The sequence below is a fragment of the Hetaerina americana genome, unplaced genomic scaffold, assembly GCF_022747635.1.
Source record: "Hetaerina americana unplaced genomic scaffold, ioHetAmer1.1.p SCAF_161, whole genome shotgun sequence".
Classification (NCBI taxonomy): domain Eukaryota; kingdom Metazoa; phylum Arthropoda; class Insecta; order Odonata; family Calopterygidae; genus Hetaerina; species Hetaerina americana.
Genome location: NW_027286721.1, coordinates 125,088 through 262,500, shown reverse-complemented (window position 1 = coordinate 262,500; position 137,413 = coordinate 125,088). Strand labels below are relative to the sequence as shown.

Sequence of the window (137,413 nt, the reverse complement as noted above, 5' to 3'; positions counted from 1 at the left end):
TTACATTGTCTCCATACACCTCCTTTAATTGGCGATGAATATCACATGGGCGAACGTTTCTTGCATTGAGGAATTTAATCACTGCCCTCACTTCACAACTGGCGGCGTTCTCAATTTTTTTAAACATTGTAAACAATCACAGAAACAACACAGGCAATGCTAGCGTCACGCAACTTGGCTCAGAGAAGGCAGACAAGCCACTGAAGCTATCTGACCTCGTCCAGCGGCTACTCGCGTCGTCAGCACTTCATGCGGCACGAACGGGTACTACTTTCCGGATGACCCTCGTATATATATATATATATACTCATATATACAGAAACAGATGTAAGGAAAAGGGATAGGAACACATATAAAGGACGAACACAAATATGTATATATATATATATATATATATATATATATATATATATTTCCGTTCTCCATCCAGAGATCAATTCTGGACGTCTCTCAGACCTATTTCACGGAAAATCAGAACAACTGAACAACTCAATCATTCAAATAAATTTTTACGAATAAAAAATGAAAAAACATCTCAATTGATCGTAAAAACTGATTTTAGCACAAAACTAAACAATCCACCTGAATGAAACTACAAGTGAATGACCCGCCAAATGCGCACGTTTTAATGATATTTCCGCTTCTATCTTGCCTTTGTTTACGTCGATTCCACTGTTGTTCGTCATTCATAAAAAAGGCGGAGTTGTACAGAAATCATAACTGATTGTTTGCCTTTCGTTAATTTAACTCTGAACAATGTTATTTATGCAAGAATAACTGAAAAACGGTCTTTGAATTGAAAAATACTTTGTATAAAACCTTATCGCGACTATTTTGCGCAAGAAAACAGTTGAAAAACGTTAATAAACTCTTACTAAGCAAATATAGAATTTTATGTGTTTGTTTAATCTATAGTAACAATTAAACCTTGGTAACGTAATAAAAACAATTGAAACGTGATATTTATAAATGCGTAACGCATTGTGCAATCTAGATTTACGTTTTATTTTAGAGTAACTCAAAGCCATAATTCAAATGAAAGAAGAATGAAAGCATTGGTAAAGTGTTAAACGATACTCATTTTAAATGAGAAAGTGGAGCTTTCTTAACATATATAAACAGCATTACTTCAGTCTGTTACAGGTCATACTGATGTATCCCATTTAAGCTTTATGTCAATATGAATTCCAAGGATTTTTGGAAGTTTCAACATTAGTTATTTCAGATTCAAAGCTGAATACAAAATTTAGATTTTTATTCAGTATTTAAATATAAATGATTAATATGAACCCATTCATTAGCTTGTCTCTGGGTAGCAGTTAGATCGCACTTTTGCATCTTTTAAATTTTACCATTTCTCCAAAAAAACCACTGTCATAAGCATATAAAACAAAACATAGGTTTCATATTAAAAGGACAAATCATTAATCATGATGTTGAAAAGTACTGGGCCAAACACAGAGCCCTGTGGTATTCAAAATAAAAGATTACAGGGATAATATGTGCACTGAAGAACATCCGTTCCTTAATACTGCCCTAAAGCATCGCTAATTGACGTAAAATACACGCGAGATTATACCAAAAAGCTGTTCTCAAATCCGCATGAACAAATCACATGCGATAAGCGGTACAGAATATCATCTTCGATAATAGCCCACGAAGACGGTCATTCAAAAATACCCTCTACTGTGTGCTACCGTGAATTTCTTACCTGCGGTCATACAGTGCAGTGACGTCAGTTAGATTTGTTGAGTACTGTTTTAACTTTTCAAATTTCGTTGATTTTGGCTTGTCACTTCGTGTATTATGATTTAGGGACAGATCATCCGTGCTGGCACATTTCCAGGAATAGATTTAAAGACAACGAATTCAATGCCTTTTAAAAAACACTTGGATATGTTTCGATTTCATATTTTCCCTTATCTAAATCCAAATCATTTGTCGAGTTTAATCAATAACATAATTATCATTTCGGCATTTAGCTGATTTGAAATAACAGAGAGTTATTAGGAAAATTAAATGTCTTTCACTTCAGGTATTATCGAAATTACGTCTTGAATTGTACATGTTAGGAGGAAACTACTTGCCTTTTCTCGCCACGGATAATATTTAAATTATTACACGGTAGAATTCATTAAAGATTAAGTCAGTAAACAATTGTAGATTGTAGCATATACCGAGATAACCAATCGCCAATGAAAATAAATGAGAAAGTTACCTCAAAAGCAATTAAGAAGAACTTGATACGAATATACAAAAAGATACGTCAAAACATGATTCGAAGGCGTCACTACTGAAGAATGGTGGGATGACAATATAATATGAGAAAAATAATCAATCATTAAACCATTAATGACGTCGATTTCATTTATTACCTGTTTAAGAATAATATATTAGACCAGTTGTTATTGACATACCCGAGTACGCATGCCACGGACATAAACAAACCCGCAAAACAAAAGAGAAACGAAATGCACGTTGCCTTTAAATTTGAAAACAATGGATTAAATAGTAATATATTCAAACGGGAATGACTGAGCGATGTTCACTGTAACTTAAACTTGCAAAGAATAAGATATTATTATAATTAACTGAAACGTACGTGCGACTTAAAGAGCAAATAAATGGCTTTCAATTCCATTGAATTTCGAGGAGAAATGGATGTAAATTGTTTTCAAAGTTTATTCATTACACTGTTATATCGTTAACGGAAGAGTTTAGTCATACGTTGGGTGACTTATAATTTCAGGTTTACTCAGTCAAGAAAAAAGTATTTCTAAGGTATATTGACACTGGTAAAATAACTTTCTGTTTCTCAATGTAGTCCAAAGTACGCTGTTAAGTTCGCATTCACTTTTTGCTCTAACTTAGACATTCGTAGTTAGGAAATAATAATAATAATTATGTCTACCCTACCGTTTTAAGGTAGGTTCTTTTAAGATTGGAACAAGACTGTACAATCCTACATTTCTTAGACTTTAGGGCAGGGATCAGACGAAGGGATTCCTGTTGTGCAAGTCCTTTTAAGTAGGTTTTAATATTACGTTTCATGTAAATGTGTAGCTCATGCTCTAGACGACGAGATGATCAATATTACACGACCTAACAGGAGACAATGATGTTTGCGAAAAATAGACAAATATTCTATGAAGTAATACTTTAGTGCTTTCACGTAATTGCAACTGTGAATATTTTTCGAAAGGTAAGCAAGCAGTTTGGAAATTGAAAAAAATACTACTTCTGAGGTTGATTTGCATCCGAACTCTAGCTTTTAAATTTACTTTTACGTGTTATCCATAACTGAATTACTGCATATTTTAAGGACATGTCTAGTTATTTTATTATTAGGTAATCAACCGGTTAAGTTACGTTTTTGGATGGACATAATTGCTAATTTAATAATTTGTGACCCCTAGCAAAACACAGCATCCTACTTTACATCAGGTCCCTCTTCAGCTCTCAGTAATTTCTTCCTCCCGTACAACATCCCTATCCTGTTCCTTCCCTTTCCTCGTTTGCCATTAACATTCTCCCCTCAATTACAGTCTTCAACATCCCACTATTGCCAATCAATACCCCCTTCATCCACTTTTCCTGCCTCCTTAGTAATATCTCCCAACAAACCCCTCTCTTCGCCCAACATACCAAACACTTCCTCATTTGTTTTCATTATTCTCTGTCCATTTCACCTTCTCCATTCTTCTCCACACTCCCACATATCTACAATAGCCTCCAGTCTAATATTTAACTGAATATTTAATAAATAATGGCACTGAATTTATAGCAGTGGAAGTAAAACAGGAGAAACAAAATACTGGTTAATGAAAATGTGTCTCCAATATATTGTTCTTACAACATAATTTCAACAAGGTCTGTTCAAACACGACAAATTGCTACAGATACGATTATTTTAAATTCTTCATTGTATCATAAAAAAACACTGATAATTACAGTCATTTTACATAAAAATAAATCAAACTTACACGCTTAGAAACCAATGTAGTGTTCAATTGAACTTTTTATTGTTCAAAAGAGAAATTACGTAATTGAATAATGTTATATACATACATAATTTGCGCTGGCGAAATGGTTTTTGTATTGAAGAACAACATTCACAAACGAGAGAGTGTAGAGCAATTTACATAAATACACGATTTCTAGGAAAATACAGGGTCGCACCCAAAGGTTGTAGGACTGATTTTGTCTGGCGCGAACGGAGCGATTGAGGGGGGTCTGCCTGGCAGGTTAAGGTGGAGGGGGCTCTTAGAACAGACCAACACCAACCTCAGTCGCCTGCGGGCTGTCCTTGAGTGAGGACACCGTTTTTAGTGCAGCAAGTTTTTTGTCCGCGTCGAAAAACAAAATGAATCTGAATTTAGAGCAACGTTATTTTTGGGTCCACCCTCGTAGTACTAAATAAATATTTAGTACTACGGGGGGGACCCATTGGGCTTCCCCTAGAAAAATGAATTAGAACATGGATTACGATTCTAAATCTCTTCGCCTTTCAATATTTTTGTGTTAACGATAATGAATTCTAGAAGTCTTGGAGAAAGTTGTCAGTTATTTGATGGGCTCGAAAAGTTAAACAGCTTTGTTTTGTCTGCTCAAAGAATATGCAGTAAACGTATGTTCAACATTTTATTATGATTAATTATATTCAACTGATAACCTTCTATTTAATAATACATTTATTATTACTATATACTAGTATAATAGTATTCAATTGACTCGGAAATTTTGATCCAATGAAATCATTTGGAAATAATACTGTAAGCAATCCTCCAGTTGTGGAGAATCTCTACGCTAGATTTCATACATATAATGCAAATAATCATTCCTATGTCAAGTTATAAACATTCTACGATATTTCGAGTAGGGTATTGTTGATAACATAATGCGCGCTCTCCTTCAAGACTCTAGTACAGGGTTCGTCCGGAATATAAGTGTACTGAGCTCAGTAAAAAAAATTTATCACACTTTTACATATCTTAAGCTAATATTCCTCAAAATAGGACCCTTGTGAGTCGATACACTTGTTCCAGCGGCGTTCCCATTCCTGGAACGCTCCCGCGAAGGCATCATCGGGAACCTCTCGAAGACTCGTCGTCGACCTCTTCTCTGCCCTCCACGAATATCTTGTGCCACCGAGAGATCATGTTTCTGGACATGGCTGACTCCCCGTAAGCCTGGTTAATCATACCGACAGTTTCGGTGGACGATTTCCCAAGCTTTACCGCAAATTTGATGGAATAACGCTGCTCCAAAAACTTCGGCATCGCGTTCCGTGACGTGGGTCGAGCGTGGAGGTTCGCGTTAACAGAGCTCCTCACTACACCATAGCTCAGAGCCGACTGCCTTTTTCAGCGTCGCTTGCCAACATACCCCCCTCCAATCGCAGCCCGTCAGAGCGGTGCTGGGCGCGCCTGGAGCGGCGCGCCCACCCCAGGAGTCAGTACACTTATTTTCCGGACGAACCCTGTAGTCTTTAAGACGCAGTAACGTGTAAATCGCTTGTTATATATCTGATATTGTGTATAAATTATTCATCTCGCATACCCTCATAGAAAACATACAGAAAATGAAAATACAGATCAATTAAAAGTGCATTAGTTAGTGTATTACAGCGAAGAGCAGATAATATCTGCTTTTTGCCGTAAAAATTAAGTAAATGATAAGTGCTCAAGAGATAAATCAGGATTCGTTCGGTTACCCGAATGCTCCAGTAGGAACCACACTAAAATGATTAAAATCTCTGTCTTTTTTTTAATAAAATTCACGATATTTTTATTGTGAGTGCAAAATATAAATCATTTTCATTGGATGTTTTTTTGTTTGCACCTCTAGTTTCTTAGTTAATCTTGTAATGGATACCAAAAGAGATTAATTGAGACCATCGGAGTGTCCAGATCTCTAACACGAGAGAAGGGAAATTTAATATGTCAATAAAAATAATTGAACAATCTTACTCCACTAAAATAAATTTTAAAATCAAGTAAAATTTCGAATTAAATTTAGGGTATATGGTGAGTTCGCAACACACTATATATAGAAGATAATTTTATGCTCAGGGAGTATTATTTATTTAAACTTAGTTTTGGGCGTAAAATTAATATTTATTTTGAATTTTATGAAATCCAAAAATATTTCCATGTCCCCTTCTTTGGATCCGCTCTTTCTTTAGACAGATATATATGAGTTGAGGAAGAAAACAGGTACGAGTAGGATCCTTAGCTCAGAAATCTTAATTAATATGCAAGCCTTTATTCTGGCAGGATGATGACATGGCATGGTATTTTAGATTAGAATGAAAGACACAACTTATTTTTTAATCAACTTTAAGACGAATGTGAATGTTGGAGAAGAAAAATTTTCTTCTTTGAAGACGTGAGAGATAATGTGGTCGATTTAATTGATTTTTGAGGTACCGTCAGATTCGCTTAAATTTCAATTTAGAGTGTAATATAAAAAAAATCTGCGAAACATGTCGTTCTCTAACTGTTCGTTCGCAATTCCAAGGTTTTATCCGTTGGAAGTGGTGTTGAGATGAAAATTTATCGAGAACTTCTCAAAGAATAACTATGTTTTAAAATAAAAAAAGACAAATACTTGTATACAAAAATCTGTGGAGGGTTAGTTCAATTTATTTTTAATGAAAGGGGTAGATGTTTAAAGAAAAATTGTAATTTCTCGAATTATAATCTAGGTTTTTCAAGGATAAGAGTATTTATTTGTGTTGAGATATTTACATTTATTAAATGCATGTTAAGTTTCCATATATTCCGTAGGATATTTTTGCCTATTTTTTTTTAGGTTTTCTGTGCTGCAAATCGGTCAATTTTAGACTAATCTATCAGGCATGGGCATTTATTTTAATGCAGGGTCCGTCCTAAAAAAATAAGTAGAATAAATCTAGGAATAAAAAATATTGCTGAACGAAGTATACAAATTACCATTAATTACTTTCAAAATATTACCCTTGTGCATCGACCCACGATGTCAGGGGTCCTGTTGCATTCCCAAGATCTCCAAACACCCTTCCCTTAACAAGTCGCCCTACTTCGGGCCGTTCGCTTTGGTGGGAAAAAGGTCATTCTACTTATTTTCGTGGCAGACTCTTGTTTTCAATAATCTATCACATTTGTTGTTAGGCCATTTAGTTCGTTCATATTTAATAAGATGTCTTTCATCTAAATAGTGGTTCGTTTCAGGACGATTTTCTATTTTATTCAGCCTATATATATATTCGTTAACCTCTAAAATTTAGTGCTATAGTTTAGAGTAACCTTAAATTGAAATTTGAGAATTAATGATAGACAATTTAATGGGCTATATATATATTCGCACCGTTAGATTTCGACCTGGAAATAATTAATTTTTTAAGCCGAATTTCTAATTATGTGTTGAGGTAATTTCTTTTCGAGGTGATCGATGGCTGATGGATAATTTTTTTGGCAAATAAACCATGAAAACATGTCGGAGTTAGTAGTATGTGAGTACGCACCAAATCTTGGATTTTCCAGCAAACGTATTCATCACTGTCCTAATCCGTTCAACTTATTGAGACGATCCATCAAGGAATCGCAAAGTTATTGCACGGGAAAGACGTTTCCTCCACATTTACGTGTGTTACTTCTTCAGGGCGGTAAACTCCAGCTGCCGTATGAAAGGAATTCTGGGAGTCCTTGTCCAGATGCTTATTCCTCTCTAGCTCCAACCAGAGGGCGCTGGGCGTATACCGTTAAGTTTGTTGTTTTTCTGGAAACCCTTTGGGATGTGCGCTCCAAGGAAAAGACGAAAAGGGGCCCTATCAACCTTGTGGTAATCGTTTGATGGAGATTAGGGTCCAGATTAGGAATTCTCTTCTGGCCGGCCCGTCTCCACGCCACTCCTAGTTTTCTCCCTATATTCTCCCAAAAGGGAACTCTCCCATTAATTACCTTCCACTCCAACCGTCGCGTGCTATATTTTTCTGTTCCTCTCTCACTGTCTATCACATACATTCATTTGGCGTTTCGAAGTCTTCTCGCACACCCCAAACATGAGGAAATTCAACTGTCGTTCTCAACGGAACCACCTCGTTGGCAGTAATCAGAGTCTTTACGAAGAACAGAACGGAACTAAATCCCCCCTCTCCCTCTTAAAGGTTTCCCATTGAAAACGCAGCAGTCATTAGAGCAAGTATATATATATCAATAGAATGCATTAAATCAGCTCTCATGCGCAAACAGACATTTCGGTGGTGGAATTATGTTTTTCGTTAAAGAGAAAATATTAATATAATGTCTAAAATGACCTAGTTAACCCAATGATGATATCCACATTAATGGCAGCATAACACCCAATTTTAAATAGTTTTTAGCGTATGATAAGACGCTTGAGATCCTGCGAATTATTTTTGCGGATATAAATGCATCGCTATCATCCGTCATAATAGATTTCATTTAATTTGTTAAGGGAGTGATATATCAAATATTGTGTTTTATCTCTCTTTCCACAAATATTTCCAGGGCACAAAACAGCCGTGGAATGATGAAACACGAACTACATATGTGAGCCTTAGGTAAGCATTACACTTCAGGATATACGGGGGGAAGGGGAATTTTTCCTCTGACAGTGCGATGATTTTACTGAAGCTCATGATATAATTGCGATAATTAAGACCTTTACATAAAACAACGTCATGGTATCTCTTTTATACATCAAGGTGACCGATCTGTTCAAAAAAATCGTTCGGTAAAATTTGTTTATATTAATTCGTGTTCTCAAACATGAGCAAATTTTGGCCATTTTCGTAGTTAAGGCACCAGAGATATCATCTTTGACGCAACAATATATTCATCGTGAATAATTAGCGTCTCAGTTGATCATAGCAAGATATATTTGCGACAATGCACAAAAGCTCATCATGCCTATGTACATGCATACTAAATTAGTATCCTAATCATAAAACATGTCGTAACGTGAGTTACACTACGTTAATTTGATTGAATTGAGCCAAGTGTTCGAAAGATAAGTATTGTTTTAGTAATTTATAAGAGTTGCACTAAAAAGATATTTATTTCTGAAAAATAGTCCTCTCAAATCACTAAAAAAGATAAGTTAAAACATGACAGCTTATGACATCAAAGGAACGCAACGAATTGGAAGGAATTTGTAACAAAAATCGCTGAATATCCAGCGTTTACTGAATTTCGCGCAAAATAGGGCAACATTTTAATCATCCAGTGTATAGGATGCCGTTTTTCTGGTTTGCGTGGCAGGACGTAAGACTCTTTTAGCGTAACTCTCTTCAGGTAATGGTTTTTTGTACATGGCACCTAATTACAGATATTAAAAATATTCCTAAGTGCTCTAAGCCTTTAAACTCAATTCACAACTTCACCTTTGCAGCATGAAATCACGCATCTGAGCAGCTTCCTGGGAACCCATTGTGATCAAATCTTTTCTTTTCAATCTTCCCGTCTTAACTCCGGAAATGCAGATCGGTGATTTCAGAATCCTTTATATGGCACTAGACCTTCCACGTGGAAATAACGTAGTGAAGGAATGGTATCAGCCAAATGGACAGTAAACGGGTATTCTACATTTTTCATTAAAATGAGACTAAAATGGCGATTTAGTTTGCGTACAATATTTAATAAGCTTTATAACACAAATTATGGGTGTAGTGCTGCCTTTTGGATAATATCATGTTTTTTTTGCAATTTAAAACGCACTTATTGCGTATGTCTACGAATATAATAATAATAATTATTATTATTAATTTTTATTATTATTTATTTTCATTTTTTTGGAATATTCTCCGGCGAAAATTGTAGAAATTTCTTAATTCGTAGTTTTAATGAAGTAATTTTTAACAAATTTACTGTCAAAAAAATAAATTTGGTAGAATACATTAAATTTAAAAAAATAATATTGAGATTGGTGCAAAAATCTCACTCCTTTTAATGCCTATTATGAAATTTCATACGTTTACTGGAAGTTCTTTTCACACAGGGTTTTATAATTGGTTGACATTACGAAAAAGCAGATTAAAAAAATAAGGGTAGTTCTCTTATCTTAAAATATTGGCGGGTTAGAACAAAGTTGTACGCATGCGACGCCGTCTATTGTTTGTTTCAAAATCCACTTGAGTTACTGTTTTCATTTAGTAGTCGTTTTCCTGCCAGTCAATGTCTGCGGAAACAATGTCCTACTGAGTTGTCACTCCGACCAGTTGCAAAGTGCGTGATGTGATTCAATTTTTGTGTGAAAAAATAACCATCATCTGGAAAAATTCATCGGGATTTGTGCCTGGTGTGTGAACCTACAGAAATTACAGGGTTCGTCCGGAAAATAAGTGTATTGATTTTTTCCCGCCGCTACAGGCGCGCCCAGCACCTCTCTGACGGGCTGCGATTGGAGGGGGGTATGTTGGCAAGCGACGCTGAAAAAGGCAGTCGGCTCTGAGCTGTGGTGTAGTGAGGAGCTCTGTTAACGCGAACCTCCACGCTCGACCCACGTCACTGAACGCGATGCCGAAGTTTTTGGAGCAGCGTTATTCCATCAAATTTGCGGTAAAGCTTGGGAAATGGTCTACCGAAACTGTCGGTATGATTAACCAGGCTTACGGGGAGTCAGCCATGTCCAGAAACATGATCTTTCTGTGGCACAAGATGTTCGTGGAGGGCAGAGAAGAGTTCGACGACGAGTCTTCGAGAGGTTCCCGATGATGCCTTCGCGGGAGCGTTCCAGGAATGGGAACGCCGCTGGAACAAGTGTATCGACTCACAAGGGTACTATTTTGAGGAATATTAGCTTAAGATATGTAAAAGTGTAATAAATTTTTTTTCCTGAGCTCAGTACACTTATTTTCCGGACGAACCCTGTATGTAACGAGCAGCTCTCACTACCTAACCTTCCTTTACTTGTGAGTGGTTTCCACTGTATGGAAGTGATAATCATTTACACCGGTGAAATTTCGTTCTCCTTCCTCTTTTTATATCATTACATAATAGTCTCAAATCTGTTTATTTTAGAGTTAAACAGCTCCTTCGATGTCCCTTCCTTTCTTGATACTATTGAAACAAATGTCTCTCAATTTGTCAGGAAACATTATTCCAGTTTTTAAAGGCTTTAGAGAGGGTTTTTTCCCATTCAGAAAATGTGGGCATACCTTTTCTCGTACCTGGAAGTACCCGGGGAACTTCTAAATATTGAAGCTGAAAAAGTCAGGGAAATTTTCATTCAGTACAGTCAGGGGATATTTTGCGCACGACTGGAAAAGTCAGGGAATATCTTTGGACCCTAACTGTAGGATGGGATTCAATCGGAACGAAGCGAAGTTTGAGAGGATCTCAAAGAAAGGATAAAATAAGTTAAATATATATTTAGTACTATGAGGGAGGACCCAAAAGTAACAGGAATGTTGTCATAGATTCTATATTTCTCGATATATTTACATTAAATTAAGTTCACCTTCGAAGTATTCCCCATTGACCACAATGAACTTCTACAAATGATGCTTCCATTGTTCGGAAACATATCTGGAATTCATTTATCGGGATGTCTTTTAGAGTACTTCAAGCGATTTTTGTTGCACCTCCTCCTCCACAGCGTCAAAACGCTTTCCTTTCATGTCCCTTTTGAGTCTGGGGAGCGAAAAGAAGTCACAGGATGTTTTCCTTTCATGTCCCTTTTTTGAGTCTGGGGAACGATAAGAAGTCACAAGACGCGTTCCTTTCATGTCCCTTTTTTGAGTCTGGGGGACAAAAAGAAGTCACAGGACGCTTTCCTTTCATGTCCCTTTTTGAGTCTGGGGAACGAAAAGAAGTCACAGGATGCTTTCCTTTCATGTCACTTTTAAGTCTGGGGGACAAAAAGAAGTCAAAGGGCGCTTTCCTTTCATGTCCCTTTTGAGTCTGGGGAGCGAAAAGAAGTCACAGGATGTTTTCCTTTCATGTCCCTTTTTTGAGTCTGGGGAACGAAAAGAAGTCACAAGACGCGTTCCTTTCATGTCCCTTTTTTGAGTCTGGGGGACAAAAAGAAGTCACAGGATGCTTTCCTTTCATGTCCCTTTTTTGAGTCTGGGGAACGAAAAGAAGTCACAGGATGTTTTCCTTTCATGTCCCTTTTGTGAGTCTGGGGAACGAAAAGAAGTCACAAGACGCTTTCTTTTCATGTCCCTTTTTTGAGTCTGGGGAACGAAAAGAAGTCACAGGACGCTTTCCTTTCATGTCCCTTTTGAGTCTGGGGAACAAAATAAGTCACAGGATGCTTTCCTTTCATGTCCCTTTTTTGAGTCTGGGGAATGAAAAGAAGTCACAGGACGCTTTCCTTTCATGTCCCTTTTTTGAGTCTGGGGAACGAAAAGAAGTCACAGGATGCTTTCCTTTCATGTCCCTTTTTTGAGTCTAGGGAATGAAAAGATGTCACAGGACGCTTTCCTTACATGTCCCTTTTTTGAGTCTGGGGAATGAAAAGAAGTCACAGGATGCTTTCCTTTCATTTCCCTTTTGAGTGGTGAATGAAAAGAAGTCACAGGATGCTTTCCTTTCATGTCCCTTCTTTGAGTCTGGGGAGCGAAAAGAAGTCACAAGATACTTTCCTTTCATGTCCCTTTTGAGTCTGGGGAACGAAAATATATCACAGGATGCTTTCCTTTCAGGTCCCTTTTGAGTCTGGTGAACGAAAAGAAGTCTCAGGATGCTTTCCTTTCATGTCCCTTTTGAGTCTGGGGAATGAAAAGAAGTCACAGGACGCTTTCCTTTCATTTCCCTTTTGAGTGGTAAATGAAAAGAAGTCACAGAATGCTTTCCTTTCATGTCCCTTTTGAGACTGGGGAGCGAAAAGAAGTCACAGGATGTTTTCCTTTCATGTCCCTTTTGTGTCTGGGGAACGAAAAGAAGTCACAAGACGCGTTCCTTTCATGTCCCTTTTTTGAGTCTGGGGGACAAAAAGAAGTCACAGGATGCTTTCCTTTCATGTCCCTTTTTTGAGTCTGGGGAACGAAAAGAAGTCACAGGATCCTTTCCTTTCATGTCTGTTTTGAGTCTGAGGAACGAAAAGAAGTCACAGGACGCTTTCCTTTCATGTCCCTTTGGAGTCTAGGGAACGAAAAGAAGTCACAGGATGCTTTCCTTTCATGTCCCTTTTGAGTCTGGGGAACGAAAAGAAGTCACAGGATGCTTTCCTTTCATGTCCATTTTGAGTCTTGGAACGAAAAGAAGTCACAGGACGCTTTCCTTTCATTTCCGTTTTGAGTGGTGAATGAAAAGAAGTCACAGAATGCTTTCCTTTCATTTCCCTTTTTTGAGTCTGGGGAACGAAAAGAAGTCACAGGATGCCTTCCTTTCATGTCTCTTTTTTGAGTCTGGGGTACGAAAAGAAGTCACAGGATGCTTTCCTTTCATGTCCCTTTTTTGAGTCTGGGGAACGAAAAGAAGTCACAGGATGCTTTCCTTTCATGTCCCTTTTTTGAGTCTGGGGAACGAAAAGAAGTCACAGGATGCTTTCCTTTCATGTCCCTTTTTTGAGTCTGGGGAACGAAAAGAAGTCACAGGATGCTTTTTTTCATGTCCCTTTTTTAAGTCTGAGGAACGAAAACATGTCACAGGATGCTTTCCTTTCAGTCCCTTTCGTGTCTGGGGAACGAAAACAAGTCACAGGATGCTTTCCTTTCATGTCCCTTTTTTAAGTCTGAGGAACGAAAAGAAGTCACAGGACGCTTTCCTTTCATGTCCCTTTGGAGTCTAGGGAACGAAAAGAAGTCACCGGACGCTTTCCTTTCATTTCCTTTTTGAGTGGTAAATGAAAAGAAGTCACAGAATGCTTTCTTTTCATGTCCCTTTTTTGAGTCTGGGGAACGAAAAGAAGTCACAGGATGCTTTCCTTTCATGTCCCTTTTGGGTCTGGGGAACGCAAAGAAGTCACAGGATCCTTTCCTTTCATGTCTGTTTTGAGTCTGAGGAACGAAAAGAAGTCACAGGACGCTTTCCTTTCATGTCCCTTTGGAGTCTAGGGAACGAAAAGAAGTCACAGGATGCTTTCCTTTCATGTCCCTTTTGAGTCTGGGGAACGAAAAGAAGTCACAGGATGCTTTCCTTTCATGTCCCTTTTGAGTCTTGGGAACGAAAAGAAGTCACAGGATGCTTTCCTTTCATGTCCATTTTGAGTCTTGGAACGAAAAGAAGTCACAGGACGCTTTCCTTTCATTTCCGTTTTGAGTGGTGAATGAAAAGAAGTCACAGAATGCTTTCCTTTCATTTCCCTTTTTTGAGTCTGGGGAACGAAAAGAAGTCACAGGATGCCTTCCTTTCATGTCTCTTTTTTGAGTCTGGGGTACGAAAAGAAGTCACAGGATGCTTTCCTTTCATGTCCCTTTTTTGAGTCTGGGGAACGAAAAGAAGTCACAGGATGCTTTCCTTTCATGTCCCTTTTGAGTAGTGAATGAAAAGAAGTCACAGGACGATTTCCTTTAAATGGCCCTTTTGAGTCTGGGGAAGAAAAAGAAGTCACAGCGAGCTCTAAATCCGGTAATTAGTGGGGCTAAACAATTGATTTTATACCGTTTATTGTCAAAAACTGCATCATGTAGAGCGCGGTATGAGCGGGCGCATTGGGACAAATTTGGCTGCAATCCTTTTCATATTGCCAATCTTCAGATAGAATCCTCTGAATTGAACTCCATGACATTCCTGCCATCTCACAGAGTTGTACAATAATGGTTCCGCGATGGTCTTCACGGATGAGGGCATTGATTTTGTCGACTTTTTCGTCAGTTCTTGATGTTAGGAAGGGTGGCCTGAACGGGATTGGTCTTCAATTGAATTTGCACTAATTTTAAAACGTGTAAACCACTCTGGTACACTCTGGTTTTGCTTTGGGAAGCTTCCCCATTAGCAGTCTTGAGTATTGCAATAGTTTCTGCTGCTGATTTCCCCAACAGGAAACAAAATTTTACTTCAGCGCGTTGTACTTGATATAATCCGCCATCACGTTTTTTGCCGAAATGAAGAAAGTTACTTCACTGAAACATCTCTCATTGACGGACCAATCCAGTCACAGCGTTGGCGCTGCGCATACTGACGCAGGAGGCGTGGGCCTGACGTATGAATGGCCGAACAAAGGCTTCCCCTCCCACTTTCGCTACCCACAGCAGACCAATTACTGTTACTTTTGGGCCATCCCTCTTAATACGAAATACTAGTACGAAAACAACAATTTATATTGAACTTTGAGCAAACCACATAAAATTTGAGGTATTCAATAGGAATTTATAAACTAGTGCTTTTGGTCTAAACAGTTTCGTGTTGCCCGTATTGTTCGTTCTTCAGGGTATGATGTATTCTGGGTGGAGACGCTCATTATATGTCTATAAGGAGAATAGTATCTTATTAAGTACAGAGTATATTAATTGGTGATGGAATGTTGAAGTGTGTGATTCACGGAAGGAGAGGAAAATAGGAAAGGTATTTTGGAAGGAATGAAGGGAAGAAGTAAGTATGAGGAACTGGATAACGGTTAATTGCGATGTTAGATTTCATATTTGTCTGACTGGGCAATGTCTCTCATGTATTGCCATTCAAAATTCATCTTTAACCCTGAATCATATTTTAATTCTCAATCAAAGTATGTACCTCTATGTAAACTGTACCCGTTTGTAAATGTTTTGTTATAATTGTGGAAGTAATGTATGTTTATTGCCTTCCTTTGCTTAAAAGGGTTATTCCCGTGAATAAATAGTAATGGGACTGGTTCCACAAATCAAAATTTATTGCCGTTATCATTACAATTACTTATTAATCTTCAAAATACATTCCTCCTGTATCGATACATGTTTAGTTCGTCACCGTCTGCCACTCGTCAAAAGCCCAAAGCTGGAAGTCGGTTTACGGAATATTGTTGAGAGAACCTTTGTCGTCGTCACTTAAACCGACTCGATGGAGTCGAACCGATATCCTTTGAGCTCCTTTTGAGCTATCATTTGAGGTAATAACGTTGTCGAGAAAATCTTCATCTTCCTCGACGCAATCCAAAATTTCTAGCGAGAAATATCCACCCGCGACAGTTTTTCATCTTCGCCCAAGACTTTCGGCACCAGCTTCGCACACACTTCCCTCATCGCGAGATCCTCTGTTACAATGGTGAGGACGGTTCCGAATGAAAGTCCAGTCTCCTCACTGATAAGGGCGATGGTTAAACGGATGGTACGTCGGATGGAATGGAGGGAAGAAGGGAGTAAACGGAACTGAAGAATGGATTATTTAGATGTTGGATCTCATATTTGTCTGGCTAGGAAACCTCAAATAAGATCGGGTATGCCCTCCACAAGGACTGGATTACCTGCTCCAAGATCAGGAATCTCCGTAACTAGAATTGGATAGCCTGTTTCAAGATTAGATATCCCCTCTGCCAAAACTGGGCTGACCATTCCGAGAGTAAAGGCACCTGCTTATGGGTCTAATCCTACCACTCTTTTATCCTCGGGAATCCCTTCGTCTGATCCCTGCCCTAAAGTCTAAGAAATGTAGGATTGTACAGTCTTGTTACTCCCATAAAATAACCTAACTTAAAACGGTAAAGTACATCTAATTATTGTTATTATTTCCTAACTACGAATGTCTAAGTTACAGCAAAAATTAAATGCGAACTTAACAGCGTACTTTGAACTACATTGAAAAACAGAAAGTAATATTAACAGTGTCACAATACCTTACAAATACTTATTTATTGTCTGAGTAAATTTGAAATTATAAGTCACCTAAAGTCTGGCTAAACTCTTCCGTTAACGATATAACAATGTAATGAATAACCTTTGAAAACAATTTACAATTTACATCCATTTCTCCTCTAAATTAAATGGAATTGAAAGCCATTTATTTGCGACACATCCTCTTTAAGTCTCACGTACGTCTCATTTACTTATAATAACATCTTATTCTTTGCAAGTTTAAGATACAGTGAACATCGCTCAGTCATTACCGTTTGAATATACGAGGGTCATCCGGAAAGTAGTACCCGTTCGTGCCGCATGAAGTGCTGACGACGCGAGTAGCCGCTGGACGAGGTCAGATAGCTTCAGTGGCTTGTCTGCCTTCTCTGAGCCAAGTTGCGTGACGCTAGCATTGCCTGTGTTGTTTCTGTGATTGTTTACAATGTTTAAAAAAATTGAGAACGCCGCCAGTTGTGAAGTGAGGGCAGTGATTAAATTCCTCAATGCAAGAAACGTTCGCCCATGTGATATTCATCGCCAATTAAAGGAGGTGTATGGAGACAATGTAATGGACGAGTCGTCTGTTCGGCGGTGGTGTCGCAACTTCAACATGGTGAGGGGGAACACACACGACGATGAGCGTTCGGGGAGACCGTCTGTCATTACAGACCAACTGGTGAGCTCAGTTGACGAATTCGTGAGGAACGATCGGCGCGTCACAATTGATGACATCTGTGAGCATTTTCCCAATGTTTCTCGAACAATTGTTCATGAAATTGTTAAACACCATCTGCATTATGCAAAAATTTGTGCAAGATGGGTCCCTCGCGTATCTCAATGAGCTGGCGGCGAAGGACTATGCAGCAGGAATACAGAAACTTGTCACACGTTATGACAAATGCCTTAATTTGCTTGGAGATTATGTTGAGAAGTAGTTTAAAGTATCCTCTTTCAAATAAAATTTTTTATGTTTGTTAATATTTACTTTTCTGTCTTTATTTCACGAACGGGTACTACCTTCCGGATGACCCTCGTACTACTATTGAATCCATTGTTTTCAAATTTAATGGCAACGTGCATTCCGTTTCTCATTTGTTTTGCGGGTTTGTTTATGTCCGTGGCATGCGTACTCGGGTATGTCAATAACAACTGGTCTAATATATTATTCTTAAACAGGTAATAAATGAAATCGACGTCATTAATGGTTTAATGATTGATTATTTTTCTCATATTATATTGTCATCCCACCATTCTTTAGTAGTGACTCCTTCGAATCATGTTTTGACGTACATTTTTGTATACTCGTATCAAGTGGTTCTCAATGGCTTTTGAGGTAACTTTCTCATTTATTTTCATTGGCGATTGGTTAGCTCGGTACATGCTACAATCCACAATTGTTTAATGACATAATCTTTAATTAATTCTACCGTTTAATATTTGATTACTATCCACGGCGAGAAAAGGTAAGGAGTTTCCTCCTAACATGCACAATTCAAGACGTAATTTAGAAAATACCTGAAGCGAAGGACATTTTATTTTCCTAATTACTCTCTGTTATTGCAAATCAACTAAATGCCGAAATGACAATTGTGTTATATCATATGCTATTGATTTAACTCGACAAATGATTTGGATTCGGCTAAGAGAAAATATGAAATCGAAACATATCCAAGGGTTTTTTAAAAGGCATTGGATTCGTTGTCTTTTAAATCTATTCCTGGATATGTGCCAGCACGGATGATCTGTCCCTAAATCATAATACACGAAGTGACAAGCCAAAATCAACGAAATTTGAAAAGTTAAAACAGTACTCAACAAATCTAACTGACGTCACTGCACTGTATGACCGCAGGTAAGAAATTCACGGTAGCACACAGTAGAGGGTATTTTTGAATGACTGTCTTCGTGGGCTATTATCGAAGATTTTGTACCGCTTATCGTATGTGATTTGTTCATGCGCATTTTAGAACAGCTGTTTGGTATAATCTCGCGTGTATTTTACGTTAAATAGCGATACTTACGGTAGTATTAAGGAACAGAAGTTCTTCAGTAATCTTTTATTTTGAATACCACAGGGCTCTGTGTTTGGCCCAGTACTTTTCATCATCATGATTAATGATTTGCCCTGTTTTGTGAAACCTATATTTGTTTTATATGCTTATGACAGTGCTTTTTTTTTGCTAAAATGTCAACATTTAGAAGATTCAAAGGTACGATCTAACTGCTACCCAAAGACAAGCTAAGGAATGGTGTGATGTTAATCATTTATATTTAAATACTCTGGAAAAAACTCAGGATTATGTATTCAGCCTTGAATCTGAAATAACTGATGTTGAAACTGTTAAAATATTAGGAATTTATATTGATACATAACTTAACTGGGAGATTCACATCAGTAAGACCTATAAAAGACGGAAGTAATGCTTTTTACATGTGAAGAAATCTCAACTTTCTCATTTCAAACTTTGAATTATGGCTTTGAGTTATGTGGTCATTCCCCTGAGCATGCCAAACAAATTTCACTGCTGCAAAAGGCAACTAACTATTCGCTCTCTTGTCAGTGAGATGCCACCGCGTGATTCCTGCAAACCTTATTTTATTAGGTATGGAATCATGACTGTTGATTAGTTTACTTATATCTTATAGGCTCTGCTTCATGTAAAAGTTAATCAAGTAACTTACCACTGAAGATATCATATCCAAGAAAGAAAGAAACTTACCATTTATGTAAAGAAAGTAAGTTTTATAACGGGAAGAGTCCACCCCAGCCGTACTCTTATAAATGGGCAAAGGATGGGTGAGGGAAATTGGAGAAGATACAAGCAGTTACACAATAAAAATTATACAAATAAATAATTAACTGAAAAAAGACCAATAATAAAAGAGTAAAAAACTAAAAACAATTGAAATTTTTAGATACCGCAAACGGTTATAACAATGAAATGGAAGACCGCAAATTAATCACGTACTGTCAAGCTTGGATGTACTATACAGCATTGATTGATCCATGCTAGTCCCAAGCACTGAAACGCACGTAATAAAATAAAATTTGGAATAATAAAAAATGAAAATGAATCACGCACTCTCTAGCTTTGATGTACTAAGCAGCAGTGATCCTTGCTAGTCGCATACACTCCCACTCTATCAGGGCTTACGAGAGGTTTCCCTCTGCGTCAGGGGCCCACCAATCACACGTATTGAAATAAAATTAAGAAATATAATAAACGAAAAATGGTCACGCACTCTCTAGCTCGGATGTACTATATAGCATTGATCCTTGCTAGTCACAGGCACTCACCTTCAATCAGGGCTTAGGAGAGGTTCCCTCTGCGCCAGTGGCCCGTCAGTCACACGTATAATAATAAAGGCAAAATAATCACGCACTCTCTAGCTTGGATGTACAAAGCAGCAGTTATCCTTGCTAGTCGCATACACTCTCACTCTATCAGGGCTTACGAGAGGTTTCCCTCTGCGTCAGGGGCCCACCAATCACAAGTAGTGAAATAAAATTAAGAAATATAATAAACGAAAAACAATCACGCACTCTCTAGCTCGGATGTACTATATAGCATTGATCCTTGCTAGTCACGAGCACTCACATTCAATCAGGGCTTAGTTGCCAATGAAGACCTCACGTCCATAACTACACCACAATGGGGTAAAGCGAATCTGAATACTTATCGTAGATTGTCATCAAATTACAACACACTTCATAATATGAACATACGACTGTATAACTATCTGCCTAGTTGCAATTGGACTCTATTTTCCAGAGTTTCAAGATTATAAGACCTGGTTACTTTCTCACCCATTTAAATCAATGGATGAATTCCTTTGTGATCTTCAACACATTTAAGAACTCATGTTTAATGTGGCTGTGCCATTTTTCAAAATGAATACAGTATTAATATCATTTATGTAAAAATGCTCCATACTTTCTCGTTTATGAGTGTTGTTCTTCAATACAAAAACCATTTCGCCAGCGCAAATTATGTAAGTATGTATTATAATATTATTCAATTACGTAATTTCTCTTTTGAAAAATTAAAAGTTCAATCGGACACTACATAGGTTTCTAAGCGTGCAAGTTTGATTGATTTTAATGTAAAAATGACCGTAATTATCAGAGTTATTGATGCTACAATTAAGAATTTGAAATAATCCTATCTGTAGCAATTTGTCGCGTTGAAACAAACCATTTTGAAATTATGTTTTAAGTAGAATATATTGGCGACACATTTTCATACACTAATATTTTGTTTCTCCTGGTTTACTTCCACTGCTGTGAATTCAGTGCTATTATTTATTAAATATTCAGTTCCATATTAGACTGGAGGCTATTGTATATATTAGGGTGTGGGGAAGAGTGGAGAAGGTGAAATGGACAGAGAAGAAGGAAAACAAATGAGGAAGGATAACTTGGTATGGTGAAGGGCGAAGAGAGGGGTTTGTTGGGAGATATTACTAAGGAGGCAGGAAAAGTGAATGAAGGGGGTATTGATTGGCAATAGTGGGATGTTGAAGACTGTAATTGAGGGGAGAATGTAAGGCAAACGAGGAAAGGGAAGGAACAGGATAGGGATGTTGTACGGGAGGAAGAAATTACTGAGAGCTGAAGAGGGACCTGATGTAAAGTAGGATGTTGTGTTTTGCTAGGGGTCACAAATTATTAAATTAGTAATTATGTCCATCCAAAAACCTACCTTAACCGGTTGATTACCTAATAATAAAATAACTAGACATTTCCTTGAAATAGGCAGTAATTCAGTTATGGATAACACGTAAAAGTAAATTTAAAAGCTAGAGTGCGAATGCAAATAAACCTCAGGAGTATTTTTTTCAATTTTGCCTTCCAAACTGCTTACTTACCTCACGAAAAACATTCACAGTTGCAATTACGTGAAAAGCACTTAAGTATTACCTCATAGAATATTTGTCTATTTTTCGCAAAGTACATTGTCTCCTGTTAGGTCATGCAATGCCGATTATCCCGTCGTGTAGAGCATAATCTACATATTTACATGAAACGTAATATTAAAACCTACTTGAAAAGACTTTTCAAAGTTATACATTTCAAAGTTAACTTAATTCAGCAGTATGGGTAGTTTACTTGAGTTAAGTTAATAATCGTAAATTTCCACAAATAAACTCGGAATTCGTCTTCCTGCGCGTCTTACTTTGTCTGCAATCACTGGTGCTATTAAATGATGCGTGGAGGAAATGATTAGAAAGAGGGATTTTAAATGGGAATGGGAATCATAGGCAGTGGGGAATTCATTGAACATCGTTCAGGATTGCAAAGAAACTGCGATGGAGATACCGCAACATTAACTTTTAACGGAGTCATCCGCTGATTTGAATTTCAATGCAACAATTTCAGAGTGTAAAAATCATTCGCCTTTGACCGGGATTCGAACCCGGATCCCTATTGATGTCCGGTCGAGTGCTTTATCCAGGCAAGCTATCGAGGCGTCCTCTCTTAAAGAATGTAATTCACAGATCCGGGTTCGAATCCCGGTCAAGGCGAATGATTTTTACACTCTGAAACTGTTGCATTGTCATTCAGTTCTGTAAAGGATCCAAGTTTAACTTTGTTACTCAAAGTTTACAGTGATTACTGGGCAAAATATAAATTAAGAGGAAATGTTGAGTTTGAGTTAAGGAATTGGGAGAGGCATGCATTATGCCATTGCAATAATTAGATCATGAATAAACAGATGAAATAGAACAAATTAAGGGCGTATTTGACTGTTTCATATAATTCGAATAGACGTTTGATAGAGTTATTTGGGAATAATCAAATGATGTACTGTTAAAAATAGGAAAATATTGGAATAAGGAGAGGAGGTCAATCTGCAACCTATTAATATCTACGAGACTGCCATCAGGTGGGAGTTAGTGACAAAGAGAGTCCGGATGGGCGGTTTTAGGAAGAGGTGTAAAGCATGGGGTGCCCACTATCACCTGTGCGGTTCAATACGTACATAAGAGTAGGAAATTATTAAAAAGAGGCATTATGAGTCAAAGAATTGGAGATGGGAATGAAATTCTGCAGGAAATATATTAAAAATCAGTTGGGTTTGATTGGATAACCAACATTTACTTTAGCAGTCAGCCAATGAAGGGTTTGCAAGCACTGCTGAGTGAATTTGACATTCGGTACGATGGATATGGGATGAGAATAAATGTAAATTAAACAAAAGTTATGCGGTTATTTCCCAGAAAGAGAAAGGATACAAAGAGAGCAGAAACTATTACTGCCGGTGGAACGGTTTATTCATATCTCGGAAGTGTTTTGGACCAAAATGGTCGCCCGAGTTGAGACGTAAGGAGAATTAAAATTAATAGTGTTAATTTGGGCAGAGAAGCTTTCACTTTATAAGGAGGGAGAGGGAATTAAGATGAGAGGGACGTTTCAGAGTAAGGATGTTTCAAGAAAAGACTCGTTAAACCTTAGATATGAAGCGTAGTTACTTACGGCGCGGAAACGTGGTCATTCAAAAGAAGCAGGATGATTGGAAGCATAGCAGATTGGAGGGTTAATTGAATTGTAATGAGAGTGTGGAAAATGTATGAGTAGGTGTCTTTATTTGGGCGAAATTGAGAACTAATGATCCCTTGGAGATGGATGGCGAGATAAGGTGATTTGGACAGACGACGGAAAACAAACAAATGAAGAGCTAAATACGTTGCGAGGGAAGCTATAACAGTAACAATGGAATAATGCCTTGCTCATCCTTCTACGCATTTATGTCATTTGCAAATGCAACATTATTCAAACATACGATGACATAATTGATTTCTGTGAATATTAATCTTTCCTTTGAGAACCACAAAATCCCGCAACATGGCCTGACGATTCAATCTACCCGCGGCAACAGGATACGCAAGCAAACCGAGATCTCATCTACGTATTCCCGCACGTATATATATGATATGCTTTTGGTTACGAGTTCAATTTGTTCCCCGGGGGACAAGTACACCCGTGATGTGGCATTGCGCGAATAGGGATAGGAAAGGATAGACAGAGAGAGAGAGAGAGGTATCTTTCATAAAACAACATGGCAAACGCATAGTTTTTATTCGTCACAAAGCAAAAGAACAAACTGTGATGTCACGCACACACGATACAAGGGTCCGCTCCCATATCCTTTGCGTTGAGAAACACACACACTCGCGGACAGAACACAAATGAGGAGAGATCACTTTAATATATGTCCACGCAATCTTCAAACACACTCCAAAAAACGAACGATCACCAGCAGAGAACCAAACGCACGCCTCATCGCCGTTGTTTCAAAGACAACTGCGCAACAGTGGATGCGCAGTATGCCTTGTCCGTCACTTTGCGCATGCGCGCTAACACACACACCCAACAATGTGCTCTAACTCGTGTGTTGATGCAAATGTCTCCTTGTTGTGGATTCCAACATTTAGAGATTCCATCGACATGATTCTTTGATTTACACTAACGAATGCCTTGCCCATTTCATTCAACCGCAAACCAATCACATATACACACACTGAGGTATACTTATTCACCTACAAAACTTTAAAGCCTTGCGTATGATTTATCCCATGCACAAGGTGGAAAAACCATGACAGGGATAAGTCAGTCCATACGGTGAACAAGAATTGAGATAAATATCTGAACAAATGACAACCTTTTGTGCTGTTCTAACATTCCTGGGGCACCTTGCGCAAACAGTTTAGGAGTACATACACTCCTTAAAGAAAAGGTTTTCCAGGAAGAAAGTAGCAGGCCTTGTATCTTTCTCTTAGCATTGATCAGGGCCAACTTTCCTTGCGTACGCGCACCGACTATGAATTAAAAAGAGCACCATTGAGTGATGTCACATGCGTTCAAACAGCGATAAATTTCATTCTCACTTGCGTACTCACATTAATCACCCACTAACAACGCAACCAAGTGTCGTAGCCTTGTCAAAAAGAGTTTACAAGGTGAATACCCTTTTTTACCAACATGTCCTCGCGTCAATTGCTTGCGTGACGTGGACCAATCATGAATTAAGTCAAGCACAGGTGATGTTGCGAGGAGAGATGAAGGAAAAAGTCGTAAACTTGCTGCCGCAGGAAGTTGTTTTTTGCGTGCCTATAACTAAAGCCTTCAGCTACAGTCTTGCGCACAGAGCGCAAGGATTGCTATAACAAATGTAATGACTCGTGTGAACCTGAGATATGTTACGACCTAAGTGCGCAAGAGAGAGAGAGAGAGAGATATGAAGTGATGAATACAATTCCATTGTTTTGCGTACGTCCTTGTCTTGGAATCATTGCGCAAAAGCAGGACTTGTTTCAAAGCACAGTTTAGACATGCCTTAAGCACAGTGCGCAACCATTGTGTAACAAGGACAGTGAGATTCATAAAGACCTGGACGCAAAGGGATAAACACTCTGGATTAATCAACCTTTCCTGTCTTTAATAATGCATGCTTGCGTAATGGATGCCTTTGCGCAAAAGCAAACCTTGTCTTACTTGTCTCCTCTAGTTCCACAAGCCTTGCGCAGAGGTAAAAATAACAAACTCACCGCGTTGCGCAGACCCACGCAAGTCTTCAGGCATGCCAGTAACTTACGTTTGGAGGTATAATGTATCAAACCCGTTGCGTTGCGCGTCCTGGTTTCCGGTTTCGTGCGTTAACTCGAGTGACAACGCATATGTATTTTCAGGTACCGGTTCTGCGAGAACTCCTTTCGGCACACGCCGCACACGTGTTTGCTTTCTTCCTTGTGTATCCAAGCGTGGCGCATCAGATCAGACTTCTCGAGGAAGTCCTTCCCGCAGTCAGCGCATTTGAACAGTTTGAGTCCGGCGTGCCGTCTCTTGTGTTGGTTAAGGTGACCACTCTCCGAGAAACACTTGCCGCAAACCTCGCATTCGTATGGTCTTTCTCCGGTGTGCATTCGGTTGTGTCGTATAAGGTGAGAGTTGCGCGCAAACCGCTTGCCGCAAACGCAACACTTGAACGGTTTCTCCCCCGTGTGCGTCATCCTATGTCTTATGAGGTCGTTGTTCTTCGAGAACCTCTTCCCGCAATCTAGACACTCGTACGGACGTTCTCCCGTGTGTGTCCGTCTGTGTATCAACAGGAGAGACTTGTTCGCGAATGATCGCGGACAGTCTGCGCAAGGAAAGGGTCGATCCTTTGGGGTCACCAGTTGAGTCGTCGATCCCTGTACCACTTGCGGTTGTATCGCCTTCCAAAGCGCCATTTGATGATTATTGTTGTTGTTGTTCGAACCGATCGAAGGTTTTCTTTCCGCAAGTTCGATGCCCAATTCCAAAACCATGTCCTCGTGATCCGCCAGAAGCTTGTCCTGTTGCGTAGACAATTGGAATTAGTGATTTTAGGTGAAACAATCTTGAATAAATAAATTATCCTACGAACACAAGCAAATCAACGCTAATGATTCAAAAAAACCAGAGAATATATCGTTTAGCAAAAACCTTTTGAGAGAAATATCTTCCACTCATATTCTTGCATTTAAATATTAAATTATAATATTTAAACCACATTTTTGTGCTTAAATAAAAGAGTAGACAAATGTTTTTTAAAATCTATTTGGTGAGTATTCATAAAAAAGAGCTCTGTACTATGTTCAGATGTACTTAACCCTCTTAAGTGCGGCGGGGATTCCAGGAGTACTTAGTGAGAAGTGCAAAGGGTAATTTAAGAAAATGTATCGCCTTAGGAAAAACAAAATTATGAAGTTATTTGTTTAGATATCCATATGCAGTTTTTTATTAATTTAAAATAAAATATTGTAGTTAATAATGACGTCATACATTTACATCATGTAAAAAATAAATACAATTATTACAGTATTATAAAGTCGAAGAATAGTTTTTGTTAGCAAAAATATTTCGATTTCTTATACAAAACACTAATATATTTTCATCAAAAACATCTTTTTCAATAAAACTACCACATTTAAATAATAAGAAAGAATCAAAAAGACATGTAGAAATAATTATATATAAATAAATATAATAAAATAAATAATATTTAAACCACATTTTTGTGCTTAAATAAAAGAGTAGACAAATGTTTTTTTGGAATCTATTTGGTGAGTATTCATAAAAAAGAGCTCTGTACTATGATGAGATGTACTTAACCCTCTTAGTGCAGCAGGGATTCCAGGGGTACTTAGTGAGAAGTGCAAAGGGTAATTTAGGAAAATGTATCGCCTTAGGAAAAAAAAATGTTAACAAGTTATTTGTTTAGATATCCATATGGAGTTTTTTATTTTAGAATAAAATATTATAGTTATTAATGATATTATACATTTAGGTAATCTGAAAAAATAAATGTAATTATTACAGTATTATAAATTTTTAAGAATATTTTCTTGTAAGCAATAATATTTCAAGTTTTCATACCCATTACTAATATTTTTTTCAAACATTTTTCAATAAAATTACGATATTTAAACATAATAAAGAATTTAAAAGACATGTAGAAAATATTATAAATAAATGAAGAAAAACCAGTTAATTGCAAATTGTTTTTTGGTCAGCCTCTGCATAGTTCGATTTTGTTGAAAAGGCTGATCTCACCTGAGTCAAAAATTGGGACTTTTCCCCTTTCCTTGAGACTGCGGCAATGTGCTTACCATCTAAAGGCAGGAAAAACCAAAGTTCTAACTCACAGAGAACTGCTGACTATGTCATCCAACACAAAGGGCGCAAATGATTAGATAGGATGGATGGCAAGAGACACCAAAATGATTACAAAGCAGTGCTCTCATTTCCATCGTCTCAACAAAGTCTGAATGAGCAGTTATATAGTATATCAACACCACGGCATCATAACACATTCAAGAGATTACAGATGAACACAGATTAATTAGTAGCCTTTCAGTGGCTTTTCAAAGTGTAAAGACCACTCAGAAAATAAAAACGAGCAAACAATTAGGCTGAGCTTCCCGACATGTACAAAACTGAACGTAAAATTATAGTATGAATTATACTTTTTGAATAGCAATTAAAATCAATAATAAAAAATTGAAAAAATAGTGATGTAACTCTATGGAATTCAACCTATCGATAGCACAAAAATCATAAATTATTAAAGAAAAAACCAAAAGTTACAACAATTTAAACAATAGCCTACGCAAGAGGCGATATGTCGGCCCGCCGCACTTTTCGCCAGGGATACGAAAGCTGATATATATCGTCTCGTCGCATTAAGAGGGTTATTATGCATTTGACTTAAGATGGCTGAGACAAGACATGGCAGAGACGGATTAAGATGCAAGGCCTCTTTTAAATGACCTTCTATCCAACCTCCTGTGTTTGAAGTTGATACAACATTGATCGTGTGTGTAATGGTCCATTGTCCTTCCTTACTGATCAGATCAGTCGTTATAAATGTCCCTTTGATAGCTGATGAACTGAATTTAGGAAAATCAACACTGCCCACACTATTTTAACCGTCTCAAGGAGATGGATCCTCACACCAAGCCCCAGAATAGACCCGCACCAATTCAGAGAGTATTGATTGTTTCCCAGTTTGCGACAAACAACTCAATTATCTTGATCCTTTCATCATTTATCCTCTTTATTAATCTAATTAGATATCTGCCCCTTTTGTGACTTCTTCCTATATTCCCATAAAATACAATAAAATGTGATATTTGGAGACATTGTACAGGGTTCGTCCGGAAAATAAGTGTACTGATTTTTTCCCGCTGCTCCAGGCGCGCCCAGCACCGCTCTGACGGGCTGCGATTGGAGGGGGGTATGTTGGCAAGCGACGCTGAAAAAGGCAGTCGGCTCTGAGCTGTGGTGTAGTGAGGAGCTCTGTTAACGCGAACCTCCACGCTCGACCCACGTCACGGAACGCGATGCCGAAGTTTTTGGAGCAGCGTTATCCCATCAAATTTTCGGTAAAGCTTGGGAAATGGTCTACCGAAACTGTCGGTATGATTAACCAGGCTTACGGGGAGTCAGCCATGTCCAGAAACATGATCTTTCGGTGACACAAGATGTTCGTGGAGGGCAGAGAAGAGGTCGACGAGTCTTCGAGAGGTTCCCGATGATGCCTTCGCGGGAGCGTTCCAGGAATGGGAACGCCGCTGGAACAAGTGTATCGACTCACAAGGGTCCTATTTTGAGGAATATTAGCTTACGATATGTAAAAGTGTAATACATTTTTTTTCCTGAGCTCAGTACACTTATTTTCCGGACGAACCCTGTACACCACTTAGGCACAAGATGATATGTGGAAGAGACACAATAAAGGAAATAAACAACGATAAAACTAAAAAGAACCTAACTGCCTTCCAAACGAGTCCGTTTAACAATTGAAAAGAAGATATAATGAGTGATAGCCTACGAATGAAGGAGAGAATACTTTGAAAAGAAAGGGACAACAAAATCATCTATGCTTCGACTCTAAATTAAGAGCAAAATGAAGTCTTTATGGCCTCAGTTTGCATATTCATTGGACAAGACCTCGTAGAGTAACTACTTCCTTGATCAAAAAGTTCCCGGAATAACCACCGTGTGGCGCTCCCATCGTTCCGATTTGAGTTCTGTTTTTTTGTTAAATTGGTACATCTGTTGTTGATATTCCCTTTAAATCTTAGTGTCATAACTTGACATTTGCGAAAGTTACGGTCGGTTTTCGGTATGTCCAATAGTGCTTCCTGCGATTTTTCCATTACTTCCTCTCGGCTGCTAAAACGCGTTCCCCGTAATGGTTTTTTAACTCGATTGAACAGAAAGAAGTCACAGGGAGCCAAATCAGGTGAATTCGGTGGCTGTTGGATGGTATTTGTTGCATTTTTCGTCAAAAAATTACGAATAATGATAGCACTGTGCGACGGTGCGTTATCATGGTGCAAAATCCACGAGTTTTCCGCCCACATTTCTGGTCTCTTTCGGCGAATTGCTTCACGCAAACGTCTCATAACGCCCAAATAATACTCTTTGTTTACTGTCTGGCATTCTGGCAAAAATTCATGATGCACTACACCGTTGTAATCCATGAAAACCGTCAACATTGCCTTCTTTTTTGACTGAAAACGACGTGGTTTTTTTGGTCTCGGCTCATTTGGTGAACGCCATTCACTTGCCTGATGTCTGGATTGCGTGTCGTACTCATAAACCCACGTCTCGTCTCCAGTAATGATCCTTTTGATGAATGTGGGATCGGATTCAGCCTCGCAAATCATGTCTTTTGCGACGTCAACACGGTCTCTTTTTTGCATGAAATTGAGGTCTTTTGGCACCAACTTTGCTGCTACACGACGGAAACCCAAATCATTAACCACAATGTCTTGGGCGGATCCATAGGCAATGTTCAAGTCCTCCGCTATTTCTCTGATGGTTAATTTGCGGTTATTGACCAACATTTCTTTTACTTTATCAATTTTTTCACCGACTTTCGATGTCGATGGTCTGCCACTGCGTTCATCATCTTCGATTGACTCACGACCACTTCTGAACCGCTCGTGCCACTGGTAAACGACCGTTTTTTTTAGAGAATCGTTGCCGAAACACTTTTCCAACATTTCCAACGTCCGTGCGCCACTAAATCCGTTTTTTACGCAAAATTTAATACAAGTTCGTTGTTGCAAATTTAAATCCATTTCTGCAATTGTAAAAAATCGCCAACACACACAGCGATAGATGTACTCTTGGCTACGTAACTTTTGCAAATGTCAAGTTATGACACTAAGATTTAAAGGGAATATCAACAACAGATGTACCAATTTAACAAAAAAAACAGAACTCAAATCGGAACGATGGGAGCGCCACACGGTGGTTATTCCGGGAACTTTTTGATCGAGGTAGTATGTCGGGTCCTGTTTAGTCAGGACATCCACAAGATATTTATTCGGTACTTGTGTCAACCCAAAACCAACCTTAAACAGTACACTTAACAAATAAAAAAATTGTAAACAATTATATGGTGCCCCGAATTGCCATAATCGCAGTGTAACAAGCAATTATTCATCTAAAAGTTTAATTCGCTCGCCTATGTTCTGAATCAACTGATTATACTAAAGGGAATTGTCAATACCGTCAAAAGCACTCTTTAACCGAAAATTACAAGTTGAACACTGCACTTGACGGCATACAAGATGGCACAACCTCCTAATCCTAAAGTTATGGTCCAAGAAACTGATTCCGCCTTATCCATGAAGGTACGAAATCCACATTTAATTAATGGTCAACGCAAACGAATGTTATTTATACCCCCAACAAAGTCAGCTATACTACATACTTACACTACATTACATTAGGGTCGACACATTTAATCGTAGATGAAGTCTTTGTTATTATACAATTGAAGAATGTTGTAAATGCACAGCTTCTAATCAATTAATCTCATTACTATCTCTTATGTGACGTGAATATTGTCTTCCTTTCGCTTCTAGGATATCGAAAGAGGTGAGACCTTGTTGTTAAGAATGAATCTGATCATGTATTTACTCATCGCAACTGATTAAAACAACAACCAAACCACGGATCTCCCCTTGTTGAGTGGATTCATTACCATTCTTCAACAAATCGCACACACACTGAGATGCGATCACAAAAGGAGACAAGAGATTGTATTAACCAGCGCAATTCAGTTTAAACAAAGAGTGTTGGACCACGACGGGTCTTAAGGAACACTGTACTTCAATCTTCTTTAGATGGAATCTTTAACCCTCTTAGTGCGGCGGGCCAATATATCGGCTCTTGCGTAGGCTATTGTTTAAATTGCTGTAACTTATGGTTTTTCCTTTAATAATTTATTGTTTCTTTGCTATCGATAGGTTGAATTCCATACAGTTATAAAACACATTTTTCAATTTTTTATTATTGATTTTAATTGCTATTCAAAAAGTATAATTCATACTATAATTTTACGTTCAGTTTTGTAAATGTCGGGAAGCTCAGCCTAATTGTTTGCTCGTTTTTTCTCTGAGTTGTCTTTTACACTATGAAAAGCCACTGAAAGGCTACTAATTAACCTGTGTTCATCTGTGATCTCTTGAATGTGTTATGTGATATGGTGTTGATATATATAGCTGCTCTTTCAGACTTTGTTGATACAATGGAAATGAGAGCACTGCTTTGTAATCATTTTGGTTTCTCTTGCCGTCCATCCTATCCAATCATTCGCGCCCTGTGTATTGGAACACATTGTCAGCAGTTCTCTGTGAGTTAGAACTTTGGTTTTCTTCTGCCTTTAGATTGTAAGCACATTGCCGCAGTCTCAAGGAAAGGGGAAAAGTCCCAATTTTAAACTCGGTGAGATCAGCCTTTTTCAACAAAATCGAACTATGCAGAGGCCGGCCAAAAAAATTTGCTATTCACTGGTTTTTCTTTATTTATTTATAATATTTCTACATGTCTTTTTGATTCTTTCTTATTATTTTAAATATGGTAGTTTTATTGAAAAAAATGTTTTTATTAAAAATATATTAGTATTGTGTCTAAAAAATCGAAATATTATTGCTAACAAAAATATATTCTTCAAATTTTTTTTACTCTAATAATTCTATTTATTATTTACCAGATGATCTAAATGTATAATATCATTAATGACTATAATATTTTATTATAAAATAAAAAAACTGTACATGGATATCTAAAGAAATAACTTCACAATGTTTTTTTTCCCTAAGGTGATACATTTTCTTAAATTACCCTTCGTACTTCTCACTAAGTACCCCTGGAATCCCCACTGTACTAAGAGGGTTAAGAACAAAAGAGGAATTGCAACACTCTCAACCTGGTCGGCCCTCAGAGCCTAACAAAAGAGTTAAACCCATCATCTATCTATTCATCTCCATTTTATTATCTTCATTGCTCTCGTTATTCGTCATGGAATCACACCCACCTTTGCGTCCGCTAGGTCCAGGAGGCCAGTGGTGTCCTCGTCAAACGAACTGTGCTGGGTCACTTCCTCCTCGATGGTCTTGAGGATCACCTGCGGGAGACAAGACCGTACACACACCACGCCAAACGTCAATTCCAAACATCAACCGCGGCATCTCCCTTCTTCCACACACAAACACACAAGTGATCGAACAGTGTTCATTTGGACAGAGGGGAATTGCAAACCAATGCAAAACGTGCATTGCCCCGACGTTGGCGTCAGTACCCACGACGACACCTTATCCCATCGCTCAAGGCTACTGCATTGTGGGAAAACAATCCAGGGATCAAGGGACTCTCTCGCATGGATTGGGGATACGTCAACACGCATTTAAGCACTTCCCGATAAAACCATTCCCGTCAATAGATCAACCATTCTCCCTCAAAGAGGTCACCACAGTTGTGATTCGGTACCATTCTGTATTTGTGGTACAGCCGTCCATAGACAACTGTTTTGTCCCGCAAACACTCTGTTAGTGCCATCAACTGACCAATCGCTCTTTCAATTCATTCAAAAACACAAATAAACGTGGGGAACAAACTATACACTGCTTAAGAAATCAGATAACACATCAAAAGTACTCATTTTATGCACAAATTGATATAATATAATCTCTATCAAATTAAAATGCCATAAACATGCCATCTTCCCCTTTCACACTTCCACAACACATTTCCCAAGCAAATAAACTAATACTACATTCCCAAAATCACAGTTTCGACGCCCCTAATTCCACATCCAATCCATTTCCTCCCCCCCCTGCTTCTAGTCTAATTAAGAGAACCACACACGACTCAGGGCATCTCATCCAAAGGGCCATCGACGTCTCATGTATTCACTGAAATTATTCGAATTTAACCCTCCTTCAACAAACACTGCACCAAACCAATCTAAATATATATTATATAGTCTCGGCCATCCTTGTAAACCGTAATGACCCCACCAACCGTAAATGCCATGGCACCATATTTGTACCAACTCCATAAGACCCATTCCAAATCATTACCACACAACTTCCTCCGCTCGCGAGACATTAACGTACGTCAGTTGACATTAGTTGGTCGGTACATGCCAGGATGGCACTGATTGCAATGTGTTAGCAGTGGATATGCATTCCCCTTTTGTCCTTTGTAGCCTTTGGTGACGAGAGCACCTGTACAGCGCAGTGCAAGCATTGAACAAGCGTCGAAGGAGGTCAATACAACAGTTTCAGAGTGTCAAAATCTTTCACCTTGACCGAGATTCGAACCTGGACCCTCAAGGATGTTTGCTGAGTGCTTTATCCAGTGAAGCTATCAAGGCGTCATCTTAAACTCTGTAATTTAGGGGGGATTATATAGTAACAAGATGTTGTGATGAAATACCGTGCATTACAATGTCACAGGCATCCGTAGTCGTGTAGGACATGCCGCAGTCCACACGGTTTATGAGCCAACTTTCAAACACTTAGGCTATTTATACTTTTGACACAAATTCCAAAGAAACTGAGCCAGTCAAGCTATGGATGCGTTCTCGTGAAACAATTTCCGAGTTTCAGAGAGGACGCCTAGGTAGCTTAACTGGCTAAAAGCACTTGGCCGGACATCTAGAGGGATCTGGGTTCGAATCCCGGTCAAGGCGAATGATTTTTACACTCTGAAACTGTTGCATTGTCATTCAGTTTTGCAAAAGATCCAAGTTTAACTTTTTCACTCAAAGTTTATAGTGATTACTGGGCGATATATAAATTAAGGGGAGATGATCAGTTTGCGTTAAGGAATTGGGAGAGGCATGCATTATGCCATTGCGGTAATGAGATCATGAATAAACAGATGAAATAGAACAAATTAAGGGCGTATTTGACTGTTTCGCACAATTCGACAAGGGTTTTGATAGAGTTATTTTGGAGAATAATCAATTTATGTACTGTTAGAAATAGGAAGACATTGGAATAAGGACAGGAGGTCAATCAGCAATCTATTAATATCTATCAGTCTGCTATCGGGAGTCTTCTGCCGCAGTTTCTCTTGAGTTAGTCGAGGGAGAGGTGTGTTTGTGTGTGTTGTGGAGGGACGTCTCACCTGAGGGTAGAGTTCCTGGCCTATCTCCACATCCGGCTGCTCTATCTTCACGTGGCCCACGTCCATCTGGAAGCAAACACAACTGCGTTACACTCATAAAGCACAACGGACACATTCAGAACTCTAAATGTTTGCAATTTTCAAATGTCACCAGTTATCGTACATTTCCCCAAACCCTCGTTTAAGACTCATTATTTGTGATTCCTTTGAGGTCAAAGTTTAATGATAATATTTACACCCACAGCTCAATTATTGTTCCTGAAAATGAATCATTTAACAAGTGATTTTTTAAATAACCAATCACTTTAGTTTATGTTTATCACTTGTTCCGCAAGCCTTGTTGTCTCTGGTCATCGCGCATTTTGCCAAAATTCCACTCAGACTTATTGCTAAGCGACTATCTTATTGCAAAGATTACTAATATTTTGAGAATAATTTTGAAAGTAACCTATAAAAGAAATAACACCAAGATGAAGACAGCCGTAAAACAATTAAAACAAGAGATTAAATGAAAATTGAATTCACTGAAAATTGGAAACAACGAAACAGAATTCATTGATTATCTTCGAACAAATGATAAAATTATAAAGGGAGAATTATTATCAGGTAATCTTCCGGTTAAGGTAGGTTTTTGGATGGACATAATTACTAATTTAATAATTTGTGACCCCTAGCAAAACACAACATCCTACTTTACATCAGGTCCCTCTTCAGCTCTGAGTACTTCCTTCATCCCGTCCAACATCCCTATCCTGTTCCTTCCCTTTCCTCGTTTGTCCATCATTCTCCCCTCAATTACAGTCTTCAACATCCCACTATTGCCAATCAATACCCCCTTCATCCACTTTTCCTGCCTCCTCCTCAGTAATATCTCCCAACAAACCCCCCTCTTCGCCCACCATACCTAGCTATACGTCCTTATTTGTTTTCTTCTCTGTCCATTTCACCTTCTCCATTCTTCTCCACACCCACATTATATCTACAATAGCCTCCAGTCTACGTCTATCCTCCTGCTTCAATGACCACGTTTCCATAGCCACACACAGAACTACGCTCCAAATTAAAGTTTTATGAGTCTTTTCTTAACATCCTTACCCAACATCCCTCTCATCTTAACTCCCTCCTCCTTTTAGTGAAAGCCTCTTTGCCTAATCGCGCAATTCTTCTCCTTACGTCCCTACTACTTACTTTGACACCATGTTGGTCCACATAACAAACACTTTCTGAGATACGTATTAAACTGTTCTACTTGCAAATTCCAAAGAAACTGCGGGAGATGCCGCAACAGTAACTTTTAACGGAGTCATCCGCTCTGATGTGCATTTCAATGCAACAATTTCAGAGTGTAAAAATCATTCGCCTTAACTGGGATTCGAACCCAGATCCCTCAATATCCGGTTGAGTGCTTTAGCCACTTAAGCTACCGAGTTTAAGCTACCAAAATTTCAGAGTTTATGAGGACGCCTCGGTAGCTTAAGTGGCTAAAGCACTCAACCGGATATTGAGGGATCTGGGTTCGAGTCCCAGTCAAGGCGAATGATTTTTACACTCTGAAATTGTTGCACTGTCCTACTTGCTCTAGTTTTCGCCCTCCTATTTAAACGTTTAGCTTAGCCTTTTTTCTTTCTAGAAAATGGCATAACCTTTTGAAATGAAATTATAGGTTTCATAATTCCACACGCTTCATTTAAAGACACGACCCAAGGTTTTGATGTTGAGCGTCAAAGTCATGTGGTCCTCATGGAAGGAAAATTGGGGTATATGTATACTTTCTGATCAAAGGAGGGGGTTGTTCAGAGATGGAGGGTGGTGGGGTGACAATTAAATGATCTGAGGGGTCCCATAAAAGAAAGCACAACAAAGAAGACAGTCGTATAATAATCAAAACAAGAGCATAAATTGAGAGAGTAACCTCAATGAAAATTGAAAAAACAATGTGTGTGAGCGTGGCTGTTCTAGCTTGCGTATATACAAGATAGCATCGGTTGAAGTGGACAATTTGCTCTCTATTCTACAGAACAAGGACAAGATTAAGGAGACGAACGCTTCACGGGAATTGACAAGAATATCTACGCAACTGACAAGTATTCCCAACAATGCCAAAGCGGATACTTCTCGTATGGATACCAAAAAATCAAATTCTATGCGACACCAGTAAGAAGAACATCATTTATGAGAAGTGGAAACCGATTAATGCTGACATCTTTAAGGAGAACACTTAATTAAACAATAAACTAATTATTTAAACACCTTTTGGTGCATCTAAAATTTTAATTTCAAGTTCAGAATTCGAATTCAATTTGAAAACTATATTTCTTTATCAACTGAGCGTGAAATGCAAAAAGACCAGTGCACCCATAGCTTCAATAACAACACTAAACAGAAATTAGCACACACGGGTTGATCGAAAACAGACAGGACTGTTTTAATTCTGCGCAAACCGATCAACGGATCGAAATGAGACCCTGTGTGCCATCTAGTGACACATCTGACGACTAAAACGAGAGGCGTTGTGTTTGTTTCAGTCGAATCAGTATGTGGTACTTATCTTAACCTGTTCGTCTCAACATACGAGGTGACTGTATTTCCGAAGTGCATATTAAACTGTTCTTCCTGCTCTAGTTTAAATGCCCTCCTATTTTAATGCTTAGCTGAAGCCTTTTTCTTTCTAGAAAATCGCAAAACCTTTGTTTTATTAATATTGTTTTTCATCCCTTAAATCTGTCGCACTGAATTTCCAATTCACTCAGCAATGCTTGCAGCCCCTCTACTGGCTGACTGACATTAACTAAAGCTTGGTCATTCAATCAAACCCAACTGATTTCAAATGAATTCCCCTCCTACTTTCAATCCTACCCCCAGTTCTACCCATAATGCCTCTCTTTAATCATTTCCTCTGCATACAGGTTGAACAGCAACGGTGATAATGGACACCCCATGCCTTACACCTCTTCCTAACACTCCCCAACCTGACTCCCTGTTCCCCACTCGCACCTGATAGCAGTCTGAGACATGTACAGGTTGCGAAGATTAGCCTCCTTTCCCTATTCCAATCTATTCCTATTTTCTGCAATATACTCACTAGTTTTTTCCCAATCCACTCTGCCAAACTCTTTTTAGAAGTCTACGAAACAGGCAAATACCTCCTGGTTGTATTCTATATTCCTCTCCGTCCGTTAAGGCCCTCATTACTGCAATTGCATTCACATATACAGTGAACGTCCCTCCACATACATACTGAACAACAACGGTGATAATGGACACCCCATGCCTTACACCTCTTCCTAAAGCACTGCCCATCCGGCCTCCCTGTTCCCCACTCGCAACTGAGCAGTATGAGACATGCACAAGTTGCGAAGATTAGCCTCCTTTCCCTATTCCAATCTATTCCTATTTTCCGCAGAATACTCATTAGTTTTTCCCAATTCACTCTATCAAATGCCTTTTTCGAAATCTACGAAACAGGCAAATACCTCCTGGTTGCGTACTACATATTCCTCTCTATCTGTTATGGCCGAAATTACAGCAATTGCATCACACGCGTGCCTCTCCCCTTCTTGAATACAAACTGATAATCCCTTAACTAATATTTTGTCCGATAACCTCTGTAATATTTGAGTGAGAGGGTTGAACTTGATCATCTGTAAGCAAAACTGATTTTATAAATAAATCCCCTCCTATTTATACTCCCATCTCTTCCCATAATTCCTCACCACATACATCTTAAACAGCACAGGAGACAAATGACACCCTTATCCTATCCCTTTTACAAAAACACCGTCTTCTGAAGCACTACAAGCCGATCATATCAATGCGCATTGTGCCCCACAAGGATAAATGTTGCCCTCACCGAATCATTGAGCATGTTTCCCTGTTGATGCTGCTGTTGCTGAGCAATCATGCATTCATTCTGATGAAGACGATTCTCGAATGCAATCTTCGAGTCGATGCACTGACGTTTAAACCTCTTGAAGTCCGTTAATTTCTCGAGGCAGCCCGGACAAATGCACCAAGGAATCCCGGCCATCTTGGAAACCTGTCGAGGGAAAATAAACACCGAAAAATTAAGGGAAAAACACACAAAAAAAACTACTTCTGCATACTTAGGCAGTACGCTAATTGTACAATTTCAAAATTACACAAGTGTGCGCGAAGCTGGCGTCGAAAGACTAGAGCGAGGAACAAAAACTATCGCGGGTGGAAATTTTCTCGCAAGAAATTTAGGACTGCGTTCATGAAGATGAAGTCTTTCTCGAAAAAATTAATTACCTCAAAGGATAGCTCAAAAGGAGCTCAAAGGATATCGGTTCGACTCCATCGAGGCGGTTCAAGCGGCGACGACAAAGGTTCTCTCAACAATATTCCGGGAAATCGGGCCTTTTAACTTCAAGCGGGCTTTTAACGAGAGGCAGACGCGCTTAACTAAAAATGTATCGATGCAGGAGGAATGTATTTTGAAGATTATTAAGTTATTGTAATGATAACTGCAACTGATTTTTGGAACCAGTCCCGATACCTATTTTACGGACCCTGTACACTTCCAAAACACGTATAAACCGTTACACCGGCTCTAGTTTTTGCCCAGCCATTATAACATTTAACTTAGCCTTTTTCTTCCTGAAAAATCGCATTAATTTTGCTTTAATTACATTTATTCCCATCCCATATCTGTCGCAATGAATTTCCGATTCACACACCAATGTTCGCCACTTCCTTCATTGTCCGACGGACAAACTACTGAGTTTAATCATTCAATCAAACCTAACAGATTTTCAATGAATTCCCTATCGACTTTCATTCCTATCTCCAGTTCTTCTACACAAAATGAATCTTTAATCATTTCCTCCGCACATATATAAACGTTGAACGGCACAGGTAATAATTGACACCCCATGCCTCACTCCTCTTCCCATAACTATCCATCCGGACTGTCTCTGTCCCTAACTCGCACCTGGTAGCAGTCTGATAGATATTAATATGTTATAAAGATTCAACCCCTATCCCTATTCTAATAAACTCCTATTTTCTGCAAAATATTCATTAGTTTTTCCATATTCACTCTATCAAATACCTTTACAAAAACTACACAACAGCCAAATACGTCCCGATTGTATGCTATCTTCCTATTGATTAGTGATATAATCAATCGTCAATAGCGAAATAATAAATGGCTACAATTAATTACATATGTATATCATTATATAGTACGTACCTTCAAAAATGCACACGCATATGATGCACATTCAAAATTTTCCAATTACAATGTGATGAGATAAATTCCATATTTTATTGGCCCAACAACCATCAACATGTATTCATTTGCGCAAACACACTGAATAATGTCCATCTGCTCAATGCCCCAGCCCACCAAATTACTCTGAATATGCAATACTTCACGAGTTTTGTCACAATTAACATTTAAACAGCCCTCCTCTGTAAATAACCTTCAAACCGATACATCATTCGTATATTTCACTTGATGCGCGACAGCTAAAGCTGAATTTGTTCCGCGTAAAACAAATCTTTTGTTAAATCAAACGTTTTGTTATGAATCGCTTCAATAGAGTGCTACCATAAACTAAGGCCATGTAAAGATAGATGAAAGAACGAAAATATGTAATGAATAGTACAAATTTGCAATGGATCAGGAATACTTTACGATTTTAGTCAACCAGACTTCACATTTACATACCTATACATCAACGAACCAGGTTTAAATCGTTGAAAAACACAACCAATTTTCCGTTCAGAACGCTGAGTTGTTAAATTGAATCCATAAATAAAGTCACATGATTCCAAGACTGATATTTAAGTATTGTATATATTGAATATGGCCACTGACCCTGAGACAACAACATCAATTGTATTTACATTGCCATGGCAACATTTCATAACATACGTCAAAACCGTTTGAAAACAATGAATCACCCTGTCGCTTTTAAGTTTAGACGAAGTATTTCCTTGCAGAAAGACTACTACTGCATAACTTAATACAATCTATACCATTTTCCAAAGCTTAAAACTTAACCGTCTTCATATCAAACAAACTACAAGCCTGACGAACAAGGAACATGGTTAAAAATTAAGATGTGACAACTGAAAATCCACACGTGAAAATGTTTCCTCCACAATTCAACCCTTTCTTTGATTAATATGATTGAATCAATTGGCTTAAAATCGGAGATGGTGTTGATACTGACAACACTGGCTATAAACATTCAATTGACCATCATCTTAAGGCATACAAAAATTTTAATATCAATGCACATAAATCACATGAAATACACCATCAGGACTGAATCACCTTACCGTAAAACTTACCCAGACAAAAGGAACAGCCAAACCAAACAACAGATACAGTTCAAGCTATTAAAATCCAAAGCATAGGACATTAAAGTCAAATCAAATCGATCTGTGGTGAATTGAAACTTTCAAACGAGCACATATGTGTTTCATAGCCCAATGCAAAAGTGTTTTAAACCTTTACATTTCCGAGCTATGTCCAACTAATGCTCAGGATTAGCAGGACCATTTCTGATGGAATGATAACAGATTAAACAAGGATCTTCTGAATAGACCCATCATATGACCACATGTTCAAATGAAACAACACTTAAAATTAATGTCAAACCATTTATACTACCGTCGTGTCGTAAACTGCTTACCAATTAACATAACTTACTTTAAACTGAAGTAAATCCTCTATCGCTTCCTTGATTATATATCCTTGTTCACCATTTTCTTCAAAGATGTCAACCAAACATTGCCCGTTGCAAAGACATAGTCTGCACAGAGTATACTTGTACAATGGATCCATTTCAGCGGTTTTATCCGATTTGCAGTGGAAGAGTAAAGAGAGGCGAAACAGCTCAGTTTGCGCTGCTGAAATGGCTTATATTGGGAAGAACATCATTCACCAATGAGCTGGACAGAGCGACCTACATAAATACAAGTCCACTGGGAAAATAAATAGTAAATATGTTCGGTGAGGAATTGTTAACAATTAATGTTGCCTCCAGCATCGCTAATGGACGGCAAATACGACCATACTAATAAAATACAGCTGTACTACCCTAATGCGCATGAACAAATCACTTACGAAATGCGTTACAAAATATCATCCGTGATGCTTACCCTACTATGGCGGTCTTTTAAAAATATCCCAAGAATATTATCTAATTATTTCATTCCTGCGCTCATGTAGACAGTGCAGTAATGTCAACTTGTAGTGATGGTGAGTTTAATTTTGAAAATACAAGTGATTTGGCTTGTCGCTTCGTCTATTTTGATTAAGGGGCTAATCATCAGCACAGGCACATATCTTTGCCATTGGAAAAACACAAATAAACTTAATAATATCAAATATTTTCTTGTTTTTGTGTATGAATCATTTGCTTTGTCACATCAAAATCATTTCACGTGATAAAACTGTCATTCTAACATTTGTTGGTTTGCAAATAACGAAAAGGAATTAGGAATATAAACTGGAAACTCAGTTAGATGAGTCATTGTCCTCTTCAATTGTACATTTAAAAAAAAAGTAGTCAATCTCAGGAGGTAATTCACTTCCTTTCCTGATATTTCTAGCACTATTGGACACTCATAAAAATAGTTAAATGGTAGAATTAATTAAAACTAAAAAAAGTCATCAAGCAATCGTAGGGCATAAGATGTAATAGCATTAATTTGCGATCTTTTTTCACCATAAGATCAACGCATTTTCCAGATGGTCATTTAAAACAACTAGTAAGAATAAACGAGGGCGATTCGAAAAGTAAGGTCTCCTATTTTTATTTCATGAAAAATAAAATTTATTCTCTCAACTTTGCGTACATCGTTGGAAAGGTTGAGCTTTTAGCTATTTTATCTACGAAGTCGCCTTGACGATCAATCACTTTTTGCATCTCCTTGTAAGCAGATTTTTATTAATACCGGAATCGTACATTTCTCATGTCAGATGACTGCTTCTTTCACTTTTCCTCGTCTGACTTGAATTTCTGTCCTCCTAAGGTGTTTATTTGTGAGTGGGAAACGAGTGGTAGTCTCTGTGGGGGGGCAACGTCCACCGGGCTCTAAGGAGAGTGGTCGATGATATATCCCAGCAGCCGAATTCATTGAGTAGGGTGGTCACCGTTTGATGTGAAGACATGTATTGTCATGATATGCAAACACACTCCTCCTTTAAGTGAGGAGACACACCTTGTTTGTAACTTAATTGACCTCAAGACAGACAATATTCTACAGCACGGAGAAGTAGCCAATCTCTTCATTCTCTAGGGCCTTCCTTTATCTAATTGAAGGGTAATTCCCTCTGGTTACTGCGCGCCATCTCGTCAATTGGAGCCACCGTTGTTGATTCCAAAGGGAAACTCGGCCGCTGCTCATCGTGGACGTTTTCCCGGTCATCGAAAAACTCCCAGGACCACTTCAAATGCACGTATTTGATGTCCATATTACACTTCTCAACGTACGCTTCCACACTAAATGGCGGGATGAATTCATAATATCGGAGAACCAGGTGCCAATTTCATCAACATGATCTTATGAATTATACTCTGTCAGTTATCACTGAACTGCTCACTGATAAAGTTTTTATAAAGAGCTGAATGAAATGTGCCAAAGTTATCCTATTAATTTTTTACACTTCAACATTCCATCGCTTATGAAAATACTCTGCATCGACCATTCGTTTCTCTTCTCCTCTTGTGGACATTCTTTCACCCTTTCCACCTAGAACACGTCATACCCTAAAGAACAAACAAATTCACACTACACAAAACTGTTGAGAACTGCAATAATTAGTTTATAAATTCCTATTTTTTAATATGGGCATTCGTGATTGCCTCAAATGTTATATGATTTATGTATAAAACCCGATGTAAATTGCTGTTTTCGGATTAGTAATAAATAAATATTTAACTTGGTGTTTTCGTTCGTTAAAAGCAGTTCAAACATTGCTTTGTTTCGATTGAATCCCATCCTATAGCTACGGTACTGATTTTCAAATGCTTTTCAACCCTCTATTGGCTGACCAGAAAATCAGAGCTTGGTCATCTGCAAACCTGACTGATTTTAAATGAAATCGCTCTCGACTTTCACTCCTGTCTCCAGTTCTTGTTCCCATAATGCCTCTTTAATCGTTTCCTCTAAACATATACACACGTTGAACGGTGATAATAGACACCCCATGCCATATCCCTCTTCCTAACATAGCCCATCCGCACTCTCCGACTCCCACTTGCACCTAATTACAAGTCTCAATGACATTAATAGGTTATAAGGAGTAGTATATACCATCCCTATTCCAATTTTCTGCAATATACTCATTAGTTTTTCCCAATTCACTCTATCAAACGCTTTTTCAAAATCTACGAAACAGGCAAATACCTCCTGGTTGTGTTCTATTTTCCTCTCTCGATTAATACTCTCATTATTTCTGCAATGTCATCAAATGCGTACCTCTCCCCTTCCTAAATCCATAAACTGATCATCCCCCAAGTATTAATCATTTGCCCTACTCTCTCTATCCTTTCGTTTATGATCCTGAGAACAACTTTAGCTGCGTGGGATATCAAACTAATTGTCCTGTAGTCCTCACATGAAGTAGCCTTTACCTTTTTCGGAATAAGAACTAAAACTGATCTCACAAAGTTTTCCAATCAGAGTCCTCTACCGTGAATGCAACGAAACAAGGGGGTCGACTACTAAACAATGAAATATTTAAATAATTTTTTGGCTCTCTTTAAGTAAATATCGCATCTAAGTTAAGGAGATAAACTCTCTTGGAGTTCTGGGAGTCTTACTTTGGTCTTTTTTGTTTATTTATAACTTTGTACATACACGATGCCCTTTTGAGGAGAATAAAATAAAGAGTAGAATGAATACAGTAATCAAATTTAGCACCTTTATTTATAATATTAACATGAGTTGCCCCGACAATTGGCAATTGATTTGATGATAGAACACCCCGTGAAGATATCGCCAACACATAAAAGGCGTGTCGACGTCACGGGGATAATACAGAGATTCAACTCTCGCCAATCCAACAACAACCACACACACACTGACACACACACGCACGCGTCAATTGACACTCGAACAGCGTTCATGACTGAGGAGATACGTCTCCCCAAAACCATTACAATTCAATGGCACTATGGTTTTCGCCATATTAACAGTGTATCACACTTGTTATGGCAACGTTCGTATTTGCAAAAGGGTTTTTAAGTGTATCGTTAGATAATATGGCATTAGAACCGCACACAAGACGTCAAAATAATACTCGTGTATCGATACAAATGCTGTCATTCCCCTGGTGGCATGTGGAAGTAACATCCACTGTTTGCATTTGGAAGTAACATCCACTGTTTGCATGTGGAAGTACCATTCCCCTGGTGGCATGTGGAAGTACCATTCCCCTGGTTGCATGTCGAAGTAATATCCACTGTTTGCATTTGGAAGTAACGTCCACTGTTTGCATGTGGAAGTAACATCCACTGTTTGCATGTGGAATTAACATTCCCCTGGTGGCATGTGAAAGTAGCATCCACTGGTTTTTCATGTGGAAGTAACATTCCCCGGTTGGTATGTGGAAGTAACATTCCCTTGGTGGCATGTGGAAGTAACATCCACTGTTTGCATTTGGCAGTAACATTCCCCTGGTGGCATGTGGAAGAAACATCAACTGTTTGCATGCGGAAGTAACATTCCCTTAGTGGGATGTGGAAGTACCAAACCCCCGTAGGCATGTGGAAGTAGCATCCACTGGTTTTTTATGTGGAAGTAACATTCCCCGGTTGGTATGTAGAAGTAACATTCCCATGGTGGCATGTGGAAGTAACATCCACTGTTTCATGTGGAAGTAACATTTCCTTTTTGGCATTTGGAACCGTGTAAAACGTCCATTTTCCTTAAAACGCCACGGGTAGATAATTCTTCCTGTGGTCGTCGTACGAGCCGCATTAATAGCGATAGCGTCCACGGCATGATTGCCAACAGAAATGTACCGAGAACACGTCATGAGTTTAAAAAAAGAAAATACTAAAAAATGAAACCAGCACTCACGATATTAATCCATAAATGCATTTCCTTCGAAGTTAAGCAATCGGAACCGTTAATGCCGTAACGGCACAAAGCCGAACCGTTCCACGAAAACCACACTTTCCGAGGCTGAAATAACTTCGTTGCGATAAACCGCAGACCAGTACTAAACACAGTTGGCACCCCTACTTTAAAAAAACACTCTCCGGTCTTCTGTCTTCGCAAACAAGTGACCGATATTTAAATGCTCTCCTAACAATGCAAACGGTTAAAATACCAATCCCAAATGTTAAACGTCATTTGGTGACGAACCTTGTCAAAAAAAGACCACAGATTCCGAATTGAAGAATGCCAAATAAATTCATTCGGCGGAAATTGAATTTCATCAAAACGAAATTAGGTTGACAACTAATGCACACCTGCTTACAGACAACAAACAAAATGAACCTTCGGAAGCACTCCTGGTGACATGTGGAAGTAACATTCCCACCGTGGCATGTGGAGGTAACATTTCCTTTTTGGCTTGTGGAAGAAACATTCCCCTTGGCGCAGGTTTTAGGTCGCCCATTCATCTGGTGCAGAATTGTTCTAGCATTACAATCAAAATGACATACACCACTCTAGTTGGCATGTGGAAGTAACATTCCCTTGATGGCATGTGGAAGTAACATCCACTGTTTGCATGTGGAAGTAACAATCCCCTGGTGGCATGTGGAAGATACATTTCTTTTTTGGCATTTTGAAGTAACATTCCCCTTCAACATGTAAGCGCAGGTTTGAGGTCATTTAATTCATCCGGTGTAGTATTTTGTAGAAGCGGATGAAGTATGGAGACGTGTTCTAGTGTTGTGTGCTATATATGTCAACATTTGTGAGTTTAAACAGCTTGACTATTCAAAATGTAATCCTACTGAGATTCAATTGTCTTTTTAAAAGGGCTTTTTATTATGTAGTGACGAGTTCTGTTGATAGGTCTATTGTAAATATCGATGGGTGGTAAAATTTCATGGTCACCAGTTTGGAAAAGCCATAATTGTTGATGAAACAAGAGCAGCGGACATCCGAGATCACTGACCCACAGACGATAAACATCGTAAACTCATCAAAGATTTGATTCCAAACGACCAAAGGTGAATCACTTATATCAAAAGCATATGTCGCAAATCATATTTTTGGAATACATCAACTGTGGAACGTGTGTCGGCTTCATTGCTGAACAGTTGCGATAATTCCGTGATATATCTATGCACGATGGGTCCACCACTCCATCTCACAGACAGAGAACAAGCACAAAAACCCTCCTTATTACCCTAATCTTGCACCTTGCGGTTTTTATGTGTTTTTCGTCTCAACTCAAAGAGACAACTCAAACGATGAGGAGGTGAAGGCAGAAATTCAATAACAGCACGCTGTTTAAACTCTCAATTGTTGACATATATAGCACACAACACTAGAACACGTCTCCATATTTCATCTGCTTCTCAAAACACTACACTGGATGAATAATGTAACAAAGTCAAACCTAAGCATTCGTATTGAGGGGGAATGTTACTTCCAAATGCGTGCTGAGGGGGATGTTGCTTCCACATGAGTGTTAAGTGGGGAATGTTACTTCCACATGCGTGTTGAGGGGAATGTTACTTCCACATGCGTATTGGGGGATGTTACTTCCACATTCTGGGGTTGTTGAGGGGAAATGTTACTTCCACATGCGTGTTGAGTTGGGAATGTTACTTCCACATGCGTGTTGAGGGATGTTACTTCCACATGCGTGTTGGGGGTTGTTACTTCCACATGCTGGGGAGGTTGTTGAGGGGAATGTTACATCCACATGCATGTTGAGGGGGAATGTTACTTCCACACGCGTGTTTAGGGGGATGTTGCTTCCACACGCGTGTTGAGGGGGGGATGTTACTTCCACATGCCACCAGACCAGGTGTGTTTCCAAAGGTCATTTTGTTTGTCTACAAGCATGTGTTCATTAGTTTGCAGCCCATCCTTGTAATTTATTCATAGTTTATATTGTGGCGAGACAGGGGAAGACATCTAATTCCTTCCTTCTTCCGTCTAATGCTTAGGTCATGAAACAGAAGACGAGCACTGACAGCCACGGTCCAAGGTGGAACATTACCCCACCTAGGCTGGATAAGACCGCGGTCTGCGGAATCAAATCCACAACCTCTCAGTGGGTGAACCACCAAAGGCTAATATTTATATAACGTCCTTTTAAATGCAATTCCTTGGTCGTTAAACAATTGAAATATGATCACCAACCAAATGAATGATCCCGAATCGAACCACGAGACAAAACCGCGGTTTCCCTTCGATGGTATACCAATTTCATCATGGATTGAATGTTTCAAAATGACAGAACTAAGGCAGACATCAGTGATCTCACAGCATGCCACATTCTAACACCTATACCGTCTTATTTAAACCGTGAAATCATTCTTTCCTCATACCAAACAGCCCAAATATCACTGGAAAGAGATTTATGCGGTACATGCCGTTTAATTCACCCCGGCACGACCATGAAAATAGGCAATACCACCCACGCAACAGCACAAAAACACACGCACGCAAGGTTTACAAACCACAGGGCAAGTTTTGGGCTGTATATACACACGCAACACCTCCGATGCAATCCGGCATAATATAAAAAAGTACCGAGAACGGTTCGGGATGTGCCGTACGGATCGAAGAAGTAAGCCGAGTCCTCCAAAATATGATGCCAGCCGTTTCAGTTAGCAAAAGAATCATCCATTCCTTGCGTTGTTCTCCTTGTTTGAGAGTAAATGTTCCTCATTGTCGACAGGGGCACACTGTCAACTGGGATGGGAATTCCGTGCGGTGCGCATGATTGAATCGGTCGCCGGGCAATGTGGTCTCGGACCCGGTTCTGGCGTATACGTGAAGGTTAGACCTGTTGCGTAGATTATCCCATCATTGCGGACCAGTGAGACGGGGACCTAGGATGAAAAAAAGGGAAGAAACAACAATTAAAACAATGATTTATATCCCTCGGCACAAACCGTCGAGTATAAAAACATATCATCGGCATATTATATTATTGGCATCCATTCCAACATCTACGGCACTTAAATCCATAGAAATAAGCGTTTTCTCGAATGATATTACCTCACCGGTACAGCGAAAGCTTCTCCAGACTTCTTTTCCGAAAAATTACACTTATAGCTACGATCTTATAAACATTTATATATCTGTGGGATATACCAGAAGAAGAATAGAACTATTTCGATAAAATATAACGACCCGCGGGAACATTTTCGATAATAACGGCTCTTCGATTGTACTCCTTATCACTTGAATGTAACATATCGGCAATTTTGAGTCATTATGACTGTTAACTAGATGCCTAAAGCTTTCAAGAACGCCAATCGCGACGTCTAGTGGAACTACGAAATGGCGGGAAATTCAAATTGAAATTTGTCCGGAAATAACCGCCGCATCCGGTATATTACACCCGTTATATACTAAACCCGTTACTTGTTCTATATGTTCCAAGGTATGTTCCTCCAAATAACCATTACTAAGTATACACACACCCGATTGGATAAATCCTTCATCTGTTATTTCAGTTGCAACACACTTGTTATATCTGTTCCTACACATGTTACTTATCATCTATACCTGGTACTCTGTGTAACTAATAACTGTTATATCTGTTCCTACACATGTTACTTATCATCTATACCTGGTACTCTGTGTAACTAATAACTGTTATATCTGTTCCCACATCTGTTACTACCTTAATCCGCTGCCTTTTCTACAACAGTTAAACAGGTATGTTAATCCTGTTACTTGTTAAGTGTGTTCCGCAGTAGGTTCCTTAAAATATCCATTACTACGTATTCCCGACCCATTTTGAAATATTCTTCATCTGTTGTATTTCAGTACCACATACTTGTTAAATCTGGTCCTATACATGCTACTTAATTTCTATAATTGTTATTACTCGTACCTAGGAACTGTTATATCTGTTCCACCCTCTATTATTATATCCATCCGCTCCACTTTCTATAACAGTTACATGTTAATCCTCTTACTTGTTATATGTATTTCGAGATATGTTCCTCCAAATATTTATTACTACGTATTCTCAACCAATGTGACATATTTTACATCTGTTTTTTCAGTAGCACATACTTGTAATCTAATACTATGTATTCTCACCAAATTTGATATATTTTACATCTGTTATATTCAGAACCACATATTTTTAAAACCTGTTACTTAACATACATACTTGTTACTGTACGTACCTAATAACTGTTATTTCCGTTGCGCCATCTGTTACTATATTCTTCCTCTCACGATTCTATAACAGTAACATGTTAATCTAATTACTTGTTATATGCGTTCTTCCTCTAAATATCTATTAATTAAGTTACCCGTTACTGGTTATTCCCACACACTTGATTAAGTTTTCCCGAGCCAATATGGAAGGAAACTAAGAATATAATCCGAATGGGCTATATCTGGCGAATAAGGTGAGCATGAGGTAGCAATTCTAACTATACAGGTAATTTTACCTGTAATTCATGAATTTTGGTCATTTGCAATAATGGATTAGTGAGCTGGTGCATTGTCTTGATGAAATAACACTTTCTTCTTAGCCAAATGCGGACGCTTTCGCTTGATTTCTTTGCTTAAACGTTGCAATAAGTTGGCATAATAATCACCGGGGATAGTTTATCCTTTTTCAAGATAGTATTCAATGAAAATTATCCCACACACATCCCAAAAAACCAATGCCATGACCTTTGCCTGCAGATGAAACGGTCTCCGCCTTCTTTGGAGTCAGTTCTCCCATTTGAATCCATTATTTTGATTGTTCTTTCGTCTCGGGTACGAAGAAATGGCCCCATGTTTCATCCTTGGCTGGGAAACTGCACTAAAATTCTGCTTTTTTGCTGTGAAACTTTTCCAAACACTCAATTTGAACATCTTCACTTCACTGGTTTTCCTCGTCTGTGAGTAAACATGGCACAAGTGTCCAAATTTTCAGTTAATATGCGATGTACCGCACTTTTTGAAATGCCTACCATGTCTGCTAGTCCGTGTACTTTCAGTCGACAATCGTACAGTATCACTTTGTGGATTTTCTTCGCCGTTTCTGGAGTCATTACCTCATTTGGTCGACCCAAATAGCGATGTTCTTGTCTTTGACAGCTCGTACTGCCTCGTTCATAAACTCTGCCGCCCAATTGTATTGTATTACTGTTGTATAAACAAAGAAGGAGCAGACTCACTTCCAGAAGAGTAGAATAATCCAGTTAAGCTTTGGTATATTGTTTAGGGGCTGAGGCCTTTCATTCAGTTAATAAAAGTATATCGTATCAAATATAGCAAAGACCAATTTTCTCATTGCATTTTCACATATCCAATTGAAAACGTTCACTAATAGATGCCTGCCAAACAAATACTAAACAACGCAGCATCTCCAAACTTGTAACATACCCTTCAAAGATTGCGTACTTTCTAATAAAGTGATATTTTTCAAGCAACTACCTCCATTTCTAGGTCAAACCGTGTACTTCTGGCCCATCCCGTGCACTCCACCTCTCAATAAAGACTAATCAAATGACCCACACACATTTAAACACATTCAAACACTGTTAAACAATTTACCCATCGCATTAAGGACTATAGAACACCCATCAAGGGACATACCGCACTCCAGAGACAGGTATGCTCACCTGGGTCGGTTGCGGCACCCACAGCCAGTTGCCACAGAACGCTGAAATCTCCGGCACGACACAGAGCATGCTCTCCTGGCATCGGTACATGGTTTCTGCCTCCACGTCATCAAACCAAACTTTGAGATTTGGACTAAAGTTCTCTCCAGTCAGCTCCAGCATGGCTATGTCCCCTCCTCCGTTCAGCTGGAAACAAAAGAAGGGAGTTTGGAGTAAAACGTACGATTCGTACCCCGCGGACAAGTTCCGCGGTCTCTGGACTGCTTTTGGAACAATACACACACCTCCCTTCCCTTATGAAAACACGCAGGGCTGTTTAAAATTGCGGTATGTGGAATAATGACGCTACTGGTGTATTCTGATGGCCATGACACGGACTGAAGCCCTGCCTACTAACTAGACGCTTGGCGAATTGGCAAGCTGTACGTATAGTGCCAGTTATGTTAACTTTCCGTTGTCCCTATTTTTACCGTATGTCGAAAATGGAATTTGACGGCATCACAGAGCAAAGAATCAATAATAACTTTCTTGGTGAACGGCAGTGGTAAACTTTATCGAGAAATTACTGACACAGTGATAATGCTCTTTGAAGGAAACACCGGTTTTCGAATGAATTAAATGACTAAGCTCTAGTTTGTCAATCAGCCAATAGAGGGAGTTGCAAGCATTGGATTAAGTGAATTGGAAATTCAGTGCGATGGATATTCAAAGAGAATAAAACAAAGGTTACCCAGTTATCGAGAAAGGGAAAGGTTAAGCAATAAACAATACGAGGGCAACGTACCAGAGCAGGTCGAACAGTTTATACTTATTTCGGAAGCTTATTTGGACTGAAATGGTCAAAATGTTAGGGCTGTAAGTGGAAGAAGAATTGCGCTATTAGGCTGAGAAGCTTTCACAAGGAGGAGGAAGAGGGATACACTTCTCCCAGCGTTCCATCCATTTTTTTAACCCCTCCAAAAAAATAGGATTTGTCGAAGTCTCCAAAATACGACTCTGTCTCGGAGATAACTTCCGAGTTTGAGCTAATTTTTTATCCCCGTGAGCCATTTCTTCATGTTAGGGAATAAGAAAAAGTCACAGGCAGCCAGATCAGGAGAATACGGGAGGTACGGCAGCAATTCTAAACGTAGTTCATACAGTTAGGTGGTGACAACTCCGGGATCAGCTTCTTGATCACCGTGAGCAATTGCAACACCCACAAAGTCACAGGCAGCCAGATCAGGAGAATACGGGAGGTACGGCAGCAATTCTAAACGTAGTTCATACAGTTTGGTGCTGACAACTCCGGGATCAGCTTGTTGTCCCCCGTGAGCAATCCCAGCACCCATTGGACAAGACAATTTTCTCATTTTGCCAATCTATTCATGTAATAAAATATTAATTGCCGTTCTGGTCGACACTCCCCCCACGGCCTCTGCTACTTCTCGCACTTTCGTTCGTCCATCAGCGAGAATCATGGCGTGGACTTCTTGAATGATTTCCTCGGTATAACCACGCCTGCCGTCTGGCGTCCTGGTCGTTCCTCATCAAAAACAGATGTTCGCCCACGTTTAAATTCGTTGAACCAATATCTAACTCTGGTCATAGATGGCAAAGTGAAGTGTCCCCATCCAACAGCATCCAACTTTGCTTTCATCTCCACGATATTTCTTCCCATCCAAATACAAAACAAAAATAGCAAACTACAGAAAGATACTGATGCTCCCTTTCCCCGTCTTCAAGCGAAAATCACAAAAAAACACGTCTTACACTGGAATTGCTACCAAATCCAAACTAACCTACAAATCAGTCTGAAATTAGTTTCACTGTCTTTCGATAGATGGCAGCACACGGTGATAGCATAAACTTCCCTCAGGAAAACACCCTTTGGTCATCACACACGGGTACTTATTGATACGCCCTCGTAAGCAAGTTTCAGGTGTGGGGGATAGCAGGTTTTTTTTTAATTATCACATCAAATTACTCACGTGTAAACTGTGTACTATGGGCACGGGTGTGATGGTCGTTCTAATTGGTCCCATTCCTTCGAAGAACTGGTACTCGGCCTTGTCGGTACTGATTATGGTCCAGGAGGCTCCATCGTTGATCATCTCCCGGTTCGGGTCTTTGGGACAAGGCGTCGCCTGCCAAACAATCAGGAACAATACACTTAGACAGACTCTCACAGTAAAAAACATCTCAATTCTCATCCACACCACACTACTCACCCACAAGAACCACAAAATTTGAACGAAATAACTAATAGTTTATAAAATTTAATCAATGTATAGACTCTAAATTTAGGGCAAAATAAAGTTTTTAAAGGCCTCAGTTCATGTATTTATTATTATAGAGTATTATATAGCCTTTAGTTTTTAGAGTCTTCAGTTTGTCATTCAGCCAATAGAGGGGTTGCAAGCATTGTTTAGTGAATTGGACATTCAGTGCGACAGATATATGGGACGAGAATCAATATCAACAAAACAAAGATTATACGATTTTCCAAGAGAGAAAAAGACTTCAGCTAAACATTAAAATAGGAGGGAAATTAAACTAGAGCAGGTAGAACAGTTTAATACGTATCTCGGTAGTGTTTTGGACCAACACGGTATCAAAGTAGTAGCGACGTAAGGAGAAAAATCGCGATGGACAAAGACTTCTATGTACTCTATGATTCTATGGACACCATTATTCAAAAAGAAATCTTTCAACATTTATTGGCAATTTATTTTCTTGGGGGAGTATTCATTTTAACTCTTCAGGAAGTCGATTGAACACCCGTCAATATGAAACTTCTTGAGTTTATTGTAGTACTGCAACTACAAAAAACCCCAGAAGTTTGAGGTAGACAGCTGTTTAATCAACTTCCAGAGGTAATGTTCCATGATATCTATAGAGTACACAGTGAAGATTGAATTTAAGTGCAATTTTACACACGAATAATGACCAATTGGACACTGTATTCCTCCATGCCTGCAATTAGAGACATAACTTTTAAGATTCCACAGAGAAAAACCTGAAAATATCGAATTTACAAAGGTAACATTGCTTTTCTAATACACCTCGCATTCAGTGTTCCGTCAAACAGGCTATTTTTGCGATACGAACACATACCGCCCGGTTATTCAAGCCGTACGTACCTGGAACTGGATTATCCTCTCCTGAGAGAGGCATAGATACATCCGTTCCATGTCTTTAAGGTAGAAGGCACATTTGTGCAACTGGGAAACTGGGTCGTCCGCATCCAAAAGGGCCATCTGCTTGTCAACCTTCCGAATCACCAGTCTGGGAAGCGCCATGCCCGTCACGCTGCACACCAGCTTAATGGTGCTGCCGTAGTGGATGTACCCATCGCGCACTGCAAACTCCTCAGACTCCGATTCGTTATCATCGACTGGAAACGCAAAAAGACAAAAGCAAACTCCAATTACCACCGTACGTTTGGAAAGAAGCCGCAAATGCGATGAAATGTTGGCCAATGGGCCAAGAAACGCTATCAATCGCCATTGAGCACCAATCCTATAGCTTCCATTCTGTTGGAGAATCATAATTTGTAGCGTAGAATGGTCAGAGATTACCCCACACACGCATAACAGGTTTTGGAGTAAATCATCCGTTTTGATATTAAAACTACAGGGTCGGACCCAAAAGTGGTAGGACTGATTTTTTTACAAGAATTTCATTAACGATATACTTACATCGACTTAATAATCTCCAAAGTATGCTCCTTCAGCTGCTACACACTTAGTATAACGTTGCTCCCATTCCCCGTACGCCCGCTGGAGATTTTCTTTGGGGATGCCGTAGATGACCCTCGTCGAAGCCTCTTGAACAGCCTTTATCGAGTCAAAACGTCGTCCCTTGAGCTGTCTTTTCATGAGGGGGAAGAAAAAGAAGTCCGGTGGTGCCAGATCGGGAGAATAGGGCGGGTGCGGAAACGTGGCAATGCCGTATTTGGCCAGGAGCTGTCGGTCGACATTCAGAATTTTCGGCACCATCTTGGCGCACACCTTGCGCATGGCCAAATCCTGTGAAATAATACGTTGGACGTTGGATGCAGACAGACCCAACTGGTCTGCAATTTCTTCTGGACTGGTTAAGCGTCGGTCTGTGTTCAGCAGTGTCCTCACTCTGTCCACATTCGTGTCGGTTCTTGCCGTGCGGAGCGAGAGCTCCCGATCGAGGGTCTCAGTTGCCGTCTTCCCGAGTTTCGCACAAAACTTCATGGAATAACGTTGCTCTAAATTCAGATTCATTTTGTTTTTCGACGCGGACAAAAAACTTGCTTCACTAGAAACGGTGTCCTCACTCAACGACAGCCCGCAGGCGACTGAGGTTGGTGTCGGTCTGTTGCTAAGAACCCCCTCCACCTTACCCTGCCAGGCAGACCCCCCTCCACTGCTCCGTTTGCGCCAGAGAAAATCAGTCCTACCACTTTTGGGTGCTACCCTGTACACTACTAGAAAATTTCTCATTTTCATCTCAACCCTAAATATCTCCACTAATTTAATAAAAACTCACAAAACAGTTTAAAATGCATTTGGCATGTCTCTCAACTGGTTTTCAAATTCCCTCAGCATAAATTTCTGTGGTACCTAAGCCACAGAATATTTTTGAGTGGTATCCCTACTTGAATAGCTTTGCAGAGAGCACTATGAGTGAGTACGATGTCCGCTGCATGGGACGATAAACTGCAGACCCCTTGGAGCCTTTCATTATCAGAGTAAGTTAATGCCAACACTGGGTTTCTCTCCACCATTTCCACCCTTCCAATCCATCCCTAATGCCGCAAATGCCCTCAGCTGTCGGTCAACCATAAAAACCACAAACTACTAAGACCGCAACCCAGAGATGACGCCATGTTCAAGTTCCTTGTTGATAGTATCACAAAACATGTAGCAGTCTTTTTAACGATGTCTTAACATTTTACCAAGTTAAGACATCGTTAAAATACAGATTTTAAACCAACTTTCCCCACATCATTTTTCACGGTTTAGCAAACATAACAGTTTAAGGTTTAATTTTGTGGAATTCTTTCGTGATCTGGGTAGAGAATTACACTTAGCACTTCCACATATAGATTAAATACTTCACACGAACATGGTTTTAATGCTGTGCGGCATCAAAACCATGGTTATCCTCTTCCATAAACCACGGTCTCTAACCCTCGACAGGTTTAACACTTCAAATGTTCACTACAAAAGGGACGAGTTCCACTTCTTAAAACAACATATTCATCTTGGATATCCGTCCATTCACTCTTAAACTAACACCGACACACAGCACTGTCACTCGGACTCATTTGAAAACCGAGAAAGTACATAGATATCGCAAGGACTATGGGTAATTTAATCACAACACAATTATGAAAGGGGTTTAAATATTCCAGGAAACTGCTTGAGATTCCAAAACAGTGACTTAAACGGAGTTAACCGGTAATGTGCATTTAAATTCAATAATTTCAAGTGTAAAATTCATTAGTCTTGACTAGAATTCAAACCCGGATCGCATGATATCTGCATTTTCTTGAAATATCAACAGTTTCTCCAGATACTCATCCCCCATAGCTTCTTGGAGCTCGTCAGCCTTAGGTAAAAACAGCCCACAGGGTCACACCCAAAAGTGGTAGGACTGATTTTCTCTGGCGCGAATGGAGCGGTGGATGGGGGGGTCTGCCTGGCAGGGTAAGGTGGAGGGGGCTCTTAGCAACAGACCGACACCAACCTCAGTCGCCTGCGGGCTGTCGTTGAGTGAGGACACCGTTTTTAGTGAAGCAAGTTTTTTGTCCGTGTCGAAAAACAAAATGAATCTGAATTTAGAGCAACGTTATTCCGTGAAGTTTTGTGCGAAACTCGGGAAGACGGCGACTGAGACCCTCGATATGATCAAGCAGGCTTATGGGGACACTGCCTTAAGCCGTTCCACAGTATTTGAGTGGCAGAAGTCGTTTAAAGAGGGTAGGGAGCTCGTTGAAGACGACCATCGCTCCGGACGGCAAGAACCGACACGAATGTGGACAGAGTAAGGACACTGCTGAACACAGACCGATGCTTAACCAGTGAAGAAATTGCAGACCAGTTGGGTCTGTCTGCATCCAACGTCCAACGCATTATTTCACGGGATTTGGCCATGCGCAAGGTGTGCGCCAAGATGGTGCCGAAAATTCACACAGGAGTGTCGTCAGACAGCTCCTGGCCAAACACAGCGTTGCCACGTTGCCGCACCTGCCCTATTCTCCCGATCTGGCACCACCGGACTTCTTCTTCTTCCCCTTGATAAAAAGACAGCTCAAGGGACAACGTTTTGACTCGATGAAGGCCGTTCAAGAGGCTTCAACGAGGGTCATCAACGGCATCCCCAAAGAAAATTTCCAGCGGGCGTAGGGGGAATGGGAGCAACGTTATACTAAGTGTGTAGCAGCTCAAGGAGCATACTTTGAAGATTATTAAGTCGATGTAAGTATATCGTCAATGAAATTCTTGTAAAAAAAATCAGTCCTACCACTTTTGGGTGCGACCCTGTAAGAGTTTAAAGGTTGGCTTTTTAACCTCATGGATTGAGGTATGACTACGAATGCCTGTGACATTGTAACTACATCTACATCAATACACTGCAAGCCAACAAAAAGGTGATGGCAGGGGGTGTTCAGCACCAGGAGGAAATGGTAAGGAGATGAGGGGGTTTGGGTTTTTCAAATGGATGAGGAAAGGTGAGGGGAAGCTGCAAAAAATATATATAAATATAATCGTATAACCATTGTATATGTGCAAGCCCAGAAGTACCCACCCTGACCTAGAGATATCAGTAGTTGCTGGAATAATTTCACTGTATTGGAAAGTACGCAATCTATTAGGCCTATGCTACAAGTTTGGAGATGCCAATGTTGTTTAGTATTTGTTTGGCAGCCATCTTAAAGTGAATCTTTTCAGTAGAATTAGTGAAAATGCAGAGAAAATTGGTCAATGTTACATGTGGTACAGTATACTTTTAATATAGGAAAGGCCTCAAAGCCCCCAAGCCAACGTAGTAGAAGCTGAACTGGATTATTCTACACTTCTGGAAGTGAGTCTGCTCCTTCTTTGTTTATACAACAGTAATACAATACAATAGGGCAGCAGAGTTTACAAACGAGGCCATACAAGCTGTCAAAGACGAGAACATCGCTATTTGGGTCGACCAAATGAGGTAATGACTCCAGAAACGGTGAAGAGAATCCACAAAGTGATACTGGATGATCGTTGAATGAAAGTCCACGGACTAGCAGACATGGTAGGCATTTCAAAAAGTGCGGTACATCGCATAATAACTGAAATTTAGACGTGAGAAAGCTGTGTACAAAATGGGTGCCGCCTTTGCTCACACTTGAGCAAAACCAGTGCCGTGAAGATGCTTCAAATGAGTCTTCCGCAAAGTTTCACAGCAACAAAGCAGGATTTTAGTGCCTTTTCATAACCGTGGATGAAACATGGGTCCATTAATTCACACCCGAGACAGAAGAACAATCAAAAGAATGGATTAAAAAGGAAGAACTGGCTCCAAAGAAGGCAAAGACCGTTTTGTCTGCAGGCAAGGTCCTCGTTTCAGTTTTTTGGGGTGTGTGTGGGATAATTTTCATTGAATACTATCTTGGAAAAGGACAAACTATCCCTTGCGAGTATTATGCGAACTTATTGCAATGTTTAAGCAAAGAAATTAAGCGAAAGTGTCCGCATTTGGCTCTACAATAAAGTATTGTTTCATCAAGACAAGGCACCAGCTCATAAATCCGTTATTTCAATAGTCCAAATTCATTAATTTAAGATACAATTGCTCGTAACTCATGCCCACCCTATTCACCAGATTTAGCCCACCCTTGGATTATTTTCAGTATTTACAAACTTGAAAAAATGACTCGGTGGTAAAAGATTTTCCAATGTTGAAGAAGTGATGTCGAAAGCAGTTAATAGCTATTTCGAGGAGCTAGACAGTTCTAATTAAATAGAAAAGGGTATCGAACTTATTGTAATTCCCTGGGAAAAGTGTTTTATAGAGCTGAAATGGAGATTATGTCAAAAAATAAATACATTTTTGTGTCCAAAATTTTTATGTCTCCTTTGTCGGATCTGGTACCTCTGGGATTAGCCTTGTATACAGGGTTCGTCCGGAAAATAAGTCTACTGACTACTGATTTTTTCCCGCCGCTCCAGGCGCGCCCAGCACCGCTCTGACGGGCTGCGATTGGAGGGGGGTATGTTGGCAAGCGACGCTGAAAAAGGCAATCGGCTCTGAGCTGTGGTGTAGTGAGGAGCTCTGTTAACGCGAACCTCCACGCTCGACCCACGTCACGGACCGCGACGCCGAAGTTTTTGGAGCAGCGTTATTCCATCAAATTTGCGGTAAAGCTTGGGAAATCGTCTACCGAAACTGTCGGTATGATTAACCAGGCTTACGGGGAGTCAGCCATGTCCAGAAACATGATCTTTCGGTGGCACAAGATGTTCGTGGAGGGCAGAGAAGAGGCCGTGACGACGAGTCTTCGAGAGGTTCCCGATGATGCCTTCGCGGGAGCGTTCCAGGAATGGGAACGCCGCTGGAACAAGTGTATCGACTCACAAGGGTCCTGTTTTGAGGAATATTAGCTTAAGATATGTAAAAGTGTAATAAATTTTTTTCCTGAGCTCAGTACACTTATTTTCCGGACGAACCCTGTATATAGCACATTTCAACACAACATCTAGTTCCTTTAGAAGCTCCAAAAATTCCAGAGTTTAAGAGGACATCTCGATAGCTTAACTGGCTAAAACACTCGGCCAGACATCCAAAGGATCAGGGTTCGAATCCCAGTCAAGGCAAACGATATTCACAACCTGATAAGGTTACACCTAGGTTTTAAAGAGATTGAAATCATTTGGAAAACGAATACGCACATTGAAACAAGGTGTAAACAAGACTTAATTCAGTTAAGAAGTCTTTGAACTGTACAACAAAATTATAAACACGCAACACATCAGATCCCAACAACACACACGAACATTCACACAAGTACTCACGCAAGTGTATGGTGAAGGCTCCCCATTGCGTCGAACTTGCGTGGAAGTTTCCATTCTCCACATGCAGATATCGGGTGCTGACGGTCTGCGATCGAAGTCGATTAAACAGCGCCACCTTGGTCCCACTTGCGATGCACACTGCGATGGGGAATCAACGGAAAACACAATTAACGAGACCAAACAATAAATTCAACGCATCATACAAAGTCTGTACTAGAAGACTGGGGTCTTTCTACCCAATAACCGCTCGACCGTTCCCAGTCCTGTAAGACGCAAGCCGATTTGAAAGGATAAACACTCAGCAATAACCTACAGGAACGCACCCAAAAGTGGTAGGACTGTTTTCCTCTGGCGCGAACGGAGCGGTGGAGGGGGGCCTGCCTGGCAGGGCAAGGTGGATGGGGCTCTTAGCAACAGACCAACACCAACCTCAGTCGCCTGCGGGCTGTCGTTGAGTGAGGACACCGTTTTTAGTGAAGCAAGTTTTTTGTCCGTGTCGAAAAACAAAATGAATCTGAATTTAGAGCAACGTTATTCCGTGAAGTTTTGTGCGAAACTCGGGAAGACGGCAACTGAGACCCTCGATGTGATCAAGCAGGCTTATGGGGACACTGCCTTAAGCCGTTCCACAGTATTTGAGTGGCACAAGTTGTTTAAAGAGGGTAGGGAGCTCGTTGAAGACGAACATCGCTCCGGACGGCAATAACCGACGTGAATGTGGACAGAGTGAGGACACTGCTGAACACAGACCAACGCTTAACCAGTCCAGAAGAAATTGCAGACCAGTTGGGTCTGTCTGCATCCAACGTCCAACACATTATTTCACAGGATTTGGCCATGCGCAAGGTGTGCGCCAAGAAGATGCCAAAAATTCTGAGTGTCGACCGACAGCTCCTGGCCGAATACGGCGTAGCCACGTTACCGCACCCGCCCTATTCTCCCGATCTGGCACCACCGGACTTCTTCTTCTTCCCCCTGATGAAAAGACAGCTCAAGGGACGACATTTTGACTCGATAAAGGCCGTTCAAGAGGCTTCGACGAGGGTCATCAACGGCATCCCCAAAGAGAATTTCCAGCGGGCGTACGGGGAGTGGGAGCAACGTTATACTAAGTGTGTAGCAGCTCAAGGAGCATACTTTGAAGATTATTAAGTCGATGTAAGTATATCGTCAATGAAGTTCTTGTAAAAAAATCAGTCCTACCACTTTTGGGTGCGACCGTGTATTTCCCAGTCCGGGAGATGCACACCCATTCCTCCAAATATCACTCTACAAATATACTAAGATCAGAGAGAGTACTTCGATAGCAACAATTAATGAGGGCAATTGGAAGAGTAAGGTCTCCTATTTTGTTTTCATGTGAAATATAATTTATTCTATCAACTTTGGGTACATCGTTGGAAAGGTTGAGCTTTTAGCTATTTTTCTAGATAGTCGCCTTGACGTTCAATCACTTTTTGCATCCTTGTAAGCATCTTTCAATTAATACCAGCATCGTACCTTCCTCCTGTCAGACGACTGCTTCTTTCACTTTTCCTCGTCTGACTTGAATTTCTGTCCTCCTAAGGTGTTTATTTGTGAGTGGGAAACGAGTGGTAGTCTCTGTGGGGGGGCAACGTCCACCGGGCTCTAAGGAGAGTGGTCGATGATATATCCCAGCAGCCGAATTCATTGAGTAGGGTGGTCACCGTTTGATGTGAAGACATGTATTGTCATGATATGCAAACACACTCCTCCTTTAAGTGAGGAGACACACCTTGTTTGTAACTTAATTGACCTCAAGACAGACAATATTCTACAGCACGGAGAAGTAGCCAATCTCTTCATTCTCTAGGGCCTTCCTTTATCTAATTGAAGGGTAATTCCCTCTGGTTACTGCGCGCCATCTCGTCAATTGGAGCCACCGTTGTTGATTCCAAAGGGAAACTCGGCCGCTGCTCATCGTGGACGTTTTCCCGGTCATCGAAAAACTCCCAGGACCACTTCAAATGCACGTATTTGATGTCCATATTACACTTCTCAACGTACGCTTCCACACTAAATGGCGGGATGAATTCATAATATCGGAGAACCAGGTGCCAATTTCATCAACATGATCTTATGAATTATACTCTGTCAGTTATCACTGAACTGCTCACTGATAAAGTTTTTATAAAGAGCTGAATGAAATGTGCCAAAGTTATCCTATTAATTTTTTACACTTCAACATTCCATCGCTTATGAAAATACTCTGCATCGACCATTCGTTTCTCTTCTCCTCTTGTGGACATTCTTTCACCCTTTCCACCTAGAACACGTCATACCCTAAAGAACAAACAAATTCACACTACACAAAACTGTTGAGAACTGCAATAATTAGTTTATAAATTCCTATTTTTTAATATGGGCATTCGTGATTGCCTCAAATGTTATATGATTTATGTATAAAACCCGATGTAAATTGCTGTTTTCGGATTAGTAATAAATAAATATTTAACTTGGTGTTTTCGTTCGTTAAAAGCAGTTTACTGTCTCAGTTATTTGAGAGTGGGAAACGAGTGGTAGTCTCTGTGGGGGGGCAACGTCCTCTGGGCTGTTAAGAGGGTGGTCGATGGATTATATCCCATCAGCCGAATCCATTGAGTAAGGGGGTGGTCATCGTTTAATGTGAAGACATGTGCATTGCCATGATATGCACAAACACACTCCTCCTTTAAGTGAGGAGACAGAGACACCTTGTTTGTAACTTAATTGACCTCAAGACACAATATTCTGCAGCACGGAGAAGTAGCTCCACTCTCTCTCTATTCATTCATTCTAAGGCCTTCCTTCATCTTAAATGAAGGGTAATTCCCTCTGGTTATTGGCCACCATCATCTCGTCAATTGGAGCCACCGTTGTTGATATTCCAATGGCAAACTTGGCCGCCCTGACGTTTGGACACCTGATAATGATGTGCAGCATCGAAAGCATTGGTTGTGGAACGTTGGACGTGTGCGAAAGTGAGGAGTTTCACTTAGTTTTAACCCACATCAAGAAGGTATTCCACAAAATTAAACCTAAAACTGTTAAATTCGGCAAATTTTAAAGACTTGAATTCAAAGAAACTGCGGGAAATGCGGCAGGAGTAACTTTTGAACAGAGGAGTCGTCTGCTAATTTACATTTCCACCCAACTATTTCAGGATTTAATTAATAAAAGTAGGAAGTAGCCACAACCTCATTCTCTAAGGCCTTCCTTTAAATCTAAATGAAGGGTGATTCCCTCTGGTTATTGGCCACCATCATCTCGTCAATTGGATTCAACCGTTGTTGATATTCCAATGGCAAACTCCAACGCCCTGATGCTAGAACACCTGATAAAGATGTGCAGCATCAAAAGCATTGGTTGTGGAACGTTGGAATTGTGCGAAAGCGAGGAGTTTCACTTAGTTTTAACCCACATCAAGAAGGTATTCCACAAAATTAAACCTAAAACTGTTAAATTCGGTAAATTTTAAAGACTTGAATTCAAATAAACTGCGGGAAATGCGGCAGGAGTAACTTTTGAACAGAGGAGTCGTCTGCTAATTTACATTTCCACCCAACTATTTCAGGATTTAATTAACAAAAGTAGGAAGTAGCCACAACCTCATTCTCTAAGGCCTTCCTTTAAATCTAAATGAAGGGTGATTCCCTCTGGTTATTGGCCACCATCATCTCGTCAATTGGATTCAACCGTTGTTGATATTCCAATGGCAAACTCCAACGCCCTGATGCTAGAACACCTGATAAAGATGTGCAGCATCGAAAGCAATGGTTGTGGAACGTTGGAATTGTGGGAAAGCGAGGAGTTTCACTTAGTTTTAACCCACATCAAGAAGGTACTCCACAAAATTAAACCTAAAACTGTTAAATTCGGCAAATTTTAAAGACTTGAATTCAAAGAAACTGCGGGAAATGCGGCAGGAGTAACTTTTGAACAGAGGAGTCGTCTGCTAATTTACATTTCCACCCAACTATTTCAGGATTTAATTAATAAAAGTAGGAAGTAGCCACAACCTCATTCTCTAAGGCCTTCCTTTAAATCTAAATGAAGGGTGATTCCCTCTGGTTATTGGCCACCATCATCTCGTCAATTGGATTCAACCGTTGTTGATATTCCAATGGCAAACTCCAACGCCCTGATGCTGGAACACCTGATAAAGATGTGCAGCATCAAAAGCATTGGTTGTGGAACGTTGGAATTGTGCGAAAGCGAGGAGTTTCACTTAGTTTTAACCCACATCAAGAAGGTATTCCACAAAATTAAACCTAAAACTGTTAAATTCGGCAAATTTTAAAGACTTGAATTCAAAGAAACTGCGGGAAATGCGGCAGGAGTAACTTTTGAACAGAGGAGTCGTCTGCTAATTTACATTTCCACCCAACTATTTCAGGATTTAATTAATAAAAGTAGGAAGTAGCCACAACCTCATTCTCTAAGGCCTTCCTTTAAATCTAAATGAAGGGTGATTCCCTCTGGTTATTGGCCACCATCATCTCGTCAATTGGATTCAACCGTTGTTGATATTCCAATGGCAAACTCCAACGCCCTGATGCTGGAACACCTGATAAAGATGTGCAGCATCGAAAGCATTGGTTGTGGAACGTTGGAATTGTGCGAAAGCGAGGAGTTTCACTTAGTTTTAACCCACATCAAGAAGGTATTCCACAAAATTAAACCTAAAACTGTTAAATTCGGCAAATTTTAAAGACTTGAATTGAAAGAAACTGTGGGAAATGCGGCGGGAGTAACTTTTCAACAGAGGAGTCATCTTCTAATTTACATTTCCACCCAACTATTTCAGGATTTAATTAATAAAAGTAGGAAGTAGCCACAACCTCATTCTCTAAGGCCTTCCTTTAAATCTAAATGAAGGGTGATTCCCTCTGGTTATTGGCCACCATCATCTCGTCAATTGGATTCAACCGTTGTTGATATTCCAATGGCAAACTCCAACGCCCTGATGCTAGAACACCTGATAAAGATGTGCAGCATCGAAAGCAATGGCTGTGGAACGTTGGAATTGTGGGAAAGCGAGGAGTTTCACTTAGTTTTAACCCACATCAAGAAGGTACTCCACAAAATTAAACCTAAAACTGTTAAATTCGGCAAATTTTAAAGACTTGAATTCAAAGAAACTGCGGGAAATGCGGCAGGAGTAACTTTTGAACAGAGGAGTCGTCTGCTAATTTACATTTCCACCCAACTATTTCAGGATTTAATTAATAAAAGTAGGAAGTAGCCACAACCTCATTCTCTAAGGCCTTCCTTTAAATCTAAATGAAGGGTGATTCCCTCTGGTTATTGGCCACCATCATCTCGTCAATTGGATTCAACCGTTGTTGATATTCCAATGGCAAACTCCAACGCCCTGATGCTGGAACACCTGATAAAGATGTGCAGCATCAAAAGCATTGGTTGTGGAACGTTGGAATTGTGCGAAAGCGAGGAGTTTCACTTAGTTTTAACCCACATCAAGAAGGTATTCCACAAAATTAAACCTAAAACTGTTAAATTCGGCAAATTTTAAAGACTTGAATTGAAAGAAACTGTGGGAAATGCGGCGGGAGTAACTTTTCAACAGAGGAGTCATCTTCTAATTTACATTTCCACCCAACTATTTCAGGATTTAATTAATAAAAGTAGGAAGTAGCCACAACCTCATTCTCTAAGGCCTTCCTTTAAATCTAACTGAAGGGTGATTCCCTCTGGTTATTGGCCACCATCATCTCGTCAATTGGATTCAACCGTTGTTGATATTCCAATGGCAAACTCCAACGCCCTGATGCTAGAACACCTGATAAAGATGTGCAGCATCAAAAGCATTGGTTGTGGAACGTTGGAATTGTGCGAAAGCGAGGAGTTTCACTTAGTTTTAACCCACATCAAGAAGGTATTCCACAAAATTAAACCTAAAACTGTTAAATTCGGCAAATTTTAAAGACTTGAATTCAAAGAAACTGCGGGAAATGCGGCAGGAGTAACTTTTGAACAGAGGAGTCGTCTGCTAATTTACATTTCCACCCAACTATTTCAGGATTTAATTAACAAAAGTAGGAAGTAGCCACAACCTCATTCTCTAAGGCCTTCCTTTAAATCTAAATGAAGGGTGATTCCCTCTGGTTATTGGCCACCATCATCTCGTCAATTGGATTCAACCGTTGTTGATATTCCAATGGCAAACTCCAACGCCCTGATGCTAGAACACCTGATAAAGATGTGCAGCATCAAAAGCATTGGTTGTGGAACGTTGGAATTGTGCGAAAGCGAGGAGTTTCACTTAGTTTTAACCCACATCAAGAAGGTACTCCACAAAATTAAACCTAAAACTGTTAAATTCGGCAAATTTTAAAGACTTGAATTCAAAGAAACTGCGGGAAATGCGGCGGGAGTAACTTTTGAACAGAGGAGTCGTCTGCTAATTTACATTTCCACCCAACTATTTCAGGATTTAATTAACAAAAGTAGGAAGTAGCCACAACCTCATTCTCTAAGGCCTTCCTTTAAATCTAAATGAAGGGTGATTCCCTCTGGTTATTGGCCACCATCATCTCGTCAATTGGATTCAACCGTTGTTGATATTCCAATGGCAAACTCCAACGCCCTGATGCTAGAACACCTGATAAAGATGTGCAGCATCAAAAGCATTGGTTGTGGAACGTTGGAATTGTGCGAAAGCGAGGAGTTTCACTTAGTTTTAACCCACATCAAGAAGGTATTCCACAAAATTAAACCTAAAACTGTTAAATTCGGCAAATTTTAAAGACTTGAATTCAAAGAAACTGCGGGAAATGCGGCAGGAGTAACTTTTGAACAGAGGAGTCGTCTGCTAATTTACATTTCCACCCAACTATTTCAGGATTTAATTAACAAAAGTAGGAAGTAGCCACAACCTCATTCTCTAAGGCCTTCCTTTAAATCTAAATGAAGGGTGATTCCCTCTGGTTATTGGCCACCATCATCTCGTCAATTGGATTCAACCGTTGTTGATATTCCAATGGCAAACTCCAACGCCCTGATGCTAGAACACCTGATAAAGATGTGCAGCATCAAAAGCAATGGTTGTGGAACGTTGGAATTGTGCGAAAGCGAGGAGTTTCACTTAGTTTTAACCCACATCAAGAAGGTACTCCACAAAATTAAACCTAAAACTGTTAAATTCGGCAAATTTTAAAGACTTGAATTCAAAGAAACTGCGGGAAATGCGGCAGGAGTAACTTTTCAACAGAGGAGTCGTCTTCTAATTTACATTTCCACCCAACTATTTCAGGATTTAATTAACAAAAGTAGGAAGTAGCCACAGCATCATTCTCTAAGGCCTTCCTTTAAATCTAAATGAAGGGTGATTCCCTCTGGTTATTGGCCACCATCATCTCGTCAATTGGATTCAACCGTTGTTGATATTCCAATGGCAAACTCCAACGCCCTGATGCTAGAACACCTGATAAAGATGTGCAGCATCAAAAGCAATGGTTGTGGAACGTTGGAATTGTGCGAAAGCGAGGAGTTTCACTTAGTTTTAACCCACATCAAGAAGGTATTCCACAAAATTAAACCTAAAACTGTTAAATTCGGCAAATTTTAAAGACTTGAATTCAAAGAAACTGCGGGAAATGCGGCGGGAGTAACTTTTCAACAGAGGAGTCGTCTGCTAATTTACATTTCCACCCAACTATTTCAGGATTTAATTAATAAAAGTAGGAAGTAGCCAGACATCATTCTCTAAGGCCTTCCTTTAAATCTAAATGAAGGGGAATTCCCTCTGGTTATTGGCCACCATCATCTCGTCAATTGGAGCCACCGTTGTTGATATTCCAATGGCAAACTCAACCTCTGCTCATCGTAGGACGTTTTCCCGGCCATCAAACTCTCCCAGCACCACTTCCGATGCTCGTATTTGATGTCCATAATACACTTCTCACCGTACACTTCCCGTTAAATGGCAGGATGGATATATTATATCAGAGAAGCAGTCATTATTTGGCTTTGCGACCCAACGGGAGAAAGGTACGATGCTGGTATTATTAAAAGCTGCTTACAAGGATGCAAAAAGTGATTGATCGTTAAGGCGACTATTTTAGAAAAATAGCTCAATGCTCAACCTTTCCAATGATGTAAGCAAAGTTGAGAATAAATTTGATTTTTCATGAAAGAAAATAGGAGACTCTACTTTTCAAATTGCCCTCAAATATGAAGAAAATACAATTTTTTACATAAAAAGATAGCAGTTACACTAATACACCTTAAAATTACCTTTAGAAGGGGGGGGAAGGTGAATGTTACTTCCACATGCCACCTAGGTGCATCTGGAAGTAACATTCCCCTCAAAGGCGAGCACTCCAAGAGTTACTTACACGGGGTGATTGAAAACCAATGCACACATGCTTGTAAACCATGAACAAAATGACCTTTGGAAGCAATCCTAGGGGCATTTGGAAGAAACATTCCCATGGTGGCATGTGGAAGTAACACCCCTGTGTGCTTGTGGAAGTAGCATTCCCCTGGTGGCATGTGGAAGTAATGCCCCTGTGGAAGTAGCATCCCCTGTTGGCATGTGGAAGTAATGTAATGTAATGTTTATGTTACTTCTACATGCCACCAGGAGTGGTTCTGAAGGTCATTTTGGTTGTGGTCTACAAGCATGTGTGCATTAGGTTTTCTGCCTACCCCATGTGAATAACTCTTGTGAAAGTGGTCTACTTTAAGGGGAATGTTACTTCCACATGCCACCACTCGGCATGTGAGAGTAACATTCACCTTTCTCCCCCTTCTTAAGGCCATTTTGTTTGTGGTCTACAAGCATGTGTGCATTAGTTTTCAGCCTACACCATGTAAATAACTCTTGGAGTGCTCTCCTTTGAGGGAAATGTGATTTCCACTTGCCACCACTTGGCATGTGGAAGTAACATTCACCTTTCTCCCCCCTTCTTAAGATCATTTTATTTGTGGTTTACAAGCATGTGTGCATTAGTTTTCAGGCTACACCGTGTAAACAACTCTTGGAGTGCTCTCCTTTGAGGGGAATGTTACTTCCACCTACCACCACTCAAGTGGAAGTAACATTCACCTTCCTCTCCCCCTTCTTAAGACCATTTTCATTGTGGTCTATGTCTAATTTCTGTTTATTAATCAAAGAACCTTTAGGAATGAGAATGACAAACGAATAATGGCATAAAATACTAATGTTCCACAATTGTTTCAAATTAAAACATTAAATACAAAAGATTCAGAACTTTTCATGCTACTGTAATGGTTACTGCAGTAACTAGAGTTCATTGAATGACCACAAACAGACAAATACTCACAATCGGCATTCTTCAGAGACTGCTTCTTCTTCGATGGCTTCGATATCACTTTGATTCTCTTGCTGTAGAAGACGCCAATATCGTGCCCGTTGCCATAGAACATCTTCACCGAGAGCATGAAGTGTTTCCTCTTGTCCGAGTCCGATATGTAGAGCGTCTTCGCAGCACAGTATTGCTGGAAGATAAAGAAAACCAATCACCCAAAACTCACATTTTGAACTAATTCCTTTGAAAAGATTTCTGGAAACACTTAAAATTCTTCAAAGTACTATCTTTGGGCCTCTAAACATTTCTACATTTCGGCACGTTTCTCAGACTGCTATCCGGAGTGAGCGGGGAACGGAGAGCCCGGTTTGGCAGTGTTAGGAAGAGGTGTAAGGCATGGGGTGTCCATTATCACCGTTGCTGTTCAATACGTATATACGCGGAGGAAATGATTAAAGAGGCATTAAGGGAATAATAATACAGAAGGATAAAGAGAGTAGGGCAAATGATTACTTAGGGGATGATCAGTTTATGGATTTAGGAATGGGAGATGTGATGCCATTGCAGTAATAATGAGGTCATTAATCGTAAGAGGAACATATAGAATACAATCAGGAGATGTATTTGCCTCTTTCGTAGATTTTGAAAGATCCAAGAGAGATGGAAGGAATATATAGAAGAACTGTATAGTAAAGAGCTTAGACCAACAAAGTAAGATATTGAAAAGGAACATGACGTAGAGGAAGACAGCTTAGGTCCAGGCATACTAGACAATGAGATAGAAAGGGCATTAAGGGAGATGAAACTAAATAAGGCCGTGGGGGTAGATAACATTTCCGTGGAACTTTTAAAATGCTTGGGAAAATGTGGGAGGGAGAGGCTATATGGGCTGATCCGTAGTATTTATGAGGAGGGAATCTGGCCGGAAGACTTTGTGAGATCAGTTTTAGTTCCTATTCCGAAAAAGGTAAAGGCCACGGCATGTGAGGACTATAGGACAATTAGTTTGATATCCCGTGCAGCTTAAGTTGTTCTCAGGATCATAAACAAAAGGATAGAGAGTAGGGCAAATGATTACTTAGGGGATGATCAGTTTATGGATTTAGGAAGGGGAGAGGTACGCATGTGATGCAATTGCATTAATGAGATTATTAATCGAGAGGAATATATGGAATACAACCAGGAGGTATTTGCCTGTTTCGTAGATTTCAAAAAAGCGTTTGATAGAGTAAATTGGGGAAAACTAATGAGTATATTGCAGAAAATAGGAATAGATTGGAATAGGGAAAGGAGGCTAATCTTCGCAACCTGTACATGTCTCAGACTGCTATCAGGTGCAGGTGGGAAACGGGGAGTCAGGATGGGCAGTATTAGGAAGAGGTGTAAGGCAGGGTTGCCCATTATCACCGTTGCTGTTCAACCTGTCTGCAGAGGAAATGATTAAAGAGGCATGGGTGGAACTGGAGGTAGGAATGAAATTCGGTGGGGAATTCATTTGAAATCAGTTAGGTTTGATGGAATGACCAGGCTTTAGTTTGTCAGTCAGCCAATAGAGGGTTGCAAGCATTGCTGAGTGAATTGGATATTCAGTGCAATATATATATGGGATGAGAATCAATATTAATAAAACAAAGGTTATGCGATTTTCTAGAAAGAAAAAGGCTAAGCTAAACATTAAAATAGGAGGGCAAATAAACTAGAGCAGGTAGAACAGTTTAATACGTATCTCGGAAGTGTTTTGGACCAACACGGTATCAAAGTAGTAGGGACGTAAGGAGAAGAATTGCGCTAGGCAAAGAGGCTTTCACAAGGAGGAGGGAGTTAAGATGATAGGGACGTTGAGTAAGGATATTAAGAAAAGACTCGTAAAAACTTTGATATGGAGCGTAGTTATGTGTGGCTATGGAAACGTGGTCATTGAAGCAGGAGGATAGACGTAGACTGGAGGCTATTGTAGATATGTGGGTGTGTGGAGAAGAATGGAGAAGGATGAAATGGACAGAGTAGAAACCAAATGAGGAAGTACTTGGTATGGTGGGCGAAGAGAGGGGAGAGTTGGGAGATATCCTATGGAGGCAGATGGAGAATGGATGAAGGGGGTATTGACCGGCAATAGTGGGATGTTGAAGAAGACTGTAATAGAGGGGAGAATGTTAATGGCAAATGAGGAAAGGGAAGGAACAGGATAGGGATGTCTTGGATAGGGGATGAAGGGAGGAAGAAAGTACTCAGAGATGATGAGGCACCTGGTGTAGAGTAGGGGGTCTGGATTTTGTGTTTTGTTAGGAGTCAGAAAAGATTTATTTGGCAGCTGTGTCCATCCAAAAACCTACCTTAACCGGTGGATTACCTCATAATAAGCATTTCTTCGTGTATTTTATGCTGTAGTAGGTCCAGAAGGTTAGGGTAGTGTTCTTTAGTAATTATATTACCGGTGGGAAGATAATCTAACTCTATAATCCTATTTACCTCCCTAAAAAACTGAAACCATTGTCATTTCGGGCATGAGTACTTCATTAACTTGTTCAAAAGGGGCATATCATTCAGTTCAATCATTAAAAAGGAACGACCAAACTCAAAAGCATGGGGAAAATGCCCAAAAACACAGAGAATCGCCCGAAAGACGCCCTTACCTTCCCGTTCAGGTCCAACTGCTGCATATCCTGGTCAGAGTTCCCAATCCCAATGAAGGCGCACAGCTGGGAAGACTGTTCAGACTCCCCCGACTTGACAAGCGCCTCCTGCTTCAAGCGCCAACCTTCCCCGTAGAGGTATATGCACGGCGGAGGGCAGAAGAATCGTTTCTCCGTCCCGTAAGACTTCTGCGCAACCTTTGCGTGGAGAATTATCACCACCATGTCACTTCTCTCCCGAAGGTATTTCTTCATTGCGTCGCGCGTGAGCCTCTGGTCTTTCGCCGGACGCAACAGTGAACTGTAAACAATTATGAGAGTGCTGTCAACATGTTTATTTGTGCGTAGTCTGCGCAATAAACACGCAAATAGGTGCTTAATCTGATGGTAACGATGCAGACAATAGCCTCCCACCCACACTAGCGACGCCATTTGTCTCTGAGACGCAATAATGAGCTGTCTTTGTGCTTTTGCGTATTGTCTAGCTGTGCGTATTGTATGTCCAGTTATGTTAGTCACTCTTTTGTCCTTGTTTTCAGACTGTTTTGTCGTCGAATAAACGGAAATTGATAAGGATATCAACAGAGCTACAAATCGACATATCAAGTACTTCAGTGGTGAATTGCAGTGGTAAAAGTTATCGTAGGAAATTAAACTGAAAGGTACTGACGAATCTTTGTACTGAGATAAATCCTCTGAAGAAGGAAACATCCATTTTCTAAGTGGATTCAGTACTTAAAAGATAGCCGAGAAGACCCCACGAATGATGTCAGGCCTTTCAAAACGTCCAACTACCTCTGTTTGACATTGATACAACATTGATCGTGTGTGCAAAGGTCCCTTTTCCTTATTGCTGACCATTGAAAAACTGTCCCAATGTTAGATGATGAACAGAATTTGGGAAAATCAAGAAAGCACACTATTTTAACGGAACATGTCCCGGATCTCTCCCCTTGGCAACTCTTTCCTACTCCCATAGAACGTGATAATTGCGGACATTGTATTCACTGGGCACAAGGCGTGGGAGACACACAATAAAGCAATGAATGGCGATAGAAAACTAAGAAGTACAGGGTTCGTCTGGAAAATAAGTGTACTGAGCTCAGGAAAAAAAATTTATTACACTTTTACATATCTATTCTCTAATATTCCTCAAAATAGGACCCTTGTGAGTCGATACACTTGTTCCAGCGGCGTTCCCATTCCTGGAACGCTCCCGCGAAGGCATCATCGGGAACCTCTCGAAGACACGTCGTCACGGCCTCTTTGACGGCGTCCAAAGTCCCGTATCGCGTTCCTTTCAAACTCCTCTTTATCTTCGGGAACAGAAAGAAGTCCGGTGGTGCCAAGTCCGGGCTGTAGGGCGGGTGCGGCAGCGTTGCCACGCCGTGCTTGGCCAAGAAGTCCGACACAAAAAGCGCGGTGTGAGACGGCGCATTGTCGTGATGCAGCCGCCAGATGTTTTTGATCACTCGCCAGATGTTTTTAATCTTGTGCACTATTGTTTTTGGCACATTACACTGCTCTGCTATCATCCGAACACTAAGACGACGATCAGAGTTCAGTCCATCGCGAACTTTTCGCACATTTTCGTCGGTGAGTATCGTTGATGGGCGTCCAGGCCGTGGTTCGTCGTCGACCTCTTCTCTGCCCTCCACGAACATCTTGTGCCACCTAGAGATCATGTTTCTGGACATGGCTGACTCCCCGTAAGCCTGGTTAATCATACCGACAGTTTCGGTAGACCATTTCCCAAGCTTTACCGCAAATTTGATGGAATAACGCTGCTCCAAAAACTTCGGCATCGCGTTCAGTGACGTGGGTCGAGCGTGGAGGTTCGCGTTAACAGAGCTCCTCACTACACCACAGCTCAGAGCCGACTGCCTTTTTCAGCGTCGCTTGCCAACATACCCCCCTCCAATCGCAGCCCGTCAGAGCGGTGCTGGGCACGCCTGGAGCGGCGCGCCCACCCCAGGAGTCAGTACAGTTATTTTCCGGACGAACCCTGTAGTATAGTACGAGGGTCATCCGGAAAGTAGTACCCGTTCGTGAAATAAAGACACAAAAGTAAATATTAACAAACATAAAAAATTTTATTTGAAAGAGGGTACTTTAAACTACTTCTCAACATAATCTCCAAGCAAATTAAGGCATTTGTCATAACGTGTGACAAGTTTCTGTATTCCTGCTGCATAGTCCTTCGCCGCCAGCTCATTGAGATACGCGAGGGACCCATCTTGCACAAATTTTTGCATAATGCAGATGGTGTTTAACAATTTCATGAACAATTGTTCGAGAAACATTGGGAAAATGCTCACAGATGTCATCAATTGTGACGCGCCGATCGTTCCTCACGAATTCGTCAACTGAGCTCACCAGTTGGTCTGTAATGACAGACGGTCTCCCCGAACGCTCATCGTCGTGTGTGTTCCCCCTCCCCATGTTGAAGTTGCGACACCACCGCCGAACAGACGACTCGTCCATTACATTGTCTCCATACACCTCCTTTAATTGGCGATGAATATCACATAAGCGAACGTTTCTTGCATTGAGGAATTTAATCACTGCCCTCACTTCACAACTGGCGGCGTTCTCAATTCTTTTAAACATTGTAAACAATCACAGAAACAACACAGGCAATGCTAGCGTCACGCAACTTGGCTCAGAGAAGGCAGACAAGCCACTGAAGCTATCTGACCTCGTCCAGCGGCTACTCGCGTCGTCAGCACTTCATGCGGCACGAACGGGTACTACTTTCCGGATGACCCTCGTAGTATTTTATGGGAGGCTGTGACCGACAGCTGAGGTCATTTACGCCAAGGGGGATGAAGGACAGGAAAGGATGAAGGGTGGAAAGAAACCCGGTGTCGGCATTAGCCTACTCTGTTAACTAAAGGCGCCAAGGGTTCCGCAGTTTAACGTCCAAACTGACGGACGGTGTACTCACACTCAAAAGTGCCATCCACAAAGCAACTCAAGTAGGGATACCTCTGAAAAGTATTCAACACCGCCACTGGGATTTGAACCCGAGCCCTCTGGGTGGGAAGCCAGTATGATAGCCACCGCACCAGTCCCCAGAAAACTAAAAGGACTAACTGCTGAGGACTTCCAAAAGGGTGCTTTCAACAGTGGAATAGAAGTCAACGGACAACATTGATAGTGTGTGCAATGGCCAATGGTCTTTCTTCTTACAAATCGTCAATAAAAACATTGATCCAAATGATATAAATTGATATTTCTGACTGTATTCACCTTCAACTTGACTTGAATCAAATCTCCCTATGGTGTGATAACTGGAAGCTTAGCTTAAAACCCCTGGGAAATGCAACGTCATGACTATTCTGATAAAAAAACCCCCTGATGTTCAACTACTCAAATAATTCAACTTCCTTGAATAGAGTAAGAACCATGAAAGACGTTGGGCGTTATAATTGACCAGAAACTAAAGTACTCTGAGCACATACAGACTAAAAAATGAAGCAATGTCTCAATTAGGCCTTCTTTACCACTTCACGGAAATTAAAGTTCCAATAGCACTCCATTCGTACTTCTCAGCAATAGTCCTTCTCATATTATTATCATATTCCTCCCCTAATTTGGTCCACCCCATCCCAGGATTTAATCTTAACCCTCTTAGTGCGGTGGGGATTCCAGGAGTACTTAGTGAGAAGTGCGAAGGGTAATTTAAGAAAATGTATCACCTTAGGAAAATAAAACGTTATGAAGTTATTTGTTTAGATATCCATATGGAGTTCTTTTTATTTTAAAATAAAATATTGTAGTTAATAATGATGTAATACATTTACATCATCTGAAAAATAAATGTAATTATAACAGCATTATAAAATTGAAGAATATTTTTTTAGCAATAATATTTCGATTTTTAGACACAATACTAATATATTTTTTTCAAACATTTTTCAATAAAACTACGATATTTAAATATAATAAAGAATCAAAAAGACATGTAGAAAATATTATAAATAAATAAAGAAAAACCAGTGAATTGTAAATTTTTTTGTAAGCCTCTGCATAGTTCGATTTTGTTGAAAACGCTGATCTCACCTTAGTCGAATTGAGACTTTTCCCCTTTCCTTGAGACTGCGGCAATGTGCTTACAATCTAAAGGCAGAAAAAACCAAGTTCTAACTCACAGAGAACTGCTGACAATGTAATCCAATACACAGGGCGCAAATGATTGGATAGGATGGACTGTGGCAAGAGAAACCAAAATGATTACAAAGCAGTGCTCTCATTTCCATCGTCTCAACAAAGTCTGAATAAGCAGTTATATATCAACACCACCACACCATAACACATTCAAGAGATTAGAGATGAACACAGATTAATTAGTAGCCTTTCAATGGCTTTTCATAGTGGAAAGACCACTCAGAAAAAAAACGAGCAAACAATTAGGCTGAGCTTCCCGACATGTACAAAACTGAACGAAAATTATAGTAAGAATAATACTTTTAGAAAAGCATTTAAAATTGCAAATAAAAAATTAAAAAATTAGTTACGTAATTCTATGGAATTCAACCTATCGATAGCACAAAAACCGTAAATTATTAAAGAAAAAACCATAAGTTACAACGATTTAAACAATAGCCTACGCAAGAGCCAATATATCGGCCCGCCGCACTTTTCGCCAGGGATACAAAAGCCAATACATTGGCCCGCCGCACTAAGAGGTTTAAAACCCCTCGATTGTATCACTCACTTCTTTGCCAAAATATTCAAACACAGAGTCCCATATTTCTACATTAGATCCTCAAAATACTGTTCTGTCTTCTTTATCCGTTTCTAGAACAGAAAACCATAGACTTGGGGCTGATTTTAAACTCCTGTACAACACCCTAAACTCGACTATTGACTCCCCACAACTGATCTCTCTCTCTCTGTTCAACTTCGGGATACAAACCCAATCCACCCGCACCCATTCCCTGATCCATCTCTGCTCCTATTCCTAGGATATCTCCCACTTAATGCTACACCTTTATTTCGCCTCTCCTCCCTTCTTAATTCACTCCCCCAATTCACAATGTCCATCATTTTAACTTATCATCCAACAACGTCACCACCCAAGCTCCCGTCCCACCTCTCAGCAAATTAAAATATTCCCCCTGTCCATGTTTCGGTTCTCGTTGTAAATTGTTATGCTATTATTGCCTTTTGTCCTCTTTCTTCATGTTTGTTATATTTCTCACTCTAAAATGGCACTACTGCTGTACGTGAATACTGTTTTAAAATGAAATAAATGAATAAATAAACTGAATAGTGCACTGAATTCAGAAAAATCAACAGTACAGACACTAATATATTAAACGGACAGATCGTTGGACACAGCAATGACACAACCAATCTACCCACAGCACATTCAAGAGAGCATTTTCACCGTTCTGTGTTGTTTCTGGCATTAAAAAATTCAACCACCATTGATCCTTTCGTCAAAATCCTCCTTATTTGAGTGATTCTCATCTGAGATCCCATCGCACACTCGCTACAAACAAACTAATCGAGTTATAGTAAGTATTAAAGGTGTTATCGACCAGCCAATGCGTGTGTGAATTGAATTTGGTTGGTTTTAAACTCAGGGAAAGTGCAACCGAAGCTTAAACACTCAAATAAAATAGGAATTCGGCAGCTTTCCAAAGCTCTCTCGTTGAAAGTCTTGTATAGGCAGCTAATTGCTTAATTTTGAAGCCGATATAATCATGATTAACCTATTAAACCAAGTATTTATTCATTAAAATCCCATATATTACTCATCTTCACGACAGTAATTGCATTAGAACATAGGAGAGACAGTCAGACAAGAGGGAGAACCACCCGTAACCCACAAAACAGACAAGATAAGAGTTAAGTCTACAACATTCTCCCCTTAATACACACTTTACAGCAAAACTTAAATGTTTTTCCCAGAGTTTCTCCCCCGAGGTTCACTCTGAGTGGACTTCTGCAGTCTGCCGCTCATTCTACAGGGACGGCATTCGCGTTTCAATCCAACAAACCAATCTCACCCAAACTGCTCGATGGGAACGGGAGACGGAGTCCTGACGGGGGACGGCGGCATCTGAACGCAATGCTGTCCGGGACCAGGCATTAGGTACGAGCCGCCGACCAGACTGATGCCGCGAGAGTGGTTACCGTGGTTCCCCCTCGCCATCACCCCGACCGCGTTGTTGTAAAGGTGCCTCTGTGGCGAATCCTGGTGCTCCCCGTTGACGCCATCGTGGGCCAGGGCGTCCGGAATCATATGCATGTCGACCGACGACTCAATTCCTTCAAGGAAAAAAACACAGTTAAAACATTAATGACTAACACAGTTGACGACGTACATGCCGGACTACTTCTGACCCTGAAACTCCTTTCATGAATTTAACAAATGCATAGGGGAATACAGACATTACAATCATATGCTACATCTACCAAGTTTCCGAGCAATGGAAAACCTACAAACCAAGTTTCCGAGGTATGCAAACCTACAACCAAGTTTCTGAGCTGTGCAAAACCTACAACCAAGTTTCCGAGCTGTGCTTCACCTTCAACCAAGTTTCCAAGCTGTGCTTCACCTACAACCAAGTTTCCGAGGTACGCAAAACCTACAACTAAGTTTCCGACCTAAGCAAAACCTACAACCAAGTTTCTGAGCTGTGCAAAACTTACAAACAAGTGTCCGAGCTGTGCTTCACCTCCAATCACAGTTGACAACATACATGACCACCTACTTCTGAACTAAACCCCTTTCATGAATTTAACAAATGCAGAGAGGAATAAAACAAATTACAATCATGTGCTACACCTACCAAGTTTCCGAGCAATGGAAAACCTACAACGAAGTTTCCAAGCTGTGCTTCACCTAAAACCAAGTTCCTGAGCTGTGCTTCACCTAAAACCAAGTTTCTGAGCTGTACAAAACCTACAACCAAATTTCCAAGCTAAGCAAAACCTACAACCAAGTTTCCAAGCTGTGGAAAACCTACAACCAAGTTTCCAAGCTATGCAAAACCTTAAACCAAGTTTCCAAATTGTGCTTTGCCTTCAACCAAGTTTCCAAGCTATGGAAAACCTACAATCAAGTTTCCAAGCTGTTTCACCTAAAACCTTGAACCTGTGCTGTGCAAAACCTACAAACAAGTGTCCGAGCTGTGCTTCACCTCCAATAAAGTTTCAGAGCTGTTTAAAAAAAAACAACCAAGTTTCCGAGCCATAAAAAACCACACTCCACACCAAAACTTTCACTTTAGTCTTTTAAACGTCATCCTTACCCAACATCCCTCTTATCTTAATTCCCTCTTCCTCTTTGTGAGAAAGCTTCTCTGCATAATTACACAATTTCTCTTTATATTCTTACTATTAAAAGTAGGATAAACTAAATGGAACATTCACTGCTACGCAGATTATTAATAACATAATTAATGGATGCAAATCTGTAAGTTTCAAAGGAAAGGTAATAAGATGTCTTTTTGGTGAAACATTTCATCAATCTGAAAACATGGCAGTCATACTATGATTAATTTTGTATTTAAGAAATGCAAAACATATTTCTTATTTAAAAATCTCACTTACACAATAACGGTCATTTATGAATGTGGTATGAATACGAAATTGTGTTGGTTACAGTAATGAAAGTGCTAAACGTATAATTACCTTCATACCACTCCATAAATACAGTATAATTGAAGCCTTCTCACCAAAATCGGTGTGAAAACCAGACTTTTAGGGGAGATAATTCAAAACTACCTTTCATTCACGCGATATATTACCTCTTCGTGCTAAGGCCAAGTTATACACTGATTCTATTTTTAAAATAATATTTCGACAACAAGTTTATATAAATCCTTACTCCATTTCATGAAAAGTTAACCTTAGGAAACTCGTCAATCACAACAGCTGGGCCTAATATAAATCGTTTTGTGGTTCACAACCTATTCGCGCATGTGAAATAGATCTTAATAAATAAAAATGTATGAAATTATATAGGTCGAGTGATTAGGGGACAAGGGCAAACTTTTTTTCATCGATAAATTGATCTATGCCAATTGATGTTTAATGTTTAAAAGGCATGACTACCCGCGATGTTGAGATGGATATATTGTACTCACATTGGCATGAAATAGATTACGTCAGTCTACAGTAAGAATAAAATACGTGTTCGTAGATGTCTTGACACGATTTTATGCCGAAAAACAACGAAAATACGTCGACCAAATGAGAAAAATCCAGAAAGTTACACAAAAACAACACACGTCCATCTACGTAACTTTAGCTATTTAAATAAATCATCATTAACCACAGGCGTCGGACATTCATGCGTAAATAAACGTTCTGTGGAAGCTATGAGATACTGCAATTAGGTAAATAGACAGCCGCTAATATGAAACAAACTCCATTTCAGTTTACCAACTACATACATCCAAAGACGATATCCCGAATTCAATTTCTTTTAAGAAGAATAAATATAAATACACATAAACTTACCACTGTCGTTTATTCATTAAAGAACTAAACACTGGTGATCCACGTTATCCAAAGATGTCCAATACATCAAAGCGCAAAAAACACACAATAAAAATATGTCCTATACAAGATATTCTGAACTTAGCACAAACCATACATGTCCAATAGTCATAAGTGATAAAATCATTTAAAAAAGAAAGAAAAGGACATGATTTAAAAGAAAAGAACTATCGCCAGATATATGTAGACGCTTCGCAAAACAATCGTTCCCAAACCTTTTCTATCGAATTAATCGAAATCACTCTATTATCGATATCTATCGATTTCACGCGTTGTTGCCAAATTGAATAATATTGAACTCGGAACGGTCGAAACTGCTCGCAATGGCGGCCGGTATGTTTTACTCAAGAATAATTAAATATTATGAAAGACGTTCTAAAATCCTAATTCCCTCGTTTAAACAGAGAAAATTTAATCATTGCATTTATGGAGATTATAAAATTTGTATTCGGGGTGAGAAATAAGATGCTGCCATCATGGAAAACTGTTTATTTATTTTTTAAAGTTTAATTTTATAGATTCCATATATTTATTTAAGGCAATTTTCTCGGTCAGATTTCATATTGAAATGATTGCAATTGAAAGCTAATAAATGAGATATCAGTTTTAAATAGACGTCGAAGATGAAGAAGTTTATAAAACTTCAATTGTGAACAGGAAGCCCTAATCCTGAAATTTACATAACGTCAACTGGAGGGTAGTTGGTAGTTTATAGCCGTAAACGTTTTCCAGTTTGCTGAGTAATAAATGTTATACAAGGCCTGGTCGATAAATACGCGAGCTGAGGCCATATAAACTTTATTTTGCTTGAAATTTAGTCTACAGTGATGGTTTGCTGTCCCCTGCTTATTCAAAATATTCCCTCCTTCATTCATAGTAGGCTGTGCCTTCTTCTTATATTGCATCTTCTTCTACAATTCATTCACTCTTTAGTAAAGCACCCTCCTTGGAACTCATCTTGGCAGTTATGCTTTTTATTTTTCTATCGTAATTTCTTCGCTTTTTTCCTGTGTCTTCCACATATCTTCTGTTGATTTTCTTAAAATTCAGTTCCCTATTCAGCTATCAGACCGTTTTTCGACGATCGGTAAGGAAGGAAAAGGGACCATTGCACACACGATCAATGTTGTATCAACGTAAACACAAGTGTCTGAAAGACTTCAAAGGCCTTACATCTTAATCCGTCTTGGCATCTTGACTCGGCCATCTTTAATAAATCGCTTAATCCACTTAGCAAAGGGAGGTTTTCGTCTTATCTTCATAAAAAGCTGTCAGAACATTTCAAATTAGTTTCTTATGATAACTTTTACCACCGCACTTTACCTTAAAACTTGATATGTTGATACGTTTCTCTGTTGATTTCGATTCAATTTCCATTTTCAAACAAACAGTAAAAAACAAGGACAACAAAAACTAACATAACTGGCTCAATACGCACAGCTGGACGATCCGCCAAGCACAGACATGGTTCCTCATTGGGTCTAAGAGGCAACTAATGCCGCTAGTGGGCGGGGAGTTATAGTCCGCGTCATTGTCGCCATATTGCACCAGTTCGCGTATTTATTGTACACAGTCTTAGTACACTGAGTAATGATAAGTCATATGCACATAGGAAAGCATGCTTAATCTCTGAGATAAGGATAATGTGAATGGAAATTTATTCTTAAAGAAGAGAAGGATTGATTGTCATACTATTGACGTAAAATAAGAAGTTAAGTTCTTAAATACAAGAACGAAAACACAGAATTGGAATGTAAAAGTTAGATGTTAGTTTTAGAATTGAAACAAGTTTTAATTCTAAGCATTCATATAACAAAATCACCTGAATTATGAGCTGTGTTGTAGCATTGGCTGTATTATATTATTATCTAAAAGTTTAATGGCATTTAAAATAGGTGAAGTCATTTGCACTTGGCATATATGTTGGACTACTTCTGTACAAAAACTCCTTTTGTGAATTTAATAAATGCTGAGAGGAATAAAAATATTACAATCATGTGCTTCACCTAACAAGTTTCCGAACTGTGCAAACCCTAAAACCAAGTTTCAGAGCTAAGCAAAACCTAAAACCAAGTTTACGCGATGTGCAAAGTCTACAACCAAGTTTCGGAGCCGTGCTTCACCTACAACCAAGTTTCCGAGCTTAACTTCACGTACATACAAGTTCCCGAGCTATGCAAAACCCAAAACCAAGTTTTCGAGCGGTGCAAAACCTACAACCAAGTTTCCGAGCTATACAAAACCTACAACCAAGTTTCCGAGCTATGCAAAAGCTCGAACCAAGTTTCCGAGGTGTGCAAACAAGTTTCTAATAAACAGATAAATTTGTTTCATGAACAATGTGCGTTTTAAAAGTATGCTCTGAGTACTTGATGATCTAAGTACATATAATTGAGGTTATATCTCTGTTTGAAATTCAACAAAATAATCGGCATTAGGTTATCCATGGGAGCCAATGCATTCCTATGCTTTTACGCGAGAAATATCTTTCATCAGACGAATCAAAATTTCACGACGAAAACAATGAACATTGTAACACACAGTTTTATTGAAATGATAGGCATAAAGGGTGCGTTCCATAAGTAATGCAAATATATGTCCCACTCCGCTCCGATTGGTCGGAGTGGATTTGAATTACTTATTGTAGGTAGGGGATACTCTAAGCTTTGCCGCAAAACCGGTCTCAGTGCTCTCCAAGCTTTAGAAGCGTCAGGACATCAGTTATTGTAACCCTCCGCGTGCCAACTGTGTCACGAAAGCCACCAATCGAGGGGAAATCTCAAGTGAACGTTTTTGCAACGTATTGACCTTCAACCAACTGTGTGTACAATAACATTGATCGTGTGCGGTCCCTTTTCCTTACCCGTCGTCATAAAACTGTCCGAATTATAACTGATTGACTGAATTTTAATGGAAAATCAATCAGAGCACTCACATTACTGTTTTACTACTGAACATAATGGATGGATTCTTCATACCAATGAGACAATCAATGCATCTGTTGCACATTCAGAGAGCATTGGTTCTTTGCCATTGTTTCTGGCAATGAATTCAATCACCTTTGATCCTTTGAACATGATTCTCTCTTGATTAGAATGGTTTCAGGCGTCACTTTGTGTAAACCATTCATTTCGGAAAAGAAATACTTGGTTATTCCACATATATTTTATGAAATACGACCCATGTTTCGACTTACTAAGCCATAATCAGGTAAAGTACAAAAAGACACACAGAGCTTGTATATAGTAGACTTAGAGAAGAGTGGAGGGTGGAGGTGTTTGAGAAGGAGACTTTATAAGTCAAAAACCTGGGTTGTGTTTGATAAAAATGTATGTGGAATACCTAAGTATTTGTTTTCCAAAAGAAACCTCTTAATTATTCTGATAGATTTCGTCCCCTTTGCGACTATTTCCAATTCCCATAAAATGTAATATAATGTGATAATTGAGGACATTGTATCATTGGGCAAAAAAATGTATTGTAGACAAAATAATAAAGCAAAGAAACGAAGACAGAAAACTAAAAAAGCCAAACTACTGCCTTTCTATCGTTTGGATCATGCATATAAAATTCGAGAAATAGATGCCGTCAGAATTAGCCGCCTCAAGGACTCCTTTCTTCCCACGGAGAATACGTGATAGCAACTGCAGGGTTATATATAGCAAAAAATTCCACTTGCCACCCTCAGCGTCTAAAAAATAATTAGTTCTACTTAAATGCATACCTATGCAATTCCACTGAACTTAACTGTGTTTTGTTGTCATAATCCATTCTTTCCGATTGACCTCATTAGTGTTCTGTTCATCTGTTTTTAAGTTTCCCTTTCAGTCACTCGTCCCTATCCGCGGGGGAAAATTCCTGCTACCTGCAACGTTGGGTCGCATTCCCTGCCTTTTACAGTCTCCTCGGGGGGTAGAGTGTTTTGTGGTGCATGTTCATGTGGTGGTGGAGCTTTGCCATCTTGCTTGTTGTGTCCTGGCTTGCGTGTTGTTGGAATGACCTCTGTAGTGTTCTGTTCATCTGTTTGTAAGTCTCCCTTTCAATCCCTCATCCCTCTACACGGGGGGAAATTCCTGCTACCTGCAACAAAGGGTCGCATTCCCTGCCTTTTACAGTCTCCTTGCGGGGTAGAGTGTTTTGTGATGCATGTTCATGTGGTGGTGGAGTTTTGCCTTCTTGCTTTTTGTGTCCTGGCTTGCGTGTTGTTGGAATGACCTCATTCGTGTTCTGTTCATCTGTTTGTAAGTCTCCCTTTCAATCCCTCATCCCTCTACACGGGGGGAAATTCCTGCTACCTGCAACAATGGGTCGCATTCCCTGCCTTTTACAGTCTCCTTGCGGGGTAGAGTGTTTTGTGATGCATGTTCATGTGGTGGTGGAGTTTTGCCTTCTTGCTTTTTGTGTCCTGGCTTGCGTGTTATTGGAATGACCTCATTCGTGTTCTGTTCATCTGTTTGTAAGTCTCCCTTTCAATCCCTCGTCCCTCTCCGTAGGGAGAACTGCCAACTACCTGCAATGTTGGGTCCCATTCCCTACCTTTTACAGTCTCCTTAAAGGGGGAGAGCCTTTTTTTTTGAATGTTCATGTTGTGGTGGAGTCTCACAATCTTGCCTGTTGTGTCCTGGCTTGCATTGTGTTGTTGAATGGCTTTCGTGCTGCATTCTGGGGTGCAGTTGTCTGTTGGTTTAAGTGTTTGTTTGAGTGTTGGATGAAGGGATTTTTGCATGAGTGTGTGCGCTGCTGTGGGTGTAATTTACCATATTATTGTTTCTGCATGTGATATTGTTCCTTTTTACGGTTGGTGACCTAACAACCCCCGCCACACGCCCTTGCGGCGGCTTGCGGGGTATTATGTAGATGTAGATGAATGGAGGACTTCCATGGAGGGTGTTTTACTAAACAGAGGAAATGAATATAATAGGAAGATGGAATAAATAGGAAGAAGACATAGACATGCTACGAATGAAGAAAAGTGTACCTTGAAGAAGGTAGGACAACAAAATCATCACTGTAGGCTAAATTTCTTTCAAATTTTTTCATGGACTCAGTTCGCGTATTTATTGGACAGGGATTATTTCTTTACTTATTGTTTCTTCCAGCACGGAGAGCCCTTTCCGACATTCTGGAAGATTCAATGGCAATAAACCCAGCAGTCAGTATACGAATCAATCGAACTCTAACGACTTTTATCCGTTCCCAGTTCCATATCAGTCACATATATTAATCCCGTTACTTGTAATCTGTTCCAATATGTATCTGTTACTGAGGACTTAGGATTCCTGTGACTTGATATATCCCTTCAATTCGTGAGTAATTTCTGTACCTGATACTTGTTATATATTTTACTCAACTTGTTATTATACATATACGTCTGTTACTTCCTGTTCTCTATAACCGTTTTAACAGTTCCTACATATGTTATTTACTACATGGACTGACCAGAAAGTAACTTACTCTTGCGTGTAATGAGCAAAGAAGAATGGGGGAACACAAAATGTTTGCTGTATCAACACATACACTAGGTCAGTACGCCTCGATATACAGTATTTAGAAGGTCGCATTGTCGTTTGTCTTTTGTTTACAATCGCGAATCGAAATAAACAAAGCAATTAGAAATCATAGCATATATTGCATCCGTTTTAAGTGATAAGGTTTTCACTGATACAATGAAACTACAAAGCTGTAGACATTCATCAAATATAAAATTTGTGCCCTGCACAGACTATCAGTGATTGAAAACAATGGTGTACGTCAGTATTGTCAGTGTTAGTTTAAGAGTGGAGAACGGACAAATGTCAATAACCAAGAATTGGCCAAATTTACCTTAAAGTAGTTCCGCTAAAGGGAATTTTATCTACCCCCTGAGCCTTATTTGAATTCATCTCCCTTAATGCCCTTTCTATCTCGTCGTCAAAGAGCATGCCATGGACCACTAAGCTATCTTCCTCTACGTAATTTTCCTTTTCTATGTCTAAACTTGTTGGCCTAACTTCTTTACCATACAGTTTATCTTCTCTCAGTTTATCTCTTAACTTCTTTACATACATATATATTCCTTCAATCTCTCTTGGATCTTTCCTGTGTCAACTATTACCTTACCCGCCTTGTCTCTAACTGCAATCGTTGATCTCCCTTTCTTACTTCCCGATAGAGATTTAACTTTGCTGTACAGCGCACCGATTTCACCCTTCCTCTGTAAACTTTCCATATCCTCGCACTGCGTCTTCGACCATGCTTCTTTTGCTTTATTTGTTGCCCGCCACAATTTATTGTTTAATTCTTTGTACTTCATTTTGCCTATTTCTGTATTTACATTCTTCCATTTTCTCCTCTCATTCAACTTTAATCATCTAATCCGTGATCCATGATTTCCTTGTCCTTTTAGCGTTAACGGTTCCAATAGTGTCTTTTGCGGCTTTAGACAACCCTTTCTTGATACTTTCCCATTTTTCTTCGATAGTACTTAGCGCTTTACCATCCTCCATGATTTCCTCTACCGCCTGTTTGTATTCCTTCCTTTTCAAACCATTTAATGCTTCTATATTCCATTTTCCAACTCGTCGCCCCTGCCTTATCTTTTTGAAACGGACGCTACATTTCATAACAACTAAATTGTGGTCAGAGACCGCATCCGCTCCCGGGAAGCTGTGCGAATTTATCACACTGTTCCTAAACCTGTGTCTAACCAGGATATAATCTAGCTGATACCTTTCCGAGTCACCTGGCATTTTCCATGTATACCTGTGTCTTTTGTGGTGTCTAAACCAAGTGTTGGTGATGACTAGCCCCTGTCTCCCCTGCAGACTTCAACTGCTTTCTCCCCGCGGTCATTCCTCGTGCTTAAACCGTAGTCCCTCACCTCGTCACCATCTCTTCCTTCGCCTACGAGGCTGACATCTCTGTGATCATATGTAAATAAATATTAACACTGCTCCAGCATTTTGTGAGATGATCATCAATACACGACGGTAGGCTGACAAATAATGCGCATACGCTTGTAGAATAAAAACAAAATCATCTTCAGGAGCACTCCTGATCGCATGTGGAAGTAACATTCCCCCCTCAACACACATGTAAAGGTTTGAGGTCGTTACACTATTCATCCAGTGTATTTTGAGAGGCGGATGAAGTATGGAGACGCGTTCTAGTGTGTGCTATATGTCAACATGGCGAGTTTAAACAGCGTGATTTAAAAAGTGAGTCCTACTGAGATTCAATCGTCGTTCAAAGGCTGTTCTATGGTGACGATTTTGTTGATAGGTCTACTGTTAATCAATGGGTGGTAAAATTACGTGGTTGCCAGCCTGGGAAAAGCCAGAATTGTTAATGAAACACGCAGCGGACGTCCGATCACTGACCCACATACAATAAAAACATCGCAAAGTCATCAAAGATTTGATTCAAAATGACCAAAGGCTAATCACTTATCAAAAGCGTATTGCAAACCATATTGGAATATCCAAGGAATCCATCAGCTTCATTATTGAACAATTGGGATACCGTAAAATCTGTTCACGATGGGTACCACACCGATTTGAATTTGAACCGATTCCAACAACCTGCTTATTCCCTCGCGATATTGCGCCTTGCGATTTTTATTTGTTTCCTCTCAACTCAAAGAGACATCTCGAAGGGTAATAATCATTACACCTCGGACGATAATGAGGTGAAGACGCAGCTGTCAATAAGTCCTGGATTCGAGAAAAGTCGGAAGAGTTTTTCAGTGAAGTTATGAATAAAACTTGTTACACACGTTGGGAGGAGAAATGTTTGTTAGCCTTAACAACAGTGACTATGTAGAAAAATAAATATAAGGTTTTGAAACTTAAATAATTGTATTTTGATACACTTTGTGCCAGGTCTTGCTATTTTTTTTTCGTCTACAAGGATGTGTGCATTACATTTCAGCCTACCCTTTCAACATAAATGTCAGATTTATGCATGCCCTTTTAAATTGGGGAATAACTTAAACTTCCGGAAGAGGTTACTTCTCCATTTTGTGACCCCTAGATAAGTTTAAAAATGACAATAAAACAACTGAATAACTTACTGAAGATATTACTGTGTTTTCTCATTTGTTCTAATGTTCAGGTTTATCGATATAATCTCCAATATTTGTCAGTGTTCATTTTTTCAAATTCCTGTCTTCCATGTGCATTAAGCCAGATTGAAAAGATTGATTTTGTGTTTATATATATATATATATACATATATATATATATATATATATATATATATATATATATATATATATATATATATATATATATATATATATATATATATACATATATTTTCCCATATACAGATACATTCTTCCCACGGACAATACGGGATAGCAACTGCAGGGTTATAGATAGCAAAAAATTCCACTTTCCACCCTCAGCGTCTAAAAAATAATTAGTTCTACTTAAATGCATGCTCTTCCGCTAAGGTTATGTGTTTTGTTATAATAACCCATTCTTTCCGAATGACCTCATTCGTATTCTGTTCATCTGTTTTTAAGTCTCCCTTTCAATCCCTCGTCCCTCTCCGCGGGGAGAAATTCCTGCTACCTGCAACGTTGGGTCGCATTCCCTGCCTTTTACAGACTCTTTGGGGGTCAGAGTGTATTGTATTGCATGTTCATGTGGTGGTGGAGTCTTGCATTCTTGCTTGTTGTGTCCTGGCTTCCGTGTTGTAGGATGGCTTTCGTGCTGCATCATGGGGTGCAGTTTTTTAGTTGTTTTGCGGTATGTGTGTTTGCATGAGTATTGGATGAAGGGATTTTTGCATGAAGGTGTGCGCTGCTGTGGGTGTAATTTTCCGTTTTGTTCTTTTGCATGTGGTATTTTTCCGTTTTACGGTTGGTGACCTAACACCCCCCGCCACACACCCTTGCGGCGGCTTGCGGGGTATTATGTAGATATATTTCTACACAAATATACATATATATATATATATATATATATATATATATATATGTATGTACACGGCGAAATCATATATATATACATATATATATATACTATATATATATATATATATATGATTTCGCCGACGTAACACGGAAGTTTTGAATAGTAAATTGGACAGCAACAAACAATATAGAAACGCATGAAAAGATCACTGGAACCCTTGCTCTAACAAGGGTAACTTCTGCAAGATTTAGAGCTTCTGATCTTGGAACACTGGGGAATAAATTTGTAACATCAAACGATACCATTATGCACTCGTTTGATGTTACAAATTTATTCCCCAGTGTTCCAAGATCAGAAGCTCTAAATCTTGCAGAAGTTACCCTTGTTAAAGCAAGGGTTCCAACCCCTGTAATTTTTTAATTTTGTTCTTCCTTAAAAGTGTGTTTAGAACAAAACAGTTTTGTGTTTAACGGCAAAATTTACCAACAACAAGACAGCTTGGCTATAGGCTCTCCGCTTTCCCCGCTACTAGCAGACATTTACCTGGACAATTTTGAGCAACTATTGTTGTCCTCAGAGAATCCCCTCTTAAAAAAATTCCTTTGCTGGTATAGAGATGTAGATGGTGTTTTCTGCGTCTGGACGGATTCTGACAGACAATTAGACAGTTTTTTTAAATTTCCTCAATTCTAGAGATAAACATATAAAATTTACAAAGGAATTAGAAGCAGATGGATCCCTCGACTTTCTAGACTTAGCCATTAAAATTAAAAACAATAGGTTTTGTTTTTCCATTTTCAGGAAGACGTTTTATACAGACGAAGTCATTCACCATCATTCTAAGCACTGCTTCTCTCAAAAATTATCAGCTTTCCACGCCATGGTACACAGAGCATGTTCTATCCCCATGTCTGAAGAGAACACCTTTAAAGAACTCAGCATCATAAAACAGATTGCGGTGAACAATGGGAATAGAGAAGGGTTAATTTTATAAACTTTACAACAAGAAACTATCCCGTTTAGCTAAGTTAGCCTTGTATAGTTCTCCCAAATCTGCAGAAAACCAGCCACAGTGACGGAGATTTCCTTTTCTTGTTCTCTTGTCATTAAAAGTACAAAGAATCCTCCCCAAAAGAAAAGGTGAGACCGGCCTTCTACAATAAATCTAAATTAATATACCTGATATGCCACACGAAGGACCAAGTTAAACCCATACACAAGAGTTGGGTGTACAAATTCCTCTGCAAAGACTGTAACCGGATCTACATAGGCCAGACGGGAAGGAGATTTGAACGAGAATAAAGGAGAACCGAGCATGCTTTAGAAAAAACATCTCCACGTCACTCTTCGCCAAACATCTGAGAGACTGTGGTCACGGCAGCGATTTCATCCCCAAAATCCCGCACTTTGAGAAGAAAGGCCACCGCCTCGATGTGCTGGAGCAGTTAGAAATACTTCAGCACATGGATTACGGAGGAGAGGTTTTGACCAACGAGTTTCTTTACCCTACGCGTTCCCCATTATTGTATTTTCCTCGCCCATCTACCAATTAAACTGACACCAAGCAGAGCCTTTTCAACAATGAATTAACTCCTCCCAGCCTGCTACTTATTCACCTAATTACCCCCCAGTGCGTACGCAATACCCGTTCCTCTGCCAACTAATCGACGCCAAGAAAATGAATATATAATTTTTTTTCTCTCCAACAATATTTGTATAATTATTTCTTTTCTCTCTCTCTCTCAACAATGTATTTTTCAACAATGTATATTTCTTTTAATTTATAGTTTCAACAATGTATTAATTCCCTCTCCCAGCCTAAGCTAATTTCCAATGTTACCATTCCTCCTCCGCCCCCTCTTCCTACCTCAACCAATCCTTGCTTTCCTCCCTCCCTCCTCTTCCACTCCGTCCAGAACTATATATACTGTGTTTGACTTGTATTTTTACCTGATGATGTTATACCATAACGATGCCTAGGTAGAAATAAAAGTGGTTTATGAGGAAAGGCGAAGTATTTTAAATTTAATTTCAATTCGTAGTAGGCTTTACCTTCTAATATATTCCATCTTTGGCTTATTCTGTTTAATAAAGCACCTTCCTTGGAAGTCCTTTAAGGCAGCAGTTTAGGCTTTTAATTAGTTTTCTCGTGTTGTTTCTGAATTTATTATATCGTGTCTTCCACATTATCTTGTGCCTAAGTGATATACCATGCCCCCAGTTATCACAATTTTAATATTTGTCAATACATTTCCATTTAATTTCTTATATAACTTTTACTACCGCACTTCACTAAAAAAACTTGATATGTTGATTCGTAGCTACCTGATTTCGTTCTCAATTTCCATTTATTCAACGACTAACAGCATAAAAATAAAGGTAAAAAGGACTAACTTATAACTGGTAAAACCATACGCACAGCACGACGATCCGCCGGAAGCACAAAGACGACTCCTCATTGGGTCTCAGGAGGCAACTAGCACCGCCCTAGTGGGCGGGGCTATAGTAGTCCGCGTCATGGCCGCTAGATTGCACCACGTATTCGCGTATTTATTGCCTAGCCTATGCATGCAAATGTTACCAAACGGAACAATAAATATCTTCAAATTAGCATTCGTATCCTGTTTTATAGCCTATTCGCAGTATTTATAAGCGTATATGTTGCCCACACACCAGGATATAATTTATTATTTTTATTAAACGCCTCCAATAAAAAATTCTGAAGGCTACGAAGTTATTTTCCATTTATTTCTGTTAATTTCCACATCAAATAATATAGTTACTCCAGTATTATCTGGAAGATTTTATCAACTTAACCTATTCTTCCGTAATTTGCCCGTTACTTATCAAGAGTTATTGCATAAATGTTATTTCAATTTAATAACTAAAACCTAATTTGGATGGAATCATCATATTTATTTGTTTATTCTTAAGACGTATCTAAATAGTTACCATCCATATTTGTAAAACATTTCTCAATGAATTTTCCGAACTTTGGAAGGCAGTCAACGTAGAACGAAGCAGATTGCCACTTCAAAAACCATTCATCCACCTCTTAAATGACGACATTTCCGTTGTCTAATCTCTGACCTTGCAATTGTTTTCTGGGAGGTCGCTTGGGTTTACTTATATTTGTCGATATCGAGTCAGTAATACTGCTTCTTCTAAAGAAGACGGAGCTAAATTACGTCGAAATTATTAAGAAATAATGTGCAAGTGTTCTTTTTGTGTGTTCTTATATTGTTTTTTTTTGCTGTCCAAGTTTATTTTATTCCACACTTCCGTATTACTTCAACGAAATCATCGGTGCCTAACCAGAATATAAGCAAACTGATACCTTTCTGAGTCACCCGGCATTTTCCATGCATACCTGCGTCTTTTGTGGTGTCTAAACCAAGTGTTGGTGATGACTAAGCCCTGTCTCCTGCAGAACTCAACTACTTTCTCCCCGCGGTCATTCCTTGTGCCTAAACCGTAGTTCCCGACCTCATCACCATCTCTTCCTTCGCCTACCGTCGCATTCCAATCCCCCATCACTATCAAATGTTTCCCCGCAGGAACACACGCGATTATGTCCTCTAACTGATCGTAAATCCTATCGACCTCTTCTTCTTTATGGTTGCTCGGTGGCATGTATACCTGAATAATAACCAAGTTCGTCGGTTCTGCTCTTATCTCCAATAGTAGTATTATATCCATTACCTGTTCTATGTTGATTACGCTTCTCCCTACCTCTTCATTTAATACTGTGGCAACCCCTCGTTGGCTCTCGTACCCACCGCTGCATATTATTCTATACTTATCACTCCAGTAATCCCCGCTATCTTTCCATCTCACCTCGCATAGACCTAAAATATCGATATTTCCCCTTTTCGTGTCTCGCTTAACATTTTCCAATTTCCCTGTCCTCATCATTGTCCTAACATTCCACGTTCCCGTTCTAACTAATGTGGTCTTCTTCTCCTGTGTCTTCTGTCCTGCTGCTGCTGGTTTTCCCTTGCAAGGGTTTCGTGGGATGACGACCGCGGAAGCCTTGCCTCCCCCGCTGCCGGGCATGACACACAGCTGATTGGGCCGAGCCCCGTAGTTGCGAGGATTTTTATTGTCTCTATGGTATTGCACATCATGAGGTTCTTCGGAATAATAATTGAGGTGTTTCCCTTGCCTTCCTCAGTACCCTTGAGGTGGTTTCCCGTTGCCTTCCTCCACGATGTATAGATTACAATTAAAAACGACAAAGCTTGGGAAGATTTAAGGAAATAGATAGAAAAACCAAACTTTAAGGGAAATAACGATCACAGTTTTGAAACAAAAATAAGAACGCAAAAAACAACAAACTCATTTTAAACAGGACTATTGTTTGAGTGGAACCAGCTGCCTCCGGATGATTTCTTGAGCCCTTTACATCCAATTCTAGGAGGTTTTGAGAATAAGTGTAAAGCAGCCATTTGGTGGTAAAACTTCATTGATCAGTGATTATTACACAATTGTACTCGTTATAAATATTGTTCTGTACGTGATGTGGACGGCATGAAGAAGTTTTATTTCAAAAGTGAATGATGTGTTAATGGTGTGGGATTTTGAATAGTATTTCAAATTGAAGAGTGCGTGAGAACCCATCCCTTGTGTGATGGTAAAGTGGGGTTTCTTATTCTTTAAGAGTCTTTGTATATAAGAGCATTATGTCCCATATTTGTTCTTCTTGTGTATGTACGTATCTGCATTGTAAGAGTGACCATTGCCACCAGGACAATTGCCTTATTGCAATGATATAAATTCTTAAATAAATAATATAATAGTTTTTAACGTGACACAATCACTTACTGGCCGCCCCACTGGGATCAGACGCCATTGCAGCCGCCTCACTGAGGAACAGACGCTGCGTGGACTACCTTTCGTCTGGTTCCTGACCTTCGACCTATCTGGCATGGGTGACCCTACCAGGAGCAATAATTATTACTCCCGCCAGCACAGCTCTAGGGGTCATCGGAACGCACAAGCCCTTCCACCACGTCAAGGTTGTAGTCCGAGGAGGGGGTACTTTGTGTGATATGTGAAAATCACTCGCCTTGGTCATGATTTGATGATTTTTACTTTTGTTATATTTTGTACTAAAAAATCGTTTCCTTTTATTTCTTAAAGTCTAGTTCCGGTCAATAATTTCGCGAAATACGTCGTTTTTTCAATTTTCGAAAAAATCGTATTTCACGCGGATAAAGAATTTCCCCATCATATTCATAATGCTAACAGATGGAAGCTATTTCTTAGCCATATTCTTAGGAGTAATGGAAAGTTGTAAAAACGTGCTTTAATGCAATAATTTGGACATTAATAATTATGGAAAGTGCTTTAAAATAATATTCTAATAACCATATAAATTCAAATTGACATTCGTATTCGAAGTTGTGTCGACGTAGTTAGTCCGAAGTCCGCTAGCGCTGACTTACGGTGGTGTGATGTACGGGTACTTTTTGTGCTGCCTCTAGCGGAGTATTAGAGTACTCCGTGTTCAATCCCATCGAGAGTTCGAGTGCCTTCTGTTCCGTTTGCGGCGAACTCTCCGCCCCTCGTGACGTCACTCGCCAATTTTTTAAATTCTACTTTTCCTGTGCGCACCGTATTCCGGGGAGGGATATATAAAAATACACATATAAACATGTATATATATATATATATATATACACACATATATATATATATACACACATATATATACATATATATTTTTATCTATACATAATACATTGGACCGCAACAAACAATATAGAAACACAAAAAAAAAGATCACTCACACGTATTTTCTTGATCATTTCGACGGAATTCTGCTCCTATTAATTCCTTCTCTATCTTCCGATGAATACGGAGCAGAATTCCATCGAAATGATCCAGAAAATACGTGTGAGTGATCTTTTTTTTTGTGTTTCTATATTGTTTGTTGCGGTCCAATGTATTATGTATACATATATATATATGTACAAACAAATGTATTTATATATTTATAGATAAATGTGTGTATATATATATATATATATGTATATATAAATGGGCTGACACAATATAACACAAATAGAATAGAATAGCAACATTTAAAAGGACACTCACATGTTAAATTGTTCGAGCTTTCGGCCCTCTCAGAGGCCTTCTTCAAGAGAGACTGAAAATATGTTGTTGCTTTGGAGAGGGGAAAGAAGTATGGGCGGGGAGGGGAGGTATGGACGGAATGCTGGGAGGAAAATTAAATATGTCGGTTAAGGGTGGGAATTTTGAAAGAACGGAAGGATAGTATGTAGGCGGATTCACGAGTTCTCACCTCTATGTTGGTGGCTGAATCAGGTATAGATTCTAGGATGCTGAGGGCAAAACACTGGTCGAATGAAAGGTTGTGGGAATTGGCGTGTGAAGGGATAGGAAGAGACGAGAGAGAGGCAGAATTGCAACAGGAGTACCAGTGATTATTCATTCGGATGGATAAGGGGGTAATGCATTCACCTATGTAAAAGGAAGTGCAATGTAGATAAATAATATTTTTTGAGAGGCAATTAGCGTGGGAACGAGGTGAGGGGGGAATGAGGGGATGTAGGGAGAGGGGAGTAGACCGAATAAGAGGACAGTTTTACATTGGGGGTGGTTGCAAGTTGGGGAAATATTGGGAAATTTGTCACGGGAGGGCGCCAAAGGGTATATATATATATATATATATATATATATATATGTATATATATATAAATATGTATATATATACATATATATATATATACATCATAAACACGGTAATCAAACCGAAGGTCAGTTTGGTGTGGGTGATGGTAGAGTTCCTACCCAGTACTTATGGCATGTGCCTTTCACACATAAGCACGGTATTAATAAGGGGGGCCAGTTCCTTTCCCTGTGCCGGTTATGGTTTCCCAGGAAGATCTGGTACCTGAAAAATCACATAGCTTGGGTGAAGCTGCAGGTTCCCAGAGTGCCTTGCCCGGGAATCGAACCCAGGACCCTCCGGTCAGCAGTCCAATGCTCTACCTCTTGGACTATCGCGACACACACAAGATTTTTAAGTGTCTGGGCAAAGCAATTCAGTAAATTACTTAAAAAAATAATTGCATTGCTTTCTAAATGTCCCCTGTGCCTGGCATGGGTGACCCCTACGAGGAGGAGTTACTCCCGCCAGAACAGCTCCAGGGGTCATCGGAATATACAAAGGTAGGATCCAGAGGAAAGGTTGTTTCAGCTGTTTCAATTCTTCAATTAGGAGACCGATACAGCCGTACAGTAGAAATAAACAATGAAACAATTTGTTTTTCTTCAAAACTTTTATATTTGCATTAACAAAAAAACATACAGTCTCATTTGAAAATCCGTCCAAGTTGTGAGAGAACAAATGCCTAAGAACTAACTTCACAAAAGATCCCCTCTTCATCCAACACAAATCGACTCTCCTGGCTTTCAAAGCCCCTTCAAGGTCTTGACGTCAAACATAACTCCCCGTCCAGAGATTATAAGCGTTGGCAACGTCACACGACAGAAATAAAACCAATCGACCTCCGTTTTCTCACATTTAACGGAGTCACTTAATCTCTTAAACCCAATAGCATTGATTATTACGGCTGTTTGAGGTCACTTTGACATCTCTGCATCTATTTTGATGATCCAAAGGAAGAAGTTGTCTAAGAAACAGAGACCCAGACTTGACTCGAAATACTTCACCAGATTGAATTGGCGGTAGATTGACTGTTTGAGAGCTGAAAGGCCTGCTGAGTATTCCAGTCACCCTTCAAACCACGGTGTTTTTTAATAGAATGTACTTCAGTGCCTATTTTCACCAGAGGAGACTGATGAACCGTTTGGTTGAGTTCAGCTCAGGCATACAGAGAACTGATTAACAGTTTATTTTATCAGCAAATCAGTTCAACTCTGACCTACTAAATGGTTTTTCTTCAAATTATAGAATTAAATTGAAATATTAGGTGAATTTTGAATTATAAATAATAATTATAATATATGTTTTTTCATGTAAATATATATATATAAATAAAATATACATATATATATATATATATATATATGTATATATATATGTATATATATACATATATATATATATATACATATATATATATATATATATATATACATATATATATATATATATACATATATATATATACATACATATATATATATACATACATATATATATATACATACATATATATATATATACATACATATATATATATACATATATATACATACATATATATATATACATATATATATATATATATATATATATATATATATATATATATACATACATATATATATATACATATATATATATACATACATATATATATATACATATATATATACATACATATATATATATACATATATATATATACATACATATATATATATACATATATATATATATACATATATATATATATATATATATATATATATATGTATATATATATATATATATATGTATATGTATATATATACATATATATATATACATATATATATATACATGTATACATACATATATATATACATGTATACATACATATATATATACATGATTACATACATATTAATATATACATGTATAGATACATATTAATATATACATGTATACATACATACATATATATACACATGTATACATACATATATATATATATACACATGTATACATACATATATATATATATACACATGTATACATACATATATATATATATACACATGTATACATACATATATATATACACATGTATACATACATATATATATATATATATATATATATATATATATATATGCCGATTTTTCTTGAAATACAAAGTGAATTTTGAATTGTAAATCGCTTTCACAAGTTAAATCTGAAAACTATTCAACATATCATTTAATCAACTACTGTGAACTTTTGAAAGAAAATACATATTTTTAAAAAATTGGCCTTTTGAATATTAATATTAAATTTTATTAAAATTTATACTTGAAAAAAAAAAAACCCGATCACTTGAAAAGAACTCTTGGCATTTTTATAAATTTCCACCAGGTTTAAATAGGTTGGCACTTGAAATAAAAAGAGTATTAATTCCAGACTTACCGTCAATGGGTTTAAGTCTGTTTCTTCGACATATTTCAACAATACGACCGAAAATCTAGTTTCTTTTTCCCGTCCAAGTTCCGAGAATTGAATAATTCTGCTGCTGTTTTTTTCTTCCACATAAGTTTTGATTGACCTTTTGATTTCTTCAAAATTGTAACCTTAAATCGACCTAAACCAATCACATTTCATACGCAAAATTCACGAAATTCACGTGTGACGTTTCATGAGCCAAAGTCCAACCACACAATACGAAAACAACTTCCCTTCGCTTGCTTTTAATACTGAAATCTCCGTTAAATCTGACATGACTCACCCAAACTTACTTAAAACAGTGTACACAAAATTTGTTTATTACGTATATACTTTTGTATAATATATGTTTTCTTTTCAAAAATATCGTTAAGTCCACAGCAAACATTTAAATACTGGGAGGTGTCCACTTTTTCCAGTAATCTGTTTCTTATTTCGCAACACAAAAACATTTTTCAAAAGATAAAATGAGGACTATTCTCGTTTCGGAACATTTTCAGAGAGTTGCAAAACACTGGTCGAGTATGAAAACTAAGAATTCAATACTTATTTAACCTTGAAATGCATTAAACGTCGTGAATACTACACGCCAAGATGTCCTTCAGTGTTTATCCCGAGGCACCTAACACTGAATGTGGACTGACAGAAATTATTTCCAAATAATTCAAGCGGTGGCTTTTGTATGAAACAGGTGAACTAATCAGGAAAAACCTTTCACGGAATCAAATGTCATACTGATAAACAGTTCAGAACTTAACATATGAACAGCTCAGTATTGGATGAATGAACAGCTCAGAACTGAACTGATCAGTACTGAATTATCAGATCAGTACTGACCTATGATCAGCTCAGAACTATACTGAGGAACAGATCAGTTTTGAATGAATGAGCAGCTCATAACTGAAATGATGAACAGGTCAGTACCAAACTGATGAACAGCTCAGAACTGAACTGATGAGCAGCTCAGAAGTGAACTGATGAACATCTCAGTACTGAACTGATGATCAGAACAGAGATGAATAATGAACAGATCAGAACTGAACTGATGAACAGCTCAGAACTGAACTGATGAACAGCTCAGAACCGACCAATGAACAGCTCAGAACTGACCAATGAACAGCTAAGAACTGAACTGATGAACAGCTCAGAAATGAATGAAAAGAGCAGAACTGAACTGATGAACAGATCAGAACTGAACTGATGAACAGCTCAGAACCGACCAATGAACAGCTCAGAACTGACCAATGAACAGCTAAGAACTGAACTGATGAACAGCTCAGAAATGAATGAAAAGAGCAGAACTGAACTGATGAACAGATCAGAACTGAACTGATGAACAGCTCAGAACCGACCAATGAACAGCTCAGAACTGACCAATGAACAGCTAAGAACTGAACTGATGAACAGCTCAGAAATGAATGAAAAGAGCAGAACTGAACTGATGAACAGATCAGAACTGAACTGATGAACAGCTCAGAACTGAACTGATTAAAAGATCAGTTTTGAATGAATGAGCAGATCGAAACTGAACTGATGAACAGATCAGAACTGACCAATGAACAGCTCAGAACTGAACTGTTAAACAGAACAGTACTGAACTGATGAACAGATCAGAACTGAATCGATGAACAGCTCAGAACTGAATTGATGAACAGAACAATAGTGAATGAATGAATGAACATAGCAGAACTGACCAATGGATAGCTCAGAACGGAACTGTTTAACAGATCAGCACACCTACGGATAAATAGTGTGCCTGAACACACCAATATGAACAACCAGTCATGAAAAAGTTTCAACTCCTTCAAGCCTAAATGAAATTTACAACATTTCCAGAGGGATAAACAATTTTTCAATACTCTTTCAACGTCATTTGTGCTGAATTTATCAGAATCTTATCTCATATCTTCCCTTTCAACGTTAAAACAACCTCTTAATCCTCCTAATTTCTCAAAGAACCACAAATAAACTTTGATATTCCATACTTTTCAAACTAAAGCGTGAACCCAGGATTGATTTCAAATGCCCAACAAAGGCTTTTAGGGATAATATCTTTTCTGGCAAGCTTCAAGAGTCCTCTTTGACTGAAATACCTTCAAAAGCATCAACCTTGATGGCCGATTACCTAGCGGAAAGAAACGAAAGCAAGACACCTCCCGTGTTTTTTTTTTCAATTTTTCTCCACTAACCACCAAACACCTCAGCAAAAAAGTGACACTGATAAATCTATTTTCCATCAACTTTTCAAATACCTAACTTTACAATTCCCCAAAGGGCTAAATTAATTCTCACATTATTAGGATACATAGACTTTTTTTCTTCCACGTAAATTATTTTTTTTATACATATTTTTCCCAATACAACTTTTATCTTTTCATATCTGAATACACATAGTAAACACAAGAATCTTGGCAAAAAAAAAAACCTCCCCGTCGACATTCGATAGTAAAAAGATTGGTTTTCTCATCATCATCATATTGATTTTCTTTTTTCAGAAGAGATTAACTCTTTTAAAAAAGAGAAAAAAAGTTTATCCTTTTAATAAGACTAGTGTTTGAGTTTTTGTTTATTTAAAAAGGTGACATTAAACATATGCAAGAGTCCCTTAAACCATTCCATTCCAATCAAAAATTGATTGATTTTCCGCAAGACCAACAGTCGAAACATTAATGTGCAAATTCAACCAAGCCACAAACCGTATTTCATCGATACAACGTTATTTTTAACCACAAATTAATCTCTTAAAACACGCCACGAATTAATGAAAATGGTAAAAAAAAATACTAACTTTGTGATCCCACACATATTTTATTACAATACGACCTCTGTTTCAAACTTCAGCATCTTACACACACACTGATATCATCGCATTGAAATGCAATTATCGCATGATCCCATCAAAATTTACCATTACAGCATCACCCATAGTCTCTTCGGAATCTTAAGCTACGTCGAACATCGAAACCAGGGTTGTATCGCAATTAAATCTTCTGCGAAGTCACAAACTTACCATTTATTTCAATTTAAAAAAATATGCATCAATTCCACAAACCAGGAAACCATCAATTATGCCACGGATTATCGCAAACAACTCCTTCTAAAGATTTAAACCACACACACACAAACAATTTACAACTGAATATACAGCCCGGCATTGACCCAATGCAATTTTTATAAAACAAAATATCCCAGTTGCGATTTGGAACAAAAACTTAACCAAAAAATTAAAAAATAAGCCGCCTATATAGATAATTATTCTTCATGAATCATTTTCATACTAATTTTCACCATAATTAAAGAGTCTTAACGTGATTGGATCGTACAATCAGAAACTTATAAGTCTCCCCAGCAATCAGCAGTCAATAAAATCCTGTTTGGAACGAAATTAATCTGTGAGAAGTCCAAACACACTGGGAAGAATTTATTTATCCCGGGGGAATACCAATGATCAGGGCAGTATGTTAAAATATAAACAGATGCATTTAGCAAATGCATATCTACTTTAAAACCATAACATACTCAATCACCTAGGGCAGTGGTGCGCAAAACTTAGGCCAAGGGGGGTTTAAGTAATGGCATTTGCGCAGAACCCCGCAAGACATAATATAAAAGCTTTGAAACCAGGGCAGGTAACGTCTTGGACAACAAAAATTAATTCTGGTCACGAGTATGACTAATTAACAAGGCAGAAATCAACGGAGGGATGACATAAGTAAACGGCATATTCTTTAACAAAGTTTCGACTATTCCCAAGTGATGCATCTCTTCAATTCTCATATATTTATATATATATATATATATATATATATATATATATATATATATATATATATATATATATATATATATATATATTCACCACTCCCAAGTATGAGAGACATTTATAAAACCATGCATATATCAATGTACACCATATCCTTTCTTGTGTTTTTAAAAAAAATTAAACAGTAATTACCCATTTCAACATACAAACTAGAAACAATAATAATAATAATAATAATAATTTTGTCCACAATCCACGGAAAAAGATATCTTTTTTTTATCTCCACCGGAAACCATAACTACAGCCAGCCAATGACGGAAATTATAATTGTTTATATAACCTTAAGTTAGCGTACATTAAAACTATATATACTCACACACCACTTGACTGATGGCTTTCAAAGGTGAATTTTCCATTTACAATATCGTACCAATTCGCCCAAACACGAGGTCGATATAAAAACAATAATAAGAAACTATTACACATATTTAACTGGTTTCAGATTTTGATAGGAAAAATTTCAAAGGATTTTGGATTTGAATCCTGTTGATCTAGACAGATCAAAGGAAGATTTGAAGACTTTTATAAGTTCTTCAGCTGCTATTCATACCTCACTGACTAATCTTTTCTCTTGCGCTGATTCTGTTCCTCCTGAAACGCAGAAAGAAAACATTAATTGACACATCGGAACAGAGAATTCAAATATTACAAACCAAAGTTACAAGATCCGTACAATGTTCTGAGGACTGGTCATTCTACGTGTAAACCACGTGGGTAGACTGAAAACTATTGCCCTCATGATTACAGACCAAACCAAATGACCCGGAGAAGAACTCCTGGTGGCGCGGGGAGGTAACATTCCCCCTCAACACCCCTGCGCAAATTCTCAAAGAAACTGCGATGGAGATCCTGCAACAGTAACTTTTAACGGAGTCATCCGCTAATTTTGCATTTCAATGCAACAATTTCAGAGTGTAAAAATCATTTGCCTTGACCGGGATTCGAACCCAGATCCCTCTCAATATCCGGTCGAGTACTTTAGCCACTTAAGCTACCGAGGCGTCCTCTTAATCTCTGAAATTTAGGGCGCTTTTAAAAGGAACTAGATGTTGTGACGAAATACCGTACAAAATTTCAGAGTTTAAGAGGACGCCTCGGTAGCTTAACCCTCTTAGTGTATATATATATCGGCTCTTGTGTAGGCTATTGTTTAAATTGCTGTAACTCATGGTTTTTTCTTTAATAATTTATGGTTTTTGTGCTATCGATAGGTTACATTCCATAGAATTACATAACTAATTTTTAAATTTTTTATTAGCAATTTTAAATACTTTTAAAAAAGTATAATTCTTACTATAATTTTTCGTTCAGTTTTGTACATGTCGGGAAGCTCAGCCTAATTGTCTGCTCGTTTTTTTTTCTGAGTGGTCTTTCCACTATGAAAAGCCATTGAAAGGCTACTAATTAATCTGTGTTCATCTGTAATCTCTTGAATGTGTTATAGTGTGGTGGTGTTGATATATAGCTGCTTATTCAGACTTTGTTGAGACGATGGAAATGAGAGCACTGCTTTGTAATCATTTTGGTTTCTCTTGCCGTCCATCCTATCCAATCATTTGCGCCCTGTGTATTGGAATACATTGTCAGCAGTTCTCTGTGAGTTAGAACTTTGGTTTTTTCCTTCCTTTAGATTGTAAGCACATTGCCGCAGTCTCAAGGAAAGGGGAAAAGTCCCAATTTTTGACTCGGGTGAGATCAGCCTTTTCAACAAAATCGTACTATGCAGAGGCTGACAAAAAAATTTGCAATTCACTGGTTTTTCTTTATTTATTTATAATATTTTCTACATGTCTTTTTGATTCTTTATTATATTTAAATATCGTAGTTTTATTGAAAAATGTTTTAAAAAAATATTAGTTTTGTGTCTAAAAATCGAAATATTATTGCTAAAAAAATATTCTTCAAATTTAAAATACTGTAATAATTACATTTATTTTTCAGATGATGTAAATGTATTACATCATTAATAACTACAATATTTTATTTTAAAATAAAAAAACTGCATATGGATATCAAAACAAATAACTTCATAATGTTTTTTTCCCTAAGGTGATACATTTTCTTAAATTACCCTTTGCACTTCTCACTAAGTAACCCTGGAATCCCCACTGCACTAAGAGGGTTAAGTGGCTAAAGCACTCGACCGGATATTGAGAGGGATCTGGGTTCGAATCCCGGTCAAGGCGAATGATTTTTACCCCTCCGTAGGTTTGAGGTCGTTATATTCATAGTAGTAGCAGTAGGGGGAGGCTGTGACCGACAGCTGGGGTCATTTGCACCATTAGGAATGGATGGGGAAAGGGTGAAGGGTTGAGAGAAACCCGGTGTCGGCATTAGCCTACTCTTAATAACGAAAGGCACCAAGGGAACAGCAGTTTAACATCCCATCCGACGGATGCCGTACTCACTCAAAGTGCCCTCCACAAAGCAACTCAAGTAGGGATACCACTGAAAAGTATTCAACACCGCCACTGGGATTTGAACCCGGGTGCTCTGGGTGGGAAGCCAGTACGATAGCCAACACACCAAACCCAATCCCCTCGTTATACAGGGTTCGTCCGGAAAATAAGTGTACTGACTACTGATTTCTTCCCGCCGCTCCAGGCGCGCCCAGCACCGCTCTGACGGGCTGCGATTGGAGGGGGGTATGTTGGCAAGCGACGCTGAAAAAGGCAGTCGGCTCTGAGCTGTGGTGTAGTGAGGAGCTCTGTTAACGCGAACCTCCACGCTCGACCCACGTCACGGAACGCGATGCCGAAGTTTTTGGAGCAGCGTTATTCCATCAAATTTGCGGTAAAGCTTGGGAAATCGTCTACCGAAACTGTCGGTATGATTAACCAGGCTTACGGGGAGTCAGCCATGTGCAGAAACATGATCTTTCGGTGGCACAAGATGTTCGTGGAGGGCAGAGAAGAGGTCGACGACGAACCACGGCCTGGACGCCCATCAACGACACTCACCGACGAAAATGTGCGAAACGTTCGCGATGTACTGAACTCTGATCGTCGTCTAAGTGTTCGGATGATAGCAGAGCAGTGTAATGTGCCAAAAACAATAGTGCACGAGATTATTAGGCACCAATTACAGATGCGAAAAATTTGTGCAAAGTTGGTGCCGAAAGTGCTCAGCGATGATCAAAGACTCAATCGTTTGGAAATCACGACACAACTTGCGGATCACTGCAAAAATGGACTTGGCACCACCGGACTTCTTTCTGTTCCCGAAGATAAAGAGGAGTTTGAAAGGAACGCGATACGGGACTTTGGACGCCGTCAAAGAGGCCGTGACGACGTGTCTTCGAGAGGTTCCCGATGATGCCTTCGCGGGAGCGTTCCAGGAATGGGAACGCCGCTGGAACAAGTGTATCGACTCACAAGGGTCCTATTTTGAGGAATATTAGCTTAAGATATGTAAAAGTGTAATACATTTTTTTTCCTGAGCTCAGTACACTTATTTTCTGGACGAACCCTGTATTCATCCAGTGTGTAGAGATGTGGAAGTATGGAGACGTGTTCTAGTGTGCTATGTCAACCTTTCTCGAATCGAGGAATTTACAACTGCACCTTTCCCTCATCGTCCGAGGTGAAATGATTACCCTTTGAGATGTCTATTGAGTTGTGAGGAAACAAATAGATATTGCGAGGCACAGGAACGGGGGACTTAGGAGAGGTTGTGGAATCGGTCCAAATTCAAACCGGTATGGTACACATTGTGAACAGATTTTACGGTATCCCAATTGCTCAATAACGGAGTCCACCCACGTACCTTGGATATTCTAATATGGATTACGATATGCTTTCGACAAGTGATTCGCCGGTCGTTTTGAATCAAATCTTTGATGAATTTTGCGATGTTTATCATCTCTTGCAGTGATCGGAAGTCCGCTGCTCATGTTTCATCGAGAAATTATCGCATTTGTAGGCTCGCAAGCAGGAAATTTTATTACCTATTGATTTAAAGTAAACCTATCAACAGCCTTGTCACCTTTAATAATATGCTTTTAACCCTCTTAAGTGCAGCAGGGATTTCAGGGGTACTTAGTGAGAAGTGCAAAGGGTAATTTAAGAAAATGTATCACCTTAGGAAAAAAAAACGTTATGAAGTTATTTGCTTAGATATCCATGTGCAGTTTTTTTATTTTGAAATATAATATTGTAGTTAATAATGATGTAATACATTTACATCATCTGAAAAATAAATGTAATTATTACAGTGTTATAAAATTGAAGAATATTTTTTAGCAATAATATTTCGATTTTTAGACACAATACTAATATTTTTTTAAAACATTTTTCAATAAAACTACGATATTTAAATATAATAAAGAATCAAAAAGACATGTAGAAAATATTATAAATAAATAAAGAAAAACCAGTGAATTGCAAATTTTTTTGTCAGCCTCTGCATAGTACGATTTTGTTGAAAAGGCTGATCTCACTTGAGTCAAATTGGGACTCTTCCCCTTTCCTTGAGACTGCGGCAATGTGCTTACAATCTAAAGGAAGGAAAAAACCAAAGTTCTAACTCACAGAGAACTGCTGACAATGTGTTCCAGTACACAGGGCGCAAATGATTGGATAGGATGGACTGTGGCAAGAGAAACCAAAATGATTACAAAGCAGTGCTCTCATTTCCATCGTCTCAACAAAGTCTGAATAAGCAGTTATATATCAACACCACGACACCACAACACATTCAAGAGATTACAGATGAAAACAGATTAATTAGTAGCCTTTCAATGGCTTTTCATAGTGGAAAGACCACTCAGAAAAAAAACGAGTAGCCAATTAGGCTGAGCTTCCCGACATGTACAAAACTGAACGAAAATTATAGTAAGAATAATACTTTTAGAAAAGCATTTAAAATTGCAAATAAAAAATTAAAAAATTAGTTACGTAATTCTATGGAATTCAACCTATCGATAGCACAAAAACCGTAAATTATTAAAGAAAAAACCATAAGTTACAATGATTCGAACAATAGCCTACGCAAGAGCCGATATATCGGCCTACCGCACTTTTTGCAATGGATACTAAAGCTGATATATATCGTCCCGCCGCACTAAGAGGGTTAAAATACGATTGAATCTCAGTAGGAGTGACTTTTTAATACTCACGCTGTTTAAACTCGCTTAAATGTTGACATATATAGCACACAACACTAGAATACGTCTCCATACTTCATCCCCTTCTCAAAATACTACACTAGTTGAATGTAACAACCACAAACCTAAGCATGGGTGTAGAGGGGGAATGTTACTTCCACATGCCACCAGACCAGGAGTGCTTCTTAAGGTCATTTTGTATGCATAGTCTACAAGCATGTGTGCATTAGTTTTCAGCAACCCTAATGGGAATAACTATTGAATTGATCTACTTTAAGGAGAATGTTACTTCCACCTGCCACAACTTGGCATATGGAAGTAACATTGCCCTCTCTTTCCCCTTCTGAAGGTCATTTTGTTTGTTTAGTCTACAAGCATGAGTGCATTAGGTTTCAGCAACCCTAATGGAAATAACTTTTGAATTGATCTACTTTAAGGAGAATGTTACTTCCACCTGCCACAACTTGGCATATGGAAGTAACATTGCCCTCTCTTTCCCCTTCTGAAGGTCATTTTGTTTGTTTAGTCTACAAGCATGAGTGCATTAGGTTTCAGCAACCCTAATGGAAATAACTTTTGAATTGATCTACTTTAAGGAGAATGTTACTTCCACCTGCTACAACTTGGCATATGGAAGTAACATTGCCCTCTCTTTCCCCTTCTGAAGGTCATTTTGTTTGTTTAGTCTACAAGCACGAGTGCATTAGTTTTCAGCCGACCCTCGTACTAGACGGATACTCATTAAGGTATCGCTTTCTAGTAGCGTCTATGAGAAGTACAACACTGCCTTGCAATCGGAAAAAACAACTCCAATCAGGAAGGAGTGCCATTACTGTGACGAGTGCATTGGGAAGTCAAAGAGCAAAGAGAACAATTGTCTATTTTCCCACACCGTACATTGTCTGGTGGTAGGGAAGGGAGAGCATTGTCCTTTCGTCTACGACATGAGCTGCCTGATAACACAATATGTGGTCTGCCTAATTAATATTTTAACTGGTGCATCTGGCGACCATTTCACAGACTATAACCCCACCCACTAGCTATGCTAGGAGCTTGAGATCCAACTTGTGCTAGGAGGATGGTCAAGCTGTGAGCATACGGTTGTTTTAATACTGTTTGTCGTTGAATAAATGGAAATTTATGAAATAATGGGACAACAAATGAACATATTAAGTTTTAATGGTGAAGTGCAGTGGTAACAGTTTTTTTTTAAGGTAATCTACCGGTTAAGGTAGGTTTTTGGATGGACACAACTACCAAACAAATATTTTATTACTCCTAACAAAACACAAAATCCAGCATCCTACTCTACATCAGGTCCCTCTTCATCTCTGAGTACTTTCTTCCTCCCTTCATAAAACCCTATCCGAGACATCCCTATTACCTGTTCCTTCCCTTTCCTCGTTTGCCTAACATTCTCCCCTCTATTACAGTCTTCAACACCCCACTGCCGGTCAATACTCCCTTCATCCTATCTTCCTGCCTCCTCCACAGTAATATCTCCCAACTCTCCCCTCTCTTCGCCCACCATACCAAGTACTTCCTCGTTTGTTTTCTTCTCTGTCCATTTCACCTTCTCCATTCTTCTCCACGCCCACATATCTACAATAGCCTCCAGTCTACGTCTATCCTCCTGCTTCAAAGACCACTTATATATATTATATTGACCATATATGTATATTACTGTACATCAGGTCCCTCTTCATCTCCGAGTACTTCCTTCATCCCGTCCAAGACAGCCCTATCCCCTGTTCCTTCCCTTTCCTCGATTGATATTAACACTCTCCCCTCTATTACAGTCTTCAACACCCCACTAATGCCGATCAATGTCCCCTTCATCCACTTTTCCTGCCTCCTCCTTAGTAATATCTCCCAACAAACCCCTCTCTTCGCCCACCATACCAAGTACTTCCTCACTTGTTTTCCTTCTTTCGGTCCATTTCACCTTCTCCATTCTTCTCCACACACCCACATTATATCTACAATAGCCTCCAGTCTACGTCTATCCTCCTGCTTCAATGAGCACGTTTCCATAGCCACATACATAACTACGCTCTATATCAAAGTTTCCTAACGAGTCTTTTCTTAACATCCTTACTCAACGTCCCTCTCATCTTAACTCTCTCCTCCTTGCCTGAAAGCCTCTTTGCCTAGTGCAATTCTTCTCCTTACGTCCCTACTACTTTGATACCGTGTTGGTCCAAAACACTATCAAAGGAAATTTCTGCACTGAGAGCCGTTTACATTGATTATGCTCTGAAGAAAACATCCCTTTTTAAGAGGATTAAGGGTCTTAGAGATAGCTGACAAGACGCCAAGACGGATTAGGACGCAAGGCCTTTTTTGAGATCTTCTCTCCACCTCCTGTGTTTGACATTGATACAACATTGATCGTGAGCGCAATGGCCCCTTGCCCTCCTTCCCTTTCATCGTAATAAACTGTACGAATGATAGCAGATGAACTGAATGTAAAGAAAAATCAACAGGGCACACACAGGCTAATATTTAAACCGAACATAATGGATTGATCTTTCACACCACAACACAATACACTGGGACATTCAGAACATTGTTTGCCATTGTTTCTGGTCAAAAACTCAATCTCCATTGATCACCCTTCTTCCTCTTATAGATCCCACTCCTTTGCAACTATTTCCCATTCCCATAAAATGAAAACTGTGACGAGGGGACATCACTGGGAAGATGTGGAAGACACTACAAAGCAAAGAAACAACGAGGAAAGTAACAAACAGTACAGCCAAAACGGACTTCCAAAGGGTGCTTTGAAGAGCGGGAAAGATAGAAGATGGAATACGTACATAGCAATCAAAGGAGAGTACTCTGAAGGGGAGAATATCATTGATTTGGACTAAATATTGCAAAATAAACTTCTAAGGGCTCCAGTTCGCATATTAATTCTGATTTACATCAATGACCTACCTAACTGCTTACCAAATAATGATGGAATAATATCAGTGTTGTACACACTGACGACACTAATGTAATAATATCAACACGAACATATCCCAGCCTAGTGGAAAAATCTGTCACACTTGCAATAAACAAGTGGTGTACAGACAACCTTCAAGACTTAAATGTAAATAAAAGTGAAATAGTATACTTTACACGATATTAGAACGTGTCAGATGATCTGCTGGTAAAAATCAATGACCAATCAATCAATTGAGCATGTGACAGAATGCAAATTTCTAGGTATTACTCTATGTGCAAATATTACTTGGGATACTCATGTAAAAGCCCTTCAACACAAGCTCAGTTCAACTTGCTACTTATTAAGACACCTGTATGAAACTACAAGTAAAACTGTACTACTCAGGCAAAGAGGCTTTCACAAGGAGGAGGGAGTTGATGACGGGGACGTTGAGTAAGGATGTTAAGAAAAGACTCGTAAAAACTTTGATATGGAGCGTAGCTATGTACGGTGCGGAAACGTGGTCATTGAAGCAGGAGGATAGACGTAGATTGGAGGCTATTGTAGATATAATGTGGGTGTGTGGAGAAGAATGGAGAAGGTGAAATGGACCGAAAGAAGGAAAACAAGTGAGGAAGTACTTGGTATGGTGGGCGAAGAGAGGGGTTTGTTGGGAGCAATCCTATGGAGGCAGGAAAAGTGGATGAAGGGGGTGTTGACCGACAGTGGGATGTTGAAGACTGTGATAGAGGGTAGAATGTTGGGCAAAAGAGGAAAGGGAAGGAACAGGATAGGGATGTTGGACGGGATGAAGGGAGGAAGAAAGTACTCAGAGATGAAGAGGGACCTGATATAGAGTAGGATGATGGATTTTGTGTTTTGTTGGGAGTAATAAAATAATTGTTTGGTAGTTGTGTCCATCCAAAAACCTACCTTAACCGGTAGATTACCTTAATAATAATAATATTCAATTTGTACTATGGGGAAATTAATTCAAATATAACCTACAGTCTAATATTATGGGTATCAGCTGCTATTTCTCAAACCAACTTTAAAATGCAAAAGAAAGCTATTAGAATCATCACCGGGAAACCTCACTATGCTCCATCAAGGCCTATTTCCCGTGAATTAAACTTGCTATCACTCCCGTGCATCTACATTATGTTTTTAATTCTATACATAAAAAATAACATCGGCAACTATTCTCTTAACTCTGCCTATCATCATCATTACACCAGAGGCAGGAATGACTTCCATCGTGGGAATATGAGAACTAAAGCATTGAAATTAGGACTCAATGAAATGGATATCAGATTATATAACAAACTACCCAAAAGTATCAAGGATACTAAAGGGAACTACTGCATTCTGGCATGAATTAAAAAGATATCTGCACCGCAATATGTTTTACTCGGTTGACGAACATCTCAACAATATTCCCAACCAGTAAGTTCATACTTTTAGTTTCCAGCAATGGTCATGGTGTGATTCATGTTGGTAATCAATGATTTTTCTGAATTTAATATTGCACGTGCATGCTACAGCCAATGCTCATGGGTTTGTACCAAACACTTATGTAACTATGAGTATCTTTTCTTTTATTTATATCTTAACTGAGCCTGTATCTTTGTTCCTCTTTGACGTGTCTTATATCATGTACATACTCCACCCACCTGGTATTTTTGTATTGTGATCTCTGGGCAAATAAAAAGTAATAATAATAATAATAATAATAATTGGAGAGACCTCTTAGTTTCTTGGGTTAAACTGAGAATTGTGCAATTCCATTAAGACCTAAGCATCTGTCCTTCTGTGTGTCTCACCTACTTTCTCAATGTCCGCTGTCCGTTATTGCCTGTGCTGTCCAATGTACATTGGGAGGAAATGATTAAAGAGAGGCACATTATGGGAAGAAGAACTGGAGGTAGGAATGAGAGTCCCCTCTTTAACGACCTTACAAGCAGAGATGGCTCCACATTGGGTCTCAGCAGGCAACTAGAGCCGTTAGTATGGGCTATGGTTTGCATACCAGATTGCACCAGTACACATCTTTATGGCACATACCACATATATCCTGGTATTGACACACCCAGTCCAGAAATACCACGACATACAGGGTCGCACCCAAAAGTGGTAGGACTGATCTTCTCTGGCACGAACGGAGCAGTGGAGGGGGGTCTGCCTGGCAGGGTAAGGTGGAGGGGACTCTTAGCAACAGACCGACACCAACCTCAGTCGCCTGCGTGCTGTCGTTGAGTGAGGACACCGTTTTTAGTGAAGCAAGTTTTTTGTACGCGTCGAAAAACAAAATGAATCTGATGATGATGAAAAGACAGCTCAAGGGACGACGTTTTGACTCGATAAAGGCCGTTCAAGAGGCTTCGACGAGGGTCATCAACGGCATCCCCAAAGAAAATTTCCAGCGGGCGTACGGGGAATGGGAGCAACGTTATACTAAGTGTGTAGCAGCTCAAGGAGCACACTTTGAAGATTATTAAGTCGATGTAAGTTTATCGTCAATAAAATTCTTTTAAAAAAATCAGTCCTACCACTTTTGGGTGCAACCCTGTATTGTGAAAAATACTATCATACTCTTCAACGATCATTTCATGCTCACCTACCACAATATATATCTCGATAATAATATTGGAAACACAAAATATGAGATTCAATCACGTTAAATTCTGTGTTTGAGATGGTGGAATGCAGTAGCAAAGGAGGAATGATACAAATTTAATAGGAAATGAAAAATATATATCCAGACATAAACTCCCAAGGCTGTCTGCTAAGTTTCTGACCTCCACATGAAGATAGAGTACAGGAAATGATTAAAGAGAGGCATTATGGGAAGGAGAACTGGAGGTAGGAATGAAAGTGGGCGGGGAATTCATTTAAAATCAGTTAGGTTTGATTGAATGACCAGGCTTTAGTTAATGTCAGGCAGCCAAGGGGCTGCAAGCATTGCTGAGTGATTTGGAAATTCAGTGCGACAGGTATGGGATGAGAATCAATATTAATAAAACAAAGGTTATGCGATTTTCCAGAAAGAAAAAGGCTAAGCTTAACATTAAAATAGGAGGGCAAGAACTAGAGCAGGTAGAACAGTTTAATACGTATCTGGGAAGTGTTTTGGACCAACACGGTATCAAAGTAGTAGGGACGTAAGGAGAAGAATTGCACAATTAGGCAAAGAGGCTTTCACAGACAAGGAGGAGGGAGTTAAGATGAGAGGGACGTTGAGTAAGGATGTCAAGAAAAGACTTGTTGGGAAGCTTTGATATGGAGCGTAGTTATGTATGTGGCTATTGAAACGTGGTCATTGAAGCAGGAGGATAGACGTAGACTGGAGGCTATTGTAGATATGTGGGAGTGTGGAGAAGAATGGAGAAGGTGAAATGGACAGAGAAGAAAACAAACGAGGAAGTACTTGGTATGGTGGGCGAAGAGAGGGGTTTGTTGGGAGATATTACTATGGAGGCAATGTTAGGCAAATGAGGAAAGGGAAGGAACAGGGGATAGGGATGTTGGACGGGATGAAGGGAGGAAGGAAGTACTCATAGATGAAGAGGGAACTGACGTAGAGTAGGTTGCTGGATTTTGTGTTTTGTTAGGAGTCAGAAAAGATTTATTTAGCAGCTGTGTCCATCCAGTCTTCCTTAACCAGTAGATTAACTCATAATAATATCATATTTACAATCTGCTATAAAATTGCCTCTGTCTTTCATTTGCTATTTGCTTCCAATAGCCTCTTTATCCCCGCCTACATTACTCCTCAATATTTTCTTCCCCCCTTCCTCAAACAGGTATAAATGTGATGTATCACAATTTGAATCTTCTCTTGTACTTGAAGATTGTTCGCTGAACTGAAACGCATTGTATGTTACCAATATTTCTGTGGAAATATGAATAGTTTGTTCACTCATCGAGGAATAATGTTGGCATGGGACAGTTAGGGAGTGTATGGAAGTGTTTGGTTGACTTTGGGACTTACCTTCTGGGTGAGAATGATGAGCAATCGCCGGAAGATCCCAATGAGGTCAATGAAGAGGTCCATAGAGTGCGCTATGTAGTCTGAATCGCCCATTCTCTTCTTCTCAATGATCAACTGCGTGTCATAGAGTACAAATGCACTCATCACGGCAAAGCCCACCCACAGGTTCAGCTGAAAAAAAGAAAAAAGACACCATTGACTCAATTGAAAACTTCAACAAATGGTAATAACTTAAAGAATTATACTTTAACCCTCTTAGTGCGACGGGCCGATATATATCGGCTTTCGTATCCCTTGCGAAAAGTGCGGCGGGGCGATATATCGGCTCTTGCGTAGGCTATTGTTTAAATCGCTGTAACTTATGGTTTTCTCTTTAATAATTTAATGGTTTTTGTGCTATCGATAGGTTACATTCCATAGAATTATGTAACTATTATTTTAATTTTTTTATTAGCAATTTTAAATGCTTTTCAAAAAGTATTATTCTTGCTATAATTTTAGGTTCAGTTTTGTACTTGTCGGGAAGCTCAGCCTAATTGTCTGCTCGTTTTTTTTTCTGAGTGGTCTTTCCACTCTGAAAAGCCACGGAAAGGACACTAATTAATCTGTGTTCATCTGTGATCTCTTGAATGTGTTATGGTGTGGTGGTGTTGATATATAACTGCTTATTCAGACTTTGTTGAGACGATGGAAATGAGAGCACTGCTTTGAAATCATTTTGGTTTCTCTTGCCGTCCATCCTATCCAATCATTTGCGCCCTGTGAATTGGATTACATTGTCAGCAGTTCTCTGTGAGTTAGAACTTTGTTTTACTCTGCCTTTAGATTGTAAGCACATTACCGCAGTCTCAAGGAAAGGGGAAGAGTCACAATTTTTGACTCGGGTGAGATCAGCCTTTTCAACAAAATCGAACTATGCAGAGGCTGACAAAAAAATTTGTAACTCACTGGTTTTTCTTTATTTATTTATAATATCTTCTACATGTCTTTTTGATTCTTCATTATATCTAAAAGTCTTAGTTTTATCGAAAAATATTTTTTTAAAGTATTAGTATTGTGTCTGAAAAATCGGAATATTATAGCTAAAAAAATATTCTTCAAATTTATGATACTGTAATAATTACATTTAATTTTTTCAGATGATGTAAATGTATTACATAATTATTAACTATAATATTATATTTCAAAATAAAAAAAACTGCATATGGATATGTAAACAAATAACTTCATAATGTCTTTTTTTCCTAAGGTGATACATTTTCTTAAATTACCCTTCGTACTTCTCACTAAGTACCCCTGGAATCCCCACCGCACTAAGAGGGTTAATGTACTCTTGGCCCAATCTTGCTCTGTGTTTTTGTCCAATAACTACCCGTGTTTGACGACAAAGGGCGTTTTCCTGAGAGAAGTTTATGCTATCACCGTGTGCTGCCATCTATCAACAACTGTGAAACTAATTTCAGACTGATTTTAAAAGGTTAGTTTGGATTATGGCAGCCATTCGAGTGTAAGACATTTTTTTGTGATTTTATGCTAAGATGGATAAAGAGAGCAGTAACGTTTGGTGATTCACTACTTTTGTTTTGTTTTGGATGGGAATGAAATGCGAGGAGATGAAAGCAAAGTTGGATGCTGTTGGATGGGGACACTTCTCCATCTATGACCACGGTTAGATATTGGTTCAATGAATTTAAACGTGGGCGAACATCTGTTTTTGATGAGGAGCGACCAGGACGCCAGACGTGGTTATACCGAGGAAATCATTCTAAAAGTCCAATGCCATGATTCTCGCTGATCGACGAACGAAAGTGCATGAAGTAGCAGAGGCCGTGGGAGGTGTGTCGACCGGAACGGCAATTAATATTTTATTACATGATAAGTTGGCAAAATGAGAAAATTGTCGGCCCGATGGGTGCCGCGATTGCTCACGGTGGACAACAAGCTGATCCCGGAGTTGTCGCTGCCAAACTGGATGAACTACGTTATGAATTGCTGCCGCACCCCCCCGTATTCTCCCGATCTGGCTGCCTGTGACCTTTTCTTATTCCCTAACATGAAGAAATGGCTCGCGGGAAAAGAATTCAGCTTTAACTCGGAAGTTATCTCCGAGAGACAGAGTCGTATTTTGGAGAGAGAGTTCGACAAATCCTATTTTTCATAGGGGTTAAATAAATGGCCAGAACGTTGGGAGAAGTGCATCTTCTTAATAAAGGGGACTACGTTGAAAAATAAAAAAAAATGTTTTTGAAAAAATGGTTTCTTCATTTCTAACACGTGTACTTATTAAACCGCCCTCGTTCAATACATGACCAAACAAATTCCACACTCTAAAGCAGTTACCTAGATTAAAAATAGACAACTTGAAACTCTTAATGTTAATTGCTTTTAATTATATTAATACATCAAGTGTTTCACAATAACTCCATACAATTACTTTCAATGAACATGAACATAACATTTATACCACAGAGTATTGCTGCCTGATATAAATAACACTTTGTTCTAACGATAACTTGTCTCTGCAAACCTTAATGCATTTGTAATACAAATCAGAAACATTTAGGCCATAAAGCTATCAATTAATCTTCGACACTGAACACGTGGCAATGAACAATTAAATGATAAGGAATCAAATAGGAAAATGAAGTAATAACAAGATATATTAAACTATAAAATGGCACAGTGTGCTATAGCAATAGAACTGGATACAATTGCTCTCCCAGATAGGATTCCATATCGAATGGATTCTGGGTAACTCGTGAATTCAAAAGCCTGCATTTGCAACGTCAAAATTTAGGCTTTACCGCAATCTACAACACATCTATCATGCCCCACGCAATGTTCCATTACTCCTACGCAAGAGGAGACATGTTTTTACACAATGTCATAATTTACACTTTTCCTGCAGTTTGCATCTCTAAGCACGTTGAATTAAATAAACTTCAACAGATTATAATTTCGGCAAAAAACGACCATAAACATTCAAGTTCCTTTTACATCTAACTCCAGACGGCTAAAAAACATTTCATTTTGACACGAGACCCATCCTTTTCCCTCGTGTGTGACCTTCTGAACCAAAATTACATCTACCATGCCGTCACACACGGTATGTCTTCACAGACTATTATTAGCACCAGGGCACAGTGCCGCGGTTGGCGGCGGGACTTGGAAGAGGGCCAAACAGACTCAACTCACCTGGTGGACGAGCATGGAGCTGAAGAATATGTTCATGACCGACAGGAGCAACATTGTAGACAGGACAGAGGTCAGGATCCCGCCGAGGAATAGGTACGAACCGCGGCGGGCATAGAGCGCAGCCGCTGATAGAGATGCAAATAGAACGGCTGTGCCAATGAGTGCTGTCACTATTATGCTCGGGTTGATGTGGATGACGAGGTCCAGGAGCGGGCCAAGGCTGATTCCTGCAAAACAAAACGTTAGCAAGTAGTACCGTGGGTGTAATCGCTTTCAAACAACACACGAGTATTACATGGGATGCAGACAATGTCACGCTGAAAATACACGTTACTTACTACAAAAGTCTACAACTACATGAATCTCCGGCGATCCAACGGAGAGGTGTGTGGCAGGGAATGTTTCAGAGGAAGGGTAAAAATATTCATGGCTAATTCCCACAAACACGTCAACTTTAATTAACCATTATTTCCCATTCCATAAGAAGCAATTAATTTTACAGCAAAATGTACTCTGAAATAAGCCTGTATCACCTAACTGTCAGAGGGTATATAAAGAGAATAATTTCAACGTATTTTACGGCCAAAAATCAGATGCGGACATGCTTTGCCCTGAGAATTCTCACCTCAAAACAGTCCAGATTTAAACCCGTTGGACTAACTTGAGTGTAGCATGGTCCAGAAGCCCAAACATTCAATCACTGAGGGTCATAATTGAAACGGTAATCACCGAAATGGACCGTGGTATGTTAAAATGGTCCATGCGGACGCTTCAGACCGAGAATTGAGCCCGTCATTGAAGAAAGTGGACGATAACCATTGATTGGATGAGTCATGATCATTCAAACAATTTGCAAAGAAAATTTCATAAACATTTGGACTATTGCGATGAAAAAATGCTTGGAAAAATTGTTTAAATTGTCCAGTACTTTGTGCCAAATTCAGTACGTAGGTTATCCTCTTTCATTGGCCGGAGACTGATCTTTTCTCCTGTGGATAATGAGATTTGGGCAAAAGAGGAAGGCTGAGTCATACATTGAAACAGGAGAGCATAAACTGGAACTATTAAAAAGGGCAATTTATTCTCATTTTTCCTGCTTGTAGCTATTTTTAAAGTGAGTGTTTTACTTCACCCAGTATGCAGAAGTCTATCTGATATCAAACGCCTAAGCTGACTGCATTTCCTGCTGAAATCTGAACAAATAAGGTATCCAGGGAAGGAAACATATGACTTACATTGACAGAGGATTGCTCATATGGATTAATTTCAGCCACATTGTAATACCAATTGCCATAATGCAGTTTAGAAGTTTAACAAGTTATTCGTTACACTGTGAAACTATGACACACCAGCACCAGGGGCTCGTGAATCGAAGGCGATGGTGACCACACGACCAAGACTTACCGGAGCAGAAGCAGAAGGTGAGGAGGAGGGCAAATCTGGTGTGCTGTCCCTTACGGTTGATGGGGTCGTGAGGAGTCATCAGTAGGCCGATGAGGGAACCAAGAGACAGGAGCACCGGCAGGAATCCCGTCGTGAAGAAGCGGAACGGGTGGTCTGTGAGGGCCAGCACCGAACCAACTGATGCCGAGATGCACGAGAGGGAGAGGCAGGCGTAGACGCTCCGAAGGTGCATCACCACCGGCTCTTCCCTTCGATAGCGGCAGCAAATGAAAGAGAGATGGAGAGAAAAAGAGAGGGGACGTGTGTTAACAAGAGTAGATTGAAGGGAGGCGACCGACGGCATGGACGGGGGGAAAGGACGAAGGGTAGAGACACCCCCCGGCGTCGGCACAAGCCTAATCTAGTAATGAAAGGCGCCTAAGGGTCAAACAATTGAACGTCCCATCCGATGGACGGCGTACTCACTCAGAGTGCCCTCCACAAAGCAAAGCAGCTGAATCTTAGGGATTAGGATAAAATAATAATAATAATTTTATTGGACATTAAACAAAATAGTTTTGCAATAGTCTTCGTCATAGAGATACATAGTTTAGAGATTATGGTTACATAAACACATATTTAGATACAATGGGTAAATATCAAAATACATTTGGTGAGACGAATGATTGTATGTCTATCATGGACCACACAATTTTTGAATCAAAAAACTCATTTACTGAGTAGAATGCTTTTTTAGTCAGCCAGTTCCGGATAACTTTCTTAAACTTGGGCACACTCACAACTTTAGCCTCAGAGGGCAATCTATTAAACAAACGAATTTTTTGAATATTGAAAGAATTGCTGTTCTTGGGTAATCTGCAATAGGGAATGTCTAGTGTATCGCTGTTCCTTGTATTATGAGAATGGAAGTTAGACCTTTTCTCGAAAGAGCTAAGGTTTTCCTTAACATTACATAGGCATTTATAGATATACAGACTATGCAGCGTCATAATGCCCGAATTACAGAACAGAGGTTTACAATGTTCTCTTGGGGGTGAAAAGGAAATAATTCTGCCTTTATTTGCATCTTAAATAACATATTTGTGGAAGGTGAGTGGCCCCAAAGTACAATACCATAGTCAATGTGGCAATGAAATAAAGCATAGTATACCTGAATAAGGAACTCTTTTGGAATAATATATTTGAGTTTACGTAACATATACACAGCCTTTGACAATTTTCCAAGTGTGCCCAGTATGTGAGGCTCCCAAGTCAATTTTTGGTCGAGTTCGAAACCAAGTAATTTAATGGTACTCAGGGGATTAGATATGGTACTTAGTGAGAAGACCAGGGACTGAGTTTTATCATTATTTAGAACCAGACCGTTTGCCGAAAACCAATTTGATGCTTCTGATAAACACAAATTGGTTGTAGTACTAGAATTAACATTCTTAGTCTCGTGAACAAAAGTACTACTGAATAACATCTACCGTCCCCAGGATTTGAACCCGGGCCCTCAAGAGTGAGAAGCCAGTATGTTAGCCACCGTACCATCCAGATCCCAACTTTTGTAGGTTAAGCATACATATCTTCTACATTAATTTATTTAAGATATTAGTATTAGGCTTAAGATTTTCTAATTGAACTGATTCATAGCAGAATTAGTCTAATTATACATTTTATTGGACAAAAACACAAAGGAACAATCCCCGCACCAACGGAGACATAACCCAACAAATATGTGCGCACGTGACTTGTGCGATAATGGAGTTCTCCTAACACAGAGAGACGGCAGTATGGATACGCAAAAAACAGCAATGCCACCTTTTGCGGGAATTGCGTGTGATGGCGGGTTTTTGTTTTTTCATTTGACCGCACTTCATACTTGAAAGAATTTGTAAACCTCAAGCGACCTTGTTCATTCGTAGAACCAACTCCACTTCAAATGATTAAAATGTATTTAAATTTTCCTTGCGAATTATAATTTAAGAGACATAATTTTAAACCTGTTCATTCATCGATTCTCCTATCCTTTTTGATTTATTCATTTATTTATACAACCTAGAGGCCACTGCTACGGTGTGTGGCAGGGGGTGAATACACACCAGACTAACTTTTATCCAAACATGACCCTACCGCGGTCAAACAGTCCTATTCTGATCCCAATATGGTTAGCGGAAAAAATGACAGCTTAAATCTATCTCTTCTACACTTAATCTCTCTAATTTTATTAGCGAGATCTCTCCTACAGTAATACGATGCCAGAATTAATACATTTTCAACATCACTGCTGAAGAGACGTCCTTCTAATTTATGCAAGACATTAAATCTTTAATTTAACCTTCGCTCTACTGACTAATTAATAGCCTAGCTGCTCTAATAATATTTTGGATATGCTACAAAGTTTATTATAACAACGCTTTACAAATCTAGCTCTTCTACATAACACACAATAAAATTCTGCAATTAAGTTGTAGTTTTTACGGGAGGCGACCAACAGCTGAGGTCATTTGCGCCATTACAGATGGATAGGAAAGGATTAAGGGTGGGAAGAAACCCGGCGTCTGCATTAGCCTACTCTTTATGATGAAAGGCACCCTGCAGTTTGATGTCCTATCTGACGGACGGCGTATTCAATCAAAGTGCCCTCCACGACGGGATACCACTGAAAAACGTCTGCTGCCACGGGGATTCGAACCCAGGGCCCCCTGGGTGGGAAGCTATTACTTTAGCCATTGCACTATAGAGATCCCTAATGTGTATTATATAAACCTTCATAACACTTGCATCTTTCATAGAAGGCTTGAATACAAAAAGCATTGGTAATGATATTTTACTGACAAGCATTGCATGAATTGCTGAATTCAGACCTTTCCTTAAGGGTACACTTGATCGCAGATCGTACAGGGTTCGTCCGGATAATAAGTGTACTGAGCTCAGGAAAAAAAATTCATTACACTTTTTACATATCTTAAGCTAATATTCCTCAAAATAGGACCCTTGTGAGTCGATAAACTTGTTCCAGCGGCGTTCCCATTCCTGGAACGCTCCCGCGAAGGCATCATCGGGAACCTCTCGAAGACTCGTCGTCGACCTCTTCTCTGCCCTCCACGAACATCTTGTGCCACTGAAAGATCATGTTTCTGGACATGGCTGACTCCCCGTAAGCCTGGTTAATCATACCGACAGTTTCGGTAGACGATTTCCCAAGCTTTACCGCAAATTTGATGGAATAACGCTGCTCCAAAAACTTCGGCATCGCGTTCTGTGACGTGGGTCGAGCGTGGAGGTTCGCGTTAACAGAGCTTCTCACTACACCACAGCTCAGAGCCGACTGCCTTTTTCAGCGTCGCTTGCCAACATACCCTCCTCCAATCGCAGCCCGTCAGAGCGGTGCTGGGCGCGCCTGGAGCGGCGCGCCCAGCCCAGGAGTCAGTACACTTATTTTCCGGACGAACCCTGTATCTCCTTTAATTATTTTCATACGCTTCCAAGTTTACGTATCATAACAACTTTATAAAAATTCAGCTCCTCTTTGCTGCTAGTGATCCAATTTGACAATCAATCCAACTTCGTGAGGATCCAATATTCTAGCAGTATATTCCAAATTTGGTCTACAAGAAACAATTGCCAGAGTGTGATCATTAGTAAAAAAATGCATCTATCTGAGTGAATGGCAATTCGTATAAACTATTAAGCACAGGTCAAATTGAGTCATAGTCCGTGCCTACTTCACACCTGCCCGGATACAAGCAAACGCTTCTCAACTCTCTATGTTCCAGTCTGCGGAAAATGAGAGAGAGAAAATAATGACAGATATCCCAGGTTCTTCGAAAACAGGAGTTGTACCAAGAGTATTAGTATTAGAGGATCTAGGTAGGGATTTATTAGAAGTGTACTGTATTTACAAAATTTGGCAACGTAAAAGAGATCTCCGCCACTAATTGACTCGTGTTTTTCAAAGGTGTTTGGATAGACAACTGAAAGATCTCAACAGGAAGAGACTCCATACAATCCCCTCTCCCAGCCACTTCCAATTCCACCTCACCTTCTCCATCCTTCTCCACATTATATCAATTAAGCCTCCAGTCCACAAACACCTCTCCTGCCTCTTCAATGAGCATTATTCTACACCCTAAAATAGCTACAATCCAAACCAAAGTTTCGACAAGGCCTTTCTCACCATCCTTACTGTCCCACGTCATCTTCATTCCCTCTTCCTCCTTGAGTGAAAACGTCTTTGCCTATCAATGCATAAATTCACCCGATACTAAACCCTTAATGTGATGTGAAACTTACACAATATCAGAGTATTCGATCAGTGAAGGGCATTTAATAAGGCAGTTCATTTCCCTGTGCCAAGTATGGTTTACCACGTAGATCTGGTGCCCTGTTAAAAAATACACAGGTTGGGTGGAGCTGAGAGTCTGCCAACTTTCCATATCCTCGCACTGCGTCTTCCACCATGCTTCTTTTGCTTTATTAGCTAACCATCTCAAATTTTTATTTAACTCTCTGCCAACTTTCCATATCCTCGCACTGCATCTTCCACCATGCTTCTTTTGCTTTATTAGCTAACCATCTCAAATTTTTATTTAACTCTCTGCCAACTTTCCATATCCTCGCACTGCTTCTTCCACCATGCTTCTTTTGCTTTATTAGCTAACCATCTCAAATTTTTATTTAACTCTCTGCCCTTCTCTGTGTTTACATTCTTCCATTTTCTTCTCTCATCTATCTTTTGTAATCATCTCGTCTGTGATCCATGGTTTAGGAGTTCCTATTAACAGTTCTAATGTTTTCTTTTGTGGCTTTTTCCAGTTTTCCTCGATAGCACTCCGTGCCTTTCCCTCACTTGTGATTTTCTCCTAAGCCTGCTGATATATCTTTCTCATCTTTCCAAGTAATGCTTCCAAACCCAATATCCCAAGCCGTCTTCCCTGCCTAATGTCTTAGAATCAAACGCTTAACTTTGCTTTGACTAAATTTGATCCTGAACACACATCAGTCTCTGGGAAACTGTGCGGATTGATCACACTATTCCTAAACCTGTGTCTAACCATAATATAATCTAGCTGATACCTTTCTGAGTCACCTGGCATTTTCAATGTATACCTGCGTCTTTTGTGGTGTCTAAACCAAGTGTTGGTGATGACTAACCCCTTTCTCCAAGAGAACTCAACTGCTTTCTCCCGGCGGTCATTCCTCGTACCCAAACAATAGTCTCCCACCTCATCACCATGTCTTCCTTCGCCTACCGTCCCATTCCCACATCACTTTGAAATGTTTCCCTTCAGGGACACACCCGATTATGTCCTCTCAACTGTTCATGTATCCTATCAACTTCTTCCTCCTTATTATTGCTTTGTGACATGATTACCAGAACAATCACAAAGTTGGTCAGTCAAGTGTCTTTGATATTTAAACTAAATCTACACCAAGAAGCCTCCTTCCAGTCTACACCTTCCTCAAGACTTAAAGAGCAAATCCCACCTCTGCAGATCACTCTACTTCGTTTATTTAAGTCTTCACCAATCGTTTATTCGCATCAGTACACCACATTTCCTCTCTTTACGCCCCCACCAACAATGTACTCTTGAATGCTAACCAAATGCATGGACTCCTTCAGACTGCTCAAATACAATATTATCGTTTAAACAACAGAACATGTCACAATATTCACAATCTTATCGTTTTCTGGAAATGCACCACTCAGTGGACAAATACATAATGCACGAGAGAACCCAATCAGTCAATGCCTCAGCTAGGTCTTTATCAGTCCCTGTGCAAACCTCAATCCAATACCGTGGATGAGTTCATCTCTCTCTCTCTCTCTCTGTTGATAAGTAATTTTCTTCTTATACGTGGTCTGGGCAATAAGTTTGCTAACTGGTGCAATCTGGCGACAATGACCCAGACTATAGCCCTGCTCAATAGCGACACTAGTTGCTTGAGACCCAAGTCTTTGTGCTTTGCGGATCATCCAGCTAAGCGTATGGTATGCCCAGTTACGCTGCTTTCCGTCGTCCTTGTTTGTAATTTTTGTCTGAAAATTGAAATTGACGAAATCACAGAGCAACGAATGAACATATCAAGTTTTAACGGCGAAATGCAGTGGTAAAAGTTATCGGGAAATTACTACTGACATGTTGACAGCAGCTGTTTACCGTGATATTGCTCTGGAGAAGAAAACGTCCACTTTCAAATGGATTGAGTGTTTCAAAGATAACTGCCAAGACACCACGGATAATGCAAAGCCCATCAAGGCCTTCAACCACCTCCTGTGTTGACGTAGACAACATTGATCATGTGTAGTCCCCCGTCCTTTCCAATCGTTGAAAAACTATCTGAACAATAGCTGAGGGAATCGAGGTGTGTGGCAGGGGCTATCATACTGGCATCCCACCCAGAGGGCCTGGGTTCAAATCTTGATGGTGTTGAATATCTTTCAGAGGTATTTCGATCCCTACTTGAGTTTCTTTGTGGAGGGCACTTTGAGTGAGTAACACCGTCCATCGGATGGTGCTACTCGACTGCGGACCCATTGGCGCCTTTAGTTAACAGAGTAGGCTAATACCGACACCGGGTTTCTCTCCACCCTACAGCCTTTCCTATCCAACCCCTATGGCGAAAATGACCTTAGCTGATGGTCGCCTCCCCTAAAATACTACCAGTACTACAATAGCTGAATAGCAAACTGAATTTAAAGGAAAATCAACCGCGCACACTAATATTTTACTACCAAACATGATGGCTGGTCAAGCCTATAAAAGGCTTGTATATATTCGTTCAAATATATTAAAAATTGGGATTTATCAGACGCATTACCGGCAAAAGTGACTCGAAGGTCAAGGAATGTTGTTACCACGCTCTTGTAAGGCCTCATTTAGAATACGCATGTAGCTCATGGGATCCGAGTAAAAAAGGCCTCATTAGATAAGGTTCAACGCCGGGCAGCCCGTTTCCTTAAAAATTCTTACAATAAAACCTAAAAGCGTCACCGAAATGCTTATGGAGTTGTGGTGGGAATCATTTGCCGAGAGATGATGATTTAATGTAAGATTGAAATTATTAAATAAATTCAGATCCACATATGTTTCAGCACCGAGGTCTCGAAAATTATTCGCACTCCAACATACACTGGTCGCTTGGATCATGTACATACAGTAAATTCGGGAAATAGATGCCAGAACTAGCCAACTCAAGGACTCCTTCTTCCCACGGACAATATGGAATAGCAACTGCAGGGTTATAGATAGTAAAAATTCCACTTGCCACCCACATTAGCGTCTTGGGAATAATTAGTTCTACTTAAATGCATATGCCTTTTCAGTAATCTCGTCTGTGTTTGGTTGTCAAAGCCCATTCTTTTCGAATGACCTCATTCGTGCTCTGTTCATCTGTTAAGTTTCCCTTTCAGTCCCTCGTCCCTCTCCGCGGGGGGAAATTCCTGCTACCTGCAACGTTGGGTCGCATTCCCTGCCTTTTACAATCTCCTCGGGGGGTAGAGTGTTTTGTGGTGCATTTTCATGTGGTAGTGATGTTTCACATTCTTGCTTGTTGTGTCCTGGCTTGCGTGTTGTAGGATGGCTTTCGTGCTGCATCCCGTGGTGCAGTTGTTTGTTGGTTTGCGGTGTATGTGTTGGATGAAGGGATTTTTGCATGAGTGTGCGCGCTGCTGTGGGTGTAATATTCCACGTAATTGTTTTGCATGTATTGTAGCATTGTATTGCATGTAGCAGTATTGTTCCTTTTTATGGTTGGTGACCTAGCACCCCCCGCCACACTCCCTTGCAGTGGCTTGCGGGGTATGATGTAGACGGATGGATCCTGAAGGAAGGAATATACAATACCATCGATGTAGACTTAATTTTGCAAAGTTAAGTTTTAAATGGACTCAGTTCGCATATTTATTGGACGGGGTGGTAAGTCAAAACTAAATCAATTCATTTGCAAGCCCCAATGCTACACAGTTGATGAATTCACGCCCCTTTCTTTTGGCAAATGGTTTTAATCATAAATAACTCAACGAATATACTCCTGTTGCAGCTCCAGGTTCTTATTTTGGTTTTTACTCTGTCAATTTTAACTTTTATTTTGAGAATAACACGACTCTATAATAAAAGCCATGCTATGAGATCTCAGCAAATAATATGACCAGGCAATGTTACTGTTAATGTTCCATACCTGCAAATATTGCAAATTTAATAATTGCAATAATTGTAGTTTATTGCAATTTGTAATGTATGTTCCATACCTGTTCAAAACCAGACTTATCGGAACCAAGAAAAGATTATTCCTTTAATTATTGATTAAAATTTGTTTGGGAATTTATTGCATAGGTATTTTCAACATTACATTAAAACTCTGCCGTGTATCACCAACTCAAAACAGTGATATAATTGAAATTTATTACCAATTCAATCATTACCTATGCCTTATTATTATTATAAGGTAATCTACTGGTTAAGGCAGGTTTTTGGATGGACACAAATACCAAATAAATATTTTGTGACTCCTAACAAAACACAAAATCCAGCATCCTACTCTACATCAGGTCCCTCTTCATCTCTGAGTATATCCTTTGCCTAATAGCGCAATTCTTCTCCTTGCTTACTACTTTGGCCGGCCTGGGTGGCGGCGGGGTAACGTCCTCGCCTACTAACCCAGAGGTCGTGGGTTCGATTCCCACCTAGGTGGATTTCCTTCCATCTAGGGCATGGTTGTATGTGATTGTCTTCAATGTAATGTATTGTGGGGTTAGGTGGAAGAAGGGACTATTAGTCTCAACCTCGCCCAATTAAGTCGATAAATAAATAAATAAAAATAAATAAATACTACTTTGACCGTGTTAGTCAAAAACACTTCCGAGATACGTAAACTGTTCTGCCTGCTCTAGTTTTTTGCCCTCCTATTTTAATGTTTAGCTGAAGCCTTTTTCTTTCTTGAGAATCGCATGACCTTTGTTTTATTAATATTGATTCTCATCCCATACCTGTCGCACTGAATTTCCAATTCACTCAGCAATGCTTGCAGCCCCTCTATTGGCTGACTGACATTAACTAAAGCTTGGTCATTCTATTAAACCTAACTGATTTTAAATGAATTCCCCACACACTTTCATTCCTACCTCCAGTTCTTCCCATGCCTCTTTAATCATTTCCTCTACATACAGGTTGAACAGCAACAGTGATAATGGGCAACCCTGCCTCACACCTCTTCCTAACACTGCCTATCCTGACTCCCTGTTCCCCACCTGCAGCTGACAGCAGTCTGAGACATGTACAGGTAGCGGATTAGCCTCCTTTCCCTATTCCAATCTATTCCTATTTTCTGCAATATACTCATTAGTTTTCCCCAATTCACTCTATTAAATGGCTTTTCTATAATCATACAAAACAGGCAAATACCTCCTGGTTGTATTCTATACATTCCTCTTTCAATTAGTGACCTCATTATTACTGCAATGGCATCACATGCGTACCTCTCCCCTTCCTAAACCCATAAACTGATCATCCCCTTAGTATTAATCATTTGCCCTACTGTCTATCCTTTTGTTTATGATCCTGAGAACAACTTTAGCTGCGTGGGATATTAAACTTATTGTCCTATAGTCCTTACATGATGTAGCCCTTGCCTTTTTTGGAATAAGAACTAAAACTGATCTCACAAAGTCTTCCAGCCAGATTCCTTCCTCATAAATACTACGGATCAGCCCATATAGCCTCTTCCTCCCACATTTTCCTAAACGTTTGAGTAGTTGCAGCAATGTTATCCACCCCCACGGCCTTCTATTTAGTTTCATCTCCCTTAATGCCTTTCGAAGGGAATAAATAATTCAAGAGGAAGATTTTTCTAAAAAAAAATCAGTTTGTGCTCACAGGTGGAAGACTTATTTCAACATTTTACTGCTTTTTTTACCTGTAATTTCAAAACTGCAATATAAAACTAATAGATGCATAGTCTCATTACTTGAAAAAAAAATTAACGACATATATTAGCGAAAAATTGCCTACAAAGAGCAAAATGTATGGATTTTCAAACATAAACTCATGAAGGATACGAATTTCTCAATCATATAATGCACCATTGGTTTACGAAATATTTCCTTGCAGTGGTTTAACTGAATTTGTATTCAGAATACCTAATATTACAAATATATATTTTGGGAACTCAAAACATATATTCCAACGATTAATGGCGAAAAAATAAATATTCCACCCAAAATGGTAATTAATATTATTACACATTTATTCGTAGTTTAGACACGAGAAAGGGAGGCATAAATTTAGGTATAATAGCAGACAGAAGACGTTAAATCAAATAATGCAAGTTATATATATAATCGTAATATGAATTCTTCCTTTTCATATTGGCCTGGGGATACACAAGGGATGAGAACAAAATTAATACCGCTTTGAAAATTTCGAGAGAATTAAAATGAAAAGGGTTAAATAATGATTTAGCACAATAATCTCCAGTAGGCCATTCAAATATTATCCCACTCCAAAATTAATCTCAACGTCCACGTATCGACCGGTATATTATTAAAAGCATTTCAGCACTAACTGCATAACATATACACGCACTGACACAAATACATTATCATTATAAAACCCCGAACGAATAAGAATAAACCCGAAATGTATTAATGCCATAAAATCACACGATTGCGTCAATAATGTTGATAAAATTTATCGTTATTCGATTGCTTATCAAACTCGATAGTTTGTTTCCATGGATATTGCCATAAACATTGCAATCTTTTCACGAAAACATAAAATTCCAGGCAAATAAAAGACCCGATGACGAATCACTTTTCACACGCGATAAAAAGTAGCAAAAAACGATAAGAAAGACAATGCATTTGAAGCTCTTGCCGATTGTGAAATATCATAGTGGAGCTGAAACTGAAAGGGAACTAGTAATTTAAACTTTAAACGTAATTACACTTAGAAAATCAAGCACAATTACAACATACATTTGAAAAACTACGACCACAAATACACATTGACGATTTCAAACAGTAGGTACACCATATATTGAGTATTATCACGATTCATTACCGTTAAATTTCAAATACAGTAACTTAGGTCAAACGGATAAGACATTACTAATACACAGAATCAACAAAAAACTTTTCCGTTCAATTAATACGGAATTAATAGCATCTGGTATTGCAAAAACACTGCAACTAAAGTTAAGCCACCACAGATCAAACTACCCACATAGTGATGAAATGACAACAGTTTCACAAGGTCAATAAATCACAATATTTCGGGGAACGAAACATTTTCAAACACACTAATCTTTTCAGCTATCAGAAAATTTCTATGAAATACGAAGAAAAGGGCGAGGGAAAGTAGAAAGTTCAACCATTCAGGACATCAGAAACCTTAATTTCTCCACAATAGGAAGGTGCATCAATACATTATTACTGTTCAGAGAATAAAATATTTAAAAAAGGGGTTATAAATACTTCCTTATCATGAAATACTTTCATGTTAACTCAACTATCATAAGCAACGCAAGGTTTTCTTTTGTGGGTACTGGTCATATTACCAATCACGACGATGGTCTCTCGGCAAATTTAACACGAATAAAGTACAATAATTGCTTTTTATTCACACTTTGTACAGCATTATTTTGCCAATAGAAAAGATTCAGAGACCTATATCTTAAAACATGATGAAATAAAAGCTCACATGATTCGAATACTGTCAACGATGGCGGATTTGGATCCAACCTTGAAGTAATTAATGCCCTAATCCTAACAGGAGACATCATTGCGCTAATTACTACGTTTCAAAAAAGATATTATACGAAAACACCAACAATGTTTCGTGTTTTACATCATCAAATAGCCCTAATTCACACATATTCCAAAAGAAATCTCTTCACAGGACGGACATGTTTTTAAAGATTAAATACCAAAATATACTCACAAATTCATGGAGCACGTATTAAGAAACGACCTCATCGACGGCATGTTTGATGAATAATTACTATTTCCACACTTTCAAAGCTTAAAGATGTACTATTCCAAGACTTCTTTCACTGTACACAAGAAATTTCTCGGTTACTGAGGTGACAGACCTTGTTGCTTCCCACACGTAATAAGATGTGGTGGCTTACTGCGCATGCGTGAAATGTTTCGCATCACTCTCAGCCCACTCAACAAAAACGTTTAGGAAATATGAATAATGTGTGTCATCATATGACGGTTCTAGAAAGTCACAAGTCATTGTCTCCGGAAAATAATCAAGTTTTACTGTATATTGACCAATTCTTCACGTCAATTAAGCTCTAAAGTTCATGAATAGAGTGGTTATGTGAGCAGAAGTATTGCGATAGCCTTAATCTATCCCAATACTGCTGTATGCATCGTTGCACGTAAACTCAGTTTGTAAAACTTTTAATTATTTGTGCTAATTTAGTGAGACTCTCAACCTATGCAAATGAAACTACACTCGGGACTCTCTGGTCAGTAGTCCAAGGCTCTACCCCCTGGACTACCGCGACCCACGGTGTTTATATATGACATTGCATTAAACATAAACATGAAGGTCACTCTAATAACTGGCATTGTTTCTCGAAGTATGTAAAACATCAGTCAGTCAACAAGGTTGCATCCATTAGTTACGACTATCTCACAGAAGATGGATTTAATGTTCCTGTTCCCGATGAATTCATATATGCAAGTTTTAAATTATCAAAATCATTGACTATACACCTAGACTTCCTTTCTGGTTAGTATCTTAAGAAAGTATACGCTATCTTCGCCTAAAAACTGGAATTCCACTCACATACTCTGAAATACTAACGTGGTATTGAAACCTTTTTGAATCGAGCTGTAATTATCGTTTTAGGAATGCGTGTTTCTTCCACAAATATATTTATTCTTCCCAAGGTCACGTATGTGACTGTAACGGGAACATTTAGTGTACATTTTAATTTGTAAGCGAATAATTGCCCATTAATCATAGGTATTGGGTCATGCGTTGTGTCAGATGGGCATTTACTTACGCTACTTGGGTACAGGAAATTCTAGCCTCATTGTCTGAAATTAACTTGATTCTTGGGATATAGATGTTGCTTCCCTCACGGGAAGACCCTATTGATTGCATTTAAAATGGATAGATCAACTGTGGATACCCGTTTATACATGTAATATGTATTTTTTTTGTTGGATAGGTTGTCCAAATATCCTGTCATCGAAGCATACATATGTAAATACATACAAACACACACATAAAATTACATATTATTACGGTCACGGTAGTTCAGGGGGTAGAGCCTCGGACTACTGATCAGAGGGTCCTGGGTTCGATTCCCGTCTCTAGGAACCTGCAGCTACACCCAAGCTATGTGATTTTTTGGGTACCAGATCTTCGTGGGAAACCTAAACCGGCACAGGGAAAAGAACCGGCCCCTATCTGCAGTATAGGGCTTAGGACTGGATGAACTCTACCATCACCCACACCAAACTATATATATATATATATATATATATATATATATATATATATATATATATATATATATATATATATATATATATATATATATATATATATATATATATATATATATTTTTTTTTTAATGGTAATCTACCGGTTAAGGTAGGTTTTTGGATGGACACAACCACCAAACAAATATTTTATTACTCCTAACAAAACATAACATCCATCATCCTACTCTATATCAGGTCCCTCTTCATCTCTGAGTACTTTCTTCCTCCCTTCATCCCTTTTCCAAGACATCCTTACCCTGTTCCTTCCCTTTCCTCATTTGCCCTTAACATTCTCCCCTCTATCACAGTCTTCAACATCCCACTGCCGGTCAACACCCCCTTCATCCACTTTTCCTGCCTCCACAGGATTGCTCCCAACAAACCCCTCTCTTCGCCCACCATACCAAGTACTTCCTCATTTGTTTTCTTCTCTGTCCATTTCACCTTCTCCACGCCCACATATCTACAATAGCCTCCAGTCTACGTCTATCCTCCTGCTTCAATGACCACGTTTCCATAGCCACACATAACTACGCTCCATATCAAAGTCTTTTTAAGAGTCTTTTCTTAACATCCTTACTCAACGTCCCCGTCATCAACTCCCTCCTCCTCGTGGAAGCCTCTTTGCCTAGCGCAATTCTTCTCCTTACGTCCCTACTACTTTGACTGTGTTGGTCCAAAACACTACCGAGATACGTAAACTGTTCTACCTGCTCTATTTTTTGCCCTCCTATTTTAATGTTAAGCTTGGCCTTTTTCTTTCTAGAAAATCGCATAACCTTTGTTTTATTAATATTGATTCTCATCGCATACCTGTCGCACTGAATTTCCAATTCACTCAGCAATGCTTGCAACCCTCTATTGGCTGACTGACAAAACTAAAGCTTGGTCATCAGCACACCTAACTGATTTTACGAATTCCCCGCCCACTTTCATTCCTACCTCGAGTCCTTCCCATGCTTCTTTGATCATTTCCTCTGCATACAGGTTGAACAGCAATGGTGATAATGGGCAACCCTGCCTTACACCTCTTCCTAACACTGCCCATTCTGACTCCCCGTTTCCCACCCTCACCTGAGCAGTCTGAGACATGTACAGGTTGCGGATTAGCCTCCTTTCCCTCCAATCTATTCCTATTTTCTGCAATATACTCATTAGTTTTTCCCAATTCACTCTATCAAACGCTTTTTCGAAATCTACGAAACAGGCAAATACCTCCTGGTTGTGTTTTATATTCCTCTCGATTAATAATCTCATTACTGCAATGGCATCACGCGTACCTCTCCCCTTCCTGAACCCAAACTGATCATCCCCTAAGTAATCATTTGCCCTACTCTCTATCCTTTTGTTTATGATCCTGAGAACAACCTTAGCTGCGTGGGATATCAAACTAATTGTCCTATAGTCCTCACATGACTTGGCCTTTACCTTTTTCGGAATAGGAACTAAAACTGATCTCACAAAGTCTTCCGGCCAGATTCCCTCCTCATAAATACGAGGGTAATCCGGAAAGTAGTACCCGTTCGTGCCGCTGCTGACGACGCGAGTAGCCGCTGGACGAGGTCAGATAGCTTCAGTGGCTTGTCTGCCTTCTCTGAGCCAAGTTGCGTGACGCTAGCATTGCCTGTGTTGTTTCTGTGATTGTTTACAATGTTTAAAAAAATTGAGAACGCCACCAGTTGTGAAGTGAGGGCAGTGATTAAATTCCTCAATGCAAGAAACGTTCGCCCATGTGATATTCATCGCCAATTAAAGGAGGTGTATGGAGACAATGTAATGGACGAGTCGTCTGTTCGGCGGTGGTGTCGCAACTTCAACATGGGGAGGGGGAACACACACGACGATGAGCGTTCGGGGAGACCGTCTGTCATTACAGACCAACTGGTGAGCTCAGTTGACGAATTCGTGAGGAACGATCGGCGCGTCACAATTGATGACATCTGTGAGCATTTTCCCAATGTTTCTCGAACAATTGTTCATGAAATTGTTAAACACCATCTGCATTATGCAAAAATTTGTGCAAGATGGGTCCCTCGCGTATCTCAATGAGCTGGCGGCGAAGGACTATGCAGCAGGAATACAGAAACTTGTCACACGTTATGACAAATGCCTTAATTTGCTTGGAGATTATGTTGAGAAGTAGTTTAAAGTATCCTCTTTCAAATAAAATTTTTTATGTTTGTTAATATTTACTTTTGTGTCTTTATTTCACGAACGGGTACTACTTTCCGGATGACCCTCGTACTACGGATCAGCCCATAGAGCCTGTTCCTCCCACATTTTCCTAAGCATTTCAAAAGTTCCACGGGAATGTTATCTACCACCACGGCCTTATTTAGTTTCATCTCCCTTAATGCACTTTCTATCTCATTGTCCAGTATGCCTGGACCTAAGCTATCTTCTTCTACGTCATGTTCCTTTTCAATGTCTAACTTTGTTGGTCTAAGCTCTTTACTATACAGTTCTTCTACATATTCCTTCCATCTCTCTTGGATCTTTCCTGCGTCAACTATTACCTTACCGGCCTTATCTCTAACTGCTATCGTTGATCTCCCTTTCTTACTTCCCGATAACGATTTAACTTTGCTGTAAAGCGCACCGATGTCCCCCTTCCTCTGCAGACTTTCCATATCCTCGCACTGCGTCTTCCACCATGCTTCCTTTGCTTTATTTGTTGCCCGCCTTAATTTATTGTTCAATTCTTTGTACTTCATTTTGCCTAATTCTGTATTTATATTCTTCCATTTTCGCCGCTCATCCATTTTTGTAATCATCTCATCCGTGATCCATGGTTTACGAGTCCTTTTAGCGTTAACGGTTCCAATAGTGTCTTTTGCCGCTTTAGACAACCCTTTTTTGATACATTCCCATTCTTCTTCGATAGTACTTAGCTCTTTACCGTCCTCCATGATTTTCTCTACCGCCTGTTTGTATTTCTTCCTTTTCAACCCATTTAATGCTTCTACATTCCATTTTCTAACTCGCCGCCCCTGCCTTATCTTTTTGAAACGTACGCCACATTTCATAACAACTAAATTGTGGTCTGAGTCCGCATCCTCTCCCGGGAAGCTGTGGGAATTTATCACACTGTTCCTAAACCTGTGTCTAACCAGGATATAATCTAGCTGATATCTTCCCGAGTCACCTGGCATTTTCCATGTATACTTGCGTCTTTTGTGGTGTCTGAACCAAGTGTTGGTGATAACTAAGCCCCGTCTCCTGCAGAACTCAACTGCTTTCTCCCTGCGGTCATTCCTCGTGCCTAAACCGTAGTCCCCCACCTCATCACCATCTCTTCCTTCGCCTACCGTCGCATTCCAATCCCCCATCAATATCAAATGTTTCCCTGCAGGAACACATGCAATCATGTCCTCTAACTCATCGTATATCCTATCGACCTCTTCTTCCTTATGGTTGCTCGGTGGCATGTATACCTGGATAATAACTAAGTTCGTCGGTTCTGCTTTTATCTCCACTAGTAGTATTCTATCTGTTACCTGCTCTATGTTGACTACGCTTCTTCCTACCTCTTCATTTAATACTATGGCAACCCCTCGTTGGCTCTCGTCCCCACCGCTGTATATTATTCTATACTTATCACTCCAGTAATCCCCGCTATCTTTCCATCTCACCTCGCATAGACCTAAAATATCGATATTTCCCCTTTCCATCTCTCGCTTAACATTCTCCAATTTCCCTGTCCTCATCATTGTCCTAACATTCCACGTTCCTATTCTAACTAATTTGGTCTTCTTCTCCTGCGTCTTCTGTCCTGCTGCTGCTGGTTTTCCATTGCAAGGGTTTCGTGGGATGACGACCGCAGAAGCCTTGCCTCCCCTGCTGCCGGGCATGACACACGGCCGATTGGGCCGAGCCCCGTGGTTGCCAGGACTCAAAATATCTCTATTGTCCATCATATTTTTCTAGGGAATGATAATTGAGGTGGTTTCCCGTTGCCTTCCTCAATAGTGTTTTTAACGTGCTACACTCACTTACTGGCTTGTGGCCCCACTGGGGTCGGACGCCATCGCAGCCGCCTCACTGAGGAACAGACGCTGCGTGGACTACCTTTCGTCTGGCTCCTAACCTTCGACCTATCTGGCATGGGTGACCCTACCAGGAGCAATTTTTATTACTCCCGCCAGTACAGCTCTAGGGGTCATCGGAACGGACAAGCCCTTCCACCACGTCAAGGTTGTAGTCCGGGGAGGGCATATATATATATACATATATATATATATATACATATATATACATATATATACATATATACTATACATATATATACATATATATATATCTACATATATATATATACAAATATATACATATAAATATATATATATATATATATATATATATATATATATATATATATATACATATATATATACATATATATATACATATACATATATATATATATATATATATATATATACATATATATACATATATATATATATACATATACATATATATACATATATATATATACATATATATATATATATACATATATATATATACATATATATA

The 137,413-nt window shown here is 39.3% G+C and overlaps 3 protein-coding genes across 3 annotated transcripts; all 3 read right to left on the bottom strand.

Moving 5' to 3' along the window:
• Positions 1 to 23,765: 23,765 nt before the first annotated feature.
• Positions 23,766 to 41,711, bottom strand: LOC139687091 (uncharacterized). The gene is made up of 5 exons (XM_071584198.1): positions 41,341 to 41,711; positions 38,509 to 38,694; positions 34,659 to 34,724; positions 32,560 to 32,649; positions 23,766 to 26,035 (listed from the first exon to the last, which is right to left on the bottom strand). Exons 1-5 carry the CDS (start codon positions 41,473 to 41,475, stop codon positions 25,355 to 25,357), a joined length of 1,158 nt encoding a protein of 385 aa, XP_071440299.1. The 5' UTR covers positions 41,476 to 41,711; the 3' UTR covers positions 23,766 to 25,354.
• Positions 41,712 to 44,554: 2,843 nt separating this feature from the next.
• Positions 44,555 to 81,046, bottom strand: LOC139687083 (recombining binding protein suppressor of hairless-like). The gene is made up of 9 exons (XM_071584187.1): positions 80,837 to 81,046; positions 78,376 to 78,637; positions 72,356 to 72,656; positions 69,738 to 69,912; positions 60,430 to 60,567; positions 54,541 to 54,794; positions 53,389 to 53,544; positions 51,419 to 51,604; positions 44,555 to 48,667 (listed from the first exon to the last, which is right to left on the bottom strand). Exons 2-9 carry the CDS (start codon positions 78,615 to 78,617, stop codon positions 48,524 to 48,526), a joined length of 1,596 nt encoding a protein of 531 aa, XP_071440288.1. The 5' UTR covers positions 78,618 to 78,637; positions 80,837 to 81,046; the 3' UTR covers positions 44,555 to 48,523.
• A 20,216-nt stretch (positions 81,047 to 101,262) lies between these two features.
• Positions 101,263 to 131,495, bottom strand: BI-1 (Bax Inhibitor-1). Its single transcript, XM_071584186.1, has 5 exons — positions 131,306 to 131,495; positions 119,382 to 119,629; positions 117,978 to 118,204; positions 114,783 to 114,953; positions 101,263 to 103,346 (listed from the first exon to the last, which is right to left on the bottom strand). Exons 1-5 carry the CDS (start codon positions 131,347 to 131,349, stop codon positions 103,314 to 103,316), a joined length of 723 nt encoding a protein of 240 aa, XP_071440287.1. The 5' UTR covers positions 131,350 to 131,495; the 3' UTR covers positions 101,263 to 103,313.
• Between the last annotated feature and the right edge of the window lie 5,918 nt (positions 131,496 to 137,413).

What these genes read in the sequence shown, in the direction of transcription:
- LOC139687083 (XM_071584187.1), bottom strand. Translation starts at nt 78,617, where the DNA reads ATGCATATGATTCCGGACGCCCTGGCCCACGATGGCGTCAACGGGGAG. An exon ending in GTCTCTGAAGAATGCCGATT is followed by an intron (nt 60,568 to 69,737) that starts GTGAGTATTTGT and finishes TCCCCATCGCAG; the next exon opens with TGTGCATCGCAAGTGGGACC. An exon ending in GGGTGCCGCAACCGACCCAG is followed by an intron (nt 48,668 to 51,418) that starts GTGAGCATACCT and finishes TTTTCATCCTAG; the next exon opens with GTCCCCGTCTCACTGGTCCG.
- BI-1 (XM_071584186.1), bottom strand. Translation starts at nt 131,349, where the DNA reads ATGCCGTCGATGAGGTCGTTTCTTAATACGTGCTCCATGAATTT. An exon ending in GCTCCATGCTCGTCCACCAG is followed by an intron (nt 114,954 to 117,977) that starts GTGAGTTGAGTC and finishes TCTTTTTTTCAG; the next exon opens with CTGAACCTGTGGGTGGGCTT. An exon ending in TCATCATTCTCACCCAGAAG is followed by an intron (nt 103,347 to 114,782) that starts GTAAGTCCCAAA and finishes TCTGCGTTTCAG; the next exon opens with GAGGAACAGAATCAGCGCAA.
- LOC139687091 (XM_071584198.1), bottom strand. Translation starts at nt 41,475, where the DNA reads ATGGATCCATTGTACAAGTATACTCTGTGCAGACTATGTCTTTGCAAC. An exon ending in AGGATTTACTTCAGTTTAAA is followed by an intron (nt 38,695 to 41,340) that starts GTAAGTTATGTT and finishes TTCCCTCGACAG; the next exon opens with GTTTCCAAGATGGCCGGGAT. An exon ending in GCCAGGAACTCTACCCTCAG is followed by an intron (nt 32,650 to 34,658) that starts GTGAGACGTCCC and finishes TGTCTCCCGCAG; the next exon opens with GTGATCCTCAAGACCATCGA.